The sequence below is a fragment of the Salvelinus fontinalis genome, chromosome 42 (genome assembly GCF_029448725.1).
Source record: "Salvelinus fontinalis isolate EN_2023a chromosome 42, ASM2944872v1, whole genome shotgun sequence".
Classification (NCBI taxonomy): Eukaryota; Metazoa; Chordata; class Actinopteri; order Salmoniformes; family Salmonidae; genus Salvelinus; species Salvelinus fontinalis.
In genome coordinates this window covers 12,057,049-12,174,757 of record NC_074706.1, presented here as the reverse complement: position 1 = coordinate 12,174,757, position 117,709 = coordinate 12,057,049, and the positions used below count along the sequence as shown (strand labels likewise).

At 43.0% G+C, this 117,709-nt stretch overlaps 2 protein-coding genes and 2 long non-coding RNA genes across 8 annotated transcripts; 2 read left to right on the top strand and 2 right to left on the bottom strand.

Moving 5' to 3' along the window:
• The first annotated feature begins 16,208 nt into the window (after nt 1-16,208).
• On the top strand, nt 16,209-69,861 carry LOC129841021 (long-chain-fatty-acid--CoA ligase 1-like). 3 transcript variants are annotated; one of them, XM_055909131.1, is made up of 21 exons: nt 16,209-16,295; nt 38,838-39,046; nt 50,246-50,360; nt 52,387-52,451; nt 52,738-52,839; nt 53,347-53,446; nt 53,857-54,032; nt 54,264-54,296; nt 54,490-54,541; nt 55,602-55,675; nt 57,131-57,208; nt 57,958-58,092; nt 58,646-58,780; nt 60,865-60,960; nt 61,538-61,610; nt 61,868-61,956; nt 64,987-65,103; nt 65,816-65,959; nt 66,188-66,289; nt 67,484-67,555; nt 67,790-69,861. In XM_055909131.1, the coding sequence occupies exons 2-21, from the start codon at nt 38,852-38,854 to the stop codon at nt 67,928-67,930; spliced, it is 2,094 nt and encodes a 697-aa protein (XP_055765106.1). In that variant the 5' UTR covers nt 16,209-16,295; nt 38,838-38,851; the 3' UTR covers nt 67,931-69,861. The 3 variants fall into 3 exon arrangements, with proteins under 3 accessions (XP_055765106.1, XP_055765105.1, XP_055765104.1); XM_055909130.1 differs by lacking the exon at nt 16,209-16,295 and adding an exon at nt 16,652-16,796; XM_055909129.1 differs by lacking the exon at nt 16,209-16,295 and adding an exon at nt 36,041-36,142.
• On the bottom strand, nt 41,303-50,378 carry LOC129841024 (uncharacterized). Its single transcript, XR_008757270.1, has 2 exons — nt 43,651-50,378; nt 41,303-43,550 (listed from the first exon to the last, which is right to left on the bottom strand). It is a non-coding gene; the product is annotated as an uncharacterized LOC129841024 (long non-coding RNA).
• LOC129841023 (uncharacterized) lies at nt 58,153-74,029 on the bottom strand. 2 transcript variants are annotated; one of them, XR_008757269.1, is made up of 4 exons: nt 73,818-74,029; nt 73,129-73,276; nt 72,793-72,921; nt 58,153-68,082 (listed from the first exon to the last, which is right to left on the bottom strand). It is a non-coding gene; the product is annotated as an uncharacterized LOC129841023 (long non-coding RNA). The 2 variants fall into 2 exon arrangements; XR_008757268.1 differs by having other exon boundaries at nt 72,793-72,887; nt 73,818-74,021.
• Nucleotides 73,179-82,835, top strand: LOC129841022 (caspase-3-like). 2 transcript variants are annotated; one of them, XM_055909132.1, is made up of 6 exons: nt 73,179-73,282; nt 75,212-75,351; nt 77,465-77,593; nt 79,767-79,942; nt 81,400-81,514; nt 81,758-82,835. In XM_055909132.1, exons 1-6 carry the CDS (start codon nt 73,179-73,181, stop codon nt 81,985-81,987), a joined length of 894 nt encoding a protein of 297 aa, XP_055765107.1. In that variant the 3' UTR covers nt 81,988-82,835. The 2 variants fall into 2 exon arrangements, with proteins under 2 accessions (XP_055765107.1, XP_055765108.1); XM_055909133.1 differs by lacking the exon at nt 73,179-73,282 and adding an exon at nt 74,145-74,343.
• The last annotated feature ends 34,874 nt before the right edge of the window (nt 82,836-117,709 follow it).

Here is a 117,709-nt window from a genome sequence, read left to right as displayed (position 1 = left end):
GGCCTTCTTATTGTCCCTAGAATTTCTAAGCAAACAGCTGGAGGCAGGGCTTTCTCCTATAGAGCTCAATTTTTATGGAATGTTTTGCCTATCCATGTTATAGACGCAGACTCGGTCTCGACCCTTAAGTCTTTATTGAAGACTCATCTCTTCAGTAGGTCCTATGATTGAGTGTAGTCTGGCCCAGGGGTGTGAAGGTAAATGGAAAGGCACTGGAGCGACGAACCGCCCTTGCTGTCTCTGCCTGGCCGGTTCCCCTCTCTCCACTGGGATTCTCTGCCTCTAAACCTTTTACTGGGTCTGAGTCACTGGTTTACTAGTGCTCATCCATGCCATTCCTAGGAGGGGTGTGTCACTGAGTGGGTTGAGTCACTGACGTGATCTTCCTGTCCGGGTTGGCGCCCCCCTCGAGTTCGTGCCGTGGGGGAGATCTTCGTGGGCTATACTCGGCCTTGTCTCAGGGTAGTAAGTTGATGGTTGGAAGATATCCCTCTAGTGGTGTGGGGGCTGTGGGTGGGGTTATATCCTGCCTGGTTGGACCTGTCCGGGGGTATTGTCGGACGGGGCCACAGTGTCTCCCAAACCCTCCTGTCTCAGTCTCCAGTATTTATGCTGCAGTAGTTTATTTGTCGGGGGGCTAGGATCAGTCTGTTATACTGTATCTGGAGTATTTATCCTGTCTTATCCGGTGTCCTGTGTGAATTTAAGTATGCTCCCTTTAACTCTCTCTCTCTTTTCTCTCTTCTCTCAGAGGACCTGAGCCCTAGGACCATGCCTCAGGACTACCTGGCCTGATGACTCCTTGCTGTCCCCAGTGCACCTGGTCGTGTTGCTGCTCCAGTTTCAATTGTTCTGCCTGCGGCTATGGAACCCTGACCTGTTCACCAGACATGCTACCTTGTCCCGGACCTGCTATTTTCAACTCTCTCTCTCTACCGCACCTACTGTCTCTAACTCTGAATGATCGGCTATGAAAAGTCAACTGACATTTACTCCTGAGGTGCTGACCTGTTGCACCCTCTACAACCACTGTGCTTATTATTATCTGTCCCTGCTGGTCATTTATGAACATTTGACCATCTTGGCCATGTACAGTTATAATCTCCACCCGGCACAGCCAGAAGAGGACTGGCCACCTCTCAGAGCCTGGTTCCTCTCTAGGTTTCTTCCTAGGTTCCTGCCTTTCAAGGGAGTTTTTCCTAGCCACCGTGCTTCTACATCTGCATTGCTTGCTGTTTGGGGTTTTAGGCTGGGTTTCTGTACAGCACACTTTGTGACATCAGCTGATGTAAAAAGGGCTTTATAAGTACATTGATTGATTGATTGATCAACATAATAGTACATTACAGTATATATCATACTTTATATGTTTATACTTTGCCAACATACATTTTCATTATGTAGTTCTCAAAATCAGTGGTAGACAAACTGGTTTAAAATCTATAGGTTTACCAAACGGTTAAGTGATTATCGATTAAGAGCAGTCAGAGTAATAGTAAAATGTATTTTAACAAATAAACATACTGTCATATCAAAAGTAATGTGAGCATTGCATTGTGAAAGCAATTACTTTATGTGAACATATTGTAAGGTGAAACATGTATTTCAAGATGAAACTGATTAACTTTGCTGAAAAAAGTGACTGTATTAGTTAATGGGTTGTACTTAGTCACTTGAGTAAATGGTACATATTATTTTACAACTTCATCCACAATTTGTTTTAGAATTTGGCAGGTTGTGTTGTAAAAAAAAAAAAGTTGTATTGCCACATCGACAGATTTTTCACATCGTCAGCTCGGGTATTCAAACCAGCAACTTTTCAGATACTGGCCCAATGCTCTAACCATTAGGCTACTGCTGCCTGTAATGGCAGGTTGTGAGCATGTTGAGAAATATGTGTCTTACAGTTTCATTATCATTATACAGTACATATGTAGGACAAATCATCAGAAATAGGGGTATTGGCTACTGTAAAAACGTAGAACATTGTTGAATTCCATTTCTGCCCCATGCAACATTGTACTAAATCACCTTTTCCACCTGACTTGTCAACTGATGCAGTATCCCCTGCTTGAAATTCATCAGCTTTTAGTGTATCATTGACATTTTACTTTGCCACCAAGGCCTTTTTTTGCCTTCACCTCCCTTATCTCACCTCATTTGCTCACATTGTATATATACTTATTTTTCTACTGTATTATTGACTGTATGTTTGTTTTACTCCATGTGTAACTCTGTGTTGTATGTGTCGAACTGCTTTGCTTTATCTTGGCTGGGTCGCAAATGTAAATGAGAACTTGTTCTCAACTTGCCTACCTGGTTAAATAAAGGTGAAATAAATCAAATAAAAATCTAAATGTCAATGCTAAAACAGAAAATGGACACAATTCAATGGATAAAAATCAACAGAGGTAAGAATATGTATGCTACAAGAATATGTTGAAGGCTAGCTGTATTGGGTACAGGTGACTGAACTGCTCACTTTTGTGTCTGTGTCTGCAGGTATACAGATGAGGAGGCATACAAAGGTATGTCAATTGGTATTAGTATGTTATGCAGATCACATGTACCATCCTCCTCCCTTACCTCTTCAATGAATATCCCATAGGCCTCTACATTATGGACAAGGTATGTGTATGAAAACCATTATCAAAACAGCTTTTTTCATTCACATTTACCACTAAAACCAAGGTATGATTACTGTCGTGTGCATGTTTTGTTAAACATCTCTGTAATTACCATTTTTTTGGATTCAGAGATTTCACCCTCCCTACACCTCTGATAAATATAACAGGAAACCTGTTTGATCACCATAACCTGCAAAATCATTCTGGCTGTGGATACAGAGAACATTAACACATTAACATCCACACGCCAGAGGATATACCCATTGGACTTGGGGCTCTGCTGGGAATTTACCACATATTTGGATATTTAATTCCGATTTGCCACTAAAATCATAGTAAACACTGACAACAAAAATATTATTGTTAATGCTGTGAGTATTATTAACAATAATAATAGAGCAGTTCTTCAAAATGTTATTTGAGGATCCATTAAAAGGGGTTCTTTGAATAATCCTTTTAAAGGGTTCTTCGAAGAACTTATAGGGGTTCCCCAGCAGTTTCAATTTGAAGGATACTCCATGAACCTTTTCTTTTTAGAATGTAGAGTGACTCTTTCCACTTTGTCCTATTGAAGCTCACTGGTGGACGGAGAATAATGATGTAGTATTTACAGCCACATCCATATATTATTTGGTTTCCTTCACACATAAATTCATGTCAAATTGACACATTTATCAGATAAAAATATAGAAATGTACAGTGTTCAGCATTTATCAAACTATACGTTAACTAACCACGATATAATTTTAGTTCAGTAGATATCTGTTTTGAGTAGTTTGATTAGGTGATTGTGAATTGTATTGTTAACAAATTACATTAAAACAATATCAAAAGTAAAGTGAATATTGCATTTTGAAAAGCAGATACGTTGATTGAAAATGTAGACTATCCAAATTGAAAGAGGTGATCTGGTGCATTTACAAAGTGACTTTGTAAATGTGTTTGTTGTACTCAGTCAAATGTGCTTAGAGTTTTGAAACATAAGCCATTTTTGATGTTTAGATTTTTTTGCTTGGAGTTGTGAAAATGTACCACATACTTGTGAAAATTGCACCAAAGTGATTGCAAAAAACTGTAATGCCACATATAATTGAAGTGTTGACAATTTCTCAACAGAAAAATAATATAGGCCTATTTTGTAGCCTACCGATGTCAGATCTTAATATGGCCTATTTTGTCTCAGGAGGAAAACTAACCTGCAGTAGGAGGATTTGAATGAATATTGAATATTTAGAATCGCCACCAGGGGGCAGTTAGAAGTGGTGTTTGCACTACCTGACTATGGAATAAAACAATTATTGCATTCACATGTTTCAAAATGTTATGCATTTTATTGCAATACAGAATATAGTAATATGTAGTCAGCCATTCAAATTGATACTCTTCAAATTGACAATGAAATAACGACTATCCTCTATAAGCTTTAGATTTAGATTTCATTGAAGGAACATAACTGAAAGTCTGGCATCAAAGATTTGCCGAGTCTCACTTTGATGTGTCCTACTCTAGCAGTAGAGCATTGGACATGTAGTAGTGCGCCATTGGTCTGGTCAAATGAAATAATGAGCAAAACAAATAATGGGGTTCGTCATTTTATCAAATAACAGTTTTCCATAATCAAACATTTATGGTTAAAAAAAAAGGCAGAGCTTTCCAATTATTAAAATTAAAAGTCTGTCATTGAGCATAAAAAAGTTGATTGAAAAAACACAGTGTACTACTGATGATGTATGAAAGATGCTGTTGTGGTTATGATTGGATATGAAATATTGTTATTACAGTATGAACAGATTCCAGTTATGACCACAATAGGAAGCATAAATACATTGTAGACATTATACTTGTCTGTCATCAGAAGGCAGACCTTGGTGGTGGATGAGTTGAGTTGATGCCCATTCAATTCAAAGTGCATTGAGCACCTGTTGGAAAAGCACTATAGCAATCCAATCCGTTATGTTCAGAATTATTGTTTGTCATCAGCTTAAAGGGGTAGAGCATGTAGTCCGACAGCCACATCAGCCCATTTTTTCCCCATTTACCTGAACTGCTTATGGCCAGTCCGTTTCAGCCTACCGTTTTTCCCAAGTGGGAAAAAGTGACAGATAGGATCTAGTAGTGGATTGCTTTATTACTTTGCGGTTGTGGCTGCAGACTGGGTTCTGCACAGAACTATTGGCCAGATTTACCCAGGTTTGCACAGCAATCTAAAACGAAAAGGTTCCTGGAGTATTTGTTAGGGGTTCTTCAAATTGAAACTGTGAAAGTTATTTGAAGACCCCTTTACATGTATGTGTGTAGATGTGTAGTAATAGTGTAGATGAAGACAGTGCATGGTGCATGGGGATTGATTAACAAAACATGCACACGACAGTATTCATACCTTGGTTTTTGTGGTAAATGTGAATGAAGAAAACTGTATTATGGACCTACCTTGTCTATAATGTAGATGCCTATAGGATATTCATTGAAGAGGTAAGGGAGGAGGATGGTAATGTGATCTGCATAACATACCAATACCAGTTGACATACGTACCTTTGTATGCCTCCTCGTCAGTATACCTGCAGACACAGACACAAAAGTGATCAGTTCAGTCATCTGCACCCAATACAGCTAGCTTTCAACATATTTGTATAGCCTGCAGTGCATATTCTTACCCCTGTTGATTGATATCCATGGAATTGTGTCCATTTTCTGTTTTAGAAAGATTTGCACAAATATGAAAAGATAGATGGTGTCATCAGAAAACAATATCAGTTTAGATCATGCAAGGGACAAACCTTACCTTAAATTGAGTAGATCTTTACATTTTTCAGTTAAGTTCCTGCACCTGCTGTCCTTTCAAATTCAAATCCACATGTTTCAGTTGGGCAGTTAGGTTCCTGCAAGAACCTCCAACTAAGGAGGTTCCTTGATGAACCCCACCTCCTATGGGGTTCTTTGGCACTTTTCAGTGCCAAGAACCTTAAGGTTCTTCAAAGAACTCTGAGGATCTTAGAAGAACCCTTTTTTTGAGTGCAGATGCCAAATTGGCACCTTCAGTAATGGATAAAACACCAAAAACAAATAACAATTATGAAACTGTCTTCATCTACACTATTACTACACATCTACACACATACACGTATTCTTTCACTAAACTTTATTTGCTATTTTTGTACTGTCCGTTATGTTCGGTCCTCTGCAGCTGGTAGTTGGTAGAGCATGGCTTTTGCAACGCCAGGATAGTGGGTTTAAATCCTGGGTTCTCCCATACGTAAAAATTGTATGCATGCATGACTGTAAGACTGCTAAATGGCGTACATTATTATTATTATATTATTTCATAAACAAGTGGACATGGAACATCCTTTTCTCAATTTTCTCACAGTACACAGATTTGTTTTTAATCTGCCCTTAATGTACGTATTTGGGCAATAGTACATTTTTTACATTCATTTTTACATACTTTACATTCATTCCCCATCATCAGGATCAGCCATTGGCTTGGTTGAGGCACCTGCTCGGGATGTTGTTGACCAATCCTAGGGAATGTCACCAGCTCCCTCAGATTTCTCTGTGCTCTTTTGTTGAATGCTTGCTTCCATTACTCGACACGCCACAATTGCTCTATTGAATTTGAGATCTGGACACTGTGGAGCGTACCAGATGCGCAATGTTGTCGGTGTACGCCAAATAAAAATGTGATTCACGTAAAAAAAATGTTTTTTAAAATAATAATAAATAAAAAAAATCTTCACATTTTCAAACAGTCCATTTATATTTTACAACAGGGCTATACATTTGGGTGATGTTTTTTTCTCGCCTGAATAGCCTCATTTCACTGCCAAAAATAAAATTAAACCATCTAGTATTCAGCTAAATAACAACACAATGTCAAATACAGGCAACCTAGTCAAATAATTAACATCCAGTCACATTAACCGTCACTCTCTCACGGGAATTCCACTAACGGTCCGTATGTAGCCAAACGTAGCTGCTGGAGTGGTAACGCGGGTGCAAGCAGTTGCTCCCGACGCCACTTGGGTACACTGCAGCATCCACCATGAGGCTCTTGCTGCCAAGGGAATGCCTGACAGCTTGAAAGACGTTTTGGACACAACAATGTGTAATGGTTGTCCTCCTCCTCTTCGTCCGAAGAGGAGTAGGGATTGGACCAAAGTGCAGCATTGTGATATGACATAATGAATTCATTAAAGTAACGACGAAACACAAAAATACTTCAACAAACTACAAAAACAAATAAGTGATGTAGACAGACCTGAACAAGAGAACTTACATAAACACGAAGAACGCATGAACAGGTACAGACTACACAAACGAACGAACAAACGAAACAGTCCCGTGTGGTGCACAGACACAAACACGGAAGACAACCACCCACAAACAAACAGTGTGAACAACCTACCTTAATATGGTTCTCAATCAGAGGAAATGTAAAACACCTGTCCCTGATTGAGAACCATATCAGGCTAAATGACAATGAACCTAAACATAGAAACACATAACATAGAATGCCCACCCCAACTCACGCCCTGACCAACTAAACACATACAAAAACAAGAGAAAACAGGTCAGGAACGTGACACAATAAATATGGTTAACTTTGTTAAAGCAAGACCCCTGATCTCTCATGTATTTTCTGCACTATGCAATGATATGGGCAGCAACCATGTAACGCTTTTACAACTGGTTATCAAGGGGCAAAGTATTGACACGTTTTTTTAAATTGATGGACGAGCTTAAAGTTTTCGTTACTGACCCTAATTTTCACTTGTCTGACTGCTTGCATGATGAGTTTCTCACACGACTGGCCTATCTGGGTGATGTTTTTTTCTCGCCTAAAGGATCTGAATCTGGGATTACAGGGACTCTCCGCAACTATATTCAACGTGCGGGACAAAATTGAGGCTATGATTAAGAAGTTGGAGCTCTTCTCTGTCTGCATTAACAAGGACAACACACAGGTCTTTCCATCATTGTATGATTTTTTGTGTGCAAATGAACTCCAGCTCACGGACAATGTCAAATGTGAAATAGCGAAGCACCCGAGTGAGTTGGGTGCGCAATTACGCGGTTACCTTCCCGAAACAGATGACACAAACAACTGGATTTGTTATCCCTTTCATGCCCTGCCTCCAGTCCATTTACCGATATCTGAACAAGAGAGCCTCATCGAAAATGCAACAAGCGGTTCTGTGAAAATTGATTTTAATCAGAAGCCACTGCCAGATTTCTAGATTGGGCTGCGCTCAGAGTAACCTGCCTTGGCAAATCGCGCTGTTAAGACACTGATGCCCTTTGCAACCACATACAGTTGAAGTTGGAAGTTTACATACACCTAAGCCAAATACATTTAACCTCAGTTTTTCACAATTCCTGACATTTAATCGCAGTAAAAATTCCCTGTCTTCGGTCAGTTAGAATCACCATTTTATTTTAAGAATGTGAAATGTGAGAATAATAGTGGAGAGAATAATTTATTTCAGCTTTTATTTATTTCATCACATTCCCAGTGGGTCAGAAGTTTACATACACTCAATTAGTATTTGGTAGCATTTCCTTTAAATGCTTAACTTGGGTCAAACATTTCGGGATGGCCACTCCAATACCTTGACTTTGTTGTCCTTAAGCCATTTTGCCACAACTTTGGAAGTGTGCTTGGGGTCATTGTCCATTTGGAAGACCCATTTGTGACCAAGCTTTAACTTCCTGACTGATGTCTTGAGATGTTGCATCAATATATCCACGTAATTGTCCTTGCTCATAATGTCAACTATTTTGTGAAGTGCACCAGTCCATCCAGTAGCAAAGCACCCCCACAACATGACGTTTCACCCCCGCACTTCACGGCTGGGATGGTGTTCTTCGGCTTGCAAGCATCCCCCTTTTTCCTCCAAACATAACGATGGTAATTATGGCCAAACAGTTCTATTTTTGTTTCATCAGACCAGAGGACATTTCTCCAAAAAGTACGATCTTCGTCCCCATGTGCAGTTGAAAACCGTAGACTGGATTTTTTATCGAGGTTTTGGAGCAGTGGCTTCTTCCTTGCTGAGCGGCCTTTCAGGTTATGTCGATATAGGACTCGTTTTACTGTAGATATAGATGCTTTGGTACCTGTTTCCTCCAGCATCTTCAAATGGTCCTTTGCTGTTGTTCTGGGATTGATTTGCACTTTTCGCACCAAAGCACGTTCATCTCTAGGAGACAGAAAGCATCTCCTTCTTGAGCGGTATGACGGCTGCGTGGTCCCATGGTGTTTATACTTTATACAATTGTTTGTACAGACGAACGTGGTACCTTCAGGCGTTTGGAAATTGCTCCCAAGGATGAACCAGACTTGTGGAGGTCTACCATTTTTTGGCTGATTTCTTTAGACTTTTACATGATGTCAAGCAAAGAGGCACTGAGTTTGAAGGTAGGCCTTGAAATACATCCACAGGTATACCTCCAATTGACTCAAAGGATGTCAATTAGCCTATCAGAAGCTTCTAAAGCCATGACATCATTTTCTGGAATTTTCCAAGCTGTTTAAAGGCACAGTCAACTTAGTGTATGTAAACTTCTGACCCACCGGAATTGTGATACAGTGAATTATAAGTGAAGCAATCTGTCTGTAAACAATTGTTGGAAAAATGACTTGTGTCATGCATAAAGTAGATGTCCTAACCGACTTGCCGAAACTATAGTTTGAAATTTGTGGAATGGTTGAAAACGAGTTATAATGATTCCAACCTAAGTGTATGTAAACTTCCGACTCCACCTTCCGGTTCTCGGCCCTCACTAGCATGAAAACGAAATACAGGCACAGACTGTGTGTGGAAAATGATTTAAGACTGAGACTCTCTCCAATACAACCCAACGTTGCAGAGTTATGTGCATCCTTTCAAGCATACCCTTCTCATTAACCTGCGGTGAGTTATTCACAATTGAACAAATAAGGGTTAATATGTAAGATGGTGAAATAAATAAATTCTTGATTATTAAATTCTTATTTGTGTCCTGGTCCTATAAGAGCTCTTTGTCACTTCCCACGAGCTGGGTTGTGACAAAAACTCACACTCATTCTTATGTTTAATAAATGTATTGTATAGTGTGTGTGTGGCAGGCTTACAATAATGGCAAAAACATTTGAGAGTGCACTGACTCTGGTGCTACGCAGCTGGAGGTTGAATATTTGAAGGGGTACAGGACTATAACAATTTTGGGAACCACTGCTCTAAATGTTGGTTGTCACCATGACATCACAGAGGACAGTGTGTGAGTAACTTGACCGCTGACTGACAATCTTAATATTAGTTGGACCATTGGTTGGACGAAGTTAAGTTAGGCTAGACCGCATAAGCAATTGATCAGTAGACTTCAAACAATGTCCTTTGCCTACTGTGGGTTATCATGTCCTTTGCCCTGGTAGAATATCATAGTTTGTCCATATGAGAAAAAGGGTAGACCTAATTAGTGGGTCAAATCAAATCAAATCAAATTGTATTGGTCACATACACATGGTAGCAGATGTTAATACGAGTGTAGCGAAATGCTTGTGCTTCTAGTTCCGACCATGCAGTAATATCTAACAAGTAATCTAACAATTTCAGAACAACTACCTAATACACACAAGTGTAAGGAATGCATAAGAATATGTACATATAAATATATGGATGAGCGATGGCCGAACGGCATAGGCAAGATGCAGTAGATAGTATAGAGTACAGTATATACATATACATATGAGATGAGTAATGTAGGTATGTAAACATTATATAAAGTGGCATTGTTTAAAGTGACTAGTGATACATTTATTACATTCAATTTTTAATTATTAAAGTGGCTAGAGATTTGAGTCAATATGTTGGCAGCAGCCACTCAATGTTAGTGATGGCTGTGAGATAGAAGCTGTTTTTCAGTCTCTTGGTCCCAGCTTTGATGCACCTGTACTGACCTCGCCTTCTGGATGATAGCGGGGTGAACAGGGTGGTTGTTGTCCTTGATGATCTTTTTGGCCTTCCTGTGACATCGGGTGGTGTAGGTGTCCTGGAGGGCAGGTAGTTTGCCCCCGGTGATGCGTTGTGCAGACCTCACTACCCTCTGGAGAGCCTTACGGTTGTGGGCGGAGCAGTTGCCGTACCAGGCGGTGATACAGCCCGACAGGATGCTCTCGATTGTGTATCTGTAAAAGTTGTGTTTTTGTGTTTTTGGTGTTTTTGGTGACAAGCTGAATTTCTTCAGCCTCCTGAGGGTGAAGAGGTGCTGTTGCGCCTTCTACACCACACTGTCTGTGTTGGTGGACCATTTCAGTTTGTCCGTGATGTGTATGCTGAGGAACTTAAAACTTTCCACCTTCTCCACTACTGTCCCGTCAATTTGGATAGGGGTGTGCTCCCTCTGCTGTTTCCTGAAGTCCACGATCATCTCCTTTGTTTTGTTGACGTTGAGTGTGAGGTTATTTTCCTGACACCACATTCCGAGGGCCCTCACCTCCTCCCTGTAGGCCGTCTCGTCGTTGTTGGTAATCAAGCCTACCACTGTAGTGTCGTAAGCAAACTTGGTGATTGAGTTGGAGGCGTGCATGGCCACGCAGTCATGGGTGAACAGGGAGTACAGGAGAGGGCTGGTAACGCACCCTTGTGGGGCCCCAGTGTTGAGGATCAGCGGGGTGGAGATGTTGTTTCCTACCCTCAACACCTGGGGGCATCCCGTCAGAAAGTCCAGGACCCAGTTGCACAGGGCGGGGTCGAAACCCATGGTCTCAAGCTTAATGACAAGTTGGAGGGTACTATGGTGTTAAATGCTGAGCTGTAGTTGATGAGAAGCATTCTTACATAGGTATTCCTCTTGTCCAGATGGGTTAGGGCAGTGTGCAGTGGGATTGTGGTTGCATCATCTGTGGACCTATTGGGGCGGTAAGCAAATTGGCGTGGGTCTAGGGTGTCAGGTAGGGTGTAGGTGATATGATCCTTGACTAGTCTCTCAAAGCACTTCATGATGACGGAAGTGAGTGCTACGAGGCAATAGTCGTTTAGTTCAGTTACCTTAGCTTTCTTGGGAACAGGAACAATGGTGGCCCTCTTGAAGCATGTGGGAACAGCAGACTGGGATAAGGATTGATTGAATGTGTCCGTAAACACACCAGCCAGCTGGTCCGGCGCAGGCTCTGAGGACGCGGCTAGGGATGCCGTCTGGGCCGGCAACCTTGCGAGGGTTAACACATTTAAATGTTTTACTCACGTTGGCTGTGGTGAAGGAGAGCCCACAGGTTTTGGTAGCGGGCCGTGTCGGTGGCATTGTATTGTCCTCAAAGCGAGCAAAGAAGTTGTTTAGTTTGTGTGGGAGCAAGACATCAGGGTCCGCGACGGGGCTGGTTTTCTTTTTGTAGTCAGTGATTGACTGTAGACCCTGCCACATACCTCTCGTGTCTGAGCCGTTGAATTGTGACTCTACTTTGTCTCTATATTGACGCTTAGCTTGTTTGATTGCCTTGCGGGAATAGCTTCACTGTTTGTATTCGGTCATGTTTCCGGTCGCCTTGCCCTGATTAAAATCAGTGGTTCGCGCTTTCAGTTTTGTGCGAATTCTGCCATCAATCCACGGTTTCTGGTTGGGAAGGTTTTAATAGTCGCCGTGGGTACAACATCACAGATGCAGTTGCTAATAAACTCGCTCACCGAGTCAGCGTATACATCAATGTTGTTGTTTGAGGCTATCCGAAACATATAACCTTTTTTATAGCCTTTAGCCGTACCTTTATCCTACTTCTCCTCTGTTCCTCTGATGATGTAGAGGTTAATCCAGGAGCTGCAGTGCCTAGCTCCACTCATATTCCCCAGGCGCTCTCTTTTGTTGACTTCTGTAACCTTTAAAGCCTTGGCTTCATGCATGTTAACATTAGAAGCCTACTCCCAAAGTTTGCTTTATTCACTGCTTTAGCACACTCTGCCAACCCGGATGTCCTAGCCGTGTCTGAATCCTGTCTTAGGAAGACCACCAAAAACCCTGAAATTTCCATCTAAACTATAACATTTTCCGACAAGAAAGAACTACCAAAGGGGGCGGTGTTGCAATCTACTGCAGAGATAGACTGCAGAGTTCTGCCTTACTATCCAGGTCTGTACCCAAACAATTTGATCTTCTACTTTTAAAAATCCACCATTCCAGAAACAAGTCTCTCACCGTTGCCGCTTGCTATAGACCACCCTCTGCCCCCAGCTGTGCCCTGGACACCATATGTGAATTGATTGCCCCCCATCTATCTTCAGAGCTTGTGCTGCTAGGTGACCTAAACTGGGACATGCTTAACACCTCGGCCATCCTACAGTCTAAGCTTGATGCCCTCAATCTCACACAAATTATCAATGAACTCACCAGATACAACACCAAATCCGGTAAACACGGGCACCCTCATAGATATCAGCCTAACCAACCTGCCCTCCAAATACACCTCTGCTGTTTTCAACAAAGATCTCAGCGATCACTGCCTCATTGCCTGCATCCGTAATGTGTCAACTCCCTAAAACACTTCAGCGAGCAGGCATTTCTAATCGACCTGGCCCGGGTATCCTGGAAGGATATTGACCTCTGCCCATCAGTAGAGGATGCCTGGTTATTCTTTAAAAGTGCCTTCCTCACCATCTTAAATAAGCATGCTCCATTCAATTAAAAAAAAAACTAGGAATAGATATAGCCCTTGGTTCACTCCAGACCTGTCTGCCCTTGACCAGCACAAAAACATCCTGTGGCGTTCTGCATTAGCATCAAATAGCCCCCGTGATATGCAACTTTTCAGGGAAGTTAGGAAAACGATATACACAGGCAGTTAGGAAAGCTAAGGCTAGCTTTTTCAAACAGAAATTTGCACCCTGTAGTACAAATTCAAAAAAGTTCTGGGACACTGTAAAGTCCATGGAGAATAAGAGCACCTCCTCCCAGCTGCCCGCTGCACTGAGGCTAGGAAACACTGTCCCTACCGATAAATCCACTATAATTGAGAATTTCAATAAGCATTTTTCTACGGCTGGCCATGCTTTCCACCTGGCTACCCCTACCCCGGTCAACAGCCCTGCGCTCCCCACAGCAACTCGCCCAAACCTCCCCCACTTCTCATTCACCCAAATCCAGATAGCTGATGTTCTGAAAGAGCTGCAAAATCTGGACCCCTACAAATCAGCCGGGCTAGACAATCTGGACCCTCTCTTTCTAAAATTATCCGCTAAAATTGTTGCAACCCCAATTCACACCTTAGCCTTTTCAACCTCTCTTTTGTATCGTCTGAGATTCCCATAGATTGGAAAGCTGCCGCACCCAAACTGCTACAGACCTATATCTATTCTACCCTGCCATTTTAAGGTCTTTGAAAGCAAAGTTAACAAACAGATTACCGACCATTTCGAATCTCACCGTACCTTCTCCGCTATGCAATCTGGTTTCAGAGCTGGTCATGGGTGCACTTCAGCCATGCTCAAGGTCCTAAACGATATCATAACCGCCATCGATAAGAGACATTACTGTGCAACCGTATTCATCGACCTGGCTAAGGCTTTTGACTCTGTCAATCACAACATTCTTATTGGCAGACTCAACAGCCTTGGTTTCTCAAATGATTGCCTCGCTTGGTTCACCAACTACTTCTCCGATAGAGTTCAGTGTGTCAAATCGGAGGGCCTGTTGTACGGACCTCTGGCAGTCTCTATGGGGGTGCCACAGGGTTCAATTCCTGGGCCGACTCTCTTCTCTGTATACATCAATGATGGCGCTCTCGCTGCTGGTGATTCTTTGATCCACCTCTACGCAGACGACACCATTCTGTATACCTCTGGCCCTTCGTTGGACACTATGTTAACTAACCTCCAGATGAGCTTCAATGCCATACAACTCTCCTTCCGTGGCCTCCAACTGCTCATAAATGCAAGTAAAACTAAATGCATGCTCTTCAACCGACCGCTGCCCACACCTGCTCGCCCGTCCAGCATCACTACTCTGGACGGTTCTGACTTAGAATATGTGGACAACTACAAATACCTAGGTGTCTGGTTCGACTGTAAACTCTCCTTCCAGACTCACATTAAGCATCTCCAATCCAAAATTAAATCTAGAATCGGCTTCCTATTTCGCAACAAAGCATCCTTCACTCATGCTGCCAAACATACCCTCGTAAAACTGACCATCCTACCGATCCTCGACTTCGGCGATGTCATTTACAAAATAGCCTCCAATACTCTACTCAGTAACCTGGATGCAGTCTATCACAGTGCCATCCTTTTTGTCACCAAAGCCCCATATACTACCTAACACTGCGACCTGTATGCTCTCGTTGGCTGGCCCTCGCTTCATACTCGTCGCCAAACCCACTGGCTCCAGGTCATCTGCAAGTCTTTGCTAGGTAAAGCCCCGCCTTATCTCAGCTCGCTGGTCACCATAGCAGCACCCACCCGGAGCACGGACTCCAGCAGGTATATCTCACTGGTCACCCCCAAAGCCAATTCTTCCTTTGGCCGCCTCTCCTTCCAGTTCTCTGCTGCCAATGACTGGAACGAACTGCAAAAATCTCTGAAGCTGGAGACTCTTACCTCCCTCACTAGCTTTAAGCACCAGCTGTCAGAGCAGCTCACAGATCACTGCACCTGTACATAGCTCATCTGTAAATAGCCCATCCAATCTACCTCATCCCCATACTTTATTCATTTATTTATCTTGCTCCTTTGCACCCCAGTGTCTTAACTTGCACATTCATCTTCTGCACATCCTACCATTCCAGTGTTTAATTGCTATATTGTAATTAATTTGCCACCATTGCCTATTTATTGCCTTACCTCTCTTATCCTACCTCATTTGCACATGCTGTATATAGATTTTTCTACTGTATTATTGATTGTATGTTTGATTATTCCATGTGTAAATCTGTGTTGTTGTATGTGTCGAACTGCTTTGATTTATCTTGGCCAGGTCGCAGATGCAAATGAGAACTTGTTTTTAACTGGCCTACCTGGTTAAATAAAGGTGAAATAAATAAAAAAATATCCCAGTTCACGTGATCGAAGCAATCTTGAAGCGTGGAATCAGATTGGTCGGACCAGCGTTGAACAGACCTGAGCACGGGCGTTTCCTGTTTCAGTTTCTGTCTATAGGCTGGGAGCAACAAAATGGAGTCATGGTCCGATTTGCCAAAAGGAAGGCGAGGGAGAGCTTTGTATGTGTCGTGGAAGTTAGAGTAACAATGATCCAGAATTTTGCCAGCCCGGGTCGCACATTCGATATGCTGATAAAATTTAGCGAGTGTCTGATAATGTGGCAAAACTGTGTTGTCAAAAACAACAAGAAATGTAATATAATCCTAGGTTACATTAATTGCTTTGATAAAGATTGCATTGAAATTGAACTTGGAACAAAATTGAACTTGTCTGAACAAATTTGCAGTCGAAGCAACTTTAATGAACAAATTCAAGTGGTTTGATCAAATATGATCTGAAACTCTTTTGGTGATTGAATATGTATTGAGTAATGTGACGTAAATGAAGTGTGATGGAATGTGCAAAAAATGTGCGTGTACGTTAACGTTCAATAGAAATTGACCAATGAAAACACGCCTTTGAAAATATATGTGAGATGCACTGTTGAGCGCCACATCCCCTTTAAAGATTCTGAATGGTTCACGCCTAGGAGCCTGCTTGACACAGGTTTGTTGGATGTTTAACTTTATGCAATTATATTGTTCCAGGTTTGTGCTCAATAACTTTGTAAAAATAATGAATACATGATTGTGTTTGTTTGCGCAATAACATTGATAACTGGGTCATTTAAAAAACCATCAGTCACCATATATCGCTAAATTTTCAAAAGGTGTAGATGTCTGGTGGATTCATTCGTTTTAAATGTAGATAACATCCATCATATTATCAATAGAGATGACGTGATATCGCAGGCTGGATAGAATACGGATTTTAAGACGTAGGCCTATACTCGAAACATCACGAAAACAATAGTTATCTTTTACAGGCGTTCCCTATTCCGTAGCGTGCTTGGTGAATCAACACGCAGTCCATAAAAATATCTATGTGCTGTGTAACTTTTTATTCCTTGTAAGCTATATTAACTTCTTGCGACCGCAAATTGTAAACACGACATTTCCAAGGCAGTCGAGTGGAAGAGGTTGAAGAAAAAGGTCGTATGAGGAAATGGTACGTTTGTGCGACACTCAACTTTGTTTCGAAACGTTTATTAGTGTGATGAGCGCTTTTAGGACTTGTGAAAAGAGCCCGAATGACGCCGTTAGTTAATTAGCTAATATTGTAATACAAGTTTAAAAGGAGACAATGTATCCATTGTCAAACTCATGTCGCGGCATCCCCCGCGTTGTCATTTGTATCGAGACAGTTTGCTGAGTTGCTATCAGTGATTGTCGAAAAATACTCTTATGCTTTTTAAAACCATTTATTTAAACAAGCAATATAAAATAATATTTCCATTAGTAAAGCAAAAATGATAGGCTACTCCTTAATGTTAATACTTTTGATTTTATTTTGGGATTAAGTCATTTTTATCACGTTGCATTTAAAGGGAAAGTGTGATACCCGTTTAAGTGATCAGGTTCTGTTGAAATTGCAATGAGTATCTTGGAGCATATTAATGCTGCATTTGGCCTACTCCGGTCTTGGTGACCTTTTCAAATGAAGGTTTATTTTTGCTCTTGCTAAATAGTTCATTCATAAGTGTTATTAAGCTTAGTACAGGTGGCAGAATTTAGACCTGTTGGTGTTACTAAATCGTCAATGTTCTTTGCCAGAAATCTGTAATGCACACTTTCTTAACCCTGCCCAGACCAGCTCAGGGTGGCTGCAAGTTCACAGCTATTTCAAAGACATACACTTGTTACCAATGGTTGTAGCCTACATATTAGGCCCAAGTTCAAATAATGACGGTGCCTTTGAAACTTGGTTGGATAGAACACCAGAACATTTGACGTTATAAGCTAGGCCTATACCTGGCACAATGTGGTACAGCAGACAACCACATTCGAGGAATTGCGTGGAATGTTGCCTGGAGTCTGTTTTTGACATTGACTTACTGAGTGCGCTGGTTTTTAACGGCCTCTCCTGTTGACAATATACTTGAGATGCGAACCCTTTATTTCACTGGATTGGTCTGCCATGTGGTTATCATATGGAGTTGCATTGTTCATATACTACAAAGGAGATAATATTTTGTCAGTATATTACAGTACTGCTGTTGAAGACAGTCTGGTTTTTAGGTGAAAGGTGAATGTGTCTTATTGACTACAACCCCCAGGGGCAGTGTGTTCCTGACAATCTAGGGTAGTCCGCATTATTAAAAAAAAAGTTGCCAGCTAAGGGGGAGTGGTGGCATGCCCCCCTGAAAATGTTTGCCCTTCAAAATCAGATTTGGTTGCATCTGATGCACCCCAATTTGTTAGGCAATTAAGTTGATGCCACAAGTAGGCAGTTAGTTGACTAGCAGCTGGCGCTTATGGAACACATGGAAGGGGTCACCAGGGATGTGTTTCAGTGAGGTGAAATGTTCAACGTCGCAGATAGTGTAACAAATACAGGTAACATGGTTTCTTATTCTACAAGACAGACAACCATATCTGTTCTACTCAATGCTTTTCTATATGAAAGTTTCTGTAACGTTGCACCATCCTGAACCGGTTCCTGTTTACACCCATTCATCATCCAGCCAGGCTGTGTGCCACCTGTTGCCTGGTTCCCGTTCCCAATCCCACCTTTTTTTTGTTGCCTAAAAGCTCCTAGATCTGGTCTGAAACCAACCCCTATACAACCTTCCTTTAGTAGCATGCATTCATGTATTTGGATTCATGTCAAATGCAGATATGAACAGATGTGTTGACTGACAACCATGTGGCAACTTCTACAGAAGATCTTCACACGCCTTTTACTATATATTACAAAGGTATTCTGCTACGAAGTCTGGTTCATATGGTGCCGACAGAGAGGGCTGCTTTGCTTCTAGTCCTTAGGAAACTTTGCAGTATTTTGTTTTTTTATGTTTTATTTCTTACATTGTTAGCCCAGAAAATCTTAAGTGTTATTACATAGAGCCGGGAAGAATTAGATATCAGAGCGGCGTCAACTTATCAGCACTACGACCAGGAAAAGGACTTTCCCGAAGTGGATCCTTTTTCCGGACTACCCAGGGCAGTTAATATGATTCCAGAGGCTGACCCAAAACAACGCCGCCAGAGAAGAGGTAGACGGAGCGGTCTTCTGGTCAGACTTTGAAGGCGCGCACAACACCCACCACTTGAGTGTATTTCTCGCTAATGTCCAGTCTCTAGATAACAAAGGTAGATGACATTAGGGCAAGGGTTGCTTTCCAGAAAGACATCAGGGATTGTAACATACTCTGTTTCACAGAAATTGTCGCTTTTGAGATGTGCTGTCGGAGTCAATACAGCCACCTCGATTCTTTTGTACGTTGCGCCGACAGGAATATGCATCTCTCCGGAGTCATTAAAACTCGTTTTTCAACCACTCCACAAATTTCTTGTTAACAAACTATAGTTTTGGCAGGTCTGTTAGGACATCTACTTTGTGCATGACACAAGTCATTTTTCCAACAATTGTTTACAGACAGATTATTTCACTCATAATTCACTAGCACAATTCAAGTGGGTCAGAATTTTACATACACTAAGTTGACTGTGCCTTTAAACAGCTAGGAAAATTCCAGAAAAGGATGTCATGGCTTTAAAAGCTTCTGATAGGCTAATTGACATCATTTGAGTCAATTGGAGGTGTACCTGTGGATGTATTTGAAGGCCTACCTTCAAACTCAGTGCCTCTTTGCTTGACATCATGGGAAAATCAAAAGAAATCAGCCAAGACCTCAAATAAATTGTAGACCTCCACAAGTCTGGTTTATCCTTGGGCACCATTTCCAAACTCCTGAAGGTACCATGTTCATCTGTACAAACAATAGGTAAGTATAAACACCGTGGGACCATGCAGCCGTCATACCACTCAGGAAGGAGATGCGTTCTGTGTCCTAGAGATGAACGTGCTTTGGTGCGAAAAGTGCAAATCAATCCCAGAACAACAGCAATGGACCTTGTGAAGATGCTGGAGGAAACGGGTACAAAAGTATCTTTATCCACAGTAAAACAAGTCCTGTTTTGACATAACCTGAAAGGCCACTCGGCAAGGAAGAAGCCACTGCTCCAAAACCGCCATAAAAAAGCCAGACTACGGTTTGCAACTGCAAATGGGAACAAAGATCATACTTTTGGAAAAATGTCCTCTGGTCTGATGAAACAAATATAGAACTGTTCGGCCATAATTACCATCATTAGGTTTGGAGGAAAAAGGGGGATGCTTGCAAGTCGAAGAACACCATCCCAAATGTGAAGCACGGGGGTGGCAACATCATGTTGTGGGGGTGCTTTGCTGCAGGAGGGACTGGTGCACGTCACAAAATAGATTGCATCATGAGGAAGGACAATTATGTGGATATATTGAAGCAACATCTCAAGACGTTAGGAAGTTAAAGCTTGGTCACATGGGTCTTCCAAATGGTCAATGACCCCAAGCATACTTCCAAAGTTGTGGCAAATGGCTTAAGGACAACAAAGTGAGGGTTTTGGAGTGGCCATCCTGAAATGTTTGACCCAAGTTAAACAATTTAAAGGCAATACACTCAATTAGTATTTGGTAGCATGTAAACTTCTGACCCACTGTTAATGTGATGAAAGAAATAAAAGCTGAAATAAATCATTCTCTCCTATTATTCTGACATTTCACATTCTTAAAATAAAGTGGTGATCCTAACTGACCTAAGACAGGGACTGTTTACTAGGATTAAGTGTCAGGAATTGTGAAACTGAGTTTAAATGTATTTGACTTAGGTGTATGTAAACTTCTGACTTCAACTGTATCTCTCACTCTCAAAACACTGGCGGGGTGAAGACTTTGCTGTTTTTTTAAAACTGTAGATTGCCCCTTTTTCAAATGCTTATTTACCCTGAAGACCAGTTTATTAATTAATTGTATTGTAAACAGTCTAGCTCTACACTTGATTTACTGCACTTGAGACGCTTTGCAAAGGCTTCAGCTTTGAACTGTTTACACAACGTAAAGGAGAAGTTGTCTTTTTTACAACAAGATCTATATTTTGTATGGAAATGTCATGTTCTAGAAGGGTCCAGACACAGAAGCACACACTGTCTTCTCTTCTTCGGGCATCATTTGAAAGACTTCTGTGCACTGATAATATATCGGAATCCATCGGTTGCTATGAGAATCCAATGTCCTGAGGATGTCATTGTTTGAAGAACACAAAGTAGTTCTGAGTGATTTAGTGCTTTTTTTTTTTTTAAAGGTCTGTGCGGTTTCAATATCATTTAAAACATTAAATCTAATCTCTGCTCGGGCAGTAACAGTCTGCCAGTCAGACGTAACCTTATCTATTCACTCCCCATACTGTACTGTCTTTAGTCATCCTATTTAGCTAGCCTGCCTAAGTAGACTATGCTTCAGAAATGTCTGGCAATCATTTGACTAGTTCAAAGTAGATAAGGCATACTTTCCCTTTTTCGTTGTGTACATTCCTCTCATGCGGTCTGTGTATCTGTCCAGAGATCTGTATATAATGACGAGATGCTCATGTTGCCGCCATAACAATGGGGGTCGTTGTCCCAAAGGTGGGAAGGCAGGCAACAAGCTTAGATCCAATGAAACGCATTGGGCTTATTTAGGACAGTTTTTGCCGAGAGGTTTCACTCTCGCTTCGCCTCTTCCCGTCTGATCCATCTCCGTCAGCCAGAAACGGGAGCAATGGATTATGGTTTTTGTAGTTAATTACCACGTTTCTGAGAAACTAGGTGGAATATTAAAGAAGGAAGACCCAGTGACTCGGTCAATAAGAAAGTGGTCAGATGAAGCAAATGCTAAACTACAGGACTGTTTGGTTAGCACAGACTGGAATATGTTCCAGGATTTTTCCGATGGCATTGAGGAGTACACATCAGTCACTGGCTTCATCAATAAGTGCATCGACGACGTCGTCCCCAGAGTGACCGTGTACATACCCCAACCAGAAGTCATGGATTACAGGCAACATTCGCACTGAGCTAAAGGGTAGAGCTGCTGCTTTCAAGGAGCATGGCTTTCAAACTATTACCGACTACAAAGGGAAGGGTTTCCCGACGACTGTGTGATTCCCGCTCTTCGTAGCCATGTGAGCAAGACCTTTTAAACGGGTCAACATTCACAAGGCTACATGGCCAGATGAATTACCAGGATGTGTACTCCGAGCATGTGCTGGCTTGCCTTCACTGACATTTTTCAACCTCTCCCTGTCCGAGTCTGTAATACCAATTTGTTTCAAGCAGACCACCATAGTCCCTGTGCCCAAGAAATCTAAGGTAACCTGCCTAAATGACTACCGACCCGTAGCCCTCGCATCTGAAGCCGTGAAGTGCTTTGAAAGGCTGGTCCTGGCTCACATCAACACCATTATCCTAGACCTGCCACAATTTAACAAACTGCCCAAATTGCATCTGCTGCATTTCCTTCCGACCTGTGTGCAATACGATTTAAAACAGTTCATTTAAAAAAAAAATAATAATAATAATTGAATGATTCTCTGTGGCCAAATCATGCCAGCCTATTTTGATTGTTTTTATTTACTTCTGTATAGACTGGATTAGGCTAATTTTGGCAATTTTTATTCAATTTACTTTCGGAAAAGCTTCTTCTAGCCTTATGCATGCGCTGCCTATGCCTGCATATGAAAAACAACCACATTCGCTATTTGAGTATAGGCTACGGATTCCATTTGTTTTTGTAGGCCATTCTAAGTTTAAAAAAATCCATCCATAGGCTATATGTAAAGACCATATTAAAATAATATTAGTGTGATGGGTGAGAATATTATCAAGTGCTTGTTAAAATGTGAATGAGATACTGAAGTGTGTGCAGCCTGCGCAAGAAGCAGAGCTCATGCCTTTCATGTGGCTTTTTTTCAAATCATCATTAGTCGCATCATGCAGGCTTTAGTAAGTATAAAAAAAATCTAAACGTATAGCCTAACGTTTGTATCAACTGAAGTTTCATAAATAACTCTGAATGAAGCCAATAGGAGGACCTGTTTCTTTTGTTAATTTCTCAACACAGAATAGCCGCATGTGCGCACTCCCTCAAATCATTTGGAGAAAATATCCTTTCTATTTTCTTCAGCTGTGTTCAATTGTATTCCTCATACTGTAAAATAGTGCCACAGAATTCTAAGCAAACCTTGTCTGCTAAATGAACTAGTGTAGCCCACAGGCAGATCAGGGCCTAACATAAGGTAAACTCAGAATGTGCTATTCTGTTCTTCTGAAATGGGCTACAGTTTCTTTAGACCTATCCTAAAATAAATAATGGATTTATTGTGATGGTGTAGACTGTGGTTCTCTGTCTCAAATGTTCAGTGTATCTCACATGAGAATCTAGCATTTTTAAAATGTGGATGTTCCAACGGTCTGCATCAGTGGTTCCTGGAAGCCAGGACATGCTAAACATGTTTGTTAATTAACGGTCAGTTACCGTGAGACCGGCAGTTATTTCCATGACAAAGTTTCATGACCGCTACAGCCCTACCCATGAGCCCCTTTCCACTTTACCAGCATCCTCACCCACTGAGCACTGACCGACACCGGACATCCATGGACGTTGAAATTTGGTCAATCCGCCCTGGCCTTTGATTTTTTTAACGTCCACAGTCGTCAGGACCGGTCTTCATTTGGTCCAAACATAGACGTCCATGATTGCTTCAGATTTGAACCGGACCTAATCTAAAACAATGTTAGATGTCTGTTTCACAAGTTTGCACAGTAGAGTAGAGTAAAGAAAAGTAGAGTACAGTAAAGTGTACTATACTCGACAGTACAGTACTAAACCCATTAGAGCACACTAAAGTGGATTACACTCAACGGTTATGTGCTGTACTGTGTATATATATACTCTGCATTACTCTATTGAACTGTACTTAGAAGTCACAAGTTTGGACGTCAAAGATTGGTACAGATTTGGTACGGACCAACAATTTTGTTAAGTGGAGCTCATTAAAATAATACATAATATGTAGAATAATACCCACATGCAAAGGGGGATATTGCCTACGTCTAGCTTGGTGTACCTATTTAGGATACATCACCATGAAGAGAATGGCATTCATAGCCATCATAATGAATTTCTGTGTAGTATAGATCAGGGACCCACTTCACTTACTGTGGTTCAATTTAACAAAAGCGATTTTATTTGTATTAAAAAAAAATTTTTTACTCAAGGTGTTGTAATAGCTGACACCTCATTCTTTCTGCAGACATTTTTTTAAATTCTTAATTTGGAGCAGATATTTAAGAGTTTATGGAAAACATGGTCACCTAAAGGGGATTTTACCAAACTTTGCATCGGCACAGTTCTTCCAGTAAATGTATTTTTGTAAAAATGTCTGTGTAAATTAAGTAGTCCTTGTGCGTGGAGTTGTATGGCTCGTTACCTTGTTTGCCATACATTTTAAGTGAGTCACAATGCATTTCCGTAACCCTAGTTGCTGCGACGCACACAGCCCAATTGCTCCAGTCTACAAACTTGTGATTATCATGTGGCGCATTGGAGGATTTGTGGCCTGTCAGCTTTGAAGTACAATGACAGCATTCATCCCAAGCCATTCAAGGAAATCTGGAAAGACAGGCTTGTGGTGTGAGAAACTCTTGGTCCTCTCTCTCTGTCGTCTCAAATGTTCGGCGTATCTCACATGAGAATCTAGCATTTTCTACTACAGTTTACGGCGCTCTCTCACCCCACTCTGTGGAACAGGGCCAAGGGCGCACTGCCTCTCCGCCGCGATCCGCCTCCTCCGCTTGTCTTTGGCAGGGGTTACTATTAGCGGAGAGCTCCATTCTGTTGAGTGGAAAGTTGGTGCTAAACGTTCTCTTTTAAACGGCTAAATGAGCTAAAGCTGATGAGATTAAGGGTATTTAATACTTTCCATCGATGGTTAAATCGTTTTGAGTTTGTAGCATTTCAGTATAATGGTGTGGTGGTTAAAATGTTTGCGGGAAGAAAAAACTATTCTATAGTCCCTATAAAAATAAAATGACAATGTATAGCCACAGTAGGATCAGAACTTAATTTGTCACGTGCCGAATACAGTGTATACGGTAAAGTGTAGACCTTAATGTGAAATGCTTACTTACAAGCCCTTAACCAACAGTTCAGTTCAAGAATAGTTAAGAAAATATCTACCAAATAAACTAGAGTAAAAAGTAACACAATACAATAACGAGGCTATATTACAGGGGGTACCGGTACTGAGTCAATGTGTGGGGGTAGAGGTTAGTCGAGGTAATTTGTACATGTAGGTAGGGGTGAAGTGACTGCATAGATGATAAACAGCGAGTAGCAGCAGTGTGCAAAATAAATGGAGGTGGGTCAATGTAAATAGTCCGGTGGCCATTTTATTAATTTTCAGCAGTCTTATGGCTTAGTGGTAAAAGCTGTTAAGGAGCCTTTTGGTCCTAGACTTGGTGCTTCTGTACCGCTTGCTGTGCGGTAGCAGAGAAAGTCTGTGACTAGAGTCTCTGACAATTTTTGGGGCTTTCCTCTGACACAGCTTATTATATTTGTCCTCGATGGCAGGAAGCTTGGCCCCAGTGATGTACTGGGCCATACGCACTACCCTCTGTAGCGCCTTACGGTAAGATGTTGAGCAGTTGCCATACCAGGCGGTGACGCAACTGGTCAGGATGCTCTAGATGGTGCAGCTGTAGAACTTTGAGGATCTGGGAACCTTTGCCAAATCTTATAATTCTCCTGAGTGGGAATAGGCTTTGTCGTGCCCTCTTCACGACTGTCTTGGTGTGTTTGGTCCATGATAGTTCATTGGTGATGTGGACACCAAGGAACTTGAAACTCTCAACTCGCTCCACTTCAGCCCAGTCAATGTTAATTGGGGCCTGTTCGGCCTGCCTTTTCCTGTAGTCCACGATCAGCTCCTTTGTCTTGCTCACACTGAGGGAGAGGTTGTTGTCCTGGCACCACACTGCCCGGTCTCTGAACTCCTCCCTATAGGTTGTCTCATTGTTGTCGGTGATCAGGCCTACCACTTAAGTCTTCAGCAAACTTAATGATGGTGTTGGAGTCGTGTTTGGCCACAGTCGTGGGTGAACCGGGAGTACAGTAGGGGACTAAGTACACACCATTGAGGGGCCCCAGTGTTGAGGATCAGCGTGGCAGACGTGTTGTTGCCTACCCTTACCACCTGGAGGTGGCCTGTCAGGTCCAGGATCCAGTTGCAGAGGGAGGTGTTTAGTCCCAGGGCCCTTAGCTTAGTGATGAGCTTTGTGGGCGCTATGGTGTTGAATGCTGAGCTGTAGTCAGTGAACAGCATTCTCACATAGGTGTTCCTTCAGTCCAGGTGGGAAAGGGCAGTGTGGAGTGCAATTGAGACTGCGTCATCTGTAGATCTGTTGGGGCGGTATGCGAATTGGAGTGGGTCTAAGGTATCCGGGAAGATGCTGTTGTCAGCCATGACCAGCCTTTCAAAGCACTTCATGGCTACCAACATGAGTGCTACAGGGCGGTAATCATTTAGGCAGGTTACCTTCGCTTCCTTGGACACAGGGACTATGGTAGTCTGCTTGAAACATGTAGCTATTACAGACTTGGTCATGGAGAGGTTTTGTGAATGTTGACCTGTTTTAAGGTCTTGCTCACATCGGCTACCGAGAGCGTTATCACACAGTCGTCCAGAACAGCTGGTGCTCTCGTGCATGCTTCAGTGCTGCTTGTCTCGACGCGAGCATAAAAGGCATTTAGCTTGTCTGGTAAGCTCGTGTTACTGGGCAGCTCGCGTCTGGGTTTCTCTTTGTAGTCCGTAATCATTTTCAAGCCCTGCCACGTCCGATGAGCATCAGAGCCGGTGTAGTAGGATTCAATCTTAGTCCTGTATTGATGCTTTGCTTGTTTGAATGTTCGTCTGAGGGCATAGCGGGATTTCTTATAAGCTTACCGATTAGTGTCCCACTCCTTGAAAGCGGCAGATCTCGCCTTTAGCTCAAAGCAGATGCTGTCTGTAATCCATGGCTTCTGGTTGGGATATATACGTACGGTCACGACGTCGTCCATGCACTTATTGTTGAAGCGATGACTGAGGTGGTAAACTCCTCAATGCCATTGGATGAATACCGGAACATATTCCACTCTGCTAGCAAAACCGTCCTATAGCCTAGCATCCGCGTCATCTGACCACTTCTGTATTGTGCGAGTCATTGGTACTTCCTGCTTTAGTTTTTGCTTGTAAGGAGGAATTGGGAGGATAGAATTATGGTCAGATATGCCAAATGGTGGGTGTGGGAGAGCTTTGTGTGTGGAGTAAAGGTGGTCTAGAGTTTATTTTATTTATTTAAAAAAATGTAACCCCCCCCCCCCTCGGTTGCATATGTGACATGCTGGTAGAATGAGGTAAAACGGATTTAAGTTTGCCAGCATTAAAGTTCCTGGCCACTAGGAGCGCCACTGTTGGATGAGCATTTTCTTTGTTTGCTTATGTCCTTTTATAGAGTTGGTTGAGTGTGGTCTTAGTGCCAGCATCGGTATGTGGTGGTAAATGGATGGCTACTAATAATATAGATGAGAACTCTCTTGGTAGATAGTGTGGTCTCTAGCTTATGATAAGGTACTCTACCTCAGGCGAGCAATACCTGGAGACTTCTTTAATATTAGACACTAGCTGTTATTGACAAATGGGGACACAGCCCCACCCCTCGTCTTACCAGACGTAGCTTCTCTGTTCTGCCGGTGCATGGAAAATCATGCCAGCTCTATCCGTGTCGTCGTTCAGCCATGACTCAGTGAAACATAAGATATTACAGTTTTTAAATGTCCCGTTGGTAGGATAGTCTTGATCATACGTCATCGATTTTATTTTCCAATGATTGCACGATGGCAAATAGAACGGTTGGCAGTGGGCGTGTACTCTCACCTACGAATTCTCAGAAGGAAGCCTGACCTCCGCCCCCCCCCCCCCCCCCCCCCCCCCCCCTTTTCTTCACGCGAATGGCAGGGACTTGGGCCTGCTCCTAGGAAAGCAGTATATCCTTCCCATCGGACTCGTTAAAGAAAAATGATTCTTCCAGTTCAAAGTGAGCAATCGCTGTTCTGATGTCCAGAAGTTATTTTCGGTTATGCCTAACCGTAGCCAGAGTGCTGGAAAGAACTGTTGATGTAAAAAATGGCTTTATAAATAAAATATTTGGAGCTCTTCACTACTGGATGCCAAATTGTATCCTGTAACACTAAGTATTTTTGAACCGAGGTATCAACCGAACCGTGACACAAACGATTAATGAACCGACACATGGATTTTGTAAACCTTTGCACCCCTACATTTTATTTGAATGTTAAGACAGCAGGTTTGACGCTTTGTTTATGAAGCTAGATGTAGAGAAAGCTAGTATTCTCTTAATGATCATGGTTATAAATGGCTTTTTGACAAACGCACATGCAGTTTAAAATTAAACTAGGTGAAAGTTGGGTCTGACGTATTACTTTTTGAAATTGTCCTGTGCCATGTTTTTAGGATTCATAGCCCAGACTCAGATTATTAGGTGCAATCTGTAAATGTGATGACCCTGGTTTTGTTTGTAAATGGGAGTGATGAATCTTTGCAAATAAAACGATTATACTTTTTGTTTTGGGGGCTCATATCCCAAAATTCAAAACTGTGGTGGTTATCAGCAGTCCGTGGCACCATCAGTACTAACAGTGGTTGACTCTGCAGTGCAGAGTGATGGTCCGGGCCTCATGGAATCTTGGCAGGGTATGGTTAGGAAAGCCTGGTCCCATATGTTTGTGCTATATGGCTACGGTTATGCATGACCATAAGAGTTGGCGAGACGGCACTAACAGATCTGGGACCTGGCTAGGGGTAGGTAGGTTCTAATTTTGAAGCCATCTTACCAGACTACTAACTGTCATTAGGTCCTGTTGACAGGGCTGAGAGGGAGGCTGCAGTCACCAAGCCATACCTGCATTGCGGACAACCTTGGCTCCACTTCACCCCTCTCCCTCCCCAATGTCCCAACTCTATATGACCCTGTACAGTGAGGACATGTGTCCGAGTGTTGTTGATTTCCTCTCAGGGGTCACCTGGTGTCCTGAAAGCAGCCCTCCCCACAAGTCACCTTTGTGTCCAAAGCGGAGTGGGGATTGAGGGTGAGAGATGAGACTGTGTCCTTGTGGGGCTAATTATCGCGGATTGTTCCCTTGTCAGTTACCTCCAACCCCACCCACCCACCCACCCTACACTGTCCATAGCTAGCCACCTCAGTCACGCTAGTCTAGATTTATTTCACTGCAAGGGAGCAGGGAGGTCAATCTGTTATGCTTCCCCAACGTGTGTCATATGTTAACAACTTTGTATGAATAGATTTACGACCCCCCCCCCCCCCCCCCCCCTGCCCCTTTACTACAACATCCTCCAGGGCTATTTGTAGCTAACGCTGTTGAATTATCAATGAGGCATCAGCACTTAACAAATCACAACACACACGTGTGCACACACAACCTATTCAATAACTGAATAGTACAACAGGTGAAGACCTTACAGTAAAATGCTCACTTACGAGACCTTAACCAAACAATGCAGGTAAAAAAAATCTGAATAAGAAAGTAAAAAGTAATTCAAGAGCAGCAGTAAAATAAAAATTGTGAGTTGAGGGGTATTTCTGTATGCCAAAGGTTGTTGCACTAGGCTAGAGTATCCATACTGTGCTAATTCAGGAGGGAATCAATATGCTACAGGGATGGTGCTGCTGATGTTTTCCTCCAATTGATGGCCTTTTTCACGTCACTGAGACGAAGTCTGGTTGCTTTGGTCCTGAGAATTCAAGAGGGGCTTTTCAGTAGGGTGCAATGTTACAGAACATTCAGAATTGCGTCTTTCTATCTCACTAAAGTGAGCTCTATTTGAATAAGATTTTATATCTGCAATTGCAAGGTTCAGAACTTCACGATTTTATTTAAAAAAAGAAAAAAATGTTTAAGTTGAAATGCAATCTCCCCTTTCAATGATTTGCTGCTTATTTGATCTGTTGCAAATGTGTCCTTTGTTTTTGACTTTTTTTTGAGTGCACTTTAAGAATGCTTTGTAAATTTTGTGAAGATATCAAAATACTTAAACTTGCATACAAAATACCTGCTGTTAACTTTAAAATTATTGGAATGAATTATCCAAAGAGAGTAAAGGTTGAGCCTGCATTGTGTATATACACTGTATATCTAGAAGTGGATTAGCTGGTATTGTGACAGTAGTAAGCCCTCTAGGCATTTCTAACTGTAAACAACAAACTGGGCTTGAACGCTGTATTCGTGCAGCTTAAAGTTAAAAGAATTCTTTAGAAGACTAGGGGTTTAGAAGTGTTTCTGGACCAGGCCTAGGAGTGGGAATGGGTAGGCATTGTATCTGAAGCAAGCCTAGACTGGAGAGGTGTGTATGCGTGCCTTTTTAAACATGGGTTTCAAATACTTGAAAAATAATTTCACATTTCTGTTCTTGTTTGAGTCTGCCTGGCTTGATAAACCAATAGAAAAGCTCCAAAACTGCAAATCCTGCCCATCTGACACTCCAGACAGACTCAATCAAATGCTCAAAGTGTTAATATATTTGAACCCAGGTGTGGTGCCTGTCGTTTTACCTGTTGGTCTGTCTCAGGGGTAGGAGAGTTGACTTGGTTCAGAATATGCTCATTCCTGAACATAAGCATACTCAATGGAGACATTCCATTCACTGTGTTTTGTGTCTTTAGTTCTGAGTTTGTGACTGGGTGTGAGATGGAAACATGAGGTGTAAACTGTGGTTATGTTCAGTATTTTATCATTCCTTTTTTTTAGTAAGACATACTGTACATTTCCATCTTTATAATGCATGTCTTATACTGCATAATGCACCACAATGCATGAAATCTAGGCACTTATAGTAGCTTCATAGGAAGCGTTACCGTTTCAAGTAATCTCCTTTTCAGATATGGGATGTCACACTTCTTTCTCGCAGCTACATTTTTTTTTATACATAGCATATTTACATATCGATCGTCTCTTAGTCCTTGTCTCATTGGTGATGTCATCTGGTATCATTGCCCTGTGATATGCGCTTTCTAGAAAGCGCTTTCTCTGAATTGTATACATCATAGTGAACTCATAACTTTTATGGAAAGGGGAAACCATTCTATACAGCTCAACTGAACAAAAATATAAATGCAACAATTGCAAAGATTTTACAGAGTTAAAGTGTGTGTATAAGGAAATCAGTCAATTGAAATTCATAGATCAGGGCCAAATGTATTTATTTCACGTCACTGGGAATACAGATCTGCATCTGTTGGTCAGATACCTTAAAAAAAAAAAGTGGGGGTCAGAACCAGTCAGTATCTGGTGTGACTACACCTTCGCATAGAGTTGATCAGGCTGTTTGTGGACTGTGGCATGTTGTCCCACTCCTTCAATGGCTGTGCGAAGTTGCTGGATATTGGGGCCTCCAGAGTGGCGCAGCGGTCTAAGGCGTCACAACAGAACCGGGTTCGATCCCAGGCTGGGGCACAGCTGGCCGTGACCAGAAGACCCATGAGGCGGCGCACATTTGGCCCAGCGTCGTCCGGGATTTCTTTGTCCCATCGTGCTCTTGCGACTCCTTGTGGCAGGTCGGTCGCCTGCAAGCTGACCTTGGTCGCCAGCTGTACGGTATTTCCTCCGTCACAATGGTGCGGCTGGCTTCCAGGTTAAGCGAGCAGTGTGGCTTAGCAGGGTTGTGTTTCAGAGGACACGTGGCTCTCAACCTTCGCCTCTCCCGAGTCTTTAGGGGTGTTTCAGCGATGGGACAAGACTGTAACTACCAAGGGAATATCACGAAATAGGGGAGAAAAATGGGTAAAAATTATAACTAATTGGAACACACTGCCGTACACATCAATCAATTTCAATTTTATTTTATATAGCCCTTCGTACATCAGATAATATCTCGAAGTGCTGTACAGAAACCCAGCCTAAAACCCCACATCAATGGGTCACATCTGTATGGAAGAACTGGGACATTTTCAGCTTCCTGGAATGGTGTACAGATCCTTGCGACATGGGACCATGCATTATTATGTTGATACATGAGGTGACGGTGGCAGATGAATGGCACGACAATCGGCCTCAGGATTTCGTCACAGTATTGTCCGTAGCTTATGCCTGCCCATATCATAACCCCACCCCCACTGTTCACAACATTGACATAAGCAAACTGCTTGCCCACATGACGCCATACACGCTGTAACTGGGATTCATCCGTGACGTGACTTCTCCAGCGTGCCAGTGGCCATCGAAGGGGAGCATTTGCCCACTGAAGTCTGTTACGACACTGAAGAACAGTCAGGTCAAGACCCTAGTGAGGACGATGAGCTTCCATGATGGTTTCTGACAGTTTGTGCAGAAATTCTTCGGTTGTGAAAACCCACAATTTCATCAGCTGTCCGAGTGACTGGTCTCAGATGATCTCACTGGTGAAGAAGCCGGATGTGGAGGTCCTGGGCCTGCCTGGTTACTCGTGGTTTGCATTTTTTTGAGGCCGGTTGGATGTACTGCCAAATTCTCTAAAATTATATCTGCAACAGGTCCTGGTTCTATACCGGGCTGTGTCGCAGCCGGCCGCGACCAGGAGAACCATGAGGCGACACACAATTGGCCCAGCATCTGGGTTAGGGAGGGTTTGGCCAGCCGGGATGTCCTTGTCCAATCGCGCTCTAGTGTCTCCTGTGGCGGGCGCTTGCATGCTGACGCGGTCGCCAGGTGTACAGTTTTCTCCGACACATTGGTGTGGCTGGCTTCCGGGTTAAGCGTGCATTGTGTCAAGGAGCAGTGTGCGGGTTGTTTCAGAGGACACGCGGCTCTCGACCTTCGCCTCTCCTGAGTTTTTACGGGAGTTGCAGTGATGGGACCAGACTGTAACTACCAATATGACGACAAAGGGGTAAATTATGGCAGCGGCTTATGGTAGAGAAACCATAAGAGAAACAGCTGGTGGACATTCCTGCAGTCAGCATGCCAATTGCACGCTCCATCAAAATTTGTAATCTGTGGCATTGTGTTGTGACAAAACGACACATTTTAGTGGCCTTTTATTGTCCCCAGCACAAGGTGCTGTGTAATGGTCATGCTGTTTAATCAGCATCTTGATATGCCACACCTGTCAGGTGGATGGATAATCTTGGCAAAGGATGCTCACTAACAGGGATGTAAACAAATTTGTGCACATAATTTGAGAGAAATAAAAGTGCATAGAACATTTCTGCTGTCTTTTATTTCAGCTCATGAAATATGGGACTAACTCTTGCATTTATATTATTGTTCAGTACCCTTCTCTTGGACACTGTCTTTGTTTATCCTCTACAGTTGTCCTTTATGTGCATACTTTGTTTGCTGCAGCGTATTCAAAACTTTAGTACTTGTTTGTGCCCTGCACATTTTCAAAATAGCCTACCATTTAACAACCTGAATTCCAGGCTGTTTTTTACAATTTTATATTTTGAACATGGCTCAGGTTAACCGCTCTTCTCTTTTTGTAAGTTAGAAAAACTAAGTAAAAGTAGCTAATAAGTTATACTCCATCTTTTAACATCACATATCCAGGGGATCTCCAAGAATATTTTTGTAGGGTTTGCGGGGAATAATAAAGGTATACTCTAAAAAAAAGTATGTATGTCTATGTAGGTATGTATATGTATGCATACGTGAATGGATATATATATTTACCCCCAAAAATATGGGGGATTGGAAATGATGCAGACAATTACATTGGAAGCAACATTCTTTCCACAATATTAAGCTGATCCACCCCCCTTATATATATATATATATATATTTTTTTTATCTGTATAAACCTAACTAGTCTGACTCATGCACTTGAGTTGCCCTCAAATGACTGAACCACATATCACTTTTTAGCTGGGCTTTGAGGGGCCACAATCCAGCTGGATTGTGGCCCCCACACTCTCCACACACTTCCGTTTTCTGGCTGAGTCGGGTGATTGGTGGCCGAGCGCTGCCATTGGCCTGTCATCTTCCCAGGCCTATTATGGAAGGGCTGGCTGGAGGGTGAGCAGCAGTGGAGGGTTACCTTTAGCCTGGAAACGAGTCCCAGCCAAGCCATGTGACGCCTGTGCCGTGTCCCTTTTCCCTGCTCTCCCCGGCCAGCTGAATGAGACGAGGGCACACATGCGCCTTGTGTGTGTTGTATATACATGCATATACAGACGCTTGTATGCACATACCACACACTTAGGAGTGTGGGCAGGTTGGTATGGAAACAATGATAAGATGGGGGCCGAGAGGAAGATGTCAATGGTTTTAAGTATATTGAGCATTCGGCTGTGGTTAGTTACAAACTCTTTCTTGTTTGCCCTAGACTTAAGAATTCCACCATTTTTGTTTGACCTAAAAGGTGTTCCATATCTGGAGGTTGTTCTGTAAATACAGCAACATTTACCTCTTCCTTGTTACAATCTCCCATTTCCCTGTCACTGGCAGTGTGTGTGTGCCAAGCTACCAGTCCGGGAATGGTCTACCTCGGGGCCAGTTTACGTGAGATTAGATTCTTCGTCATTAACATGTTTCAGATGTGATGGATCTGCCATTAGCGTCCTGGACTAAATCCTCAATCACTATGATGGGGATCTATTAGGGCTTTCATGGTTAGGGCTGCCACACAGTAATTCAGTAATCGTGTAACCGGAGATAATGGATGAAGACATCATGAAAATAAACGTTTTAATACATTAAAAAAAATAATATATATATATATATATATACACTGCTCAAAAAAATAAAAGGGTTACACTTAAACACAATGTAACTCCAAGTCAATCACACTTCTGTGAAATCAAACTGTCCACTGCAAAATGACCTCCAGCAGGCCACAAATGTGCATGTGTCAGCATATGGTCTCACAAGGGGTCTGAGGATCTCATCTCGGTACCTAATGGCAGTCAGGCTACCTCTGGCGAGCACATGGATGGCTGTGCGGCCCCACAAAGAAATGCCACCCCACACCATGACTGACCCACCGCCAAACCGGTCATGCTGGAGGATGTTACAGGCAGCAGAACGTTCTCCACGGCGACTCTGTCACGTGCTCAGTGTGAACCTGCTTTCATCTGTGAAGAGCACAGGGCGCCAGTGGCGAATTTGCCAATCTTGGTGTTCTCTGGCAAATGCCAAACGTCCTGCACGGTGTTGGGCTGTAAGCACAACCACCACCTGTGGACGTCGGGCCCTCATACCACCCTCATGGAGTCTGTTTCTGACCGTTTGAGCAGACGCCTGCTGGAGGGCATTTTGCACGGCTCTGGCAGTGCACCTCCTTGCACAAAGGCGGAGGTAGCGGTCCTGCTGCTGGGTTGTTGCCCTCCTACGGCCTCCTCCACGTCTCCTGATGTACTGGCCTGTCTCCTGGTAGCGCCTCCATGCTCTGGACACTACGCTGACAGACGCAACAAACCTTTTTGCCACAGCTCGCATTGATGTGCCATCCTGGATGAGCTGCACTACCTGAGCCACTTGTGTGAGTTGTAGACTCCGTCTCATGCTACCACTAGAGTGAAAGCACCGCCAGCATTCAAAAGTGACCAAAACATCAGCCAGGAAGCATAGGAACTGAGAAGTGGTCTGTGGTCACCACCTGCAGAATCACTCCTTTTTTGGGGGTGTCTTGCTAATTGCCTATAATTTCTATCTTTTGTCTATTCCATTTGCACAACAGCATGTGACATTTTATTGTCAATCAGTGTTGCTTCCTAAGTGGACAGTTTGATTTCACAGAAGTGTGATTGACTTGGAGTTACATTGTGTTTAAGTGTTCCCTTTTATTTTTTTGAGCAGTGTATATATAACCTTTTTAACTAGGCAAGTTCAGTTAAGAACAAATTCTTATTTACAATGACGTCCTATTTGCCCCCCCCCCTAACCCGGATGATGCTGGGCCAATTGTGCGCCGCCCGATGGGACTCCCGATCAGGGCCAGTTGTGACACAGCCTGGGAACAAACCAGGGTCTGTAGTGATGACTAGCACTAATGTAGTGACTGACTGAAGACGGCCAGGCATTAAAGACAAGAGACGTGTGGTTGAGTCCATTTCCACGGTAACATGGACTCTTTACAACGTGATAACGTTGCTGCTCCTTGTTGTAGCAAACATCAGCAAATACATGTACCCAATGGCTTACCACAAACAGGGCACACTGTCACTTGACAGAGATATATCAGCAAGTTAGGCTACTAACCCCAAGCTGTCAGTTTAGCTATAAGTAAACACAAAGTCTCTGATTTGAGACTTTAGTTGCTTAGGCAACCCCCCCCCCCCCCCCTGTTTGAAAAGGGGCGTTGCCCTACTATTCATAGTTGTGAGAACTGAGGTCTACTGTAGCTCAGTCCCCTCTGGGAGCAACTGCTACTACTTAAGGGATGCAAGGTAAAGGTACCTCTACTATATGCTATACTGATAAAAAGCAGTTACTTTTTTCTTTTTGTGGCTATTTTTCAATGATTGTCGCATAATGTGAATCACAGGGTTTTTGTCACCTCTGCATTAGCCACCTAGTTCCTAGTATTACAGCTTCAAAGAACTGGAGTTTTAGTAATTGTATTCATGCTTGGAATTGATCAAGTGTAGTCATCTCATTTGCCAAGTTTAACGTAAAATGATTCGTTAGAACAGAATTTTGGTCAATGGCACAGGCTTTACACATACAATATTGATTTTGGTCATTCTATATGGGCCACACTTTCATCCTTGTTTATCATTATCAAATTCTGTTAAACTTTATGCATCATCACACATTTTAGTTATTCAGTGTGTAAGCTATTTGCTGATCGTAAAGTTATCTTCCAAGTGTAAAGTTTTACTGTTCTGATATCGACCGCAGGGATCAAGTTAGAACAAAGCCTCTTGGGACATATTGCTTGAGGGATAATAACAGAAGTATGTGAGAAGTCAAATGTAAGGCCTATGGGCAGCAGCCAAGAGGCTGAACAGGTTTTTGAACCAAGGGTGGAAATTTGTGTACTGAAGTGTTTAATTTGACGAGCCCTCGGCTTAACCTCAGGACAAACAATCTTCTCCCTTATGCATCTTTGTCATTTGACTTAATCTTTATTTCAAGTCAATTTAAGGTCTATTTCAAGTGATTTGCATTTCAAGTGATGCATTGCTTTTTGACTCATTCATATAACCAGGTGAAGTATTAGATGAAAGTTTCATTAGAAATGATTCCTCCCACTATTTTTGACTCACAAATGTGAACAAAGCAAAAACAAAAAAAATATTTGAAAAATGTCTTAGGCTAAATGTGACTGCCACTTGTTGGAAGTCAAGATTGAGCCATCTGCCTGTTGAAATAACCATTCTCAGTCATCAAGTGGCAGGCAGTCTGGGGACAAAGAGCATAGGGCGACCTATTCACTCTTTCCTGTTTCTCTATCTCTCACTCTGATTTCTGTAATTGTGCCATTTGCAATGGGAGGACAGGATGAAGGCCCTTTGAGACTGTAGTGCAGTTACCAATGGTAACACACCTCTGTCCTACAAAGTGCTTTTTAAGAACAACAGGCTCATCAAAAAATATTCTGTCACAATTGAACTAAAATGAGTAGTGTAGGCGTCTTTAGTTTTAAAGACCCTTGACGGTTTTAATGCTAAAAGGTGATGTATAAACAAGTAATGCAACATTCAGTTTGGCTGAATATTGTATTGACAGAAGAGATGTTGACATTGAGAGAACATGTTGAGGTGACTCTTTCACAGACCGTGACCTGTGACGGTCACACTGGTCTCCATGTGGCGACTGAGTGACTAGAGCCTCAGAACCTTGTACTATAAAATACTTCTTTAAGGTAATACTGTTAAATCATTTTTATATCTTTTTTTTTTTTTTTTTTTTGCATTTTCATTTTTTGCTCATAAGACTTAACAAAACCAGAATCTATTTTAATTTGGAATCTGTTCCCAAGTATTTCCAAGCACAATAGAGATTGCATACAAATGTAAGCAAGGTTTGAAATGTTTTAGTAAATTATCTGTTTGGGCTTCTTGTCGTCAATTTGCAGTCTACAAATTATTTGTTTTTATGCTCCTGTCCCCGACCAGCCGCTCAAGAAACAATCGGCCCGCGGATGGTTCTTGTTGGTGATCCATGCTGTAGAAAATATCCACACCCCCTTACAGTTGTCACATGTTGCCTCATGCCCTGGAATATCAATCCCACCCTCTTTGCTTGGATCAATTAAACCGTGCTGTATTATGAGATCAATGCTGACTTCAAGGAAGTGTTTATACAGGGTGTGCAGGGAAGAGGGGATTCCAGTGGGCTCACTATCAAAACACTCCAAACAGGAAATGTCACCATGTCTGTCTTCCCCACTAAAACGAGGTGTGCTGATATTGTCATAGAAACCTGTGTTGAGGATTGGTTTTTTGAGTGTCAGATTGCCTCCCTTAAGGGATTTGTTATGTTTGCAAGTCAAGTGTATGGTGATGGGGAAATAATATAAGGAAGCTATATTTTCCTTCATTGGTTTGGTGAGGTGTTGCACTAAAACCTTTCTCTCCCGTCTTGTTTACATTTCTCTTGAAGTGTGTGGCTCTGTCTCAGAGCTCTGTGCTCAAGTGATTTCCTCTGTCATTTCCGTCAGCTGCACTGGTCTAAGATTGTATGAGTTGAAGGAAGCCTACTATTACTGTCGCTTTCAGACGTCTAGTTATTGTAGGTGAGTGTGGACAAAAAGGAAGCCATTTGAGAGTAATAGGACCAACCATTTTCACTAGTGCCTACTATTTTAATGTTTGCAGAACCAAGGGGTTAAGATAGTTTGTACCCATGTTGGTAATAATAGTGTAGCTCCGCCCTCAACCAAAGCTCCTTGCAGTCAAACATGTCACCCCAAATGTGCTCAGTGTGCAGGATGGGAGAAAGGAACCGGGCACTAGTCATCCTGTGGCGATTATTGCCTTCCCCTATGCAGTTCTATGTATTTTATATATTGTGGGGGTAGCTAAGGGAGATGGATGGGTGGTGTCTGGTATGGAAACGTAACTTTTTTTTTCTCTTTCGCCCAAAGACTACATATATGTAAGTGTTACACAATGTCTTTTTTATTCTCCTCTCTAGACAACAGAGACGAGATGCAGGCCCAGGAGCTCCTGAGACAGCTGCGGATCCCAGAGCTAGAGGATGTGTGCCAGTACATGCACAGCCTGCCCGCCAACATCCTGATGGGCGTGGGCGCCCTTGCTGCCCTCACCACCTACTGGTACGCCACGCGGCCCAAGGCCCTCAAGCCGCCCTGCGACCTCAACATGCAGTCAGTGGCCATGACGGTAAGAGAATGCTTTCGTTACTTTACTTTTATTTATGTTCAAATCCCTGATTGCACCTTTAATGTTCCAGCACAAGTCCAAAGAGCATAGGTTTCCTTAGTTTCTAAGACAACTTGTGTAACTGCGTAGGAGGAAGTGATGAGGAAATAACGGCTATGGATTTGTCAACAAAAAAATGCTACACGTTACAAGAGAACTGTCTATAGATGCATCAGTCTTCATTTACTGTATGGCATTGTACTTGTCCACAGTAAGTTATTCTTGTACTTTTCTGAAGAGTGTTCTAATGTTAACTTGGTTTAAGGAGGTTCAAAAGTTGACAGTTAACATGGGTACTTTGGACAACGTGTCCCATGTGTTTTTAGTCCTGTTGTCTCTGTCTGCATAGGTTAATTTTGTTAACAAAACTTTGAAGTGTTGGACCAGGTTTTTCCATTTCAACTTTGAAAATATTCCATCTCAGTAACGGAGTAGGAGGCCAGACAACAAGTGTGCTTGTCTGAGCATGTATGTCTGAGCATGTAGTCTGACTATTTACATTTTTGAGTGAGTCACTGAATGTCTGTGTGCACCAGTACAGATTTAAAATGCTTCATGGACTCCCCTGATTCGATTGGATACCAAGTAAGTCCCTGTATTTATCTTGTTTTAGAAGTGAGATTAGTGTGTGTGAGCGCACACACCCCGGTGCTGGCAGTGGGAGGACTTGAGAAAGCTGTTCCTGTCATTTGGTGTTATGGCCTATGTAAACACGAGAAGTTCTTCGCTGTGCCAGCACTGCATTCCTCCAGTCCTCATCTCTTATTTTTCCGTGTGTGTGCTGAAGACAATGAAAATGTGTAATAGAACTGCGTTGCGTGTGTGCACAGTGTAATGAAAAACACTAGTGTCTTTGTCCTTTCAGCCAGTCTTCTATTCAACGTACAGTACAAAGTCATTATGCAGACAGATACTCATATCATGATTCATGACTAATGGAAAATACAGGGTTGGAGGCCGTCTTCGCTTCTAGCATCTACTGCCTGTTTTTCTCAGGTGTTAAGTAAAGTTTTGAAATTGCCTGTTTTTCAAAAAAGTTGGAAAATGTAAAAAGTCTGTATTTTCTGCTTGTTTGAGAAGAAGTAGCAGTGGCTTTGAACACACACTACACAAACCCTAATGATTTACAGTTACCCTAGTCTAGATGCTGATCTTGGGCCAGTCTAGCATTTTCCGTACAAATGTTTAAGGTTAGAATTGGGTGGAGGAAGCTGATCCTAGATCTGTACCTTGAGGAAACTTCACCCAGAGTGCCGAAACAGAGAGACCACAAGGATGTGACTGGGCTTGTTAGTATGGGCCCCTTCATCACCATGGCAACATTCTAGGCTGTGTTCCATTCTAGAGTATTAGCCACCCCTTCTCACTCCACTTCACCCAGCTACAACTTGACTGGTGAAAGCGATCCTTTTAGATCTGAAAAGCAGATCTTGCCTCTTCTCTTTCCCGCCTTCACTCTCACCCATTCACTGAAGTGGAAGGTGACCAGTTTCTCTAACCTCAGCCACCCCAGGTAGACTAGCCTATGCTAGCTTTATTCAGTCATTTCAGATCCTTAAAGGGGGACTGAGCTAGGGCAGGAGGGGAGGAAAAAACTTTCTGCAATGAAAAGCAGGCTTGCTGTGTTGTCTAGTGCAGCTGTGACCAACTTCACAGAGCACATGGCTGTGTAGTAAGGTATATTTTTGCTCTGAGGTTCACGGCTGCAGAAACGGACTGGGCATGTGCAAATATTTTTGCATAGAATGATCCCAATTTGGTTAATAGTGGGGGCCTGTCATGCCAAATAGTGTCACAATGGGATTCAACAAACTATTAGTGTCCGTTGCTATATCAACAGCGTGACGACCTAATGATTTTAGATCTCATTCAAGCCTAAATGACTTTCTTTTCTTCATCGCTATGCAAACAAGGCTGATTTCCACGACAATTCTGCTGTTTATTAATCAGTTTTTTTTTTAGCTAATATAATGGGGAAAAAATTCCAGCTACTTTTTGGTACCTTAATGTTACTACATGAAATCCATGTCTTAAACGTTGCCACATTTCAGAAATGGCAAAACGTGTAATCTGCTTGACACGTAAGTAACTTTAATCTTACAGATCACAAAATCAGCTAATTTCCATAAATACCATCAAAGGACACCTTACAATAATGAACACTATGAAACAGCTGTGAAAACCAACCTGGCAACCTGATTTTAATATAAACGTTGATCGTTTTTTGGTGTCTAATTTATTTTTAGATAAAAAAAATTGTACACATGACAATCAGACTGAAATACTTCATTCTGGTGTGTGGAATAAAGAGGTGGGTGCTGTGTGGTTGGGAGGTTCTGCCTGTCACTTGTTCTCAACATGCAGTCTTGGAAGGGAGCCCTCCTGCTCTCTTTGTTCTGAGTGTTTGCAGTGCTAGTGGTTTTTTAGTTCATCAGTGTATTTCACAATATGTGCCCTGTATGATACGGCTATCAAACTTCATTAGCAGATAACATGACAATAACAGTAGCTTGAGATGATGGGGATGGGAAGATTGCCCAACAATCAGGAGTCACCAGATGTAGAATTTCGTCTGGAGGGAGAGAGAGTTAAAGGATGAGAAATGGGGCAGAATCGAGAGCGCTTGATCAGGTGCTGCGGCTAGTTCTTCCTGTCACTCGCCCTCGACAGGCAGCCAATCTCAGTCATGGGTTCAATAACGTGGGCCTGGTTTAGTTGGAAGCCCTCTGACCACGTCAAGGTACAGGCAGAGAAGGATTTTGTTTATAATTGATGCCTTTAACCCCCACTCTTTGTAGTGATTGACCTGATGGGGCTTGGATAGATGAAGCAATATGGTGATAACTCAGCCCTGCTGTGTAATGGACTCTGGGAGACTTATGCCATAATACATACACAAATCTAGAACCTCCAGATATGCAAACACTAACTAGAAACCAATGTCCAATTCCATACCAACCCTGGCCTAATGTTGATTTGGAATTGGACACAAAAGATGAATGGTTAGGGAGAAGGGGTTAAGGACCAGTAAGTAATTGGGCAATTGAACAGTCAATTGAGAATTTCTTGCAATGAATACATTTTCATATGCAAATGTGTACATTTACAGCCAATTTGAGCAAGTTTCAAATATTTATCAGCAAACAAATGGAAAAATATACAAATATTTACATGCTTGTAAACATTACTTAGAATACAAGACAAATACATATGCTATATACTTACCAACTTCACAGCCAATGTCTGCAATAAAACACATCTTTATACAATACATGCTATTAAGGTTATTTACAATAACATACAATGTACAACAAGATGCAATGTAGTAAAATACCTACCGTCTTGAGGTGGAGCGCTGGCCAAGCAGTGAAAACAAGTGTGGGGGAAATATCAGACAAAACAGATGACGGACGATGAACAGACAAACTCACTGACAACCACACATGAAAACCGCATTTCCTGGACGGGAAATGGAATCGGGACTGGGAGCTGGTACCAGGTGCCCAGCCTGAAAACAAGAGAATGTTTTCTCATGGATTTCTGATGGTATCGTGCCATGGAGCGTTCCTCATCTCTGCAGAGTAAGTGTTTGCAATGGCAAACAACCCACAATCTGTGCCCACTTTCTACTGCCGGACTGTCAGCCACTCCAGTCACAGAGGTCCCTGGAAAAGATAAGGGAGAGGTGAGTTGTGAGAAACTCTGGGGTGGTGTCATACACCACCACATACCTACCTGGCAGCGACGGTTACTTACTGTGACCCAGTGGTTAGCCTTGAGATTGACTACCTGGACAAACCCCTGAGCCAGTGTTGGTACTGCTGACAGCATGGCGATGCTGCTCACTGTGAGGAGGCCTCCTAATTCTGGATGCTGCACCTGCAAAAGAGCTTGAGCATGATCAATTGTAAAATTGTCTAACCAGGGGTGTGACGGAAGAATGACCCCCCCCGAAGGTCCTGCATCCGGCCACAGAGCAGCTGGCCTTACCTGTCCCTTTTGGACACTAGTGATGAGAAACTCACTAATGTCTTCTAATCCAATGACTGGACTTACCTGCCCCTGTTCCTCCAGTCTGACGCAAGCCACCTGTAAGGACATTTGATGGATTAGTGAGTGCAGTGTTATGAAGGGGAGATATGTACTTGAGGTATAGACTACCTCAAGCTGGTCCCCTTCCGACTCAGAGCACAGAAAATCAGACTCATCCGAACTCCCTGGCTCTGGTGGATGGGATACTTCCTGGGTGGCTCGGACAGTTGACTGTCCTAAAGTCAATTGGAGAGAAATTTAAGAGGTACATTTTTATGAGCTCAGCATAACCACCAATTCTTGCTTAAATGTCAACCAAAGCTTAACGTACTTTGTCTCACGGGCTTCACCGAAATGTAGGGCATCAGGGCTTTGTGGTCGACCGTCCAACTGCTCCAACTGGAGAAGGTTTTTGGCTTCCACCGAGGTAACCCTTATGAAGAGAAAAATGTCAGTGTTAGGAAAACCTGAAGCTAGTTTTGGTTATTTTGTGTGCAAATTCAAATGGTTATCTGAGAATTTTAAATATTTACTTTAACGGATGATGACCCCAGCTTGGAGCTAAAGAGCAGTGAGTTTTCCCAGGTCTCTCCTTCCTTTCGTCCTTCTTCCAAACCAAGTCTTTCGCTCTGCTTATCCTGTGCCTTGTTGATGTTCAGTCTCATCTTGATTGATAACAAATATATTTCATATTAAATGTCCAGCATGCATCTGTCAGCACAGCCTCCTTGTCCTTAGTGAAAATCACCCTCCTGTGTGGCTGGCCATCCTTCCCCCATAGGTACATGTGATTGCCTACCAAGTTTGAAGACGAGAGTTGTTGAAATACTAATTAAGTAAATTTGCACTGCTTTGTTTCTCTCGTGCTCACTCCTCACCTCTCTTTCTTGCTCTTTCTTTATGGGTCTCTTTCACCTAGTGACACCTATTAAGGGCAGTTGGAGTTACCATAATTGTTTACACCTGTCCATTTGATTTAATTAATTGCGTTACCTCAATGTGACAGACCTATAAAGTTCGGTAGCAACATGTAGATGACCAACTAATGTTAGCTAGATGAAAAATGGTTGTACTTAACTGAAATGATATCTTAACAGTAACTGTAATATAAATGAACTGCTTAACGTTAACCTGAATTGTGAAATTCTCTGCCCCCTACGAATTTTGCGCCTCTTCTCGAGATCAGTGGTGCCTTCATAGTACTTCGCCTAACGTTAGTTGGAAAGATGAAAGAAATGACATTAAAGTGCAAGTTACTATACATACGAACAGAAAGCAGCTACAATAACAACTAGCAAGCTAACTTAGCCAGACAGCTGTTTAGCTGAGGTAAATGAGTAACTAGCAATGTCAATATAAAATCTATTTAAAAACAGCTCATGTAATAATTTTGCTAGGACTGATCGAGCGCTTCTGAGGTGAAATAGAAGTAGAACCTCCTTCCTTCGTGACCGCTACGAAGTAACCAAGCAACCAGCATAGCAACGGACGCTTTGGTTCATTACGTAATCCAGTCAGAATGTTGCAATTTCTAGCAACAGAAGTTTGAACTCATCGAATCCCATTGTGGCGTAGAGGGGGACACTATTTGGCCAGGGGACATTATTTGGCATGACAGGCCCGAAGGGGGAAGCTGGTGTATTAGAGTTCATGGGCCAATTTCTGGTCCCTGGAGGGAAATTATCGGGAATGAGGAGTTAGTATCAATAGAGGGAAGGAGTTTGGATTAAAGTTGGTGTACACACTGTACAGTTCCCCCACCCTCATTACGCAAAACAAATAATTGTTTATTTAACTAGGCAAGTCGGTTAAGAACAAATTCTTATTTACAATGACGTCCTAGGAACAGTGGGTTAACGGCCTTGTTCAGGGGAAGAACGACAGATTTTTACCATGTCAGCTCGGGGATTCGTTCGAGCAACCTTTCGGTTACTGGCCCAATGCTCTAACCACTAGGCTACCTAATGCTGCAGGACTGTTTTTGAGAATATTGATTTGAATTGCGCTACATGTGGACACCACCTTGTTGAACATCTCATTCCAAAATCATAGGCATTAATATGGAGTTGGTTCCCCTTATTCTCTGTTTTTCTGGTAAGGCTTTCCTCTAGATCTAAGAACATTGCTGCAGGGACTTGCTTCCATTCAGCCACAAGCATTAGTGAGGTTGGGCACTGATGTTGGGCAATTAGGCCTGGCACGCAGTCGGTATTCCAATTCATCCCAAAGGTGTTTGATGGGGTTGAGGTCAAGGCTCTGTGCAGGCCATTTTAAGTTCTTCCACACCGATCTTGACACACAATTTGTGGATGGACCTCGTTTTGTACATGGAGGCATTGTCATGCTGAAACAGGAAAGGGTCTTCTCCAAACTGTTACCACAGTTGGAAGCACAGAATCATCTAAAATGTCATTGTATGCTGTAACGTTGAGATTTCCCTTCACTGAACCATGAAAAACAGTCCCAGACCGTTATTCCTCCTCCACCAAACTTTACAGTTTGCATTGGAGCAAGTAGCGTTCTCCTGGCATCCGCCAAACCCAGATCAGTCTGTCAGACTGACAGATGGTGAAGGGTGATTCATCACTCCAGAGAATGTGTTTTCACTGCTCCAGAGTCCAATGGCGGTGAGCTTTACACCACTCCAGCCGACATTTGGCATTGCACATGGTGATCTTAGTCTTGTGTGCGACTGCTCGCCCATGGAAATCCATTTCATGAAGCTCCTAACGAACAGTTCTTGTGCTGGCGTTGCTTCCAGAGGCAGTTTGAAACTTGGTAGTGAGTATCGCAACCGAGGACAGACTATTTTTACGCGCTTCAGCACTCGGATCACATTCCGCTGCGGAACTGTTGTTGCTCCTAGACGTTTCCACTTCACAATAACAGCACTTACAGTTGACCGGGGCAGCTCTAGCAGGGCAGAAATGTAACAAATTGAATGGTGGCACCCTATGATGGTGCCACGTTACCTCTCTGGTACCAGAGAGGTAACAGCCAATGAAATTGCAGGGCGCCAAATTCAAAATAACAGAAATCCCATAATTAAAATTCCTTAAACATATAAGTATTATGCACCATTTTAAAGATACAATTGTAAATCCAACCACGGTGTCCGATTTCAAAAAGGCTTTACTGCGAAAGCACACTTTGCGATTTATGTTAGGTCAGCACCTAGTCACAGAACCATACAGCCATTTTTCCAGCCAAAGAGAGGAGTCACAAAGAGCAGAAATAGAGAAAATGAATCACTAACCTTTGATCTTCATCAGATGGCACTCATAGGACTTCATGTTACACAATACATGTATGTTTTGTTCGGTAAAGTTCATATTTATATCCAAAAATCTTAGTTTACATTGGCGCGTTATGTTCAGAAATGCATTGTCTCAAACATCAGGTGAAAGTGCAGAGCGCCACATCAAATACAGAAATACTCATCATAAACATTGATAAACGATACAAGTGTTAAACATACAAATAAAAAACTTCTCCTTAATGCAAACGCTGTGTCAGATTTCAAAAAGGCTTTACGGTGAAAGCACACTTTGCGATTTATGTTAGGTCTGCGCCTAGCCACAGAAACATACAGCCATTTTTCTACCAAGGAGAGGTGTCACAAGTCAGAAATAGCATTAAAATTAATCACTTACCTTTGATCTTCACCTGGTGGCACTCCCAGGTCTCCATGTTAGACAAATGTTTGTTTTGTTCGATAATGTCCCTCTTTATGACCAAAAACCTCTTGTGTTCGCGTTTTGTCAAGTAATCAGAATGTTCAAGGCGTGTGCACTAAGTCCAGACAAATTTTTTTTAAAGTAAAATAAAAGTTAGTCAACATGCCAAACGATGTTTAAAATCAATCCTCCGGTTGTTGTTTTTATAAATAATCAATAATATTTCAACCGGACAAAAGCTTCGTCCAATAGAAAAAGAGAAACAAGGGCGCGTTCCCAATCAGGCGCACGACTCATGGCTGGAAATTTCCACTGGCCACTTATTTGAAAGTGCTGTATCTCCCTAATTTTTCAGAGTAAAAGCCCGAAACAATGCCTAAAGACTGGCCACATGTAGAGGAAGACACAGAGCTCGTGAACTGGGCCCTAAGACTTTGTATGGTGGATAGGCTTTCAATGGAAAAACAGCGTTTCAAAATAATAGTACTTCCTGGTTGGATTTTCCTCTGTTTTTTTTCTGCCATATCAGTTCTGTTATACTCACAGACATTATTTATTTTAACAGTTTTGGAAACTAGAGTTTTCTATTCAAATCTACTAATTATATGCATATCCTAGCTTATGGGCCTGAGTAGCAGGCAGTTTAATTTGGGCACGCTTTTCATCCAAAATTCTGAACGCTGCTCCCTACCCTAGTGAAGTAACTTCTTAGCTCGCAGGCTCTTATTATGGGAAGCTATGGGTCCTATGCAATTCTAGCTCCCAGATTGCCATTCCTATGGCTTCCACTAGATGTCAAGTCTTTGAAAGGTTTCAGGCTTGTTTCTTCAAACTAGCAAGAATTAGAGTTTTTGTACATAGCCTCCCGGTACAATATACCGGTCTGTTGGCGTGCGAGGAAGAGGACGCGCGCTTACTAATTTTCCTTTTCTATTGAACATACTACTTTTCGTATGAAATATTATAGTTTATTTACATTTTAGGATACCTGAAGATTAAATAAAAATGGAGCTTGACTTGTTTGAACAAAGTTTAGCGGTAGCTTTTTGGACTCCTTTGTCTGCATGTTGAACGAGTGGATTACTGAAATCGATGGCGCAACTAAACATACTTTTTGGGATATAAAGAAGGATTTGATCTAACAAAACAACCATTCATGTTGTAGCTGCGACCCTTGGGATTTCAAACAGGAAGATTTTCAAAAGTAAGCGATTTATTTAATCGCTATTTGTGACATTTAATTTTTTTTTTTTTAAATAAATACATGAAGCCTGTGCTGGTTGTAAAATATGTTGATGTGGGGCGCCGTCCTCAGACAATCGCAGGGTATGCTTTCGCTGTAAAGCCTATTGTAAATCGGACAGCGCAGTTAGATTAACAAGAATTTAAGCTTTTAAATGATATAAGATACTTGTATGTTTTAATATTACAATTATTTGAATTGCACGCCCTCCAATTTTCACCGGATGTTGTCGAACTATGCCTAAAATAAAGTCAATGAGCTCTAAAGTAAAACCTTCTACTGCCAAAGTTTGACTGGATATTACATGACTGTGCTCGAATTAAAAAAAAAAAAAAATTAGAATAATTATACACCAGTCTGAAACGGGTGTGGCTGAACTAGCCAAATCCACTAATTTGAAGGGGTGTCCACATACTTTTGTGTGTGTATATACAGTGCCTTCGTAAAATATTCAGACCCCTTGCCCTTTTCCACATTTTGTTTCATTACAGCATTATTCTAAAATGTATTAAATAAATTTTTAAATCCTCAACAATCTACACAAAATACCCCATAAAGACACATACCAATGTATGTTTTTAAAGTACAGGGTTGCCTGTTTTTTTTTTTTTTTTTTTTTTTTTCTGTCTATTGCATTGAAGGAGTTGAGTGAGTGACCTAACAGGGCTGTAGACCTGGGTAGTGCAGTTTTCTTAGCTGTGTCTGTAGTCCAACAGTCCTCTGTCATTGGTTAGCCTGGCTTAGTGGGCTAGGTTACATTGTCTCACTGTGTGAGCTCTATGGTACTCCGTTGTCTATGGTAGCCCTGTTGTTTTTTTTACTCTGTCTGGAAGATAATTGTATCAGCCTCCCATCTCACTCTGGGTAGAAGTTCCCTGTAGGAACAGATCTAGGTTGTTACACAACAATTCAGACCTTAACCAAATACAAAACTGGCCTTGGCTCAGTGTCTAGGGCACAGTTAATTGGGGAGGATGGGCTTGTGGTAATGGCTGGAGCAGAATTCTCAAGCATGCTCAATTTTATATACTTACCCCATCCTTCTCCAATACACATGTAAATATTGGACTATAAATTTTGCCTTCCTGTATTATACTTTATGCCATTTACTTTCTATTCTTATCTTTTATTATTGTTGCATGTCAAAGTAACTTTCAAGTAAGTGTTTCGTTTGGCGACGTATAACATGTGTTTTCCATACATATGACTAAAACGTGAACCCATGCTATTTGGAGTATGCTAACATGGGTCCTACCGTACCCATTGTTTTGCACGAAACCAGTCTGCAGCCAAGTAAATAACCTGCAATCTGTGCTGATTCTCTTGCTCCAAAGAATACTTTTTAGGTATCCATAAGAAAGGTCACGTGCGCGTGTGACCGAACTGCGATTATAAATATGGCACACAACCACGACAATCAAGTGTGTGTCTCTGTCAAGGCAGTCTGAATTGTCTCAATTGTGGCCAAAATAGGATCTGGGGAGTGCCTTTTGGATGTTCGGCATTTCAGCAAGTTACCTAAAAGTGATTCCTGAGTGTAGCTGCTATGCCACTTGCAATATTTTAACACAAGGGTTACACAGAGAGCATGACAAACATAGTTACTCTCTATTTTAGCTAAGACTTGCGACTCATGGTTGGTTTGAATGCAGGAAGTTAAGAAGCACGGTAAAAACAGTTATTGCCTTTGTTCAGACTAACTGATTCTTTCAGTTTTTTTTTTTTTACCATGGTCCTTGGGATACACACAGTGAACAAGCATTTTGTTCCTGCCCAGCAGTAACATTTTCATTTCAATGGATCGAGCCCTTGATTAATTGAATCGGGTGTGTTCATACTGTGTTGGAACAAAAGCCGGCACACCCTGTGGGCCCCAGGACCAAGATTGATTAAAACTGCTCTGATTTGAGTGATGGGCAATAAATCTTCCCCCTGCAAGGACCGATGTGGATGCATGCCTTTGTTCCTGCCAAGCTTAATCATAACCAAATTCTTAATTGAAGATAATTTGAATTAGGTGTGTTGCTGCTTGGCTAGAACAGAAGTCTGCGCACACACCAGCCCTCACAGGGTAAGACTGTCCTGTCCACCCCGGTTCTAAGTGGATCAGTTATTTCAGTGGCACATACTGTTCGATGTGAAATGCAATTTGCATTTCAAAACATTCTTAAAACCGAACTTCTTAACGATACCTCGCTCTCCTCACAGGGTGACGGTTACGTCAGGCGGTCCATTCTGAATAACAACGACGAGCACATGACGCACTACTACAGTGACGCACGGACCATGTACGAGGTATTCCGCCGAGGCATGCGGGTGTCCAGTGAGTACTCTTCCACAAACAAACACAATTTTTTTTTTTTTTTTTTTTTTTTTTTTTAAATAACTTTATTTAGTTGAGTTATAGACACAAAGGACAACAGGCATGCAGAAACAGACAATAAATACTCCTAAAAGTAAGCAACTGTATTAGTAAATCAATATTTGATAGTTCATTTGAAAAATATACTGTTGAGGGAGATATACAGTTGAAGTCAGAAGTTTACGTACATCTAAGTCAAATACATTTAAACTCAGTTTCACAATTCCTGACGTTTAATCCTAGTAAAAATTCCCTCTCTTAGGTCAGTTAGGATCACCACTTTATTTTAACAATGTGAAAAGTCAGAATAATAGTAGTTATTTCAGCTTTTATTTCTTTCATCACATTCCCAGTGGGTCAGAAGTTTACATACCCTCAATTAGTATTTGGTAGCATTGCATTAAACAATTTAAACTTGGGTCAAATGTTTCAGGGAGCCTTCCACAAGCTTCCTGCAATAAGTTGGGTGAATTTTGGCCCATTCCTCCTGACAGAGCTAGTGTAACTGGGTCAGGTTTGTAGGCCTCCTTGCTCGCACATGCTTTTACAGTTCTGCCCAGAATGTTTCTATGGGATTGAGGTCAGGGCTTTGTGATGGCCACTCCAATACCTTGACTTTGTTGTCCTTAAGCCATAACTTTGGAAGTATGCTTGGGGTCATTGTCCATTTGGAAGACCCATTTGCGACCAAGCTTTAACTTCCTGACTGTCTTGATGTTTCAAATATATCCACATAATTGTCCTTCCTCATGGTGCCATCTAGTGATGCACCAGTCCCTCGCACACAAAGCACCCCCACAACCTGATGCTGCCACCCCTGTGTTTCACGGTTGGGATGGTGTTCTTCAGCTTGCAAGCCTCCCCCTTTTTCCTCCAAACCATAACGATGTTCATTATTGCCAAACAGTTCTATTTTTGTTTCATCAGACCAGAGGACATTTCTCCAAAATGTACGATCTTTGTCCCCATGTGCAGTTGCAAACCGTAGTCTGGCTTTTTTATGGCGGTTTTGGAGCAGTGGCTTCCGCCTTGCTGAGCAGCCTTTCAGGTTATGTTGATATAGGACTCGTCTTACTGTGGATATAGATACTTTTGTACCGGTTTCCTCCAACATCTTCCCAAGGTCCTTTGCTGCTGTTCTGGTTTGATTTGCACTTTTTGCACCAAAGCACATTCATCTCTAGGAGGCAGAATGCATTTCCTTCCTGAGCGGTATGATGGCTGCGTGGTCCCATGGTGTTTATACTTTCGTACTTGTTAGTACAGATGAACGTGGTACCTTCAGGCGCTTGGAAATTGCTCCCAAGGATGAACCAGACTTGTGGAGGTCTACAACATTTTTTTTCTGAGTTCCTGGCTGATTTCTTTTGATTTTCCCATGATGTCAAGCAGAGAGGCACTGAGTTTGAAGGTAGGCCTTGAAATACATCTACAGGTACACCTCCAATTGACTCAAATGATGTCAATTAGCTTATCAGAAGCTTCTAAAGCCATAACATAATTTTCTGGAATTTTCCAAGCTGTTTAAAGGTACAGTCAACGTAGTGTATGTAAACTTCTGACCCACTGGAATTGTGATAGTGAAATAATCTGTCTTTAAACAATTGTTGAAAAAATTACTTGTATCATGCACAAAGTTGATGTTCAATTGCACCAGGCAAGCTCAATCAAACACAGACAAACTATTTGAAATGATTTCAAATAGTATTTTAACCCCGGGCTGGTTGTGACTGACTTGTGGTTCATCATCAAATCAATGTGTATTGGTCGCGTACACAGATTTGCACGTTATCGCAGGTGCAGCAAAATGCTTATGTTTTGAGGGCCAACACTGGAGTAATTTTTAGCAATACACACATCTAAAAATTCAAATACTTTTATATTAAGTTGTGAGAAGAATATTGTATAAGGACCATGGTTTTCCATTAGAAAGCATGTAGAGAACCGCAGTGAGTTTATCACCAGGGCACTGTCTTTTACTTTCCAGATGGTGGGCCCTGTCTAGGATCAAGAAAACCCAACCAGCCTTACCAGTGGCTGTCATACCGAGAGGTGAGCTATACTACCAATTTTTGGTTAGATGGAAAAAATAGTTCCAGTTGGTTTCTCTTTGAGCAATGGACTTTAGACATTTTACAGCTTATTTTGTTAATTAGTTCGTTCTTCAGTCAGTTTAACAATTAACTGAATTGGATATATACGCCATTAACAAATGAGCGATGTGCCAATTTTTATATTTTTTTTACTTTTTTGAAATTCATATCAGTGAATTCCCTCAAACCGGTATGGTTGTTCAAATGGGAAAAAGCTGAGCATTTTTGCTATTTGTTTTGTGAAGGTGGCAGACAAAGCCGAGTGCATTGGCTCGGCTCTTCTCCACAGAGGGCACTCCCAGACTGGAGACAAGCATATCGGCATCTTTTCCCAGAACAGGCCAGAGGTAAGAGGAATGAGCAGCAACAATTCTTCTTTCTCGCCCTCTTTCTTACACACACTCTTGCTTTCACTTGTGCACACATCCCCTTTTGCGTATTCACTGGCTGCGTGTACCTGTACTTGTGTATACTAAAAATAAAGTTTATGTAATATTTCAAAAATGTACTAAGCTTTTTGACTAGGATCTAGTATGAATTTGTTCCACTCTATTGAGGAAGAGAATTTCCAGGATGTCATATTTTGGCTTCTCATCTAGTATGAATTTGCTCCACACTATTGAGAAAGAGCATTGTCTTTTCAGACCCAGGTGTGTTTGACAACAGCTTATAGTCTAAGGTGACACCTCAGTATATAAGTATGTTGATATTTGTCGCTTACTGGATACATATTTAATAAAGTCGATAATAAATAGTATGGATTGTACATAGTATATACTTTTAGCAAGAATGATTTTGGACCCGGCGGGAAAACTTGACCCCTGTACTGATGATATCCATGTTCTCTCCTACAGTGGACCATTTCAGAGCTGGCCTGTTACACATACTCCCTGGTGTGTGTACCACTGTATGACACGCTAGGCCTCGAGGCCATTGAATACATCATCGACCAAGGTATGTCACAGGGCAACCACAAACGCCATTTGGAACAAGGTCACACTAGTGCGGACTGATATCCCAAATCAACCCCTAGACTTTTCCATAGAAATAGAATTGCTAGAACAGGAAAAGCCCCCTAGATTATAGCAATCATTTGAACATAAGTTTATAAAGCACTGAAATCTCACTAACACTGAAAACGTAAAAGAAATGTAATCTGCATTAACTGTCATTTAGATGACAAGTCATGGTTGTCACTGTTGTAGGCATTCCACAAAAACATTACATTTATGTGTAACTAAGTACATTTCTCAGGAAAAAAGACAGGACTATACCTCGCACCATTACGACCGTCACAGAACATTCAAAAATAACAGTTGACCATAAAAAAAGACAAATAACCTAGTGCCATCCCATGTTTTCAGCCGCTATCTCTACGGTGATCTGTGACTTGGTGGACAAAGTGCGGCTCATCCTGGACTGCGTGAGCGGCAAGGAGCACACGTTGAAGACCATCGTGCTCATGGAGGCCTTCGACGAGGAGCTTGTGGCCCGCGGACAGCAGAGCGGCATCGAGATCCTTAGCCTGAAGGATGTGGAGGTAAGCTCTAAAATGTCATGTACTTCTGTGTTTACAGTAGATGCGTTTTAGCAAAGGCTCTTATCCAGAGGCTCATTGAGAAAACCAGCGTATTTGAGCAGAGGGCTCATTTTGATCTATGTTCTAGTTTTATTTGATTATGCTTTTCCCAGCTATGTTTTCTTATGGTAGTGAGCCAATGTTTCAGTGCAGGGAAACTGAATTGTGTCATGGTTTCTTTGTCACCCTCAGGCTGTTGGCAAGGCCCACCACCAGCAGCCATTGGTAAGTAGGACTGTACAAATCCATATTGCGATTAATTCAAACAGTGGTGATTTTTTTTTTTATGAATCCCAAAGAAACAAGTAATAGGTTATTATTCTGTCTTTACTATATTATTTGTATGAGTATCTGATATGTCTGTACTGTTAAAGTAAGGTGCTACTAGATGCTATTAAATCTCTGTGGTCTGCTATAGCCCCCAACACCAGAGGACCTGGCACTCATCTGCTTCACTAGTGGAACCACAGGTGTGTTTGTGGTGTGCATTAATTCTGCTTTCATGTCATTACTCTGTATTTCACAATTTAGGTATCCCACATTAAAACAATCAAATGTATTTTATAAAGCCCAGTTTTTACACTGCTGCTACTCGCTGTTTATTATCAATGCATAGTCACTTTACCCCTACCTACGTACAAATTACCTCGACTAACCTGTACCCCAGCACATTGACTCGGTACCCCCTTTATATAGCCTCATTGTGGTACTTTTTATTTTATTTCTTACTTTAGTTTATTTAGTAAATATTTTCTTAATTCTATTTATTGGACTACATTGTTGGTTAAGGGCTTGTAAGTAAACATTTCACGGTAAGGTCTAAACTTGTTTTATTCGGCGCATGTGACAAATAAAATATTAATTGATTTGAGATACCTGTCCTGAAACGCCATAGAGTAAGCAATGCAGAGGTAGAAGCACAGTGGCCAGGAAAAACTCCCTGGAAGGCAGGAACTGGAAGAAACCTAGAGGAACAAGGCTTCGAAAGGGGTGGCCAGTCCTCTTCTGGCTATACCGGGTAGAGATTTAAGAGTACCATTTAAGGCCAGATTGTTTTTCCAAGCTGTTCAAATGTTCATAGAGGACCAGCAGGGGCAGAAAATAACCATAATGGCTATAGAGGGTTCAAACACTTCAAGACTCTAAGGTCAGGCTTTTCATAGTCAGGGATTCAAAGTAGGGAAGAGTCGACATTTTAAAAGTATGAACTGTCTTATTGGAAAAGCAACACAGTAGAAGAAATAGGCCAGTACACTGACATGTCTAATGTAATACATTAATACGATAGTCAAGTGTGAAATAATACATACTGTGTACATGCATGATCAGGAGGATGTGTGTTACACTTGGACCATTGTGACAATGATCCAGTTGATGAAAAACGGTACTAATCCATTGTGTGTTTCCATGAATGGAGACTCCCACACACGTTAATTACTGACTCTTTTATTAGTGATATTGCGTACTGGAAACGTGACGCATCTAACATCAAGTTTTAATAAACGGTCACTTGTTTTCTTTCACTCCCAGGAAACCCAAAGGGTGGAATGCTTACACATGGCAATGTTATTGCCAATTGCGCTGCGTTCATCAAGATAACAGAGGTAAACTAACCACCCTTTTGAATAATTTGTTCCCTGAATGGCGTATCACAGGAAATGTAAGCATTGTGGATATCAAAAGAAATATAGGCATCATGACATGTGATTTGCATGACAATAACCTATTTGAAATTTAGCCACTCTGCATATTCTCACAGAAGGCAGATTGCATACTGGTTTTGTTCTCATAAAAAGCCTTGTTTGGGGCGTTGGGATACTAGTTTAAGAACCGAGAGACCCCCAAAGTTAGTCCTTCAAACCGAAGCTCCTTAGTCTGCAATCTTCTTAGTTGGAGAATTAACACGAATCTTAGCAAGGTGTGTAAACGCAATAACAAGCAGCTGACACGTATAAAAAAACAAATCAAGTTTTGTACTCGAGTATTGTCTGACTGCCCAATTCTGATATTTTGCTAACATGGTCTTTTGACCAATCAGAACACATATTATACATAAATATCAAAATTGGGCTGCCTGTGTGTAACGGATGTGAAATGGCTAGCTAGTTAGCGGGTACGCGCTAGTAGCATTTCAATCAGTTACGTCACTTGCTCTGAGACATTAAGTAGGGTTGCCCCTTGCTCTGCAAGGGCCGCGGCCTTTGTGGAGCGATGGGTAACGATGCTTCGTGGGCGACCGTTGTTGTGTGCAGAGGTTCCCTGGTTCGCGCCCGTGTCGGGGCGAGGGGACGACGTAAAGTTAAACTGTTACATGTGTAAATGCAGCCTATGTGTTATGATTGGTGTTTTGGTGTAAATAGCATCACAAGAGTTTGCTAACACATCAGCGAAGTGTTTTCTTATAACAGTAAGTAGAATTTATTCAACCTGGGAACAATGAAAAACAATTTCTTATTTGCAATAACAAACCTGGCTTAAAAACAGCCATTTTTTTTATCTTAACATTTGCCTCTGCCTTAGACGGGCAAGTAAAACAAAATGGGGACTTTAATGGAGCGGCAGGTAGCCTAGTGGTTAGAGCATTGGGCCAGTAATCGAAAGGTTGCTAGATCGAATCCCCGCGCTCACAATGTAAAAATCTGTCGTTCTGCCCCTGAACTGTTCCCAGGCCGTCATTGTAAATAAGAATTTGTTTTTAACTGACTTGCCTAGTAAAAAAAAAAATTATTATGCTTAGTGTCATTTTAATATGTACTGTTGTATTCCACACTGTATAAAGCTGCTATTTTCCAAGCCTTACCGCCTCCCTGCTAAATGCCCTTTAAAATCAAGCCAGTTATTTTTTTTCTTGCTTTTTGTTCCTCAATCTTCGTGTTGACTTTCCTGTCTGTCCTATCCATTCCCTCTTCCTTTTTTCCATTCCATGTATTTTTCCGCCCAGTGTACTCAGAGCATACTCAAGCCCAGCACTAAGATGTGCTCATCTCCGTCCTACCAATGGCCCACATGTTTGAGAAGGTTTTTGAGGTAATGCAATGCCTGACGTGTGTCTTCCGCAGGTGCACTGCATGCTGAACCTCCACGACATTCACATGTCCTACCTACCTCTAGCACACATGTTTGAGAGGGTGGTGGAGGTACGTACTGAAACTGATAGAATGAGGAGAAGCAGGAACCCCTCGTTTCATTTCACCCTTGTTAATACGAAAGCAGTTTTTTTTCGACAGGGGAGACAGAAGCAACAACAAAAAAATTCTATCGGTCCCAGTGCACAACTTTAAGAAAGAAAAAAACATACAAAATAATTTTAGGGTGTGCTTCAGGATATAAACATATTGTATATTTGACCTTAAAGCGGCAATCAGCAGTATAAACAATAACAAAGCGGCCTCCCCACCCCTGGTTCTGTAAAAAGCTGAGGGATGGGGCTGTAGAAATTAAATCATTCTCAAATTCATAGATGGCTATGGATGCAAGGATTGATCTTCCATGATCAACATTATAGTTTTAACCTTGTTTTGTTGCTATATAGTACATTTTCTTTATTTACAGAGTAAAACACGCTTGTATTTTGGGTTCTGATGGGGTATGATAGTTGGACTAAGCGCATCAGGCATTATATTCTTCGTGTTTGTACCATTCATTTAAAAGTCCAAAAATGGATGTAGCAATTACAAATTGCCCCTGTTTAATACACAAAATGTCATACTTGGGCTTAGCTTGATTTAGTTTTCCCGGTACCATGGAACCAATGGAATAGTCACAAGTGTGAACTCTAAGCAAAATCACCTAAAATATATTGAACATATTTGACACGTGTACTTGGCAGTTAACGGACACTCTTCCTTTTCGTCTGCCTCCTTCTCACACCTCCTCCGTTCTTCAGGGCGTGATCCTGGTGCACGGTGCCCGGATTGGCTACTTTCAGGGGGACATCCGGCTCCTGATGGACGACCTGAAGACCCTGCGGCCCACAGTCTTCCCTGTGGTCCCCCGCCTGCTCAACCGCATGTTTGACAAGGTCAGATATACTGTAGACCCTGAGGGATGTTTTCAACAATAATATGACCATATCACTTAGTACCAGTAGCTCGATTTATTTGAATTGGACATGCACAAAAGACAAATACAAACATTTCTTAGAAAAGTTGTACATGTGTATCGAGCTCTAATTTAAAGCATGTGTGGGCAAAGGTTTGTAAACCAAGATGCTTCATAAACAATTTAAAGGTGTGTTGGACTGAATTCAACCACAAAGGTCTCAAATAGCTCAGTGGCCTAGATTGCTTTGGGTTTTGATATGTTGTTGAATACTCTCTTTGGAGAAGGGGCGTTATGTAGCCTAGAGGTCAGACGGGCGGACCTGTAGCCGGACAGTCGCTGGTTCAAATCCTGGGCTGGGCAATAAAAGAGCAAACTGAACTGTCAACCAACGGGCTGCTGCTTTACAGATTGTAGCTGCCCATCCACTCCAGTCTTGCCCTTGACGGAGGCACAAGGTTGGGAGCAGGGCAAAAGACAAATGTCCTTTGCAAGATGGACAAATAAGATATTATTTTCTCTCTCCTTCATAGATCTTTGGACAGGCCAACACGCCACTGAAGAGGTGGCTGATGGTTTTTGCCTCCAGGAGGAAGCATGCGGAGATGATGAATGGCGTGGTCAGGAAGGACAGCTTGTGGGACAAGCTCATCTTCCAAAAAGTCCAGGTACCCATGGATAGGAACCAGATGGTCGTGCTAGGAAGGACAATGTTGACTTTAATGTTGTGACTTACATGAGCTAAGTTTATGTTTCGGGTTCTGGGTGAGGTTTAAGGTTAGGGTGTTTTTTCATTTAGTTAGGAATGTGGGTATTGTAAAGACTAGGGTTAATGGTAAAACAATTTGGTGGTAAGAAAGTGCCACACATTAGCATTTTCCATCATGGCAAATTTGTATGAAGTATTATAATGCAACCCTTAACTGATTGATTGGTGGGGAAAAATGCACATGCAAAATTTCATGTGGTCTGCGGTTGTGAGTCCTGTTGAACATACTGCCAAATTCTCTAAAACATCAGATGCGGCTTATGGTAGAGAAAATAACATTAAATTCTCTGACAACAGCTCTGGTGGACATTCCTGCAGTCAGCATGCCAATTGCACACTTCCTCAAAACTGTATTTTGTTTAGTGGCCTTTTGTCCTCAGCACAAGGCCCAAGGCTTAATCAGCTTCTTGATATGCCACACCTGTCAGGTGGATGGATTATCTTGACAAAGGAGAAATGCTCACTAACAGGGATGTAAACAAATTTTTGCACAACTTGAAGCTTTTTGTGCATATGGAACATTTCTGGGATCTTTTATTTCAGCTCATGAAACATGGGACTAACACTTTACATGTTACGTTTATATATTTTTTTGTCTGTTTTAAATGCTATATTGCTATTAAATGTAGAAATTAGATTACATGGGAACAACATTCCCACCACTTTTGTCAGTTATTACATTTTACCCATATTCTTGATCAGTGGTGATTGTTAGCATGTAAATCTTGGTCGGAATCTTTGTTATGCATGACAGCAAAGCCCCTAAACAATACATAAATTGCACTATAACGGTGACAAACGGTGCCCGCAAACTGGCCTAAATAAATAAATAAAGCTGTCCCAAAACCTTACCACTGCTACACCTGGCTATCAGCAGAGCCTTGTCTGGCAGCGAAACAGTTCATTCAGCTTCATTTACTGCCTTTAAAAAAACATAGCTGATATGGCCGACTTACTTAAACAAATGTGGTTTCTACTGACAATTGAGATGTACAAACTATGGCATAAGGAGACGACGAGCGGATAAGAGGCAATCCGTAACTTCAATTGACAATGAGCTAGGATGGATGTAGTCAAAATATCTTTGTTCAGAATTCAGAACATGGGCCGTTCTTAGTTTTCTCCCTGTACACCAATTAAGAACCGTATGATTACAAAAGGAGGCATATAAGATTTAAATGGATTTTCCAGTAGATTGTCGACTTGATTCATGATGACTGCTAGCTTGCTAGTTAAGTTTAAAAATCTTAAATTGACATGATCAGTCCAATCAAAGCTACGGTAAATATAACGTGATTTATCTGTGGCTTATGACCTTGAGCCGCCATGGATGGGCACTTTTAATGTAACTCTATGGCAGCACCCAAGGGGCTTGAGCACTCCCCGTAGATGTTGCGGTGACGTAGTGTCCCTATCAGTGACAGAACACTGAGCCAATCACGTCGCAACTAGAGAACATTACCAACCTCTACACTCCATATTTTCCGCTGGCTGCCCCACCACCACAGAAAGCACTGAGCGAGGCTGAAACGCCTGCATTTTGGAGCTGCCTTACTCAAGAAAGCAAAAAAGAGACCATGTCTGTATGCAGCTTTTAACTCTTTTTTTAAATAAAAAAAGTTGTTTGCTATCAGATATGTGCCATGTATTAAGGTGAAACGGGCAACGTTAAAAGAACTGGTGGGGTTCAAAATGGGTCGCCACTGTTTTTGAAGGTTAATAAACTCACTGGTTTGAGACCAGAAAATCAACCAAAAATGTCTCTGCTAATTATTTAAAAATGTAAATTCATAATAATTTCTACACACTTTCTACCCGGTTTAAGTTATTTTTTTCCATTAATTTACCAAAAATATATTAAAGAAAATTACTCGACACATGCGACCCACTCAACCTCCCTCGACCCAAATTTGAGAATCGCTGGTCTATTGTGAGGTACAACCATGGATGTCAATAACGTCTTTCCTCCTTTGTGCTCTCCAGAAAAGTCTTGGGGGTCGTGTGAGGCTGATGATCACAGGAGCGGCCCCAGTTTCTCCAACCGTCCTGACGTTCCTTCGTGCCGCACTTGGCTGCCAGGTGAGACTTCCCTTCATTGATTTACACATTTAAATGACAGGTGAACAAAAGGATAAACTCTCTAGTCCATGCTTCCACCAATCCAATGCTTCTAAATGTGTGGGGAAGAGTGTACAAATGCCCCCTTTCCCAGAGAATTTGGATGCAGAGCCTGGTTGCATTCTAATTCTTTAACCTTCTAAAGAGGTGTGCACTCATTCACTCCCCCTCGTGCATTTAAAAGCATTGGATTGGTACAAGCATGGCTGGAAGGAATTTCACCCATATCCAACACACTAGTCATTTCCTTTTAAATCCTTTAGGGGGAGTTTACAGGCGCACTCTTTGTGGGGAGAGGTAGAGAATCGGAATGTAGCCCTTTTCATACCCTAGAGAAGTAGCTCCCTCTTGACACTTCCTGTTTGTTCAATAATGTTCTCTTTCTATCAGTCAAAACAATCACTTCATGCTTGGGAATCAACCTCCTACCCAACTAGCCTGCTGTGGTGCTGAAGATGGATAATATACTAGCATCAGAAACACAAGTTACTCCATTTACAGTGCTTTCAAATCAATGTCTGGTGCTTCTACTTGACAGTTTTACGAAGGCTATGGTCAGACTGAGTGCACAGCCGGGTGTACCATGTCCGTGCCTGGGGACTGGACAGCAGGTAATACACACATTCAAGCGTTACCGACACATTCAATTACTACCACATCACACAACGCATACCACCACATGCTTAATCCAACAAACAAGTCACACATGGCTCTACACCTGCTCTACACTCTGATTCTACAATGATTTAAGAACAGTTTTACTTCTGTCTTGTGTGGCTCACTGGAATCTTCATGAAACATTGTTGGCATTATGAAAGAACAGACAAAAAGTGTTACTGAAATGTGACAACGCATCTTTTCTGCCCAGGTCATGTGGGGGCTCCACTGCCCTGCAACTATGTAAAGCTGGCAGACGTGACTGAGATGAACTACTTTGCTGCCAATGGGGAAGGAGAGGTGAGGTGTATAGACCATTGAAAGTCCCACCTTGGTTTCTTGCGTGCCTTTGATTGGAACAGCCAGTCTCAAATTGCCCCCTGTCCCTCCCCCTTGGCCCTAACCAGTCAATGTTAGCATATCTGAAGGGTCTGAATGGGTATAAGCACTATAGTGGTAAAGCTTCCACCTTACTGATCTGCAAACATTGAAAGATAAGGGCCAAGTGCAGTGGTAAGACTTTAATACATGCAGTAAAGAGAGGTTTAGAGTTCGACCAAAACAATGTAAACATCATGGAAATTCCACACATGGGTCCCCCCTGGTGGGGATAGATCCAGAATTTCCTCATTGCCACCCATCAAAATTAGCCTATCAACTCCAATACATGTTCATGTCATCGTCACCAATCAACTGCATTACACTTAAAAACGACTTAAATACCACCATCGATTTCTATATGGCTAGCTATGCTACTAGCTTATCTGAACTTATCCAAGTTAGCAAACATACTTTTTTATAAATGGTATATGTGGACACCCCATAAAATGAGTGGAATCAGCTATTTCAGTCACACCCATTGCTGACATGTGTAGGAAATCGAGCACACAGCCATGCAATCTCCATAGCCAAATATTGGCAGTAGAATGGCCTTACTGAAGAGCTCAGTGACTTTCAACGTGGCACCGTCATAGGATGCCACCTCTCCAACAAGTCCAACATGCCACCTCTCCAACTTCTGCCCTGCTAAAGCTCCCCCAGTCAACTGTAAGTGCTATTATTGTGAAGTGGAAATGTCTAGTGGCAACAACGGCTCAGCCGCGACGTGGTAGGCCACACAAGCTCACAGAACTGTCCTCAGTTGCAACCCTCACTACCGAGTTCCAAGCTGCCTCCGGAAGCAACATCAGCACAATAACTGTTCTTCGGAAGCTTCATGAAATGGGTTTCCATGACCGAGCAGCCGCACACATGCCAAAGGTCACAATGCGCAATGCCAAGCGTCGGCTGGAGTGGTGTAAAGCTCATCGCCATTGGACTCTGGAGCAGTGGAAACTCGATCTCTGGAGTGATGAATCACGCTTCACCATCTGGCAGTCCAAAGGACAAATTTGGGTTTGGAAAATGCCAGGAGAACGCGAGGAATTAATGGTCTGGGGCTGTTCATGGTTCTGGCTATACCCCTTAGATCCAGTGAATGGAACTCTTAATGCTACAGCATACAATGACGATTCTGTGCTTACAACAGTTTGGGGAAGGGTCTTTCCTGTTTCAGCATGACAATGCCCCCGTGCACAAAGCGAGGTCCATACAGAAATGGTTTGTCGATTGGTGTGGAAGAACTTGACTGGCCTGCAAAGAGACCTGAACTAAACCATCAAACACTTTTGGGATGAATTTGAAAGCTGACTGCAACCAGGCTAATTGCCCAACATTAGTGCCTGACCTCACTAATGCTCTGTGGCTGAATGGAAGCAAGTCCCTGCAACAATGTTCTAAAATCTAGTGGAAAGCCTTCCCAGAAGAGTGAAGGCTGTTATAGCATCAAAGGGGGGATCAACTCCATATTAATGCCCGTGATTTTGGAATGAGATGCTTGACGAACAGGTATCCATATACAGTTGAAGTCAGTTTACATACACTTAGGTTGGAGTCATTAACTTGTTTTTCAACCACTCCACAAATTTCTTGTTAACAAACTAGTTTTGGCAAGTCGGTTAGGACATCTACTTTGTGCATGACACAAGTAATCCAACAATTGTTTAGACAGATTAAGTGTTGAAGTGCAGAATCATGTTGTGGGGGTGCTTTGCTGCAGGAGGGACTGGTGCACTTCACATCACGAGAAAGGACAATCATGTGGATATATTGAAGCAACATCTCAAGACATCAGTCAGGAAGTTAAAGCTTGGTCGCAAATGGGTCTTCCAAATGGACAATGACTCCAAGCATACTTCCAAAGTTGTGGCAAAATGGCTTAAGGACAAAGTCAAGGTATTGGAGTGGCCATCACGAAGCCCTGACCTCAATCATATCTCAAATTTGTGGGCAGAACTGAGAAAGCGTGTGAGAGCAAGGAGGCCTACAAACCTGACTCGGTTACACCAGCTCTGTCAGGAGGAATGGGACAAAATTCACCCAACTTATTGTGGGAAGATTGTAAGGCTAGCCAAAACATTTGACCCAAGTTAAACAATTTGAAGGCAATGCTACCAAATACAAATTGAGTATATGTAAACTTCTGACTGGGAATGTGATAGAAATAAAAGCTGAAATAAATCATTCTCTCTACTATTATTCTGACATTTCACATTCTTAAAATAAAGTGGTGATCCTAACTGACTTAGACTGGACATTTTTACTAGGATTAAATGTCAGGAATTGTGAAACTGAGTTTAAAATTATGTATGTCTAAGACTAAGATGTATGTCAACTTAAACTATACATTTGGTCATGTAGTCTGTTTTCTAAACCCTATTGTACAACTTCTAAATATTATGCAACAAAATTGGCCAAATCAGACTTTATTAACCACATTATGTGCCTGCTAGAACACATTAATCATGACGGATTTGATGAATATCCACATTGTTAGATAAGGTTTTTTGAATGGCCTCCAATGGCAGCGTCCTTGGTCTGCCTTCCATTGATCTCTTTAACGCATGTATTGGGACCTACTGGAATACTGAGATGGGTCTTCTCTAGCTTGCTTTATTGGGATTGGGGTTTTCCCAGTTGAATTTTCTTTAACATTTATTTAACTAGGTAAGTTAAGAATATTCTTATTTACAATGACGGCCTACCCCGCCGACGCTGGGCCATTTGTGCGTCGGCCTAAGGGACTCCCAATCACGGCCGGATATGATACAGCCTGGAATCAAACCAAGGACTGTAGGGATGCCTCTTGCACTGAGATGCAGTGCCTTAGACTGCTGTGCCACTCGAGAGCTTGCTTTGATACTTCACAATTTTATCAATAGCCTTTGAGGAGGTGGGTGTGTAGCCTGGTCTCATGTTTGTATTTATGTATAAAATTCTGCTTCTTTGCAGGTGTGTGTAAAAGGACCAAACGTATTCAAGGGCTACCTGAATGACCCGGAGAAGACAATGGAGGCCTTGGATCAGGATGGCTGGCTCCACACGGGAGACATTGGGAAGTGGCTGCCTGTAAGTACTGTCAACTCTACATTCAACTACCTCTGTGTTTCTCAATTCTGTTCATTTTTTTTTTAGGCTTGATGGTGACTTGATTAGTTGAATCAAGTGTGTTAGTGCTAGGGCAAAAAACAAAAATGTGCACCCCATTGGGTCCCCAGGACCAAGATTGGGAAACACTGAGCTAGCCTATGGCAATTGTCCTCTGGTGGGGCTTGCACAGTGACAGTTGTTGTGCAAGAACGCTCACCACACATGAGGTGAAATATGCCAATTAGGAATATAGGGGATGATTAGGTGGCTATGATGGAATGGGGCCAGGTTAGGAATTTAGCCATGACAATGGGGCTAACACCTGTACTCTTACGGTAATTGCAATGGGATTTTTAATGACCATTGGGTCAGGACACCTGTTTATCGTTCCATCCGAAAGACGGCACACTATGCAGGGCAATATCCCCTTCACTGCCCTGGGGCATTGGATCTCCTTAGCGCTTCAACACCACTGCCAGCAGCAGCTGGTATCCCATCCAGGGATCGATCAGGACTGACCCTGCTTAGATGATGATGATGCTGATGATGATATAAGTACCAGGAAATAGAGATCAGCAGACACTGGCCCACCACTGCTATTGGGCCTCAATCTATGACTGACTAAGAGTAGTAATGGGGCTAAATCTGATGTAGCTCACTACTGAGTTAAGTTTGTTTACTGTACTTTCAGAATGGCGTTCTGAAGATCGTGGACAGGAAGAAGCACATCTTCAAGCTGGCTCAAGGAGAGTACATTGCCCCGGAGAAGGTCGAGAACGTCTACATCCGGAGCGACCCGGTGGCCCAGATCTTTGTCCATGGCGATAGCTTGCAGGTGTGTGACAAACCAAATACTTTCTATTGATGCACTTTGTTTGTGGTTGGGTATGTACGTGCATAACGTTTGTTGTGGCTGTATTCACCATCGGACTGAAACTTGTTTGGGTTACACTTATGACTTTCATGTATAAGCCACTGCTTGTAAATGTTGATACATTTGTAAATTAGTATAAATGCTTATGAATTGTAAGAAAAATGTTTGAAAATGTCTTGTTTGGCACAGGCATGCCTGGTGGGCATTGTGGTGCCTGATCCAGACTTCTTACCAGGATGGGCAAAGAAGAAGGGCATCGAGGGTTCTTATTTGGAGATGTGCGCAAGCAAGGTTAGCTAGCTTCAATGGTATGGCAGATTTACCATCAACTAACAGTGTATTCAGTGGCTAAGTTCCACAGTCCATCCTCTTAAACTTCAACAGGTGTTGTCCTCAGAAAAATGTAATTGCAGCTTGAAGAGCCTCTACAGTAACTCATGGACCAAACACCAAGACAGTCGGGAAGCGGGCACGACAGCGCCTTTTCCCCCTCAGGAGACGGAAAAGATTTAGCATGGGTCCCCAGATCCTCAAAGTTCTACAGCTGCACCATCGAGAACATCCTGACCGATTGCATCACTGCCTGGTATGGCAACTGTTCGGATCCGACTGCAAGGTGCTACAGATTGCAGTGCGTACGGCCAAGTACATTACTGGGGCCAAGCTTCCTGCCATCCAGGACCTATATACTAGGCGGTGTCAGAGGAAGACCCAACAAGTTGTCAGACTCAATCACCCAAGTCATACTGTTCTTTCTGCTACTGCACGGCAAGCGATACCGGAGTGCCAAGTTTAGGTCCAAGAGGCTCCTTAACAGCTTCTACCCCCAAGCCATAAGACTGCTGAACAATTCATCAAATGGCCACTTGGACTATTTACATTGAGCCCCCCCCCCCCCCCCCCCCCCTTTTGTTTTACACCGCTGCTACTCGCTGTTTATTACCTATGCGTAGTCACTTTACCCAACCTACATGTACAAATTACCTCGACTAACCTGTACCCCTGCACACTGACTCGGTACCGGTAACCTGTATATAGCCTCATTGTTATTTTATTGTTACTTATTTTATTTCTTTAGTTTATGTAGTAAATCTTTTTTTAACTCTATTTCTTGAACTGCATTGTTGGTTAAGGGCTTGTAAGTAAGCGTTTCACGGTAAGGTCTACACCTGTTGTATTTGGCGCACGTGACATACAACTTGATTTGATTTGGAGTGTAAAGCCTTAGAATAAAGCAATGTATTGGGCATGCTAGCGTGGATATCGGAACAAGGCCAATCTCATCTCAAACACTCATCACAGTTTTTGTTTGTACTGAAAGTGTCAAAGAATGTGACCCCTGACATTTTTTTTTTGGGGGGGGGGGTTGTATTAACAATAGACTAACGAACAAAATACTACAAGATAGTTTGAGTGAACTATCCCTTTAAAGTACAACCATTAAGATTGTCTACACTGCCTTGTCTAAAGTGCCTGTCTTTCCAGGAGTTGAAAAATGCCATTCTGGAGGACATTCTGAGGCTGGGGAAAGAAGGTGGGCTGAAGTCTTTTGAGCAGGTAAGGCATCCTTCCTAATACTCCACACACTCCTTAGGCACCATTTAAACAAGATAACACTCACAAGCGATGTTGGTGCCAAAATGTGCATGATTATAATGCTGCCTCTAGCCCAGAGTACTCTTGGATTTTTAAAAAAACTACATTTGCATCTCAATGGGACTCGGCTTGTTAAATAAACGCTAAATGCATAATAAGCGGAATAATGAATAACATGCTCTCTGTCCCGTGCAGGTGAGAGATATCTCGCTGCACACGGAGATGTTCTCCGTCCAGAACGGCCTCCTGACGCCCACGCTCAAGGCCAAGAGGACCGACCTTCGCAGTCACTTCCGGGAGCAGATTGACCTGCTCTATGCGACGATCAAGATGTGAACCCCCCGGTAGAGGGGAAAGGGAAGCAGAGGGTGACGATCATCTGGAAACCATAACCCGCTCCACTTGAATGTAATGCTCCTCGGATGTGATGATTGACGACGGTTGTGCCCTCCCTTGTCTACTGTGACAGTGTCTTTGGTCTCCTTGCGCTGTAGAAGAGATGGAGAGGGAGGGAGACGGTTATGTTAGAGGTCTAGACCGGGATTTGTACAAATGCAGGTAGACCATGCACTGCGATTAGACTTCTAAAGGCGATTTTCCCAGACGTTCACGGCGCGCTGTGTTTACGGCAAACGTGATCATGTCAGCACAATCCCTTTTAGAAGTAAATTGCAGTGCACAGGTTGTTTATCTACATTTGTTTATATCTAGGCCGTAGTGAAAGAGGGAGAGATGCATGCCTTACTGTCCATGTGACTCTGTGTCAACCATTCCTGTCAGCCATTTCAAGTGCCGATCGAGTCGTCTGTTTGGAGTTTCTCGACCATCTCACGGTCGGTAATCCTTCAATTGTGTCAGTTTCAATTAACTCATTTTTACTAATCATCTCTAAGTTCTGACAAACTTTAGTTTTATATTCTTATTTTTGTTATGTTAATACCACACCCATGCAAATGTTTCAGTATCACCCTAATGCCTTGTACAACTTGAGAAATACAGTAGCTATTTATAGCAGTCTATTTAATGTTTGTCTCTTTTAATTTAATTTGATATTTAATATCATTGATGAATGTTACTGTAAGTAGTGTCTGTCTGTAGAAGGGGGAAAAAAATCACAAGGACATCAATGGGTCATGGTTGATACAGTAGAAGTGCCATGTTTTATTTTCTCTGCATTCCCTTTCTCTGCATACCAACGTTGTACTGTCAGAAGGCCTAGTCTAAACCTTTCTGAACAGTTCCAGATCTATTTTACACACAAGACAAGTAGGAAGACGTCCATTCAGAAAGGTGTTATGATCTTCTGAACCGCTAATGGTACAAAAGCCTGGCAAAGGAAACAAGCCTCCCACACATCAGGGATAAAAGACTAGGTTGGTTGTTTTCGTTCTGGTATTGCACATGCAAAGTGCCACCGATGTTTCTGCTCTTACACAGAAACATTTATTCTGTAAGTGTCCTTAAAACTACAGTGGCCTCAATGTGCCAAAATGCACACGCTGGTACCTGTTCTATCCACAGAAAACTTAGTCCTATCGGCCAATTGGAACCTGGGTCATATTCCGAAGGGAACAATCAGGAGCCAGCTGCCCAATTCCGATTCTCTCCCCGAAATGTGCACTTGATCACATAAAAGGAATAATTGGGTGTAAGAAATGATGCAAGGTCTCTCTAGCTAGCCCATGCTTACACAAATCCAATGCTTTTAAATAATGTTTTCAAATGGAGGTGGTAAAACTGACCTTTGTCCAATTGAACTGCACACTCACCATCCATTTGAAAATATTTGCTCCCATTTGATGCCTAATGAAGGATACCCTGGAGAATGATCAGGTTAAGCTGGTTTAGACCAGTACCAAGCCATGGCTCACTGGCCCCTTGCAAGCTTGCTTTTTTTTGGACAAAAATAGTGATTATTTGTGTTAGGCCTAACCAACCATTTACCTCGTCTATAATGTGGTTCCTTATATAATTTCAGTCTCCTTTGCCATCTAACAAAAAGGGTCCTTTTGTGAATTCAGGTTATTTAACAATGAATTAAGTGCTCATGATACACATTGACCTGTTTCTTAACATTGTTCTGTACCTGACTGGGTTTATCTGCTTGGATTACGTTATCGAGACACCGTCACAGATGGCCAATACTAGGAACTTGAGCTCTCCTTAAATCGACTTAGCAGTGTTCGGTTTCGACGTGTTTTGTACAGCAGTGAAAATCATACCTTTTCATTTACTTGACTGTACCAAATAAACACTTTTGTCCCTGCTCTCTGATTCATCTTTTTTTTGTTGTATACAGACATTCTTTGATGTACGCAATACGATGAAACTGTTTTCAGTCATCAAACGTTAAACTTCATCAAATGCATGGTTTTATTTCGATTCCCATTAGCTTTTGTAGAAGCATCTGCTACTCTTGCTGGGGTCCACAAACACATGACAAGTAACACTGATAGACAAGGACGGTCACAAGAAATACAACAAAAAATGTCGCCTCACAGTCCCTGCCTTTCCATGAGATGTTTAATCCATTTCCTAAAGGTAATTTTACTGTTTTCTTGAGTGTTTGGAGTTCCATGCAATCGTGGCTCTGTATAATACTGGAGACCCCTGGTGGCATGTCTTGTGGGATATGCATGGGTGTCTGAGCGGAATGTTATTTGATTATGTAGACAATCTGGAGTTTTCATTGCAGTAATACTTCTCATGAAAACTAGAAGAGAAGCAGTTAATCTATCATGAACCCTCAACCAGGATGGACTGGCGTGTTAGTTCTATATGTGCTGCTCTGTGTTGAGCCAGCTGTAGCTTTGCTAGGTCTTTCTTTGCCGCACTTGACCATATTACCTGACGCATAAGACCAGAGCCTTAACTAATACAGTTGATTTTTGTATATTAAAAAAAAACTCAACATTTTTATAACAGACATACCCCTTCCCCATCTTCACAACTTTGTCAATATGACTTGACCATGATAATTGACCATCCTGTTATACCTAGGCGTTCGCTTCCTCAACTTGCAGTGGTCACACCCTTTATGCACAACTCCAGTTGAGGTTTACATCTTAGGTTCTGAACCAAATAAAGTGCTTTAGTTTTATGTATTTAAGACCAGTTTATTACTAACCACCCATTCTGATACAAACTCTTCATTTAGAATGTCAGTGAGCTCACAGGCTTTGGGTGCTGACGTGTTAAGTGTGAATTCATCCGCATACATAGTCATTCTAGCTTCGTAAGACCTGTGGCAAATCATTTGTAAAAATAGAGAAGCATAACGGCCCAAGGCAACTGCCTTGAACACTGGGCTCTATTGGATAAACTCTCCAACCATGTAATCGCAGGTGATGTAAAGTCGTAGCAAGTGAGTTTCTTCAATAACAATTTATGATCAATAAGAAAGGCTGAACTGAAATCTAACAATACAGCTCCAACTATCTTATCCATTTATTTTAACCAATCATCTTTCATTTGAGTAAGTGCAGTACAAGTTGAGTGCCCTATCTGAAATTCAGAAGTTGAAAAATGATAGTGTATGGCTCAGTTGGTAGAGCATGGCACTTGCAATGCCAGGGTTCGATTTCCACGGGGAACCAGTACAAATGGAAATGTATTCACTCACTACTGTAAGTCGCTCTGGATAAGAGCGTCTGCTAAATGATTAAATGTAAAATGTATTTGGTCAAACACAATTCTCTCCCATCAGTTTACTTCGAACAGGCAGCAAACTGATTGCTGGCTCTTACAGCCGTCCAAAGGGTGCTTTACTATTTTTAGGCAGTGGAATTACTTTCGCTTCCTTCCATGCCTGTGGACACATGCTTGGTGACTCAATTTGCAGATAAATGGTTTGCAGTCATATGTTTATTATAAAATCACTCAAAATAATCCAGAACAAACAAGTACCAGAAAACAGGTAAGGAGTTGGTAGTTTATCAATGTTCAGTTATCAGAAACATCCTACCAAGCTAGTCAGAAACATCCTACCAAGCTATATACATATCCTACGCTATCAGAACAACCAGTAGGGCCGGCATTAGTGCGTATGTTATCGTGTGTGTGTGTGTTGCTTCACAGTCCCCGCTGTTCCATAAGGTGTTTTTTTAATCTAATTTTACTGCTTGCATCTGTTACTTGATGTGGAATAGAGTTCCATGTAGTCATGGCTCTATGTAGTACTGTGTGCCTCCCATAGTCTCTTGTGGACTGTGAAGAAACCTCTGGTGGCATGTCTTGTGGGGTATGCATGGGTGTCCGAGCTGTGTGCCAGTAGTTTAGACAGACAGCTTGGTGCATTCAACATGTCAATACCTCTCATAAATAAAAGTAGTGATGAAGTCAACCTCTCCTCTGCTTTCAGCCAGGAGAGATTGACATGCATATTATTAATATTAGCTCTCTGTGTAGATCCAAGGGCCAGCTGTGCTGCCCTGTTCTGAGCCAATTGCAATTTTCCTAAGTCCTTTTTTGTGGCACCTGACCACACAGTAGTCAAGGTGCAACAAAACTAGGGCCTGTATGACCTGCCTTGTTGATAGTGTTAAGAAGGCAGAGCATTGCTTTATTATAGACATATTTCTCCCCATCTTAGCTACAACTGCATCAATATGTTTTGACCGTGACAGTATACAATCTAGTGTTACTCCAAGCAGTTAAGTCATCTCAACTTGCTAAATTTCCACATTAACTGTCATACCCCATCAGAACCCAAAATATAAGCTAGTTTTGCTCCATTGTTTGTAAACAATGTAGTTGTAAACGACACTGTATAACCTCAAAACATTATTAAAATTCTGCAAGTCAGTCTTTGCATCCATAGCTCTGTCTATGAAATTGAGAGTGGCTAAATTAACATTTAATTCCTCAGAATGTACAACAAAAAACATCCTTCTACGGATCACTTTTGGACCACATGTCATAAGGGCTACTGTCATAACAATTACCTAACAGATGTCATAAACAGTCTCGACAGCTGGTTTCACCTTATGGCAAGTTACTTACTCTGGGATAACCTAATAGCAACGTATCGGAGGTTGCCTGTAGGTACTGATTACAGTTGAACTTGAAAGGGTTAAAGTGCGGTAGTACCATTGGTTAGCAATCTTCAGTTATGACAAATAGGACTTTCTTATTTCTTAACTGCCTCTGAAGGTATAAATAAAGTTGTATTGAAGTGAATGGTGTTACCTTATACATACCTGTAGTAATGCCATAGCTCACTGTAACTGGTGACCAGGAAGATCTTCCCATCCATCTTGGCCTGTTCCTTCTCAAGTGCAAACACGTGCACGTCCTTTGAATTAGAGGGCAGTCAAAACTACAGTTAGCTGAAAACAAAAATGTCATTTTTTTCTGTTATTATGACACATGGAAGTGCAATGAAACACACACGTCACACAAAAGGGAACAAAGTCCTCCGGACATACCTGCTCACAGATCTGTTTGTGCCGTCTTGTCAAATCCTATGGTCAATGTCAAACATGACAGCACAAACAGATATGGCACCACGTTACTGCAGAGATGCTGGTGCGTACCTCTCTGGGCAAAGTTGATAGCCATACATTGACGGGGGAAGAGCTTCCATATGGAGGATGGCTGCCTGCTTGGTTTGAAGCGAGAGGACAAAGGACAAATCACCCGTGTTCATCTTCTATTTGATGCAGGCTGCCACCACAGTCCTTTCTGCATGTAAGAAAAAAGATTTTTATTTGATTACTTTAATGTAGTTGTGTCAGTGTTTTTCATATCTAACTTTAACAATGATCAATACTGAAGGCATTACTATAGACCCATCTCTGATTTTGCATTCACAAGAATATGATTGTGAAGCCCCATCATTATTAGGCCTAGCAGAGAATGGATGGGATGTGGCTGGAGAAATGTAGCTAGGGCCAACATTCAAATTCCCGACACATTGGATGCAAGGACTGACAGGCCATGAGAATGACAAGATTGTTTTAGCGACATTCATTTTTTTTGTTTACAAGCATTCAATTGTGTATGAATTGGTAATAAATGAATTGTGTATTACAGCCTGATTAAATCAGACTAGCCATACACACTGCACATTTAGCCAGAGTTGAGTGTAATGTGTACCAGTAATGTTGTTAATGCTAGTACTACTAAAACGTATAATAAGATGTAAAAACCTGCTTAACGTTTGCTAAGCTAAGCTAACGTTACAGAATTCGATTTACAGCAGGAACTGAATCTATCTACTTACAGGAACCCGTGTTGAAAACGTTGTTTTGCTGCGAAAAGTGACGTACTTCCAGTGCGCTAGAAGTGTGCCTTACTATCCAAATAGTTGAGCACATTATACTTTTGTCTCATAAGCTGAATTCGTGCAATATGACTATTACATATTACAAATGCATATAGCCCATCAATATGGAGCCACAAGTTATGTGTATTATTAATATTATTTTTTAGATGGGATCATATGAGTGGTGTGGAAACCGAACGCCCCCTTGCATTGGTTTTGATGGTGACGTAATCTAATACTGTTTACTCCGGACGCTACTATTGGTTGGTTGCTGACTGTTGTTTGTAACAAAGAACTCCAGGAAGACATACGCATACAGTATAAAGTGTGGCAATTTGCACGGTCTGACCAAAACTTTACTACGATTTTTTAAAATATATAATAACTGACATTTGTTTGAAATCGATTCGCAGAATACCATGTCAGTAGCAAACGATTTGAGCGCTGGGGACTGCATTGACGCCAGGCGGGGCGATGGACAAGAGTGAGATTCTTTGTTAACACAATGCATGCATTTTACGAAGTAGCCTAGTCAACCGTGGTAAAGTTGGTTTGAGTGTCGATATTTACCAGACAGTCGGGCCTTCACATGTTATTAAAAATAATTGTAATGAAATCAGGACATTCGGCTACATTGTTACTTGATCATCGTGTTGCGGTCCTTGTGGTCGTGGAGTCTGATGGCAAATTTGGTTCATGGCCAGTATAGCTAGACTACATACAGGAAATTGGCAAAATTGTTTTTGTATCACGCCTATAGTTGACACACACACAGCCATATCTATGACTAAAAATATACATTTTACAATAGGAAATCTATTGTATCTCTTATGTAAAACGTCTTCTCTTTTTAGTCATATAAATGGCTTACCAGTCGGGAGGGAGAGGGAAGGCACAGGGTCAGTCACATGGCAACATCCCTGGGATAATTTTGAGTTAAGAGCCTGCCTGGGAAATGCTTTTGAAATGCATTCTTCAGCCCTTCCTACAGTAATCACTGATCTGATGATTCTGCAGGTGAAAAGTAAGGGTACCACCTCATAGCTCATCCACACAATCCACATGTCTGATCAGTGATTACTTTGAGGAAAGTAGGAGGGAAGGATGCTCAAAAGTATTTCAACAGATCACATGTATCCTTACTCAAATCCCAGTCCGAGATCTGACTTACACAGAGTATCAGATTGGTGTATTGCTGTGATCTAACTAGTGGTCCTGTGTGGCTCAGTCGTAGGTTCAATTCTCAGAGGGATAACATGCATAGATGAAAATGTATTCTATGCAATCACTAGGTTGCAAGGGACTTTGGATGAAAGCGTCTGCTAAGTGGCATCTGTTTTATTATTTCTTAGGTGTGAGGGCCCCCGTGGTGGCTCTGGGTCTATGCAGGTGGACGCCAAACCTCACTCCCATAGCTTCAGGTACAGTCTCAGTTACCCCAGCATTGGCCAGTGTATCATCATCAACAACAAGAACTTTGACAGAAGAACAGGTATTGTGTTTGTTCATTTGTAGACATAGGGTGATGTTTTTCCTTGTCTAGTCTATGTCTAATACATGTGTTTTGTATTTGCATAAAGCTTGTTCAGCTTCTTCCCAGTGGGTGAAACTAGTTGAAATTACATCATTATTACCTGATTAAATTATCGGGCAGACTCTTTTCTCTGTACATATCAATGATGTCGCTCTTGCTGCGGGTGATTCTTTCATCCACCTCTACACAGATGACACCATTCTGTGTACTTCTGGCCCTTCTTTGGACACTGTGTTAACTAACCTCCAAACGAGATTCAACGCCATGCAACACTCCTTCCGTGGCCTCCAACTGCTCTTAAATGCTAGTAAAACGAAATGCATGCTCTTCAACCGATCACTGCCCGCACCTGCCCGCCCGACTAGCATCACTATTCTGGACGGTTCTGACTTAGAATATGTGGACAACTATAAATACCTAGGTGTCTGGCTAGACTGTAAACTCACCTTCCAGACTCACATTAAGCATCTCCAATCCAAAATTAAATCGGCTTTCTATTTCGCAACAAAGCCTCCTTCACTCATGCTGCCAAACATACCCTCGTAAAACTGACTATCCTACCGATCCTTGACTTCGGCGATGTCATTTACAAAATAGCCTCCAACATTCTACTCAGCAAATTGAATGCAATCTATCACAGTGCCATCCATTTTGTCACCAAAGCCCCATATACCTCCTCCACTGCGACCTGTATGCTCTCGTTGGATGGTCCTCGCTACATATTCGTCGCCAAACCCACTGGCTCCAGGTCATCTATAATTCTTTGCTAGGTAAAGCCCCACCTTATCTCAGCTCAATGTTCACCATAGCAACACCCACCCGTAGCACACGCTCCAGCAGGTATATTTCACTCGTCATCCCCAAAGCCAACACCTACTTTGGCCGCCTTTCCTTACAGTTCTCTGCTGCCAGTGACTGGAACGAATTGCAAAAATCACTGAAGTTGGAGACTTATATTTCCCTTACTAACTTTAAGCGTCAGCTGTCAGAGCAGTTTACTGATCGCTGCATCTGTACAAAGCCCATCTGTAAATAGCCCATCCAACCAACTACCTACCTCATCCCCATATTTGTTTTTGTTTTCCCGCTCTTTTGCACACCAGTATTTCTACTTACACATCCTCATTTGCACATATATCACTCCAGTGTAAATTTCAAAATTGTAATTACTTCACCACTATTGGCCTATTTATTGCCTTACCTCCTTACTCCATTTGCACACGCAGATTGTTCTATTGTGTTATTGACTGTATGTTTGTTTATCGCATGTGTAACTCTGTGTTGTTGTTTCTATCGCACTGCTTTGCTTTATCTTGGCCAGGTCACAGTTGTAAATGAGAACTTGTTCTCAACTGGCCCACCTGGTTAAATATTTTTTTAATTTTTTTATTATGTAAACTGGTTGTAATGACATTACCTCACCCAGCTTTGTCTGCTGGGTTACTACTGTAAGAATATGTGTAAAGGCAGCGGTGTAAAGTACTTAAGTAAAAATACTTTAAAGTATTATGTACTATTCATATTTTATACAACTTTTACTTCACTACATTCCTAAAGAAAATAATGTACTTTTTACGCCATACATTTTCCCCGACACCCAAAAGTATTTGTTACATTTGAATGCTTAGCAGAACAGGAAAATGGTCCAATCCACGCACTTATTAAGAGAACATCCCTGGTCATCCCTACTGCCTCTGATCTGGAGGACTCACTACACACACATGCTATTTTTGTAAATGATGTCTGACTGTTGGAGTGTGCCCCTGGCAAGCTGTAAATAAAATGGTTCCATTGGGTTTGCTTAATATAAGGAATTTGAAATTATTTATATTTTTACTTTTGATACTTAAGTATATTTAAAACAAAACTTTTAGACTTTTACTCAAGTCGTATTTTACTGGGTGACTCACTTTTACTTGAGTCATTTTCTATGGTATCTTTACTTTTACTCAAGTATGACAATCAGGTACTTTTTCCACTACTGTGTAAGGCTGTATGTACACAATGATGACACATTGCATATCCAGAAAGCAAATAGAATTAGTCTAATAACTTGACTTTGTTTTTAAAGGTATGAATGTACGCAATGGCACAGATGTGGATGCAGGCAACGTGATGAATGTGTTTGGGAAACTGGGTTATAAGGTGAAGGTTTACAACGACCAGACAGTGGACCAGATCAAGCATGTTTTAACCACAGGTAAGCTTGTTCGGAAGTCAGCACCACCACTGACAACCACTACAGAGATAGGTTTGTCTTCGTATGAAGATCATACACAGAAGACATTCAGTAAATTAAGTTTTAAAAGCAGCCCATTCACAATAAAAACAGGTACATGGTCTCCTGTACTTAAACTGAGAATCAACAATATGATGTTGCCACGAGCAACAGGGTTAACCAAAGACATTGCGGATGAGCGGGATGCAAAACTATCCGCTCTCACAGTATCTGTACATGTGCACTGTTGCACTGATGGCTGTGTGAAAACAATGGTGGAGAAAATGTGCGACTCGCTTCCCACTTCTTCTTGTCCTGGGAAATCGTCCCAATACTGCTCTTGTCTACCTTTTTAAAGGGGCAATATGCAGTTGAAACAATAACAAAACCTACCACCACCATGTTTTGGTAAAAAGCTGAGAGATGAGGCTGAAGAAATGTAACCATTTTCAAACTCATAGACAGGACTGACCATCCAGGATATCAGCATTATAGTATTAACCATGTTTTAAAATGCTGTACAGTGTTTGTTTACATTTACTTTGTTTACAAACATTGAAGTAACGCAAGCTTATATTTTGGGTTCTGATGGTATACAACAGTTTAACTAAGGGTACATCAATACTTTCTAAGTCCCAAAATTGATGTAGCAACAGCAGATTTCTCCTGGCTGCGGGATCGATATGACAACAGCCAGTGAAAGTGCAGGGCGCCAAATTCAAACAACAGAAATCTGATAATTAAAATTCCTCAAACATACAAGTATCTTATACCATTTTAAAGGTAATCTTGTTGTTAATCCCACCACCGTGTTCGATTTCAAAAAGGCTTTACAGCGAAAGCACCACAAACGATTATGTTAGGTCACCGCCAAGTCACAGAAAAACACATTTTTCCAGCCAAAGACAGGAGTCACAAAAAGCAGAAATAGAGATAAAATTAATCACTAACCTTTGATGATCTTCATCAGATAACACTCATAGGACTTCATGTTACACAATACATGTATGTTTTGTTCGGTAAAGTTCATATTTATATAAAAAAAATCTCATTGGCGCGTTATGTTCAGTAGTTCCAAAAACATCCGGTGATTTTGCAGAGAGCCACATCAATTTCCAGAAATACTCATAATAAAAGTTGATCAAAGATACAAGTGTTACACATGGAATTTTAGATCCACTTCTCCTTAATGCAACGCTGTGTCAGATAAAAAATAAAAAAGCTTTACGGAAAAAGCAAACCATGCAATAATCTGAGTACGGCGCTCAGAGCCCAATCAAGACAAAAAGATATCCGCCATATTGTGCAGTCAACAGAAGTCAGAAATAACATTATAAACATTCACTTACCTTTGATGATCTTCATCAGAATGCACTCCCAGCAATCCCAGTTCGACAGTAAATGTTTGTTTGTTCGATAATGTCCATCATTTATGTCCAAATAGCTACTTTTTTTAGCGCGTTTTGTAAACAAATCCAAAGTCACGAAGCGCGTTCACTAGGAGCAGACGAAATGTCAAAAAGTTCCGTTACAGTCCGTAGAAACATGTCAAACGATGTATAGAATCCATCTTTAGGATGTTTTTAATATAAATCTTCAATAATGTTCCAACCGGAGAATTCCTTTGTCTTCAGGAAAGCAAATGGAACAGATCTCGCTCTCACATGAACGAGCGTCACGAGCTCAAAGCATTCTGCCAGACTTCTGACCCATTCCCCTCTCATTCGGCACCACTTCACAGTAGAAGCCTCAAACAAGTTTCTAAAGACGGTTGATATCTAGTGGAAGCCTTAGGAAGTGCAACATGACCAATATCCCACTGTATCTTCAGTAGAGGCTGAGTTGAAAATCGACCAACCTCAGATTTCCCACTTCCTGGTTGGATTTTGTCTCCGGTTTTTGCCTACCATATGAATTCTGTTATACTCACAGACATCATTCAAACAGTTTTAGAAACTTCAGGGTGCTTTCTATCCAAATATACTAATAATATGCATATATTAGCAACTGGGACTGAGGAGCAGGCAGTTTACTATGGGCACCTCTGGGTAACTTATTCATCCAAGCTACTCAATACTGCCTCCAGCCATAAGAAGTTAAAGTGTCTTGTCAATTATGTGAAGGACTAATCTAAAACATGATGTTGTGTTTCCAGCCTCCAAGGAGGACCACAGCCGCTCCGCCTCGTTCGTGTGTGTCCTGCTGAGTCACGGGGACGATAGTGTGTTCTTTGGAACGGATGCCTCCATCGAGCTCAAGAGCCTCACCAGCCTGTTCCGGGGCGACCGCTGCAACTCGCTGGTGGGCAAGCCCAAACTCTTCTTCATCCAGGTACTGTTGCCATCACGTGTATTCCTAGAACCGACTTTTAAAACTGCACAGTAGCAAATTTACAAAGCCGTTGCACCTGTTTGGGGTTTTTGTTTTCTAGATGGAATTAAAGTGAAACAAAAGCACTAGAACAACAATATGAAGTTAAGGTTAAAAGAAGGTATAAGATAGATGTTAATTTAATCCCCTACTGACAAAACAGGTCAGTCTCGTCCGCAGTCAAATCAAATGTTATTAGTCACATGCGCCGAATACAACAATACTTACAGTGAAATGCTTACTTACGAGCCCATAACCAACAATGCAGTTTAACAATAGCGAGACTATATACAGGGAGGTACCGGTACAGAGTCAATGTGTGGGGGCACCGGTCAGTTGAGGTAATATGTAAATGTAGGTAGAGTTATTGAAGTGACGATGCATAGATGATAACAGATGTAAATAGTCTGGATAGCCATTTGATTAGGTGTTCAGGAGTCTTATGGCTTGGGGTAGAAGCTGTTTAGAAGTCTCTTGGACCTAGACTTGGCGCTCCGGTAGCGCTTGCTGTGCGGTAGCAGAGAGAACAGTCTATGACTAGGGTGGCTGGAGTCTTTGACAATTTTTAGAGCCTTCCTCTGACACCGCCTGGTATAGAGGTCCTGGATAGCAAGAAGCTTGGCCCCAGTGATGTACTGGGCCGTACGCACTACCCTCTGTAGTGCCTTGCGGTCGGATGCCGTGCAGTTGCCATACCAAGCAGGGATGCAACACGTAGGTGTTCCTTTTGTCCAGGTTGGAAAGGGCAGTGTGGAGTGCAATAGCATCATCTGTGGCTCTATTGGGGCGGTATGCAAATTGGAGTGGGTCTAGGGTTTCTGGGATAATGGTGTTCATGTGAGCCATGACCAGCCTTTCTAGGGCACTTCATGGCTACAGACGTGAGTGCTATGGGTCGGTAGTCATTTAGGCAGGTTACCTTAGTGTTCTTGGGCACAGGCGGTGGTCTGCTTAAAACATGTTGGTATTACAGACTGACAGGGAGAGGTTGAACATTTCAGTGAAGACACTTGTCAGCGCATGCTCGCAGTACACGTCCTGCTAATCCGTCTGCCCCTGCGACCTTGTGAATGTTGACCTGTTTAAAGGTTTTACTCACATTGGCTGCGGAGAGCGTGATCATACAGTCTTCCAGAACAGCTGGTGCTCTCATGCATGTTTCAGTGTTATTTGCCTCAAAACGAGCATGGAAGTAGTTTAGCTCATCTGGTAGGCTTGTGTCACTGGGCAGCTCTCGGCTGTGCTTCCCTTTGTAGTTTGTAATGGTTTGCAAGCCCTGCCACGTCCGACAAGCGTCAGAGCCGGTGTAGTACGATTCGGAAGTCAAGAGGTGAGGGATGGTTCAAAAGTTAGCCTTTGCGTTTTTGTGTGTGTGACTGTGACCATGTCTCCTGTTTCCCTGTGTGTGTGACATGCAGGCGTGCAGAGGTACTGATCTGGACGTGGGCATCGAGGCAGACAGCAATTCAGATGAGGGCTCGACCAAGATCCCTGTGGAAGCAGACTTCCTCTATGCCTACTCCACAGCTCCAGGTCCAAGACATGTTCCAAAGCCACACACACATACATAGAAGCACTCTCCAGTCAAGTTGCCTTGTTTCCTTGAAGTATGCACAGATCTATAAGTAGTTGGATCTGTGAAAGCAAGGCTACCACCCTTTTACTTCTACCAATCCATCCACTTAAGATCTGTTATTATCTTGAGCAAGGATGCATTTTCTGAATTATTCAAACCAGGCCCTTGACTCTTATGCACTCTCACACGTCTTTCCACAGGCTACTACTTGTGGAGGAACACTCAGACTGGCTCCTGGTTCATCCAATCGCTGTGTGAGATGATTGGCAAGTACAGCAAAGAGCTGGAGGTCCAACACATCCTGACCCGGGTCAACCACAAAGTGGCGACAGAGTTTGAGTCTGCGTCAAAGTCTCCTGGTTTCGATGCCAAGAAGCAGATCCCCTGCATCGTATCAATGCTGACCAAAGAGATGTACTTTACACCCTGATAGGAGAAAGGTGTGAAGAAGCTCTTCATTTGCCTGCTTCCAGGTCGATTTTAGCTGTCTCGCCAACAGCTATGGTCACTGTTATAGGAGTTGGCAAGAGAAGAAAAACAGACCTGGGATCAGGCTAGCTTCTATCTGAGTGAGGGCAATAGATGTGTGTTTTGGTTGTGGATTGTATTAGCTGAATTTTTAACACCACTGCTCAATCGCTCTGGATCAAGTTGGACTTGGTTTAAACTTGTAGACTTAAGTATCACATTTTATGTTGGAGGTTGAAACCTCTGTCATGCTTTCATCCTGATGTCATGCACAGAGAAGTTGACTTTTCTTCAGGGTTGGGGTCAGTTCCCGCTTCAATTCCGTCAACTGAGGAAGTGTAAAATCCTAATTGTAAATGTTACATTTAATTAACTTCCTAAATGCACTGATTGATTTGAAAGTTGAATTGACCGCAACCCTGTTTCTTACTGAATGATCCTTTTCGTGTTTAACGGAGGATGTGTATAAAGTTTTGGGAGTAGATTGCAGGGGCAGTGTGTTGTAATCAAATCATGGATGTGCAACTCGTCTACAAGCACCAGCAATTCTCCCTCAGGTTTCTCATACAGTTTTATTTAAACATTTAATTGTATTATTTTTACAATGTCTAGAACCACATATATTTTGTTGGATACTTGAATGAGTAGTTAAAGTGCATTCCTCAAGGGATTATGTTACATTTGTCTTTTGTGTTGGTTTAAATTGTTTATATATATATATATTATTTAAACTGCAGGATATTGTTTAGGTCCATTATAGTTGTATTGTGAAATAAACTATCCTGTAAAAAATGTATTCTCCAGAAATAAGACTTGCTTCCCTTTCGCCTTCCTTCATGAAATCAGTGTCTCTTTCAGTCGGCTCCAAACGGTCAATTGCAAGCTCTCCCTGACCCGAACAGGACCAAATGCTTATTTCGTTTGTAGGTTAAAAACATTTGCTCCTGTCCTGGCATAAGCAAGTGTGTGGTATGCCGGTAGGATGTGTATGGTGATAGTAGAGAGGATGTGTCCTCTCTAACTTGGAACATACATTTTGCCTACATATTAAAGGCCCAGTTGTAGAAGCGCTACTAGACAGTAGGCTTAAAGGTGCACTCCGGTAGTGATGCGTGGAATCAGCTGTTTGTTCAACCACACCCACCGCAATTGTTAATAACACATCTGCAACTGTCCGACTATGTGATAAAGTGAAAATGCAGTGCAAAATTTTCCACGTGACATCATTTTGACGGGAATTAAAAGCTGTGAAAATGACCTAATACCTATGTTTCTGATAAGATTTCAGGTCTGCTAAATCATATTTCTCCACTCCTGTTCCTGAGTCAAAATGTACGTTGGTGTATAATTTTACTGCAAGAACTGCTTAATTCTGCAGGAGTTAATTACATGATTAAATATTTTAAATAATCATAATGGTGCCAGAGGAGATGGCTGCCGTTTTACGAGCTTTTAACCAATTGTGCTGTTTTATGTGGGGTTTTTTTCACGTTATTTGCAACTTAATTTGTACATAATGTTTTTGCCACCGTCTGTTATGAGCAAAACGAGCTTCTGGATATCAGAACAGCGATTACTCACCTCGAACTGGACAAATGTTTTTTCTTTAACGAGTCGCACGCAAAGCATTTACTCTAGCTACCCGACCAGGCAGATACAGGGGACGCAGGTCCAAATTGTGAGAATTTGTCTGCAAGTGGGTAACCCTTCTCTACCATCTGTACTATTGGCCAACGTGCAATCATTGAATAATAAACTAGATGAGCTCCGTTCAAGACAACTACCAACGGGACATTAAAACTGTAATATCTTATGTTTCACTGAGTCGTGGCTGAACGATGACATTGATAATATACAGTTGGCTGATTTTTCCGTGCATCGGCAAGACAGAACAACCGCCTCTGGTAAGACAAGGGGTGGCGGTCTTTTGTCTATTTGTCAATAACAGCTGGTGCGCAAAATCAAGTATTAAGGAAGCCTCGAGGTTTTGCTGTAGACCACACTATTTGGGGCAGCAGGGAGCCTAGTGGTTAGAGCGTTGGGCCAGTAACCGAAGGTTGCTAGATCAAATCCCCGAGCTGACAAGGTAAAAATCTGTTGTTCTGCCCCTGAACAAGGCAGTTAAATTATGAGGACATTATGTATTTTGAAAGACAAAACACTGAGTATATAATAAATAGCACTTTGATGATGTCATACAAGCAAGTCAAACACCTGTGAGTCCAAATATTCACTTCCATATCATAAAACTTGGCATATACAGAGTCAATGTTTATTATCACTATGATTGACGTACAATTACAAGATGACGTGGCATTATACCCTGGGTTGTCCTGAACAGAATGAGTATTGTTTGTTCTATTGTGAAGAAAATTTGCAGCGGACCACACATCTGAATGAACTCAACTCCATTCTATGTGCACCGAAATTACGATCTTATAGTTTAGCTAGTCATGTTGACAATAGAACAGGCTTTCAAATGATGCCCACCTGACCCAGATTGCTATTTATAATGGATCGTATTTTGATTGCATAAACAACAGTTCTTGTGTAAAGGCGGGAGGCCTGTGTTCCAAAGAAAACAACTGCAAGTGTGCTTGCTCTAGTTCCTCAACGGCACAGCTAGGAGAGCTCAAAAAAGAAAAGTCAACTATGAAGCGCTATGAGTCATAAAAGTGCATTGAAGTTACTTAGGAAACTGCACACTTTGGAGAGGTGTGTGGCCACTTGGAAACACCAGTTAGACCTCTCACTCAAACCCTTGTCATTTATTTGTCTTTTGTTGCACCTACCCAAAATGTTTCAAGAATATTCTTATCATGTTACTGAATGTTTCCAGAGTATTTTCAGATTTCCTTATCAGCAAATGCGGCGAATAGTTGAGTAAATGTAAAATGCACATAAAATCAACAGTGTAACGTTAGGATTCACTCGTGTCAGCTGAACTTTTGTGTCCTCACCTTTAGTCTAATCATTTTTTTTCCATCATCTCCAAAATGTCCCCTTTCAATTGCTACCATTGGTTATGCATACAAAAGAAATATGGAAAAAGTGTAAGAAACATAGCAATTTAGCCCTATCCAAATAGGCCAATTCCCACAAGTGTAAGGGGTTAACCCACTGTTCCTAGAGCTTCATTGTAAATAAGAATATGTTCTTAACTTACTTGCCAAGTTAAATAAAGGTTAAAAAAAATTACCAAGAGAGTTGAAATCTTTATTTTTCATAGTAGTCTATTTACCACCAGAAACCAATGCTGGCACTAAGACCGCAATCAGCGAGCTGTATAAAGTCATAAGCAAACAGGAAAATGCTCATCCAGACGTGGCGCTCCTAGTGGCCGGGGACTTTAACGCAGGGAAACTTAAATCCGTTTTTACCTCAGTTTGACCAGCATGTTACATGTGCAACAAGAGGGAAAAACCTCTAGACCACATTTACTCCACACACAGAGACGCATGCAAAGCTCTCCCTCGCCCTCCATTTGGCAAATCTGACCATAATTCTATCCTCCTTATTCCTGGTTACAAGCAGAAACTAAAGCAGGAAGCACCAGTGACTCGCTCAATATGTAAGTCAGATGACGCAGATGCTAAGCTACAGGACTGTTTTGCTAGCACAGACTGGAATATGTTCCGGGACTCATCCAATGGCATTGAGGAGTATACCACATCGGTCACTGGCTTCGTCAATAAGTGCATCAATGATGCTGTCCCCCACAGTGACCGTACGTACATACCCCAACCAGAGGCCATGGATTACAGGCAACATCCGCACTGAGCTAAAGGGTAGAGCTACCTCTTTCAAGGAGCGTGACTCTATAAGAAATCTCGCTATGCCTTCAGACGAACCATCAAACAAGTAAAAAGCGTAAATACAGGACTAAGATTGAATCCTACTACACCAGCTCTGACAGTCGGACTACAAAGGGAAGTACAGCCGTGAGCTACCCGAAACAAGCCTACCAGACGGGCGCTTCGAGGCAAACAACACTGAAGCATGCATGCTGTTCCGGACGACTGTGTGATCACGCTCGTTGTAGCCGATGTAAGACCTTTTAACTGGTCAACATTCACAAGGCCGCAGGGCTAATGGATTACCAGGACGTGTACTCCGAGCATGCGCTAGCCAACTGGCTTGTGTCTTCACTGACATTTTCAACCTGTCCCTGGCCGAGTCTGTAATACCAACATGTTTCAAGCACACCACCATAGTCCCTGTGCCCAAGAACAACGAGGTAACCTGCCTAAATGACTACCGACCCGTAGCACTCACGTCTGTAGCCATGAAGTGCTTTGAAAGGCTGGTCATGGCTCACATCAACACTATCATCCCGGAAATCCTAGACCCACTCCAATTTGCATACCGCCCCAACAGATCCACAGATGACACAATCTCTATTGCACTCAACACTGCCCTTTCCCATCCTTTCCCACCTGGACAACACCGACGTGAGAAGTTCACTGACTACAGCTCAGCGTTCAATGCCATAGTGCCCTCAAAGCTCATCACTAAGCTAAGGACCCTGGGACTAAACACCTCTCTCTACAACTGGATCCTGTACTTCCTAACGGGCCGCCCCCAGGTGGTAAGGGTAGGCAACAACACATCTGCCACACTGATCCTCAACACGGAGGCCCCTCAGTGGTGTGTGCTTAGTCCCCTCCTGTACTCCCTGTATACTCATGACTGCGTGGCCAAGTATGACTCCAACACCATCATTAAGTTTGCCACAACTATGGTAGGCCTGATCACCAAAAACGATGAGACAGCCTACAGGGAGGAGGTCAGAGACCTGGAAGTGTCTCCCTCAACGTGATCAAGACAAAGGAGATGATCGTGGACTACAGAAAATGGAGGGCCTGAGCATGCCCCCATTCTCATCGACGGGGCTGTGGTGGAGCAGATTGAGAGCTTCTTGTTCCTTGGTGACCACATCACCAACAGACTATCATGGTCCAAACACACCAACACAGGGCTCAGGCCCTCCATTTTCATTATCGTGCAAAAGGCACGATAAAACCTATTCCCCCTCAGGAGACTGAAAAGATTTGGCATGGGTATTCAGATCCTCAAAAAGTTCTACAGCTGCACCATTGCGAGCATCCTGACTGGTTGTATCACCACTTGGTATGGCAACTGCTCAGCCTCCGACCGCAAGGCGCTACAGAGGGTAGTGTGTACGGTCTAGTACATCATTGGGGCCAAGCTTCCTGCCATCCAGACCTCTATACCAGGCGGTGTCAGAGGCCCTAAAAATTGCCTAAGACTCCAGCCACCATAGTCATAGACTGCTAATCAAATGGCTACCCCGACTATTTGCATTTGCATTTCCTTTTTTACGCTGATTAGGCACATTGTTACAGAGTACAATTTATTGTGATAGCAGTTTATACTATCCATCTGAACAGTACAGTTCCCTTGATGTGCCATGTTTGAAGTCCCCGTCTTGTGACTGTCAATTTTGTATACACACAACATCTTCCCAAACATTAGGCTACTGTTCTGGTCCTCACTTCATTTTATTTTCAACTCTCCATTTTGCAGCTTTTCTCTTATTGAATTACATTGTCCCATTTGTCTCAGTGAATCGACGTTAACTTTTTCTGCCCAAGTTTCCAAAAGCATGTGGAAATTGACATGTATTTAGTGCTTGTACAGTTAGGCCCAAGCTTAGACTAACATGCTGACCACACCACCCGCATCGCGCTGCAAAATAAATGTACACATACATGCTATGTGTACACCTCCCGGGTGGCGCAGTGGTCTAGGGCACTGCATCGCAGTGCTAGCTGCGCCACCAGAGTCTCTGGGTTCGCGCCCAGGCTGGGCTGGGTTCGCGCCCAGGCTCTGTCGCAGCCGGCCGCAACCGGGAGGTCCGTGGGGCGATGCACAATTGGCATTGCATCGTCCGGGTTAGGGAGGGTTTGGCCGGTAGGGATATCCTTGTCTCAGTATGTAAAATGTAAAAAATGTAATAAAATGTATGCACTCTACTGTAAGTCGCTCTGGATAAGAGCGTCTGCTAAATGACTAAAATGTAAAATGTAAAAAAATGTTATTCAAACATTGCACCCACACTGCTCGCGCGTGTCAACGAGCATCAGTGTAGCCAGACGCTAACATAGAACTTGGTTCTATTTGTGATGCAGTCGAAACAATTGAAACAATGCCATGACCTAAGCACTGACAATTCATATTTGGGATAGAAATATGTAAACCGTTATTGCCTCTTGATCACATTTGTCATACTGTAATTGTTTTGAATTTCACTTAGTTTGTGATGTTCTCGAAGCTCCAACAGTCGTTGTTACAGTTTTTGGTTCCTCTTTATAATAAATGGCGCTAAAATCATATATTTACATTATAGTCACATAGATAGGTAAAGCGTAACTACAGATTAGGCACATTGTTACTGAGTGCAGCAGTACCACCTGCTGTCTTCAGAAAATAAAAGTAGTTTTTTGGAGTTTGTGAAATTATTTCACCCTTACTTCACCTGGTAAATGACCATGTGAATATTGTTTTTATTTTACCTTTATTTTAACATAAGACATATTGAGACTAAGGCCTCTTTTTCAAATGTGTCCTGCACAATACAACACAAATTATACATATATATACATTCAAATACAAAAACACAGTCATGGGAAGCACAAGTAAAACATCACAAATCTCTCAGAAAAACGAATAATTACCCAATCAATACCGAACGGCACAAGAATATTAAGATGAACTGTATTTCAAATTTTGTTCCGGTAATACCGTCTTAAAACTAAAAGCAGATTTACCTAGCTTGGTGGAGACCCTACCCAGCTAGCAATGAGGAATCGGAACAGAAACGGCCCTCTTCCGGGGGGCCGGAACTGATTGAATCAGCCCGGGAATCGGGTGTCGGACTTGGCCCGGAATCAAAATTAATGACTGCCCAGAATTGGCCCAAGTACATCGGGCCGTTTCCATCTACCAGAATTCAGCCGACTTTGCCGGAATCTTACCAGAATCCCCCCAGAAGCAGCCCGATGCAAATTTAAATTAATGTATACAGAATTACCCGATTTAGTAATTTTAAATATTACTATTATACATTTTATACATACAAATTATACCCATCCACAATTTTTTGGGGTCTCAGCTACACCTGGTGAGTGTAGGAGTCGCAACAGTGCGACGAGACAAGGACATCCCTGCCGGCCAAACCCTCCCCTAACTCTGACGACACTGGGCCAATTGTGCGTCGCCTCATGGGTCTCCCGGTCGCGGCCGGCACGGATCTCAAACTATCAAATGCAGTTTGCACTGCGAAACAGTGTCTTAGATCGCTGCGCCACTCGGGAAGTTCCATCCATAAAGTTTTTAATGCTTATCAATTGCCTTGCACAAAGTACTACACAGGACTTGTAAAGAATTTCATTTAAATGTTAATTGTATTTTTTGATCACAGAAACAATGAGAAAATATGGAAAAATAAATAATGAAATGTTAATTATATAAAGCAGCCTGTGTAATCATCTGCCCCAATCGGCTCAAGCCCCAAGTAATACATTTGGGCCAAATGAACTCTCACCGGAATCGGCCCGAGCCCCAAGTAATATATACATTTGCGCCAGATAACTCACACTGGAATCGCCCGAGCTCAATCCCCGCATCCTAGCCATAAGTAATACCGCCGAAGGCGGCCCAGACTCGGGCCACATGACGTCGGCCCGAGTGTGACTCTCAGCCGAGTGCCCCGACTCTCAGCCAGAATCAGCCCAGATCCACTGTGCTAGCTGGGTAGGAACCTCAAGAGTTAACCAATCCTGTGAAGGGGTTAGGCAACTCAGGTGTCTATACGTCAAGAGCAAAATTAGATAAGACGGAAGTTTATGAAGTAGGGCCTTGTAAACAAAAATGGAGTAATGAAGAGATCTATGGGTCTTTAACGAAGTCCAGCCAACCTTTTGATAAGTCTACAGGATGCAGTGGTGAGTATCAAAACTGTTGCCTGTAACAAAACACGCAATATAACCCAACAGTAGGAATATTGGTGCAAAGTTTGGGGTCCAAACTAGGATGCGATTCAATCCGATTGTACTTGTAGACAATGCATTTTTAAAGGCAATGTTCCAACTTTCGCGAGGATTGCATTCACATTTAAAGGTCAAGCTCGCTATAACGCGGATCAGATTGAATCCTGGCCCTAAACAAAAGACCTTTCTGATTTTGATGATAACAAGAGGGAACTGGTGCTGCTACTTGTGCCACAAGAGGTTGCTGTTGCTGCAATTTCTGTGGGCTGGAGTGAAGATTATGTTTTAATGGCCACATTCAATTTCAATACCTAGCCCCTTTTCCCTTTTGGTCTCCACAGATCTGATAGGGCTGGGTACGTGAAAGCAATATGGAGGAATCCCCACTCTGCCTACTGCAGGTCTAGGAACACCATCACTATATTGCTTACCCTTATCTAGTCCTTTCCGGTCTTTTATACTATACAGGTAGTGGCAAGGGACTGAAATGGGACTGGACCCTCTTATTAGTTTAGTCATATGGTATGGTGACATCACTAACCTCTTACTGCAGTAATGGTTTGTTCAAGACAACTAGGAACTCGGGAAAAAACAAGGTCGAATCATGACGTCAGTCATTTTCAGGTCGGAGCTCTGGAAAGATGCCTGAGTTCCCGACTTGAAATTCTAAGTTGGATGACCGTTCAAAACAAATTTTACCAGTCGGAGCTCGTTTTCTTCCAGAGTTTCCAGTTGTCTTGAACGAACTGAAGTTGGTAGTCTGAGATTTTCCAGTTCTGAGTTGCCAGTTCCCAGTTGTTTTGAACGCGGCATAAAAGCATGCTGCTTCAGATAGTAGTACTGGAAGGAGATTGGATTTGAGACCGATATTGTTCATGTTCCCCGGCTCAGTCGCTGCATGCATCAACCAATGTCTGCGTGCCACGTCATTGACTGTGCAGTTGGGCACCAGATAATTGCTGTGTTCAAAACAACTGGGAACTGGGAACTCGGAAATCTCAGACTTCCGATTTTAGTGCGTTCAAAACAACTGGGAACTGAAAAAAAACCCAGCTCCGGCTGGGAAATTTGAATAGTCATGCAACTCGGATTTCCAATTCGGGAACCTTGGCCTCTTTCTAGAGCTCCGACTTTCCGACCTGAAGATCACTGACGTCATGATTCTACCTTTTTTCTGAGTTTCCAGTTTGTTTGAAAAGCGGCGTGCTATAACATATGGGTCGCGTTACCCTGCTCAGACCTTGCATGCATCAACCATTGGTTGCTTGTCACGTCATCGACTGTGATATCGACTGTGTCATCGACTGTGTCATCAACTGACGAATTGCTATAACATAATGATGTGGTTAGCTGATACTTAAAATACCTATCCAGGTGTTGTAAGATATGGAATGAATCAGCAACGGAGGAACGTGCCGTTCCAACAGAGGAACGTGCCGTTCATAAGGTTTAACTGTGAGGGGAGTCTGCTATTTTATTACAGTACCCAAAAATCATTCTGCAGTTTTTTGGGGGTAATAAAGATACAGTTTATGTATTTGGGTAAAAAATGTACTGCATGTGCGCTTGATTGAAGTGAACCCATGTATTAATATACAGTGTATTCGAAAAGTATACTTTTTCCACATTTTGTTACATTACAGCCTTATTCTAAAATTTATTAAATTACTTTTTTTCCTCATTAATCTACACAGAATACGTTATAAATGACAAACCGAAAACAGGTTTTTAGCCATTTTTGCGAATGTATAAAAAATAAAAAACAGAAATACTTTATTTACATAAGTATTCAGACCCTTTGCTATGAGACTCGAAATTGAGCTCAGGTGCATCCTGTTTCCATTGATCATCCTTAAGATGTTTCTACAACTTGATTGGAGTCCACCTGTGGTACATTCAATTGATTGTACATGATTTGGAAAGGCACACATCTATCTATATAAGGACTCACAGTTGACACTGCATGTCAGAGCAAAAACCAAGCCAGGCGGTCAAAGGAATTGTCCGTAGAGCTCCAAGACAGGATTGTGTTGAGGCACAGATCTGGGGAAGGGTACCATTTTTTTTGCAGCATTCTTAAATGGAAGAAGTTTGGAACCAGCAAGACTCTTCCTAGAGCTGGCCACCCGGTCAAATCGGGGGAGAAGGGCCTTGGTAATGGAGGTGATCAAGAACCTGATGGTCACTCTGACAGTGCTCCAGAGTTCCTCTGTAGACATGGGAGAACCTTCCAGAAGGACAACCTTCTGCACCAATCAAGCCTTTATGGTAGAGCGGCCAGACGGAAGTCACTCTTCAGTAAAAGGCACATGACAGCCCGCTTGGAGTTTGCCAAAAGGCACCTAAAGACTCTCATACCATGAGAAACAAGATTCTCTGGTTTGATGAAACCAAGATTGAACTCATTGGCCTGAATGTCAAGTGTCATGTCTGGAGGAAACCTTGCATCATCCCTACGGTGAAGCATGGTGGTGGCAGCATCATGCTGTGGGGATGTTTTTCAGAGGCAGGGACTTGGAGACTAGTCAGGATAGAGGGAAAGATGAATGGAGCAAAGTTCAGAGAGATCGTTGATGAAAACCTGCTCCAGAATGCCCAGGACCTCAGACTGGGGCGAAGGTTCACCTTCCAACAGGAGGTGAACAAAAGAACGCAGGAGTGGCTTTGGGACAAGTCTTTGAATGTTCTTGAGTGGCCCAGACCCCGGACTTGAACCTCATCTAACATCTCTGGAGAGACCTGAAAATAGCTGTGCAGCAACGATCCTCATCCAACTTGACAGAGTTTAAAAAATATATATATATTTCACCTATATTTAACCCGGTAGGCAAGTTTAGAACAAGTTCTCATTTACAACTACGACCTGGCCAAGATAAAGCAAAGCAGTTCGACACATATAACAACACAGAGTTACACATGGAGTAAAACAAACATACAGTCAATAATACAGTAGAAAATAAGTCTATATACAATGTGAACAAATGAGGTGAGACAAGGGAGGTAAAGGCAATAAATAGGCCATGGTGGCGAAGTAAATACAGTATAGCAATTAAAACACTGGAATGGTAGATTTGACAGTAGATGAGTGTGCAAAGTAGAAATACTGGGGTGCAAAGGAGCAAAATAAATAAATAAATAAATACAGTAGGGGAAGCGGTAATTACTAAATTACTTCCGGCGCCGGCCGAGATGGCCGCCTCGCTTTGCGTTCCTTGGAAAATATGCAGTATTTTGTTTTTTTATGTGTTATTCCTTACATTGGTACCCCAGGTAATCTTAGGTTTCATTACATACAGTCGGGAGGAACTACTGAATATAAGAGCAACGTCAACTCACCATCGTTCCAACCAGGAATATGACTTTCCCGAAACGGATCCAGTGTTTTGCCTTCCACCCAATACAATGGATCTGATCCCAGCCGGCGACCCTATGCGACGCCGTAAAAGGGGCAAACGTAGCGGTCTCCTGGTCAGGCTTCGGAGACGGGCACATCGCGCTCTACTCCCTAGCATACTACTCGCCAATGTCCAGTCTCTTGACAATAAGGTTGATGAAATCCGAGCACGGGTAACATTCCAGAGAGACATCAGAGATTGTAACGTTCTCTGCTTCACGGAAACATGGCTAACTCAAGAGACGCTAACGGAGTCGGTGCAGCCAGCTGGTTTCTTCACGCATCGCGCCGACAGAAACATACATCTTTCTGGTAAGAAGAGGGGCGGGGGTGTATGCCTTATGATTAACGAGACGTGGTGTGATCATAACAACATACAGGAACTCAAGTCATTCTGTTCACCTGATCTAGAACTCCTCACAATCAAATGTCGACCGCATTACCTACCAAGGGAATTCTCTTCGATTATAATCACAGCCGTATATATTCCCCCCCAAGCAGACACATCGATGGCACTGAACAAACTTTATCTGACTCTTTGTAAACTGGAAACCATACACCCTGAGGCTGCATTCATCGTAGCTGGGGATTTTAACAAGGCTAATCTGAAAACAAAACTCACTAAATTCTATCAGCATATCGATTGTGCTACCAGGGCTGGTAAAACCTTGGATCATTGTTGTACTAACTTCCGCGACGCATATAAGGCCCTCCCCCGCCCTCCTTTCGGAAAAGCTGACCACGACTCCATTTTGTTGCTTCCAGCCTACAAACAGAAACTAAAACAACAAGCTCCCTCGCTCAGGTCTGTTCAACGCTTGTCCGACCAATCTGATTCCACGCTTCAAGACTGCTTCGATCACGCGGATTGGAATATGTTCCGCATTGCGTCCAACAACAACATTGACGAATATGCTGATTCGGTGAGCGAGTTCATTAGAAAGTGCATTGACGATGTCGTACCCACAGCAACGATTAAAACATTCCCAAACCAGAAACTGTGGATTGACGGCAGCATTCGCGTGAAACTGAAAGCGCGAACCACTGCTTTTAACCAGGGCAAGGTGACCGGAAACATGACCGAATACAAACAGTGTAGCTATTCTCTCCGCAAGGCAATCAAACAAGCTAAGTCCCAGTACAGAGACAAAATTGAGTCGCAATTCAACAGCTCAGACACAAGAGGTATGTGGCAGGGTCTACAGTCAATCACGGATTACAAAAAGAAAACCAGCCCGTCGCGGACCAGGATGTCTTGCTCCCAGACAGGCTAAATAACTTTTTTGCTCACTTTGAGGACAATACAGTGCCACTGACACGGCCCGCTACCAAAACCTGCGGGCTCTCCTTCACTGCAGCCGAGGTGAGTAAAACATTTAAACGTGTTAACCCTCGCAAGGCTGCAGGCCCAGACGGCATTCCAGCCGCGTCCTCAGAGCATGCGCAGACCAGCTGGCTGGTGTGTTTACGGACATATTCAATCAATCCTTATCCCAGTCTGCTGTTCCCACATGCTTCAAGAGGGCCACCATTGTTCCTGTTCCCAAGAAAGCTAAGGTAACTGAGCTAAACGACTACCGCCCCGTAGCACTCACTTCCGTCATCATGAAGTGCTTTGAGAGACTAGTCAAGGACCATATCACCTCCACCCTACTGGACACCCTAGACCCACTCCAATTTGCTTACCGACCCAATAGGTCCACAGGCGACGCAATCGCAACCACACTGCACACTGCCTTAACCCATCTGGACAAGAGGAATACCTATGTGAGAATGCTGTTCATCGACTACAGCTCAGCATTTAACACCATAGTACCCTCCAAACTCATCATCAAGCTCGAGACCCTGGGTCTCGACCCCACCCTGTGCAACTGGGTCCTGGACTTCCTGACGGGCCGCCCCCAGGTGGTGAGGGTAGGTAACAACATCTCCACCCCGCTGATCCTCAACACTGGGGCCCCACAAGGGTGCGTTCTGAGCCCTCTCCTGTACTCCCTGTTCACCCACGACTGCGTGGCCATGCACGCCTCCAACTCAATCATCAAGTTTGCGGATGACACTACAGTGGTAGGCTTGATTACCAACAACGACGAGACGGCCTACAGGGAGGAGGTGAGGGCCCTCGGAGTGTGGTGTCAGGAAAATAACCTCACACTCAACGTCAACAAAACAAAGGAGATGATTGTGGACTTCAGGAAACAGCAGAGGGAGCACCCCCCTATCCACATCGACGGGTCAGTAGTGGAGAAGTTGGAAAGTTTTAAGTTCCTCGGTGTACACATCACGGACAAACTGAATTGGTCCACCCACACAGACAGCGTTGTGAAGAAGGCGCAGCAGCGCCTCTTCAACCTCAGGAGGCTGAAGAAATTCGGCTTGCCACCAAAAGCACTCACAAACTTCTACAGATGCACAATTGAGATCATCCTGTCGGGCTGTATCCCCGCCTGGTACGGCAACTGCTCCGCCCACAACCGTAAGGCTCTCCAGAGGGTAGTGAGGTCTGCATAACGCATCACCGGGGGCAAACTACCTGCCCTCCAGGACACCTACACCACCCGATGTCACAGGAAGGCCATAAAGATCATCAAGGACAACAACCACCCAAGCCACTGCCTGTTCACCCCGCTTATCATCCAGAAGGCGAGGTCAGTACAGGTGCATCAAAGCAGGGACCGAGAGACTGAAAAACAGCTTCTATCTCAAGGCCATCAGACTGTTAAACAGCCACCACTAACATTTAGCGGCCGCTGCCAACATACTGACTCAACTCCAGCCACTTTAATAATGGAAATTGATGGAAATTATGTAAAAATGTACCACTAGCCACTTTAAACAATGCCACTTAATATAATGTTTACATACCCTACGTTACTCATCTCATATGTATATGTATATACTGTACTCTATATCATCTACTGCATCTTGCCATCTTTATGTAATACATGTATCACTAGCCACTTTAAACTATGCCACTTTATGTTTACATACCCTACATTACTCATCTCATATGTATATACTGTACTCTATACCATCTACTGCATCTTGCCTATGCCGTTCTGTACCATCACTCATTCATATATCTTTATGTACATATTCTTTATCCCTTTACACTTGTGTGTATAAGGTAGTAGTTGTGGAATTGTTAGGTTAGATTACTTGTTGGTTATTACTGCATTGTCGGAACTAGAAGCACAAGCATTTCGCTACACTCGCATTAACATCTGCTAACCATGTGTATGTGACAAATAAAATTTGATTTGATTTGATTTGGTAGTAGTTTGGGCTATTTATAGATGGGCTATGTACAGGTGCAGTGATCTGTGAGCTGCTCTGACAGCTGTTGCTTAAAGCTAGTGAGGGAGATAAGTGTTTCCAGTTTCAGAGATTTTTGTAGTTCGTTCCAGTCATTGGCAGCAGAGAACTGGATGGAGAGGCGACCAAAGGAGGAATTGGCTTTGGGGGTGACCAGTGAGATATACCTGCTGGAACATGTGCTACGGGTGGGTGCAGCTATGGTGACCAGAGAGCAGAGATAAGGCGGGACTTTACCTAGCAGGGTCTTGTAGATGACCTGGAGCCAGTGGGTTTGGCAACGAGTATGAAGCGAGGGCCAGCCAACGAGAGCATACAGGTCGCAGTGGTGGGTAGTATATGGGGCTTTGGTGACAAAAAGGATGGCACTGTGATAGACTGCATCCAATTTCTTGAGTAGGGTGTTGGAGGCTATTTTGTAAATGACATCGCCAAAGTTGAGGATCGGTAAGATGGTCAGTTTTACAAGGGTATGTTTGGCAGCATGAGTGAAGGATGCTTTGTTGCAAAATAGGAAGCCAATTCTAGATTTAACTTTGGATTGGAGATGTTTTATGTGAGTTTACAGTCTAGCCAGACACCTAGGTATTTGTAGTTGTCCACATATTCTAAGTCAGAACCGTCCAGAGTAGTGATGCTGGACGGGCGGGCAGGTGCAGGCAGCGATCGGTTGAAGAGCATGCATTTAGTTTTATTTGTATTAAAGAGCAGTTGGAGGCCACGGAAGGAGAGTTGTATGGCATTGAAGCTCATCTGGAGGGTTGTTAACACAGTGTCCAAAGAAGGGCCAGAAGTATACAGAATGGTGTCGTCTGCGTAGAGGTGGATCAGAGACTCACCAGCAGCAAGAGCAACATCATTGATATATACAGAGAAGAGTGTCGGCCCAGGAATTGAACCCTGTGGCACACTCATAGAGACTGCCAGAGGCCCGGACAACAGGCCCTCAGATTTGACACACTGAACTCTGTCGGAGAAGTAGGTGGTGAACCAAGCAAGGCAATCATTTGAGAAACCAAGGCTGTTGAGTCTGCCGATGAGGATGTGGTGATTGACAGAGTCGAAAGCCTTGGCCAGGTCAATGAATACGGCTGCACAGTAGTGTTTCTTATCGATGGCGGTTAAGATATCGTTTAGAACCTTGAGCGTGGCTGAGGTGTACCCATGACCAGCTCTGAAACCAGATTGCATAGCGGAGAAGGTACGGTGGGATTCAAAATGGTCGGTGATATGTTTGTTAACTTGGCTTTCGAAGACCTTAGAAAGGCAGGGTAGGATAGATATAGGTCTGTAGCAGTTTGGGTCAAGAGTGTCCCCCCTTTGAAGAGAGGGATGACCGCAGCTGCTTTCCAATCTTTGGGAATCTCAGACAACACGAAAGAGAGGTTGAACAGGCTATCAGATTGCAACAATTTCGGCAGATAATTTTAGAAAGGGTCAAGATTGTCTCGCCCGGATGATTTGTGGGGGTCCAGATTTTGCAGCTCTTTCAGAACATCAGCTGACTGGATTTGGGAGAAGGAGAAATGGGGAAGGCTTGGGCGAGTTGCTGTGGGGGGTACAGTGCTGTTGACCATGGTAGGGGTGGCCAGGTGGAAAGCATGGCCAGCCGTAGAAAAATGCTTATTGAAATTCTCAATTATAGTGGATTTATCGGTGGTGACAGAGTTTCCTATCCTCAGTGCAGTGGGCAGCTGGGAGGAGGTGGTCAACACAAACTTTTTGAGTTTGTGTTGCAGGAAGCAAATTTCTGCTTGAAAAAGCTAGCATTGGCTTTTCTAACTGCCTGTGTATATTTGTTTGTAACTTCCCTAAAAAGTTGCATTTCACGGGAGCTTTTCGATGCTAATGCAGAATGCCACAGGATGTTTTTGTGTTGGTTAAGGGCAGTCAGGTCTGGAGAGAATCAAGAGCTATATCTGTTCCTGGTTCTACATTTCTTGAATGGGACATGCTTATTTAAGATGGTGAGGAAGGCATTTAAAAAAAATAACCAGGCATCCTCTACTGACGGGATGAGGTCGATATCCTTCCAGGGTACCCGGGCCAGGTCGATTACAAAGGCCTGCTCGCTGAAATGTTTCAGGGAGCGTTTGATAGTGATGAGTGGAGGTCGTTTGACCGCTGACCCATTACAGATGCAGGCAATGAGGCAGTGATCGCTGAGATCTTGGTTGAAAACAGCAGAGGTGTATTTAGAGGGCAAGTTGGTTAGGGTGATATCTATGAGGGTGCCCGTGTTTACGGCTTTGGGGTGGTACCTGGTAGGTTCATTGATAATTTGTGTGAGATTGAGGGCTTCAAGCTTAGATTGTAGGATGGCCGGGGTGTTAAGCATATCACAGTTTAGGTCACATAGCAGCACGAGCTCTGAAGATAGATGGGGGGCAATCAGTTCACATATGGTATCCAGAGCACAGCTGGGGGCAGAGGGTGGTCTATAGCAGGCGGCAATGGTGAGAGACTTGTTTTTAGAATTCTTTTGTTTTTAGAGCAGCACTGTAGAAACTATTACATTACAACGGAACGATTTGATTAGTGTAGTGTTAGCTGGCTAGTGTTAGCTAGCTACATAGTTGTCTTTGCTGTCCTTGTATCTAGGACAATTGTGTAGTTAGACTAATTATCTGGCCAGTTACCGAGGTTACCTAGCCAGCTATCGAGGCTACCTGGCCAGCTACACTTCAAACAAAGTCAACAACGCAGCCACTGCTAGCCAGCCTACTTCAGCAGTACTGTATCATTTTAATCATTTTAGTCAATAAGATTTTTCCAACGTAAGCTTAACTTTCTGAACATTCGAGACGTGTAGTCCACTTGTCATTCCAATCTCCTTTGCATTAGCGTAGCCTCTTCTTTAGCCTGTCAACTATGTGTCTGTCTATCCCTGTTCTCTCCTCTCTGCACAGACCATACAAACGCTTCACACCGCGTGGCCGCGGCCACCCTAACCTGGTGGTCCCAGCCCGCACGACCCACGTGGAGTTCCAGGTCTTCGGTAGCCTCTGGAACTGCCGATCTGCGGCCAACAAGGCAGAGTTCATCTCAGCCTATGCTTCCCTCCAGTCCCTCGACTTCTTGGCACTGACGGAAACATGGTTTACCACAGATAACACTGCTACTCCTACTGCTCTCTCTTCGTCTGCCCACGTGTTCTCGCACACCCCGAGAGCTTCTGGTCAGCGGGGTGGTGGCACCGGGATCCTCATCTCTCCCAAGTGGTCATTCTCTCTTTCGCCCCTTACCCATCTGTCTATCGCCTCCTTTGAATTCCATGCTGTCACAGTTACCAGCCCTTTCAAGCTTAACATCCTTATCATTTATCGCCCTCCAGGTTCCCTCTGAGAGTTCATCAATGAGCTTGATGCCTTGATAAGCTCCTTTCCTGAGGACGGCTCACCTCTCACAGTTCTGGGTGACTTTAACCTCCCCACGTCTACCTTTGACTCATTCCTCTCTGCCTCCTTCTTTCCACTCCTCTCCTCTTTTGACCTCACCCTCTCACCTTCCCCCCTACTCACAAGGCAGGCAATACGCTTGACCTCATCTTTACTAGATGCTGTTCTTCCACTAACCTCATTGCAACTCCCCTCCAAGTCTCCGACCACTACCTTGTATCCTTTTCCCTCTCGCTCTCATCCAACACTTCCCACACTGCCCCTACTTGGATGGTATCGCGCCGTCCCAACCTTCGCTCTCTCTCCCCCGCTACTCTCTCCTCTTCCATCCTATCATCTCTTCCCTCTGCTCAAACCTTCTCCAACCTATCTCCTGATTCTGCCTCCTCAACCCTCCTCTCCTCCCTTTCTGCATCCTTTGACTCTCTATGTCCCCTATCCTCCAGGCCGGCTCGGTCCTCCCCTCCCGCTCCGTGGCTCGACGACTCATTGCGAGCTCACAGAACAGGGCTCCGGGCAGCCGAGCGGAAATGGAGGAAAACTCGCCTCCCTGCGGACCTGGCATCCTTTCACTCCCTCCTCTCTACATTCTCCTCTTCTGTCTCTGCTGCTAAAGCCAATTTCTACCACTCTAAATTCCAAGCATCCGCCTCTAACCCTAGGAAGCTCTTTGCCACCTTCTCCTCCCTCCTGAATCCTCCTCCCCCTCCCCCCCCTCCTCCCTCTCTGCTGATGACTTCGTCAACCATTTTGAAAAGAAGGTCGACGACATGATGATGAGGTCAAGCGTATTGCCTGCCTTGTGAGTAGGGGGGGAAGGTGAGAGGGTGAGGTCAAAAGAGGAGAGGAGTGGAAAGAAGGAGGCAGAGAGGAATGAGTCAAAGGTAGACGTGGGGAGGTTAAAGTCACCCAGAACTGGGAGAGGTGAGCCATCCTCAGGAAAGGAACTTATCAGGGCGTCAAGCTCATTGATGAACTCTCCAAGGGAACCTGGAGGGCGATAAATAATAAGGATGTTAAGCTTGAAAGGGCTGGTAACTGTGACAGCATGGAATTCAAAGGAGGCGATAGACAGATGGGTCAGGGGAGAAAGAGAGAATGTCCACTTGGGAGAGATGAGGATCCCAGTGCCACCACCCCGCTGACCAGAAGCTCTCGGGGTGTGCGAGAACACGTGGGCAGACGAGGAGAGAGCAGTAGGAGTAGCAGTGTTATCTGTGGTAATCCATGTTTCCGTCAGTGCCAAGAAGTCGAGGGACTGGAGGGAAGCATAGGCTGAGATGAACTCTGCCTTGTTGGTCGCAGATCGGCAGTTCCAGAGGCTCTCTACATTTTCCTCTTCTGTCTCTGCTGCTAAAGCCACTTTCTACCACTCTAAATTCCAAGCATCTGCCTCTAACCCTAGGAAGCTCTTTGCCACCTTCTCCTCCCTCTTGAATCCTCCTCCCCCCCCCCTCCTCCCTCTCTGCAGACGACTTCGTCAACCATTTCGAAAAGAAGGTCGACGACATCCGATCCTCGTTTGCTAAGTCAAACGACACCGCTGGTTCTGCTCACACTGCCCTACCCTGTGCTCTGACCTCTTTCTCCCCTCTCTCTCCAGATGAAATCTCGCGTCTTGTGACGGCCGGCCGCCCAACAACCTGCCCGCTTGACCCTATCCCCTCCTCTCTTCTCCAGACCATTTCCGGAGACCTTCTCCCTTACCTCACCTCGCTCATCAACTCATCCTTGACCGCTGGCTACGTCCCTTCCGTCTTCAAGAGAGCGAGAGTTGCACCCCTTCTGAAAAAACCTACACTCGATCCCTCCGATGTCAACAACTACAGACCAGTATCCCTTCTTTCTTTTCTCTCCAAAACTCTTGAACGTGCCGTCCTTGGCCAGCTCTCCTGCTATCTCTCTCAGAATGACCTTCTTGATCCAAATCAGTCAGGTTTCAAGACTAGTCACTCAACTGAGACTGCTCTTCTCTGTATCACGGAGGCGCTCCGCACTGCTAAAGATAACTCTCTCTCCTCTGCTCTCATCCTTCTAGACCTATCGGCTGCCTTCGATACTGTGAACCATCAGATCCTCCTCTCCACCCTCTCCGAGTTGGGCATCTCCGGCGCGGCCCACGCTTGGATTGCGTCCTACCTGACAGGTCGCTCCTACCAGGTGGCGTGGCGAGAATCTGTCTCCTCACCACGCGCTCTCACCACTGGTGTCCCCCAGGGCTCTGTTCTAGGCCCTCTCCTATTCTCGCTATACACCAAGTCACTTGGCTCTGTCATAACCTCACATGGTCTCTCCTATCATTGCTATGCAGACGACACACAATTAATCTTCTCCTTTCCCCCTTCTGATGACCAGGTGGCGAATCGCATCTCTGCATGTCTGGCAGACATATCAGTGTGGATGACGGATCACCACCTAAAGCTGAACCTCGGCAAGACGGAGCTGCTCTTCCTCCCGGGGAAGGACTGCCCGTTCCATGATCTCGCCATCACGGTTGACAACTCCATTGTGTCCTCCTCCCAGAGCGCTAAGAACCTTGGCGTGATCCTGGACAACACCCTGTCGTTCTCAACTAACATCAAGGCGGTGGCCCGTTCCTGTAGGTTCATGCTCTACAACATCCGCAGAGTACGACCCTGCCTCACACAGGAAGCGGTGCAAGTCCTAATCCAGGCACTTGTCATCTCCCGTCTGGATTACTGCAACTCGCTGTTGGCTGGGCTCCCTGCCTGTGCCATTAAACCCCTACAACTCATCCAGAACGCCGCAGCCCGTCTGGTGTTCAACCTTCCCAAGTTCTCTCACGTCACCCCGCTCCTCCGCTCTCTCCACTGGCTTCCAGTTGAAGCTCGCATCCGCTACAAGACCATGGTGCTTGCCTACGGAGCTGTGAGGGGAACGGCACCTCAGTACCTTCAGGCTCTGATCAGGCCCTACACCCAAACAAGGGCACTGCGTTCATCCACCTCTGGCCTGCTCGCCTCCCTACCACTGAGGAAGTACAGTTCCCGCTCAGCCCAGTCAAAACTGTTCGCTGCTCTGGCACCCCAATGGTGGAACAAACTCCCTCACGACGCCAGGACAGCGGAGTCAATCACCACCTTCCGGAGACACCTGAAACCCCACCTCTTTAAGGAATACCTAGGATAGGATAAAGCAATCCTTCTGACACCCCCCCCTTAAAAGATTTAGATGCACTATTGTAAAGTGGCTGTTCCACTGGATGTCATAAGGTGAATGCACCAATTTGTAAGTCGCTCTGGATAAGAGCGTCTGCTAAATGACTTAAATGTACATGTAAATGTAGAGTGGTGGATTTTTAAAAGTAGAAGTTCAAATTGTTTGGGTACAGACCTGGATAGTTGGACAGAACTCTGCAGGCTATCTCTGCAGTAGATTGCAACACCGCCCCTTTTGGCCATTCTATCTTGTCTGAAAATGTTGTAGCTGGGTGGAGATTTCAGAGTTACTGGTGGTCTTCCTAAGCCAGGATTCAGACACGGCTAAGACATCCGGGTTGGCAGAGTGTGCTAATGCAGTGAATAAAACTTAGGGAGGAGGCTTCTAATGTTAACATGCATGAAACCAAGGCTTTACGGTTACATAAGTTATCAAAAGAGCGCCTGGAGAATAGGAGTGGAGCTAGGCACTGCAGGGCCTGGATTCACCTCTGCATCGCCAGAGGAACAGAGGAGGAGTCGGATAAGGGTACGGCTAAAAGCCATGAGAATTGGACGTCTAGGACGTCTGGAACAAAGAGTAAAAGGAGCAGGTTTCTGGGGGCGATAAAATAGATTCAAGGTATAGTGTACAGACAAAGGTATGGTAGGATGTGAATACAGTGGAGGTAAACCTAGGCATTGAGTGATGATGAAAGAGATACTGTCTCTAGAAACATCATTGAAACCAGGTGATGTCATCGCATGTGTGGGTGGTGGAACTGAAGGGTTGGATAAGGTATAATGAGCAGGGCTAGAGGCTCTACAGTGAAATAAGCCAATAAACACTAACCAGAACAGCAATGGACAAAGCATATTGACATTAAGGAGAGGCATGCTTAGCCAAGTGATCATAAGGGTAGTGAGTAGTGAGGTTGGTTGGGGTCACGGCGATTCAGACAGCTAGCCGAGCCATGGGTAGCAAGCTAGCAGAAGATGGAGGTCTGTTTTTAGCCACCCTGTGCGTTTCCGTCGGTAGATTAGTGGGTTCCGTGTGGTAGAGGGGACCAATACAATTGTCAAAATAGTTATAGTTATAGTGGCCCAAGAAGATTGTTCGATAGACCTGTTCAGATAGCAGCCGATATGCTCAAGACAGCTAACAATTAGCGGGCCGCAGTTAGCAGATGGGCGTTCAGGTTACGTCACGATGGAGGGGCCAGTTGAATAACTCCCTCGGACAGATAACATCGGTATTCCAGTCGTGAAGGCCCGGTGGGGCTCCGCATCGGCAGTAAAACGGGTCTGGATAGGTGATTGTAGCCCAGGAGTGGCTGATGGAACTCTTCAGCTGGCTAGCTCCAGGATAATTGGTGTTCGCTCCAGAATCAACGTTAGCCAATAGTCACTCGAATAGCAGCTAGTTAGCTGCAAGATCCAGGTGTAAATGTCCAGAGCTTGCGGTAGAAATCCGGGGATATGGAGAGAAAATAGATCCGGTATGCTCTGGTCTGAGTCACGTTGTACAAAACTGGCGATAGCTTTCCGAGCTAAAGGATAGCTGATGACCGCTAGGCGTGGTTAGCTGAATACTAACGTTAGCTAGTGAGCTGGCTAACTTCTGGCTAGCTTCTGTTGTGGATTTCGGATACGAGGTGAATAATACTTTTGGAAAAAACTGATCTGCACCACATTTGGTGAGGCGGGTTGCAGGAGAGTGTTTTGAAGTTGAGTTTTTAGAAAAAAGATATAAAAAGATATGTGAAGAAAAAGACTAAAAGATACAAAACATATATACACGGGACAAGGACAAAGGACGTCTGACTGCTACGCCATCTTGGAAACCTTGAAGAAGCTATAGAAATAGAATATAAATGTAATAGAAGCGTTGTTTCTTGTACTATTGTCTCTTGTGTCTTTAGAGGACTGTTTCACTTTGATGTCCTTTTTCTTCTCTTTGAAGAGGATCTGTAGAGAAGAACGGGAGAAACTCCCCAAATACAGGTATGCCATGATTGTAGCGTCATACCCAAGAAGACTCGAGGCTGTAATCGCTGCCAAAGCTCCTTCAACAAACTACTGTGTAAAAGGTCTGAATACTTCATATTTAATTTTTTGATTTTAGAAATGTGCAAAACATTTTTAAAAAAACAGTTTTTGCTTTGTCATTGTGGGGTATTGTGTGTAGATTGATGAGGGATAAAACTATTTAATCAATTTTATAATAAGGCTGTAACGTAACAAAATGTGGAAAAAGTCAAGGTGTCTGAATACAGGCTAATTACCTGTGAAACTGAGACAGTCAGAATATGTTCTGTGAGTCGTTAAAGGATAGTGCACCCAAATTACATAAATAAGTATTGGTTTCCTTACCCTGTCAGCAGTCTATGGACAAGGTAAGATAGCAAGGTATGACAGCAATCAATGCTTTGGTTTTGTTTACCTGGCCACTGTTTCCAAATGTAAACTTTTAAAATTAGGCCTAGATTCAATCAGATCAAGCGCAAGCGTTAACTGGCGATAGCTGACACCCGCATAGTTGCTGTTTTGGCAGTGTCCGAGGTGGAACTGCGTTGGACCTGTCAAATCGTTGAGCAGCTGCTCTTGTGATCATTGTCACAAAGCCACACCCGCCCCACTCACGTTACAAGTTCAGAACGAGAAAGTGTAGGCTATATAGAAATAATGAAGCTCAATTGAAAATAAGTTATCAAAATAATAAGGATTTCTATCAGCCTAATCGAGGTGTATATTACAAGTAACATCGATAACTTCCAAGACGGCGTAGCAGTGTAGACGTCTTTGTCCTGTCGTGTCCCGTGTCCCTTGTATATATCTTTTTACATCTTTTTCTTCGCATATCTTTTAAAAATACTTTCTTAAACCTCAACTTCTAAATACTCTCCTGCAACCCGCCTCACCCAATGTGGCGTGGATCTGCTTTTTTCTAAAGTATTTCTATTTACTTCTGATCTGGAATCCATCTACTGAAGATAGCCAGCTAACTGCCTACCAGCTATCAGTTAGCAAACCATTGCTAGCGGTCATCAGCTAACCTTTAGCTCGGAAAGCTCTCGCTAGTTCGAACAACGTGACTAAAACCAGAGCATAACGGACCTATTTCTCTCCATATCCCCGGATTCCTACCGCAAACTCTGAACATTTTCATCTGGATATTCGCAACTAGCTAACCACAATCCCGGGTGACCACTCCTGGATAGCGTTTCCATCCCGGAGCAGGCACCGGAGCAGGCACCAATTAGCCTGAAGCTAATTGGCTAGGGCTCCTGTGCTACCACTGAAGCCCACTCCTGGGCTACAAGACCTGGACCCATTTACTGCCGGTACGGAGCACGGAACCCCGCCTATCCTCTACGACTGGAATACCGACATAATCTGCCAGGCCCCTCAGGCGTGACGCCCGCTGAAGGCCCATTCTGCTAACCTACTAGGCCTGTTAGCTACCTAGAGCTACCTGGAACCCTACTAATTCCACGACTGGTCTATCGACGTCACCGCACGAAGAGGCAAAAACAGACTTCCCCCCCATCGCGACGTCCCCCAAAGGCTAACTTGCCTGCCCCGGTCTGCTAACTGCTAGCTTATCTTGCAGCTAGCGCAGCCAGGAAGCTAGCACCAGTTAGCAAACACAATTCTACAATTTACAACCTCTCTTTCGCCATCGCTATCCGGCTTGGATTCTCTGTCGACACGACCACGTCTGGTTTGCAGACGTGCCCTCAACCGGTGCCCTCAACCGGCCTCCGTCTGAGCAGACCACCCCCCCCGGGCTACTAACTTTAAACGCGTGCTAGCTTAGTGGAGGCTTCACTACTCCATCTACGGCTGCCCCCTGGACACTATGATCACTTGGCTACATAGCTGATGCCTGCTTGACTGTCCATTAATTCACGGTACTCCATTCTGTTTATTTGTGTTTTATCTGTCGGCTCTGTGCCTTAACTCAGGATCTGTGTGTAGTTAATCCGACCCTCTCTGCCCAGTCGTCGCCATTTTTACCTTCTGTTGCTGTGTTAGCTGACTAGCTGCTGTTATCTCACCTGCTGTTTTAGCTAGCTCTCCCAATCATGACCTGCAATCACTTTATGCCTTATTGTATGTCTCTCTCAAATATCAATATGCCTTGCATACTGTTGTTCAGGCTAGTTATCATTGTTTTGGTCTGCAATGGACCCCGTAGTTCCACTCTCCGTACCTCTGATACCTCCTTTGTCCCACCCCCCACACATGCGGTGACCTCACCCATTGAGACCAGCATGTCCAGAGATACAACCTCTCTTATCATCACCCAGTGCCTGGGCTTGCCTCCGCTGTACCCGTGCCCCACCATACCCTGGTCTGCACATTATGCCCAGAATCTATTCTACCACGCCCATAAATCTGCTCCTTTTATTCCTTGTCCCCAACGCTCTAGGCGACCAGTTTTGATAGCCTTTAGCCGCACCCTCATCCTACTACTCCTCTGTTCCTCGGGTGATGTGGAGGTAAACCCAGGCCCTGCATGTCCCCAGTCACCCTCATTTGTTGACTTCTGTGATCGAAAAAGCCTTGGCCTCATGCATGTCAACATCAGAAGCCTCCTCCCCAAGTTTGCCTTACTCACCGCTTTAGCACACTCTGCCAACCCTGATGTCCTTGCCGTGTCTGAATCCTGGCTTAGGAAGGCCACCAAAAACTCTGAGATTTCCATACCCAACTATAACACTTTCCGTCAAGATAGAACTGCCAAAGGGGGAGGAGTTGCAATCTACTGCAGAGATAGCCTGCAAAGTTCTGTCATACTTTCCAAGTCTATGCCCAAACAGTTCGAACTTCTAATTTTAAAAATTAATCTCTCCAGAAATAAGTCTCTCACTGTTGCCGCCTGCTACCGACCCCCCTCAGCTCCCAGCTGTGCCCTGGACACCATCTGTGAATTGATCGCTCCCCATCTAGCTTCAGAGTTTGTTCTGTTAAGTGACCTAAACTGGGATATGCTTAACACCCCGGCAGTCCTACAATCTAAGCTTGATGCCCTCAATCTCACACAAATCATCAAGGAACCCACCAGGTACAACCCTAAATCCGTAAACATGGGCACCCTAATAGACATTATCCTGACCAACTTGCCCTCCAAATACACCTCTGCTGTCTTCAATCAAGATCTCAGCGATCACTGCCTCATTGCCTGTATCCGCCACGGGTCCACGGTCAAACGACCACCCCTCATCACTGTCAAACGCTCCCTGAAACACTTCTGCGAGCAGGCCTTTCTAATCGACCTGGCCCGGGTACCCTGGAAGGATATTGACCTCATCCCGTCAGTTGAGGATGCCTGGTCATTCTTTAAAAGTTACTTCCTCACCATATTAGACAAGCATGCTCCGTTCAAAAAATGCAGAACCAAGAACAGATATAGCCCTTGGTTCACTCCAGACCTGACTGCCCTCGACCAGCACAAAAACATCCTGTGGCGAACTGCAATAGCATCGAAGAGCCCCCGTGATATGCAACTGTTCAGGGAAGTCAGGAACCAATACACGCAGTCAGTCAGGAAAGCAAAGGCCAGCTTTTTCAAGCAGAAATTTGCATCCTGTAGCTCTAACTCCAAAAAGTTCTGGGATACTGTAAAGTCCATGGAAAACAAGAGCACCTCCTCCCAGCTGCCCACTGCACTGAGGCTAGATAACACGGTCACCACTGATAAGTCCGTGATAATCGAAAACTTCAACAAACATTTCTCAATGGCTGGCCATGCCTTCCACCTGGCGACTCCAACCTTGGCCAACAGCCCCGCCCCCCCCCCGCTGCTACTCGCCCAAGCCTCCCCAGCTTCTCCTTTACCCATATCCAGATAGCAGATGTTCTGAAAGAGCTGGAAAACCTGGACCCATACAAATCAGCTGGGCTTGACAATCTGGACCCCCTATTTCTGAAACTGTCCGCCGCCATTGTCGCACCCCCTATTACCAGCCTGTTCAACCTCTCCTTCGTATCATCTGAGATCCCCAAGGATTGGAAAGCTGCCGCTGTCATCCCCCTCTTCAAAGGGGGAGACACCCTGGACCCAAACTGTTACAGACCTATATCCATCCTGCCCTGCCTAGCTAAGGTCTTCGAAAGCCAAGTCACCAAACAGATCACTGACCATCTCGAATCCCACCGTACCTTCTCCGCTGTGCAATCCGGTTTCCGAGCCGGTCACGGGTGCACCTCAGCCACGCTCAAGGTACTAAACGATATCATAACCGCCATCGATAAAATACATTACTGTGCAGCCGTCTTCATCGACCTGGCCAAGGCTTTCGACTCTGTCAATCACCATATTCTTATCGGCAGACTCAATAGCCTCGGTTTTTCTAATGACTGCCTTGCCTGGTTCACCAACTACTTTGCAGACAGAGTTCAGTGTGTCAAATCGGAGGGCATGTTGTCCGGTCCTCTGGCAGTCTCTATGGGGGTACCACAGGGTTCAATTCTCGGGCCGACTCTTTTCTCTGTATACATCAATGATGTTGCTCTTGCTGCGGGCGATTCCCTGATCAACCTCTACGCAGACGACACCATTCTGTATACTTCCGGCCCTTCCCTGGACACTGTGCTATCTAACCTCCAAACGAGCTTCAATGACATACAACACTCCTTCCGTGGCCTCCAACTGCTCTTAAACGCTAGTAAAACCAAATGCATGCTTTTCAACCGTTCGCTGCCTGCACCCGCACGCCCGACTAGCATCACCACCCTGGACGGTTCCGACCTAGAATATGTGGACATCTATAAGTACCTAGGTGTCTGGCTAGACTGCAAACTCTCCTTCCAGACTCATATCAAACATCTCCAATCCAAAATCAAATCTAGAGTCGGCTTTCTATTCCGGAACAAAGCCTCCTTCACTCACGCCGCCAAACTTACCCTAGTAAAACTGACTATCCTACCGATCCTCGACTTCGGCGATGTCATCTACAAAATAGCTTCCAATACTCTACTCAGCAAACTGGATGCAGTTTATCACAGTGCCATCCGTTTTGTTACTAATGCACCTTATACGACCCACCACTGCGACCTGTATGCCATAGTCGGCTGGCCCTCGCTACATGTTCGTCGTCAGACCCACTGGCTCCAGGTCATCTACAAGGCTATGCTAGGTAAAGTGCCGCCTTATCTCAGTTCACTGGTCACGATGGCTACACCCACCCGTAGCACGCGCTCCAGCAGGTGTATCTCACTGATCATCCCTAAAGCCAAAACCTCATTTGGACGCCTTTCCTTCCAGTTCTCTGCTGCCTGCGACTGGAACGAATTGCAAAAATCTCTGAAGTTGGAGACTTTTATCTCCCTCAACAACTTTAAAAATCTGCTATCCGAGCAGCTAACCGATCGCTGCAGCTGTACATAGTCCATCTGTAAACTACCCACCCAATTTACCTACCTCACCCCCATACTGCTTTTATTTATTTACTTTTCTGCTCTTTTGCACACCAGTATCTCTTCTTGCACATGATCATCTGATGATTTATCACTCCAGTGTTAATCTGCTAAATTGTAATTATTCGATTTATTGCCTACCTCATGCCTTTTGCACACATTGTATATAGATTCTCTTTTTTCTACCATGTTATTGACTTGTCTATTGTTTACTCCATGTGTAACTCTGTGTTGTTGTCTGTTCACACTGCTAAGCTTTATCTTGGCCAGGTCGCAGTTGCAAATGAGAACTTGTTCTCAACTAGCCTACCTGGTTAAATAAAGGTGAAATAAAAAAATAAAAAAATAAATAAAAAATAGGCCTTCTGGGAAAGTTGGACCTAAGTGCAACCATAATAGGTTAAACATCTTCACTTCATATCTGTACTTTTCTAGGACTTACCTCTATTTTTTGTAACATATTGTATGAATGGGAATTCTAACATACACTACATACACAAAAGTATGTTGGCACCCCTTCAAACTATTTCAGCCACACTCGTAGCTGACAGGTGTATGAAAATTGAGCACACAGCCATGCAATCTCCATAGAGAGGCAGACATTGGCAGTAGAATGGCCATACTGAAGAGCTGTGACATTCAACGTGGCACCACCGTCATAGGATGCCAACCTTTCCAACAAGTCAGTTTGTCAAATTTCTGCCCTGCTAGACCTGTGCCGGTCAACTGTAAGTGCTGTCATTGCGAAGTAGAAACATTTAGGAGCAATAACGCCTCAGCCGCGAGGTGGTAGGCCACACAAGTTCACAGAATGGGACCGCCGAGTGCTGAAGCGTTAGTGAGTTGCAACACTCACTACTGAGCTCCAAACTGCCTCTGGAAGCAACGTCAGCACAAAAACTGTTCGTCAGGAGCGCCATGAAATGGGTTTCCATGGCTGAGCAGCCGCACACAAGCCTAAGATCACCATGTGCAATGCCAAGCGTCGGCTGGAGTGCTGTAAAGCTTGCCGCTATAGGATTCTGGAGTAGTGGAAATGCAGTCTCGGTAGTGATTAATCACGCCTCACCATCTGGCAGTCCGACGGACAAATCTGGGTTTGGCGGATGCCAGGAGAAGCTACCTGCCCGAATGCATAGTGCCAACTGTAAAGTTTGGTGGAGGAGGAATAATGGTCTGGGTCTGTTTTTCATGGTTCAGGCTAGGCCCCTTAGTTCCAGATAAGGAAAATCTTTAACGCTACAGCATGCAATGACATTCCAGATGATTCTGTGCTTCCAACTTTGTGGCAACAGTTTGTTTCACGACAATGTCCTGTTGCAGATGACAATGCCCTCATGCACATAGTGAGGTCCATACAGAAATGGTTTGTCGAGAACGGTGTGGAAGAACTTGACTGGCCTGCACAGAGCCCTGATCTCAACCCCATCGAACACCTTTGGGGTGAATTGGAACGTCAACTGACAGGCCTAATTGTCCAACATCGGTGCTCAACCTCACTAATGCTCTTGTGGCTGAATGGAGGCAAGTCCCCGCAGCAATGTTCCATCTAGTGGAAAGCCTTCCCAGAAGAGTGGAGGCTATTATAGCAGTAAAGGGGAACCAACTCCATATTAATGGTCATCATTTTGGAATGCGATATTCGATGAGCAGGTGTCCACATACTTTTGGTCATGTACTGTATGGGCTGCAAAAAAAATCCTGTAATTCGTGTGATATGTTATGAGCGCTACTTTCAAAACTACAGGCTGAAATTACACAAAACCTATATAACACATCTTTAAGATCCTGTTCAATCTCTTTCACTAGCTGCTGCTAAACAAAAAACAATGGAAGTCAATGACAGGGGCAAGATCTTCAAGTTCAAAATTAATGAATCAATTTCTCACCCCACCCCTGGTCATAACAACACAAACACATCCCAATAAAGCTATGTCAACCATCAGGAGTGCCACTTCATGAGTTGGTTTTATAAATTACATACAGTTGAAGTCAGAAGTTTACATACACCGTAGCCAAATACATTTAAACTCAGTTTTCACAATTCCTGACATTTAATCCAAGTAAAAATTCCCTGTATTAGGCCCGTTAGGATCACTACTTTATTTTAAGAATGTGAAATGTCATAATAATAGTAGAGAGAATTATTTATTTCAGCTTTCATTTCTTTCATCACATTCCCAGTGGGTCAGAAGTGTACATACACTCAATTAGTATTTGGTAGCATTGCCTTTAAATTGTTTAACTTGGGTCCAACATTTCGGGTAGCTTTCCACAAGCTTCCCACAATAAGTTGGGTGAATTTTGGCATATTCCGTCTGACAGAGCTGGTGTAACTGAGTCAGGTTTGTAGGCCTCCTTGCTTGCACACGCTTTCTCAGTTCTGCCCACAAATTTTCTATAGGTTTGAGGTCAGGGCTTTGTGATGGCCACTCCAATACCTAGACTTTGTTGTCCTTAAGCCATTTTGCCACAACTTTGGAAGTATGCTTGGGGTCATTGTCCATTTGGAAGACCCATTTACGACCAAGCTTTAACTCCTGACTGATGTCTTGAGACATCACATAATTGTCCTCCCTCATCATGCCATCTATTTTCTGAAGTGCACCAGTCCCTCCTGCAGCATAGCACCCCCCCAACATGATGCTGCCACCCCCGTGCTTCACGGTTGGGATGGTGTTCTCCAGCTTGCAAGCCTCCCCCATTTTCCTCCAAACATAACGATGGTGATTATGGCCAAACAGTTCTATTTTTGTTTCATCAGACTAGAGGACATTTCTCCAAAAGTACGATCTTTGTTCCCATGTGCAGTTGCAAACCGTAGTCTGGCTTCTTTATGGCAGTTTTGGAGCAGTGGCTTCTTCCTTGCTGAGTGGCCTTTCAGGTTATGTCGATATAGGACTGTGGATATAGATACTTTTGTACCTGTTTCCTCCAGCCTCTTCACAAGGTCCTTTGCTGTTGTTCTGGGATTGATTTGTGGGGGTCTAGAATTTTTCTCTGAGGTCTTGGCTGATTTCTTTTTATTTTCCCATGATGTCAAGCAAAGAGGCACTGAGTTTGAAGGTAGGCCTTGAAATACATCCACAGGTACACCTCCAATTGACTCAAATTATGTCAATTAGTCTAACAGAAGCTTCTGTTTTCCAAGCTGTTTAAAGCTGTTTAAAGGCACAGTCAACTTAGTGTATGTAAACTTCTGACCCACTGGAATTGTGATACAGTGAATTATAAGTGAAATAATCTGTCTGTAAACAATTGTTGGAAAAAGGACTTGTGTCATGCACAAAGTAGATGTCCTAACCGACTTGCCAAAATGTATAGTTTGTTAACAAGAAATTTGTGGAGTGGTTGAAAAACGATTTTTAATGATTCCAACATAAGTGTATGTAAACTTCCGACTTCAACTGTAGGTTGGAGATGTCAGCTTCATCCACCAACCAGCCTGGTCTCAGAGCATTTCATATTATTATGTACGTTAATTTACCAACACTCCTTTTAGAATGATATGTTACGTTTTGCATGGTATGTTTTAATATGTAGATGTCCATCATCTATTCCGTAAGATATATGTTACGAATAACAATTTGTATGATATGTTACGAATTCCAATTTGTTCTGGCTTATGTTAGCTAGGTGGCTAACGCTAACGTTAGATAGGTGGTAAATGTTAGTTAGGCTAGTGGTTAAGTGTAGGGTTAGGAGTTTGGTGAATGAGTTAAGGTTAGGGTTAGGAGCTAGCATGTTAGCTAACCCTTCCTTAGCCATTTAATCAAAGTAGTTCAAAAGTAGCAACAAGTAGTAAGTACTTGCAAAGTTGCTAATTAGCTCAAATTGTCCATGACGAGATTCGAACACTCAACCTTTGGGTTGTTAGAATTTGCATTCGTTGAATGCATTTGCATAATACATCCATTCAACCACCCTCCTTTCATTTTTGCCTTAAGTAACCTTCTGTCTTCTGTAACCCTACCAAACATAACAGATTTTATTGATAATTGTCTTCCTCCTGTTGAATCATTGTGGGTGACCCCTCGGAGCTCTATAGGCCTCTCATGTTCTCCCACCCTCTTCAGACCGGTTATATGTACAACACAGAAACAAGGCAGAAAGTTGCAATAGGCCCGTGCAACCCAAGGTTTGATACCAGCATAAACATAAACCCTCTTAAACCTACCAAACGTAACATACTGTATCATACTAATTTGAGTGTCTCGGATTTACCGTTTACTATGTTACGTCTAGTCTATGAGAGCAGGCTGCACCAACACACTTTTCAAGCATTATCCATTCATTGGACACAAGACCCCACCTGCTCTTTATTGTAGTTTGAGCAGCAATAGCTGCACCGTTGAAACAGTGGGGAATATGTCTCTAAAATGCATTCAAAACACTGAATGCAAGCACAACTTCAGAACATCAGAGAGTGAATGATCCATACGCGGTAGTGGAAGGCTTATTGAAATGTCTGTCATTTACAAAGTTCGATATTGATGTCGTTATATATGGTCACTCGCTACAAGTTCATTACTTTGTAATGAAACATTGGAGATAAACGAATGAACAAACGAACAGCATAGTAGAAGTGCCGTAGAGGATAACCCACACTGCAATGTCTGAAAGCAGAATTGCTCTTTGTCCCATCGTAATCATCATAATCACACTACCCAATATGCACATTTAGATACATACTGCCATATCTTCTGCAGTTTTATCATGTTTGTGCCAATTATTCACCGTTTTTTTTTTATTAAGGCAGCAAACTTCAATGCAAGGGGGAAAACAACATAAAAATGTAGTCAGTTTTATGATGTTCAGTCTGTACAGTAAAATGAGTGGTTGATGTTATCAATATCATTTCCATATAATGTTTTCATTGGAGGACGTGCTGTGTTCCTATTTTGTCTACTAAAACGTTATAGATTAGTGACAGTGCACAAAAGTCCAGGTCTGCAAATGAGGACGGTAAAGCAGAGGTGCACTAAACTTGTCTATTTATCACTGATGAAGGATTAGGTCACACTTCAGAAGAATGCTTGACCATAATCATGTAGCAGCTACATTATAGCTGGATTAACAAATGGTCCACTAACAATGAAAAAATGACTGTTGTAAGTGGCTTGTGTAAGTAAATGCATTTGATTTCCCAACTTACTCACGTAACAAGCCTACCGTGTCCCTCTTACTACCTTCAACTCTACTGTTGAGTAAGTAAAGGTTCATTACAATTCACTTTTTATTGACATATTCATGAATCCTGCGGCACCGTCAGTGAACTATTTGGTAATGTGTCACTAAGGAGTTGTTGTCGGACAAAGTGACCAGCAGTTTCACCTTAATTTTAGTTAGATAAGATTGCCATTAGGGCAATCTTCAGGGCTAATCATCCTAAATTATGTAGGTAATGTTTAAACATTTTCTGATGATTTTTGCTCCCATCACGACATTTATTTGTAAGCAGTTAGAAACTTTTACAAACAACCCTCATTATCTATAACTTCCTAAATGTTGCGTCCTGAAGACTATCAATAAATGAGTATAGACTAAGGAAGACTCCTGTCAATCAAATAGGTTACCAAAAGGCCAGAAATTGTTCCCGTCCCATTTCTGATAGCAGACATCATGCGAAAGACACGTCAGAAAAACTAAACTAACTACGGCCACAGCAACTGGCTTGAATAGCAAGCTAGTTTTGTATGGTGGCTGTGAACAAAATCTATGATTATATTGATTAATCTATATTATCCATTATTTAATGTTTCCCTTTGTCTCCACTCCGTCTCACTGTTATTAACTTGATAATAATCTAGGATTTCACAGAATCTTTTATCAAGTGTGATCCGGATCATCCATTGGCCTAAACTTACCAGACATTGATTAGGGATTGACATAGCCTTTGTGATATATGACATTCATGGGCATGTTGATATGTCACTTGTTTTATAATGAACACCACATTTTTGTCATGACAAAAATGAAATATTCTTGCCTTACAATCATCTCAGTGGGCTAAACTGGTTGTACTGAGGTCAAGTTCACATTTTGTAATTTTGTGATGTCATAGTCATATTTTATGATGTCATTAGCTAATGATTGTAAAATTATGTTTTAATCGTTTTTTTTTAGCTACCATAAAGACGCCTTTACCTCGTTGTATTCCGGTTATGCAGTCTTTCCCAGGCATCTTGACGTTGTTAAGAAAAAGGTATCTTTAACTGGTTGTAATCAGGTTATATGACATAACTTTAATCACATTTCAACCAACATTTAGCCCACTGGGAAGAGACTGCATAACTTTTAAAAAAAGAGTTTCAAAGTAAAAGTGAATAGAATTGTACAATTGGATGTGTAAATCATTAATTGACCACTATCATGCAAGATTGACAAACTTACTGTGTTTTATGGGCATCATAAATATTGAAATTCCTTCAATAATGCACATTGCAATTCTGCATGTGGGGGGTAATTAACTTAACCCCTAATGTAGCTTTGATACATGGACTTGTTTCAGGACAATTTACAGGAAAGTAGTCCTTTCAAACCATTGCCTTCAATTGTCAATCATGCTAAAAATGTCACGCCCTGGCCTTAGTATTCTTTGTTTTCTTTATTATTTTAGTTAGGTCAGGGTGTGACATGGGGAATGTTTGTGTTTTGTTGGTTTTGGGTGTTTTTATGGTAAAGGGGTTGTTGGGTATAGTATATGGGTTTGTGTTTAGTACATGTGTCTAGTGTTGTCTATGTATGTTTAGTTGTCTAGGAGAGTCTATGGTTACCTGAATGAGTTCCCAATTAGAGACAGCTGATTTCGGTTGTCTCTGATTGGGAGCCTTATTTAGGGTAGCCATAGGCTTTCATTGGTTGTGAGTAGTTGTCTATGTGATACGTTTGTAGCCAGTGTGTGCACATCGTTTATTAGCTTCACGATCGTTTGTTGTTTTGTTAGTTTGTATTAAGTGTTTCGTGTTTATTTTTCGTCGTC

Coding starts and splice junctions, on each gene's coding strand:
- LOC129841021 (XM_055909129.1), top strand. Junction 39,047..50,245: donor TGCAGTCAGTGGCCATGACG/GTAAGAGAATGC, acceptor CTCTCCTCACAG/GGTGACGGTTACGTCAGGCG. Junction 54,033..54,263: donor TTAGCCTGAAGGATGTGGAG/GTAAGCTCTAAA, acceptor TGTCACCCTCAG/GCTGTTGGCAAGGCCCACCA.
- LOC129841022 (XM_055909132.1), top strand. CDS start 73,179: ATGGAGGATGGCTGCCTGCTTGGTTTGAAGCGAGAGGACAAAGGACAA. Junction 79,943..81,399: donor CCAAACTCTTCTTCATCCAG/GTACTGTTGCCA, acceptor TGTGACATGCAG/GCGTGCAGAGGTACTGATCT. Junction 81,515..81,757: donor TGCCTACTCCACAGCTCCAG/GTCCAAGACATG, acceptor GTCTTTCCACAG/GCTACTACTTGTGGAGGAAC.